Here is a 113,705-nt window from a genome sequence, read left to right as displayed (position 1 = left end):
CAAGTGTGCAACTTTGGTATGTGGGACGTACTGCTGTTGCATGAGGCTGTTTCAGAGTCATCTGATGGCAGAGATTGCCTGCATTATCATTCTTCATGCATGTTTCCCATCAGCAACACTGAGGCTATGTTGTCTGACAGAGACAATGCACTTTATCCGACATTCCTAAGAGATGGTTAGGTACGAAAAAGCTGAGGTCACCAAGAGGAACTGGATGAATGTAGTCTCCAAAAATGCTGTCAACAGTGCATCAAAATGTGCAAAACAATCATGCATCAAATTATCTCAATAATCTGCTTCGTCCTGTTGAAAAAAAAGCTTCAATTATGATGATAATCCTATTGATGGTAATCTCAAGCATGTTGGGTTACAAGCAGCACACTGTTCCGATCCAAAACATATTAAGTTATTCAAAGCTAAGTGTTTAATGTTATCTGTGAGGAGTCCTGTGCAGCTGCTTTTGAGAAAGTCAGCACAGTAAGATGCACAGAGCTACGTAAAGCAAGTCAGGAAACTTAGAAGAGCTATGGTGAAAGTCTCTCTACAGTCAGGCACTATCTGAGATCACCATTAGAGTTGAAACCAAAGAAAAAAACCCAAGATACAGTTTTAGTTCTCCTATCTGATTGATTTGTGATGCCGAACTTGTCTTGGTGTGTTTTTTCTCTCTTTGAAAATACAGAGATGTCATGCAAGAGAAGTAGCCTGTGAGAATATTTTTTTGATTTGACAGTCTGAGCAACATAGCGAGGAATGAAAAAAAAGGAAAGGCCCTTACCTTCAATTTGAAACCATAGGAAAAGAAGAGGCATCTGCTCTCACACTTGGCTGCTGACCTTAACTTTTCCTCGTGGACCTCTGTCGTCCTCCGAATAGTGCGCCGAGTCTTTACTGTGGCATTACCCTAACCCCTCCTCCACACACCCATACAAACACACTCACACTTACCACATAACTCTCACTCTCACCCCCATGCCTCATGAATATATTCAAATAAAGTGACAGCATGGGTAAAAGGGCAGGATACACACATATTTGACAGGTCTTTGTTAAGAGCAGAAACTGAGATAGCCCCAAGAGTGTAATATAGCAAAGTTGTTATGGTTGTTTTATGCTTCACAACGGGTGTAGCCTATGCATTATTTTTTAACAACTACTGCTTCTGCATACATTCACTCCATGTAAAATGTAGACACAAGTTTTGATGTGGTATGTTTCGATCCTGGCCACAAATTACCCTGTAACACACATGATTTTTCTCATGGTTGGAGACAAACATATTATCTTTCTCACAGTCTGAACTTTGAGCTGATTTCAGGAGAAGAGCAGAAGTGCCTCTTGGTTTTAGCTCACAAGGTTTCCAAAAATATTTAGAAACATCAAAAACATATCAACATGTTTGGGAAAGCCTCTGGCTGCTCACAATCTGCTTCTTGTTCTGATTGCAGCTTCTGTTTTGTCACAAGCAGCCCAAATGTGAGACCATTGGAACAGAAAATCTGCCTCTATCTATCTATCTATCTATCTATCTATCTATCTATCTATCTATCTATCTATCTATCTATCTATCTATCTATCTATCTATCTATCTATCTATCTATCTATCTATCTATCTATCTATCTATTGTAGTGTGTTATCCACCTGAACTTTTTTGTTTTACGTAATATCTTGAACTGTCTTATGTTCTTCTTTGTGTGCTTTTTCTGAACTGATGCTCTGCTTCACGGGTTTCATATCCTGCCTAGAAGCAATTTGGTCTGTTGAGAAAGTTGATGATTGTTTTGTTTAGCCTAAAGGCTGAAACCTTAGGTCAAGGGCAATCTTCTTCTGTTGACCTATATGGTTATGGTAGCCCAAAAGTTATCGATTTGGTGAAGAGGTTAAATGCCAGAAAGCAAATGATCCAGAAAGATCAAGGTTGTCTTTGTTGATTAGTTGCATTCCTTAGTTTGGAGAAGGTGGAGTGTTTGGAGTTAGTCGGCGGTGATCACTTCTTTTCATCAACACATCATCAATAGCCTATAGGCTACCACACAAATCAGAACCAAATCGAATCGTGAGATAGTAGCCTAAAAGATTCCCACCCCTACTATCTATCTATCTATCTATCTATCTATCTATCTATCTATCTATCTATCTATCTATCTATCTATCTATCTATCTATCTCTCTCTCTCTCTCTCTCTCTCTCTCTCTCTCTCTCTATCTATCTATCTATCTATCTCTCTCTCTCTCTCTCTCTCTATCTCTCTATCTATCTATCTATCTATCTATCTATCTATCTATCTATCTATCTATCTATCTATCTATCTATCTATCTATCTATCTATCTATCTATCTATCTATCTATCTATCCATCCATCCATCCATCCATCCATCCATCCATCCATCCATCCATCCATCCATCTATCTATCTATCTATCTATCTATCTAGGCTACTGGTTGTCAACTTCTGTGGACTCAATTTCCCATGAGGACTTGCGACCATTGACGAAATCATGAGACCCGGTCATGGGACCGTGTAGCTCCAGCACTTTCTAACAGCGGTGTTTTGACTCACCTCTGTCGGGACTATGGCGGTAGAAACCATCGCACCTGACTGGGAGTTTGACCGTTTTGACGACGGGTCACAGAGTAAGTGTTTCGTCCGGTGCTCACATGCAGAGAAAACACACAAAACACTGCAGCCCTGCGGTGTTAGCGCAAGCTGTTAGCAAAGATGGCTCTCTGCGGCTGCGTCTATTAGCTGGAGGAGAACGACTGCTGCGAGTCATTGTGCAGAAATACCTGTGAAATTAACGTATTTGTTCCTATGTCAAGTTATATTAACCGATACAGAACAACTAGCACATCCAGACTAGTTGAAATGTGTGAAGTGACAAGGATAAATCGAAGTGAAATTAAAGACAGCAGGTCCAGCCGATGTGTATGACAGCGTCATAAACAGTTTGTCAGTTTTGACAGTGATGAAAAAAGCTCAAACGACCTGATGTTACATTTTAATTTATCAGCAAGAAAGGTGGATGATGCACTTTGAATATTATTCTATAATATCAATGGTGCTTCCTATGTCTAGCTCACAAAATAAGTGTGACAAGACAGTCTTAACCCACGTTACACATAAAACTTAAACGAGTACATGATTCAGTTACTGTAATATATTGGGTTTGATAGCAAAGAGACATGTTACATAGGACATCAGACTTAGTGCATGATGCTTTTTCCTTAACCCATACCTTAAGTGTGCTTTGCTGAGGATACTTGTTAAGATTAAAATGTAGCTACGTTTTGACTGTGCACCTAGTAAAGAGAGCTTCTGTTGACTTTATGTGATATTGAATAAAGGATTGAACAATACATGTTTTACTGTATTATAGGATACTTTTGATCTGAAAAGCAATATGGATTTAGATGGTAAAGTAACTAATAGGAAGTGGAGCATTTACTTTAGGACTGTAGTGGAGTAGAAGTGTATAGGAAATGGACAGTTAATAAACTCAAGTGATGAACCAGAGCCCGAACAACATACGTAAATATCGTACTAAATGTGACTTATGTCCTTGATCTGACCTTTCACCCTGCAGAAATACACACAGAGGTCCAACTGAAGAACTACAGCAAGTTTCTGGAGGAATACACCTCCCAGCTGAGGGGTATCGAGGAGGCGCTGGATGACTCCATCGGAGATGTGTGGGACTTCACTCTGGACCCCATCGCCCTGAAGGTAAACCACCAGTGGGGTTGTGCACAAGAGCCTGAAACTGTCACAACTTCATTTCACACAGTTAGCTATAACTTGGGTAATTTCCACCCTAACACTTTCTTCACTCTTTCAGCTTCTCCCATACGAGCAGTCATCTATACTGGAGTTAATTAAGACTGACAACAAGGTACATAAATTCGTATAAAGAGTCTGTAATAGTTAAAGCCTCAAATTTTAAATGATGTTTTTTTTTAATGATCAGTATTTATCTTGTGGTGTGTAGGTTCTTAACAAAGTCATTACGGTTTACGCTGCACTCTGTAGTGAAGTGAAGAAGCTCAAGTATGAGGTAAGCACGGTCAAAGCACTCTACACCTACTCTACAATATACACTTCAGCAGTACTTCTCTGTATGAATGTTTTCTGTACTATATTTGTCCACTTGCAGGCAGAAACTAAGTTCTACAATGGCTCATTGTACTATGGAGAAGGAGGTAACCAGTCAGCAAACAGTACTTCCTTTTATCTTGGGTGCGTAATAATTTGAACTAAGGACTTTGAATTGATAAAAACAAGTTACTTGTGTGCCTTTTTGTTGCAGTGTCTAACACCAGTGTTGTTGAAGGAGAGTCCCAGATTCAGATGGGTAGATTCATCTCATTCCTACAGGTGAGAAATGTTTGAATTACGCTATAAAGTGGTTTACTGGAGTCAATAAAACACTGATTGCTTTTGTCTTTGTTGTTTGGGAAGGAACTGTCCTGCTTCGTGTCAAGATGTTATGAAGTGGTGGTCAACATTGTCCACCAGCTGGCCGCCCTCTACAACAGCAACAAGTAAGACTCACAAACAGAAGCCAGTCAATGTATAACACACTGAATGCACTGTTCTCTCTGAGTTGGCTTGTGAAAACAGTCATTATGCACTGTGCGTGCAGACAAAAGCAGAACATACAGACTGCAGTTGTGTTTTGAGTATGTATTTTTTGCTGTCCTACAATGTAAGACACAACATACAAAACCATTCTGCTTTTCATATCTTAGGGGTGCAACAAAAATCATCGAATCATCGGGTGTCCATTTCCAGGTTGGTTTAAGATTTAATGCATTTTTGTGTGTGAATCTTGAGTGTGTGTTTTTCAGTTTCTAACTATTTCTTTCCATGTTTGTTTTGTGTTGCCACTGCAGATAGTGTACGAACACCTCGGGGAGTTGTTAGTGGTACTGCTCACACTTGATGAGATTATGGAAAATCATGGCACACTAAAAGATCACTGGAAGATGTATAAAAGGTTAATACACACACACACACACAGACACACACACACACACACAATCAGTGGTAGAAATGTATTTCTTTTAATCAGTAAAGCCATTTGTGATAATTCATTTCTTTAAAAAATATATTTTTCAATCTGATATGTTTTATGTTTATAGTGATCTATAAATGCATAATTCTACCATAGGTTATTGAAATCGGTGCACCACAACCCAGGGAAATTTTCCATTCCTGAAGAGAAGCTGAAACCATTTGAGAAGCTCCTGCTCAAGCTGGAGGGGCAGCTGCTGGATGGCATGATACTGCAGGTAACTTCCCCTCTTAGTAAGCTTTTATCATATTGTGTAATTAATTTATTCAAGCATTTTGACTGAAATCAGTGGTTTTAGTTTTTTTTTGTTGAAGTATTTTATCCCCTGCTGATTTTCTAAGTTTGCTTCCCCACAAAGAAATGGATGGTCTATAGTTTTTATGGTAAGTTTATTTTAACAGAGAGACAGAATATCAACAAAACATCCAGAAATCATCGTATAAAGGTTATAAATTAATTTACATTTGATCAAGTGAAATAAGGGCAAAAATCAGTAGGGGATCAAATACTTATTTTCCCCACTGTATGTCATTTTAAGGCTGAACTTATACTCTGATGACCTCTTGACCCCACTGACCTCATTGTGCTCTCAACTCTGTGACAGGCCTGTGTGGAGCAGAGGTTCGATGATCCTGGGGAGGGAGTAGCTGTCTCCAAAAACAGTGCCTTCGCCGAGGAGTTTGCCCACAATATTCGCACCATTTTCACTAATGTTGAGTCCAAGATAGGTCAGTTAATCCTCTCATCGAAGCTCGGTTTTTGCAGGTTGTAGCTTCTTCCAGCAAATTTATTTTGTTTGATTCACACTGCTTTCAGGAGAACCTTCAGAGATCGACCAGAGAGACAAATATGCCGGTGTCTGTGGTCTCTTTGTGCTTCACTTTCACATCTTCAGGACTGTCGACAAGAAGCTCTACAAGGCTCTGCTCGATGTCTGTAAAAAGGTAGTTTTGTCGTATTTCGTTAGTTCTTCACACCTCTATCTCATCCTTAGTTGTAACTTGTCCCGAGGCAGTGGTAACATATCTTTTATGTGTTTTTCTCGGTCTCGTTTCCCCCAGGTTCCAGCTGTCACTTTGACAGCTAACATCATCTGGTTTCCAGACGCTTTCCTCACCGCCAAGGTCCCAGCTGCAGCTAAACTGATGGATAAGAAGAGCCTCCAGGCCATCAGAGTGCAGAGAGACACCTACCTGCAACAAAGAGCTCAGACACTAACGAAGTCAGTGGGGCCAAATCTCAGTCAAAATTCATTCTGTTACAACCTGATTTTTAGATATGAGAAAAAAATAGTTTGATTTGTCTTTTCTCCTCAGGGATGTTCAGTCCTACTACGTGTTTGTAACTTCCTGGATGATGAAGATGGAGTCCATCTTATCTAAGGACCACAAAAGTGACAAGCTGGCAGATGACCTGAACAGCCGATGTAATGTTTTTGTACAGGTAAAGACTCAACCTTTTATTTTTGCAGTACTTTTGAAATGCATTTGATAAACAGATACAGCAGTTACCTGTTTTGTATCCATTTGTTGATTAGCTGTGTCATTTCATGAAAACTGTTGCATCCACTCTCCCTACAGGGCATCCTGTACGCATACAGCATCAGCACCATTATCAAGACCACCATGAATATGTACATGTCGATGCAGCGGCCCATGACAAAGACATCTGTCAAAGCTCTTTGCCGACTGGTGGAACTGCTAAAGGTGGGTGCATATGACTGTGTTGACTTATTTGTGGGGTCCAGAAACAAGGCACACTCTTTATTTGTGGGGACCAACATGCTTTAACTCACAAGTTTTCCTGTTTGTCTCAAGCTTAAGTTTTGATTTTGTCTATCTTAGTAATAATCGGGTCAAATCATGTCTCCCTCTCAGGCTGTTGAGCACACATTTCACAGGAGATCTATGGTTGTAGCCGACTCCGTGTCTCACATCACTCAGCAGCTGCAGTCACAGGCTCTAAATGCCACCGGCAATGCCAAGGTAAACACAGACACATGAGTAACAGCTCAAATTATTGCTATGCACAGAAGAAGTTTAAAGATAAAGTATGTTTTTTTTTTGTTTTTTTTAATCATTTGATGTCATTCCCCCCTGAAGAAAAGGGTGATCTCGGACAAGAAGTACAGTGAGCAGCGTCTGGATGTGCTTTCGTCTTTGGTACTGGCAGAAAACGCCCTCAGTGGACCCAGCACAAAGGAGCGACGCCTCGTGGTGTCTCTGGCTCTGTGTGTCGGCACTCAGCTGGTACGTAAGAAAAAAACGCACGATTGATGGGACACTGACACCGTTTTTTCTTTTATTTCATTCGATTTGTGTCTTGACATCGAAATCAATCTTTTGCTTCTTTTAGAAAACTTTCAAGGATGAGGAGTTGCTTCCGCTGCAGCTTGTGCTGAAGAAGCTGGATCTCATCAGTGAGCTGCGTGAGAGGTAGGATTTTGTTTTGATAAGCTACAAAATCTCAAGTGAAGGTCTAGTCAGCGGCATGATCCATTTTTCTCTTCCATCTGTCACATACTGGCAAAGTGTTCAGCCCTCCAGGCACTAAAGAAAACTTCCAGAAGTTTTAGATGCTACATCTTGGTGTGGAGCCAGCGTGACAGGCAGGCAGCTTTCTACATCTTGCAAAATAGGACGCCAGTGTTTTGCTCCGATGTCGCTGGCTCATACTCAGAGAGCCTGCATAGTCGTTAAGTTTTAGTCTTTATATAACAAAACCAATTTAAATGCTGACATTTATCACTTTGGCAGGTGACTGTCCAGAGTTATCTGTCAAACATAAACTTTTATTGGCACCTGGCCGCTTGATGGATGCTAATGTTTGACCGTGTCAGAACTGTGTTACTTTGGCACTAATCTTTGCATTCATGTAAGCAATTAGATGTTTTCTTTGACCTACTTTTAGAGTCTTCAGCAGACTGAAGGATTGTTTTCCTTTGTCCCTCAGGGTCCGGCTGCAGTGTGACTGTAGCTTCCTTTATTGGCACCGAGCTGTGTTTCCCATCTACCTAGATGATGTGTACGACAACGCCGTGGACGCAGCACGAATACATGTAGGCTGACAGTCTTATGATGGACATAATACACTCAAGATCCAAAAGATTCTACATGCTAATACAGATAAACTTCATTTATTTAATTGTTTCTTCTCTTTCCTCTGCTTTCGTTGATCGGGCTGTTTTGTTTTTGTCTGGATGATGTCTGTGATTGGATGGAGCAGTACATGTTCAGTGCGCTGCGGGACAGCGTGCCGTCCATGTTACATGCCAAACACATGGAGTCATGTGACCAGCTCCTGGAGAGCTATGACAAGGAGATCATGGATGTGTTCAATGAGGTGAGAGCAGAGGAACTATTGCAGAAGCAGAACAAATCCACCCTCTCCGTTACCAAATGACCTGACTTTTTTTTTTCATTATTATTATTTATTTTTTCTGTCATGTAGCACCTACTGGACAAGCTCTGTAAGGAGATTGAGAAGGATCTGCGTCTCTCTGTGCACACTCACCTCAAGCTTGACGACAGGAACCCCTTTAAAGTTGGCATGAAGGATCTGGCCCACTTCTTCTCCCTCAAACCCATCCGATTCTTCAACCGCTTCATCCATATCAAAGGTGCTGAAAATCAGCTTACACATGTACACACACAGATATGTTTTTATCCTTTTTGTCATTAGAATGATCTTAAATAACATTTTTTATATGACATTTGGTAGAAACCTTTAGTTTTTCTCCAGATCCGTAAAGTTTAAAAAGTTTTTTTTTATTACGTGTCTATTTGTGGTAGAGCTCAGTAATAAAAGTGTAATGTCCTCCCAGCCTATGTGACCCACTACCTGGATAAAACCTTCTACAACCTGACGACTGTGGCTCTGCATGATTGGGCCACCTACAGTGAGATGAGAAACCTCGCCACACAGCGTTACGGACTAACGATGACTGAGGCCCATCTGCCCAGTCAGACCCTAGAGCAGGTCTGTGTGGTTGCACCTTAAACATCATTAAGATTAGTTACGTAATTAACTAATGGTCAATTAACTGTGTCCTCCATCGTGTGTTCTCATCAGGGGTTGGATGTCCTGGAGATCATGAGGAACATTCATGTTTTTGTCTCGCGTTACCTTTATAACCTCAACAACCAGGTAAGAGAGGTCGCCTCCACCTTCACCTTCTCTCATTTTGAACCAAGTTGTTTTTACTAAAACCACTGCTTTACAATAGATCTTCATAGAGAAGGCAAGTAACAACAAGCACTTGAACACCATCAACATCCGTCACATTGCCAACTCCATCCGCACCCACGGCACGGGCATCATGAACACCACGGTGAGGTTACAAGAGAGGCAGAAGTGTGTTTTGATAAATCTGGACTTTTTTTGGATTTTAATTTCCACTGTCTCTTTGTTCTTCAGGTGAACTTCACCTACCAGTTCCTGCGTAAGAAGTTTTACATCTTCAGCCAGTTCATGTACGATGAGCACATCAAGTCCAGACTCATCAAAGACATCCGCTTCTTCAGAGAAACAAAGGACCAGTCCGATCAGAAGGTTTGTAAAGAGTCAACAACAACAACAAAGCTGTTGTAGAAAGAGAAATTAGTGATTGAGATAAATTTAGCCTGTCATTAAACAGGTTAAAGGGATAGTTCAACATTTTGGCAAATTGGCCCATTGACATAATCCCTATACTTTTAGGAGTAGGTTTGTTACCTTTAATTGTCGGTGCAAGCTGTTTTTATAACGGCAGAGCCGAGCCGCGAGCTGCTCAGAGCTACGCTACGGAGGCTAATGGGATTTCTTGGTTTCCCTCATCAAACTCAGAATCCAACAACTCCAAAACGCTCTCGTGGACAAGTTGTGACCAGTACATTCACCACGCTATGAGATAATAACAGAACATTGTGAGACTGAGTTGTTTTCGAGGTAAATTCATGCAAAACCGCTGATACGCGTTCCCGTCGGGGGCAGTTTCCTCGAAAACAACTCTCGTAAGGTCCCGTCATTATCCAAAATGTTGAACTATCCCTTTAAGTTGCCATATTGTTAGCTGGATAATCGTCCTGTAATAACCCCCTGAGGTTTCCATTTTAAAAATTACTGTCATCTTAGTGAAATAACTAATTGCTATTGTGCTGCTGTGTATTTGTCATAGTATCCATTTGAGAGAGCAGAGAAGTTTAACCGTGGCATCAGGAAGCTTGGCATCACTCCAGAGGGACAGAGCTACCTGGACCAGTTCAGACAGCTCATCAGTCAGATTGGTGAGAAATCAGCTCTTCTCCTCAAATTCAACCGCAGCTGCAGGCGAATGTGAGCCAATACCAATAACATTTATATCCTGTCTTTCTCCAGGCAACGCCATGGGCTATGTGCGAATGATCCGTTCTGGAGGCCTTCACTGTTGCAGCAGTGCCATCAGGTAAAAAAAAAAGACTTAACCTTTATGCTTCTTTTTATCGTAAAATAAAAGGGATGGTAAAACTCTTGAGAAACCTTTTAGAAATGCTCAAAGAAGAAGAAGCTGAAAACTGGAGGTTTATTTCTATCATATCTCACTGTAATGTTTTTTATGTCTGTATCATTTCCAGGTTCGTTCCCGACCTGGAGGATATTGTCAACTTTGAGGAGCTGGTGAAGGAGGAGGGGCTGTCAGAGGAGACTCAGAGAGCTGCTAGGTGGGCGAAATGTGAAAACATGTCAAAAATAAGTCAAAGTTATCTCAAAGTAACCTGCTTTTGTTTTAGTGTTGCCATTATAGTGACAGCTCCAGTGAGATTCAGTAATGGCTCAGTATTTTACATACATATGTACTGAAGGTGAAATGTACTTTCACTGCATTTCCACTTTTACACCTTTAGGTGGCACCACAGCTTCTTCTTAATCACTGTGTGTCGTTCCCAGTGTCCTAGACTCAGTGTTGGGAGATCTGACCAGCAACTCTGCCGAGGGGACGGAGTACTTCAAGATGCTGGTGGCCGTGTTTGCCCCTGAATTTCGCAGTGCCAAGAATATGCACCTGAGGAACTTCTACATGATCGTACCTCCACTGGTCAGTGCCCACACCTCTTCATTTTTATTCCTGCTGTGTTTGACTGCGGTAACGGTACTTGTAATGAGTTACATGCAATCAATCTCTGTTGTAGACTGTTAATTTTGTGGAGCACTCCATCAGCTGCAAAGAGAAACTCAACAAGAAAAACAAAAGTGGAGCTGCTTTCACGGATGATGGCTTTGCAATGGGTGAGTGGGCAAAAGTGATAAATCACATTTTAACCGTAGAAGCATCCCAAAGCCTTTAAGCCTGACTGCCTGACGTACTCTCCTCTTTTTTATTTCCCCTCTGCCACTCCTCTGTCTCGTGCTCTCTCAGGCGTGGCATACATCCTGAAGCTGCTGGACCAGTATCTGGAGTTCGACTCTTTGCACTGGTTCCAGGCCGTTAGAGATAAATACAAGAGAGAGATGAACGCTGTGGTGAAGGAGCAGAACGTCCAGTCGGCCAGTCAGGATGAAAAGTTGCTGCAAACTATGAACCTCACTCAGAAGAGGCTGGACGTCTGCCTTCAGGTTCTCTCAGTTTTTCAGTGTTTTCAGGCCGTGTAACTGCCGGAAATGATCAGATCACATGACGTCTTCAAAGTGCCATAAAAAAGAAATTAGGTCACTTGAAGTGCCGTCAACTTCAACTGAAAGCGCGGATTTAAAATTCTCACAGTTTTTTTTTCCACTTTGATAGACCGGAGTAAAACCGGAGATTTGATAGTTTTAATTTGATAGTACAAAAATATATATCCGGGGGATGGGAGGGGCAGGCGTTGCTCTTCTTTCCATATATTCATCATTTCTTGTCATTTTACAAAGCGGGGAAAAAGTGGTCGAATCAGCTGATACTGTATGTGGTGAGTATACCAGAAATGTCTGACGTGGACTGGGGGAGCATATTTTTTCGATTCAGATTTGATCATTTCTGTGTATTTCCGGGCCCAATGTGTTAATGAAGTAGGTTAAAGTGACAAAATAATTATCAGATCATACAGATGAAGTTGTGCTGAAAAAAAAAAAGATACCAAGCATGGGTGTATAAAGGCAAAATCTAAAGTATTCAAAAACGGCCAAAATAGGCTCAGACCCCTGAGGGTGAAGGAGCACGTATGAAAGAAGTAGATGATGTTTCACTATGAACTAACTCTCTGTATTCTTCTCCACTGTAGGAGTTTGAGCTCCTCCACTTCTCCTTGAGCAGCGCACGGATCTTCTTCAGAGCGGACAAGACTGCAGCTGAGGAGACTCAGGAGAAAAAGGGTAAAAGTTAGATGATGGTGTGATGATTAATGGGGTCTTCAATTATGCACAGCCATTGGCACACCCACCCTGTTAAACAGGCTTTTTGTAGATAATTTTTCATGGTAGATGGATGAATGAAGAGATGGTATAATGATTAATGAACGACGAGGTCTGTGCTGTTAGATCTCAACCAGTGATTTTGCCGTTCTCTCTCCGCCAGAGGAAACAGCCAAAGTAGGAGGAACTGCAGACGGCTCCACCCCCACTGAAGCTGCCTCGAAGTGACGCTGAGCTGACGACGTGTTCTCATGTCAGATTATAACTCTGAGAGTCCTGTCACATGAGCTCCTGGCCAGAAGAAGGTGAAGAGAAGATCTCGAGCTGTAGACTTGAAACTGGGTAAAAACAACAGACATTAGACGGACACAGTGCTATGGCAGGAAGTGTCTCTGTTTTGTTTCTTTTGTTTCCATTTTACAGAAACATCTGTGTAACATCCCACAGCTTTCAAGTATCTGTCAGCCTCTAATAAATTCAGTTTGAATTTGTAGCATTTACAAAAGTGTGTGTGGTGTGAAAGGTGAGGCATGAGGTCAAATTGGATCCTTTCCTCTATCACACAGCTCTTTGATACTTTTAATGCTCGGTCTGGAAGGACTAGATTATTTTTCTACAATAGAAGCTGCAGCTGTGTGTGTGTGTGCGCGTGTGTGTCCTCTGCTGATCAGAGATGATTTCAATCATTGACTAATTTGCATGTGTTTTTGATTTCACTGCTGTTTTATTGCTGCATCTCTTTGTTAGTGTCCAGTGTACTAGTTGTGGTAACATGACTGTTCATTGCCTTTAAAGGCAGCTCTGTATCCTATAGCACACTATTGACACCTCTTGAGAATGTTGTGTATAATCTTCTCGTTTGTGTGCCACGTTCGTCTACTGCTAATTTCTGTCCATTTTATACATTGTATAAACGAATGTGTGTCTGTGCCTTTCTAAACTGTGGATTATCTTTTCTTTCATCGCATACCGTAGTTAATTGAGAATGCACCTGCACCCCCAGATTCTTGATCTGTGAGTGTTGCATAGTGCTGAGGTTGTATTATTTCTCTGCTGCACTAGAGGTGTTATCATTACATTTTAATTTTGCAATTTTGTATCCATGAACATGAAAATTAGGCCACAATTTGGTCAAAATAACATTCCATCAATTAACTTGCTTGAAGAGGAAGGACTGTAAAGTCTTTGAGGACTAATAAAATTTGCACTTTGAACAGAATGTAATGTCTCAATCATGACTTTGTACTGAAGAATTTAGTATTTATTTTAAAACCTGAGTACTATACAGTATGCACAAATATATTGTCTATATGAATGGCTTAAACAACTACAGTTTGTCTGCAAAGTAATCCACAATAAAAGTGACTTTTTGTAAAAGGTTGGACCGCATGAGGGAGCCTGGTTTATAAAGAAAGCAATTAACAACACAGTGGTTCAGGAAAGCCTTTTCTGCTTTAATACAAAGAAAAGAAGCTTTTCACTTCAGAAAATACAATATTGGTCTGGATTTTTTTTTTTCTCCTCAAATTGTCAGTTTTCCGTTTCCTACGAAATGCTGCTGTTCACTGCTGTTCAAACAGCTTGAATTGAAATACATCCCTTCTTTTGCTTTGGACTCGAACCTCGGTGGATGATCTCCGTGTTTAGTTTTAGGTGGTTGTTTCTTTCTTTTTTTTGGCTGAGAATCAGGCCTTTCCTTAAATGACATTTTAAATTTCGTATTATTTCGTTGTAAGTGCCCACAGTGCCACGTGACACCCTGTCCAGCAGATCCAGAAATGTCCTGTTACATCCACATATTGCATCCATGCTCACCTCATAAAAACGAGGTACAAGGCAGGGCAAATTTCTTCCAAAATAGATGTCATATATATATATATATATACACATACATATATATATATATATAGCAGTCATATATACACATTCGTACATACATACACTAATTTATGTGATGCAAAGAAACAAAAAATGTACACATTTCTTACAAAATTGTAACAAAGACTGGAAAGTGTTTTGTTTGCTCTGGAACAACATTGTGTAGCTGTTTAAGCCTCTGCGAGGATTTGTCCACACTCATGGACACCAAAGTAGTCTCCCAGATTTGTGTCCAAGTTCAGCTGGCACAGAACTCACAGAGAGACGGACAGAGGGAGCAACAAAGTATGATGTAGGTGCAAATACAGAAGAGTTGAAGGAATCAAAGTAAATGTAAGGAAAAAAAAAAGTTAGATGAAAAGGGATGTATGTAGAAAAGTAGCTTGACCCCTCTCACCCCCTCCCACCCACCCGACCCATAACAAAAACAATGAGGGGGGAGAAAAAAGAGATATCAGGGAGTGTTCACATAAAAAAGCACAAACAAATTTTGTGTTCTTTTATTACTAAATATAGTGCAACAATTAACATTGCATTTCTTTCACCCTTTCACTTGAGTCTGACGAAGTTAACTTTGCTTCCCTCGCTTTTTTTTCTGTTCTTAACATTGTTGAAAAGACGAGGCGAAACCCTTGTTCTGTCACTGTCCTGCGCCGCAAGGTCAGTCCTCCTTTTGTGGGAGAAAACAGACTTCAGATTCAGAGACGTAAACATAACACAGACCCTGCTCAAAACAAGACAAAAAAAAACAGGAGGAACATAAAGAATAAAAACAGAACAAGTGTTGGTGTTTTGGGCAGCATGTAATTTTGGAAAGGCAGGGCAGTTTTGATGGTGGCGATGACCCCCACAGTCAAACAGCCGAATCCTCAAGGAATAAAAACCAAGCTGTGTGAACCACAGCGCCCCTCCTGGACAACAGTGTCGTGTGCAGGAACAGCTGCGGCCTTTGGACTGGTCGGGCCTTAGAAGGCCTGCTGGGCTGGGTTGTAGTTGAACGTTGTTGGCACATGAGGCCTCTCTTCCAGCTTGTCATACTCCAGATGAAATTCCTTAGAGATGCAGAAACAATTTTACCGTGATTTGAGAAGCTCTGACAGACAACAATGGTTGGTAGAAAAAAGCTACAGAAAGACAAACTCTTACCTTGGCTACTTTCCTCCAGTTAAGACAATCAAAAAAGTAGTAGGTGCCCCGCTCATAGGTGTTGGTCTTCAGTGTCGGCTCCATGCCAGGCGCCCTCGTTATCCAAACCCGCTCCTCTTTGTGGTACCTCCAGTCCCGGTTAAAGCTGGAGAGTGAAGTTATGAAAAAGGAATGAGGATAAAAGGAAACCAAGCCAGTCACCGACCTCTGAGCATCCCGAGGTTTTCATCCCAAGAACCTCAAATATCTCAGAGATCAAATTTTCATTCAATCATTTCCAGCTAAATTTACAGACTAAACTTTTCTTTTAATTGTGAACTTAAAGCAGAAGTAAGCGATCCGGTCGTTTTGGTTAACTTCTTGTCAGCCGATGGAGTTAGCAGTCCCCGCCCTCGTCCCTACGTCACCACATTCACGTGCATCCCTTGGCTGCACACACAGAGAGGACCGGCCCTTTATGCCGTTCTCTCTCCTCATTAGATAAAGGTTGTAGGATACAAGGAAAGTTTTCTCCTCGGCTTACAGCAGAGCAGAGTGACTGACAGACCCGTGTTTCGGACCAAACACTCTATATAAGTCTTAAATAGTTATATCTTCCGACAGCAATCACTTATATGAACACAAACATTCCGCTTACTTCTGCTTTACCTTTTTTTTTTCTTAAGTGTGAACTTAACAGCAAATTCAATGTCAAAGGAACTCACAGTTCTACTGCTGCCAAAAGCTGTAGCAGGTCTCCACCATTCATGTAGTACAGGTAGAACAACAGGTCTTCACCATATCGAGCCAGTTTGATTGCAGCCAACTGGAGACCAGGCAGCAAAAGAAGAAGGATAATTAGTTTTGTCCGAGCACATCCAACCTGAAGACTGCGACCGCGTACTGTGGCGCTCAGCTCATAATTACCTTGTCCCTTATGTGGATATTTGTTAAGTACTCAGAGGGAACATGGAAGTCTGAAAAGGCAAGCACAGGCATAAGTTAGAATATTATGATAAAGCCTTTTTGTCTATTCACTGCCAACCCTAATACTGAAACTTGGACAAAGAATCCTCAACATATAACCTAAATATGAAATTATTGCCATATGTCTAGTTGTTCCTCAATGTTATTACAAACACAAGAAAATATGACACTAGATGAGGAGGCGTTGCCTGGTCCCTAACAACTCTTCTCATTCAACACTCGTCCTGTCTATCTCTGTAAAAATGTCTTCAGACTGGCTCACACCCAAATCTTTTAAAACAGCATTCTTCCCCAAAATACTCCGCTTTAATGTCTTACCAATGTCTTGAGGTCGACAAGGTGCTGAGGCCCAAGGAGAGGCGAACTTGGGGTACAAGTTTCTGTCAGAAAATAAAGCTGAAGTAAGTTCTTCTTCGCTATGAAAATCAACAGTGGATTTTGCAACAATATGTGATTACAATGAGAATTTACACCACCAAAGTGGTATTTTAGTTAAAAGGAGGGTCAAAAGTTTAACTTTATTTTATCAAGTGACGAGGAAAGCTGCACAAATGCAAATGTGACCATGGCATTGGTAACCACCTGTGTCTGTAAAATGCATTAAAAGTCGTAAAACTATATTTAAATGGGCTACTGAACCCACGTTTATTTGTTGGACTGCATCAACTTTTCAACTTGTACTTGCTGGTGAAATGTTTTAATGTAAACTGTAAACATCTTACTCTGGTGAGTTTAAGTTGAGTCCCAGTGTCGTGAGGTCGCTCCCTAGCGCCAGATGGACCATCCCAGGATCAGTCTCTGCCGCCCGGATAAACGTCAGCAGGCCAATCATGCCGAATTGGTCTGTCACCATTCCTGAGGGAATGTTCGTCACCCGACCTGCAGCAGCAGGACAAACATCAGAGTTCAACAAACTGCTGAAAATGGGCTGTGATCAACAGTTAATACTTACTGTCACCTCCATATTTCTAAACCACACTTTGTGCACGCAGTGGAGAACAAACCAGGCCTATTCTTTCTTTCTTTTTAAACATGTGATGGTCACAAACAAGTGAATGGAAAGGTGATCATTATCTGCATCATAATGAACATATTCTTTTTCGTTTTCTCACTGCAGCCTATCCAATAATTATCTAACCTCAAATGCAGGGTAGAGAGCCCAACTGCCTCACCCAAGTTGTGCGATTAAGAAGGGATGTCTCAGTGGAATTGGAGCGATACGATTGGCTGAGAGGTCTCACCATCGGGCAACACCTGGATCCCTTTCTTCTGGTTGTTATTCTGTGCCGAGGCCGTCTTGTCTCCAGGGAACTTGGGCCCATCTGCATTGGATGTGCTCTTGCTTGTGGAGTTCAAGTTCTAAACAAAAGAAAAGCCATTTTAGAAACACAGGTAAAACATTTTCACACTTCATAATAAATAATCGTCTGATGTGTAACACTGACAGAAAACAACAACAACATAGACATCAAGTCAGAGTGTGGTGTCAAGTCATCAGTGGGTCTCACTTACAGTTTTGCTGTCGTCGTTGTTCAACGTGGGGTCCTTGTAATTTGGGCCAGGCAGTGCAGGGAAGTCCTCGTTGTGGATGGAGAAATCCTGTGTCTGTTCAGTTGATGGCTTTGTCACCATGCCAACTTGATGATGACAATGAACACAGTGAAGCAGAAATTACATAGGTTGTCTTTTTTTTCCTTTCTTTTTTTACAGCAAACTAATATCTACAATTCTTTCTATCAACTTAGATGTGCACTGAAATAAAGCTTTGCCTTGGATTAAGAACCCAAGAGGCTAATAGCCATTTCCTCTCCTAGGGGATCCTACTGCCTTTAGCTTAATGTGTGTAAAAATACGACACTTTCTACAGCCTAATGGCCTACCATAAGGAGCCCTTCCAGCCAACGGGTTGAGCACTGGTGTTGGGTTTCCAGTCCCTTCTCTCCGACTCCTGTCTGCTAACGCGGGGAAATCTGACAGATCCAGTCCTGTTACATTTTCACTCCCATCTGCAGCAACAGGAAGGTTAAGTACTTGTAATGTCACTTCCATCGCGACTTATCTGTTTAATACTGTGGCATTTACTAATTAATAGTGTTAATTCATCTACACTATAAATGAATGAAGACAAAAGTCCTTTGCTAAGCAGAATTATATGTATAGTAGCGACTTCAAGAAAAGAGTATTCACTGCACAGTCAATTCTGAGCTCAGAGAAATCAATTGCAGCGATAGAAAGTGAGGAGACTTTTTAACTCTTTAAATAAAATCCAGAGGTTAACCCACGCTGGTTAAAACAGACTAACCTGTGCCATTGAAGATGTTGCTTGATAATGAGTTGTTCATCCCAAAGGCCTGATTGCGGTTCATACCAAATCCTGACATGCTGCAGAGTGAGAGTAAAACAAAAACAAAACCAAAACCAGAAAGGTCAGCTTCTAGACATTTGCTTTTCTTTAATGCAGAACCAAAGGTTTTAGATCTGTCTACCTGTTTATGGTGAAGGGCTGGCGTGCTGGCTGCTGTTTGGGCATACAGATGATACTGGGTGAGCTGCGGTTGGGGCTGCCCAGCCCCGAGCTGCCCATACTATTGGTCCTGCCGCTCATCCCAATGCTTTGACCGACCTGAGAGTGGTTCAGCATGTTCCTCGTGTTCATCGGCAACGTCCCCCTATCAAACAGTTAGATGTGTTCAGTTTTTGCTGATTCCAGGGCAACTATCATTTCTAGGTTCATGCATTTTTCATCACTATCAACCTTGTTCAAAGTTAAACAAATCAACACCTTCATACACACCTGCTTGGCGACGGGGGGGTATGGAGGGACATGGTGGGGACCCCTGTTGTGGGAGTGATATGACTTGGTAGCTGCGTGCCTTGCGTTAAATTTCGGTTTAACTGAGGTGTACTGTTCCCCATGCCCCTTACCGAGAAGCCCAGCGCACCTGCAGAAAGACATGGCAGAAAAACAAGATAAACATACACGAAGCGCATCAACGATGAACATACGTCAACCAAGTTTAAGGAAACTCCTCTGACTTTAAGCAGATGTGGTTGTACAAGCGAGAAGTAAATGAGCTTAGTAAAAAAAAAAAAACACTACATAAGAGAAAACTGTGACTGGCTGCCTGAGATGAAAAGACTTACTTTGTGGACCGTACAAACTTGCACCAAGCTGCGACAGCTGACCCGACGACGATGGCGAGGGCGAGGACAGCATCTAAAGGAGGAAAAGAAAAGTGAAGACAGGACAGAGTTAGATCCAAAATGTCTCTCCTGTCGTTCACTGGAGAAACGAGCTCAGAAATGGGGACAGGACTCACATCTTTGTCCGACCGATGTGGGAACATCGACGGCTGGCTGTAGTACATGCTTTCATCGGTGAAGTCGTTATCGACTACCTCGACAAACTCTACAAATTTCTTTCTAGCACCAAACATGCCTTTTGTCACCTGAGGAGAGAGAACAGATGCTGTTAAAGATGTGCAAGGGAAAGAAATAAAGAACTAAACCAATAGAAAAAAAAAATCCTTTTCACAATGGCCATGACACTTCAACAAATTATTTCCTTGAACTCCTTCACCCACTTGAGTTTAACTTCAAATAGTCCCAGAGTTGTGCAACTGCTGAAATGCATTTATTCCTCACACATTTGTTCAAGCACATCGCTGACACTACATGCTCAAAATATAAACATACATGAACAAAATAGAACAGGACTTCCTATGAATTCCCCTTAATAACAGATAGAAAATAACTTCTTTAGATTGAAAGATTAGATTAGATTGGAAGAACACACCAGAGTTCAAAAGACAGTACAAAAAAATAAGATCATATGAAATGGGAAGACAGTGTCTTATGTTATGTTTTTTTGTTTACTTTTTAATGGGAAAGCATTGGCTATATTTGAGTTGTTTGTGTGTGATTTTTTTTTTTCTTTTTCTGACTGTGTGTCAGTTAGGATATTTTATAATTTGGCAGAACATCTATTTATAATTTCAGAATGAACTGACTAAGGAGCTCCTTTCCATGCATGGAAATAGTGTATAAACTGAAAATGTCTATCCATGGAACAAATAGAAAATGAAATTGTTACAATGTAGTTTTGAACAGTTGCGTGCATGGTTTGTAACAACGATGCACAAGCTGAACTTTCATAAACAGAAGAAACAACTTACTTTTTCCAATAATACGGAATGAATAAACCTAAGTGACAGCAGAGCTACCTGATAAATCACTTCTTGAATATTTCATAGCGGTGTCTGGTCTGTCTCTTACCTGGTAAAGAGTTACCTAACTTGACACTGTTGGGGGAAATGAACAGCAACAACAGTAGTTGTAGTAGTAGTAGTGGTGGTGGTGGTAACATGCTAGTGTAAAGCTAACGTTAGCATGCTATTGAGATCTCCCTGTGTGTGTTAGCATTTAGCTAGCTGAACGTCCGTTTCCCGAAGAGGAGGAGAGGAGGCTGCTAATAACCTAACAAGGACAACATAAGAAAACCTTTCAACTTCAATACACCCTGCTCTTTCAGCAGTCAGTATCAGACAGCAGTAGCCCAGGCCTCTCTCTCTCTCTCTGTACCCACAGTCAGCTGTCCGTGTCTCTCGGCTCCGTTTGCAGCAGCAGCAGCAAACAGCCGGAGCTAAAGGCTAATAACCAATAACCACCCGCTCTGTATCGAAACGGCGATACCAGCGAGACAAATAACTCACACCTAAAGGGGGGTTAAATCTGTTTCGGGGGGCCGCTTTTTTTTCATATGGCGAAAAAAAAAAGAGTAAAATACCCTCACCGCATCAATTTCCCTTCTCTTCGTTAGATCCAAGATGGCTGTGTGTACTCTAAATCGAAAGAGGGAATAGCCTTTACCCTCTGACCTTACAACCTGCTGACCACTTCCGTACACAAAACCCCGGTGTCATAATAAAGCAGTGGCTCCACCTCAGCATGTTGAACTTTAACTGGGAGGCCTTGGATTATGTTATTTTATGTGATTATAAAATAGAAAAAAAAATCATAAACAAATGCTCTTGACATGGTCTTTAATTTTTAAACACAATAAGCAGTCAGTGTTCTTGCACCTTACCTTATGCAGTGTTCTTCTTGCACTTTATATATAGGCCTATGTAGGCTATTGATTTTATTGTACTACTGTCATTCATCTCTCTGTTGTTGATTTGTGGTTGTGCATGGCTGATCACCATTCATGTGTTCTTGAATGTGTCTGTTACAGGGTACTACGAATGTGTCATTTTTATGATCTGTTCTTGTCTACTGCAAAACTAATTGTGCCCCTGGGAGACATAATGAAATAAATTTGAAGTTGAAGTAAAAAAAAAACGTAACGTAGGTGTTTCATCTGGAACAATATAAAATGTATTTGTCTGACACCAAAGGGTAACAGAAATTTGTCTTTGACAGGGGTCAACATCACATTTAGTAGCCTACACACACACAAGACATTAAAAAAGACCTAAACAAAATAAAAAGTACACCCAATGAAAAAATAAATAAACCACACACATTAAATGTAGCATAATAATTAGGAAACAAATCATTGTTTCTCCCAACATGGTTAAATAACATAATTCTAGTAGCCTAACCCAGCTTGCCTACTCAATGGAAATCTGCTAAATAATTTTGAGTTCCTCCAAGCATTTGGTGTTCCTGTTTTACCCCAAAAGAGTTCCCCATTGTAATGGATGCCATTCCCTCTGGCATCCTAACCTTATTTAAAGGGGCTGAGAAAACCGGTTTGCTTACCATCTCTGGACCCTGTATGGGTCATTTATGCTTCTTTGTCACATTTAAAAACAATAATCGTAATATTCGCTCATTATTCCAAACAGTCTTGTTGGTGACCTAGACTGTAACAGAGAAACCTTGGTGTGGCCAATAGGGGAGGGATCCCACACCCAGGAGGGGCAGACGGGCAGTCGGAATACAGTTTACAACCAGCATAGAAAACTGTACAGCACACCGAGAGTAGGGGACTGTGATATTCACTGAGGCGCAGCAGCTTTTCTTTGTCCAGGAATGCACTGGCAGATTCAGACATGCCTGCAGGATGTTCTCATTGTCCTTTTCGGGTAATTAACATGTAGACTACTAGAGAGACCATCTCCTCCAGCTGCCCTCCTGGTTAAATGAGGATAAACATGGCAATAAAAGATAATACAGGAAAAAAACACCTGAACTTCACACAAGGTCCAAATAGTTGTTATTTCCGATGCGTTACTGTATATCTCCTGGACGCTGTCAGCAGATGGAGTTACTAATTGAATTTAGATGGGTTAGGAAACCATCTTCAACTGGCTCTATCTGATAAGGGGATATGAGATGTGGTTGAAATGATACTAACGAGTCAATATATGCTTTTTTCACTGCTGATATATTTTCACTCGTCATTGCAGGGAAGGCACAGGTGTAATAAAAAAAATATTAATGGAAACCCCATTGCTTGAAACGCTCCAGTAATAACATAAAGGGAGCTGAGCTGAGCTTTTCTTGCCTCGACATATTAAAATGTCCAGCATGAAGAGACTCCTATCACGGCAGTCATTTGTTTCTGTCTCTGTACTCAGTCTGTTTGGGGCCCCCAGGCCATAAGTGGACGATGAGAAGGACAAGTGCTAAAAACAGTCTGTCAGTGATCGAAAACAGACGGAGGGCAACCATTGCCCCCTCTGATAAGGAAAATGAAATTCCTCCCCAGCTTTATCAAGTTGGAAAATGGCACTAATGAAGGTATGCAAGATAGCATGTGCAAATCACACCTCAGGCAGGCTGGGATGACTACTAGTGACTTCTTACAGTTAAAGAGTTAGAGGGTTAGGAAAATCCAAACTTAAGCAAACTGAAGTCTTGACACCACAATGACCCCACAATTCAAACAGGCATGTACAATGTGGCACTGATAAACAGGTCCACAGAGCCAAACAGCCTCCAACAACTCAATTCAGTTTCATTTGTATAGCACCAAATCATAATCCACATTATCTCAGTGTTTCACTTTACAGGTTAAGGTCTTTTTGAGAGAAGCCTCAAATTTCCCACAAAGAGTAGCAGTTGGCCCTCTTCAATACATCTCTTTTCCAAAGAAATTGTTCATCATAGCAGGACTATTTAAAATATGAAATGAGGGCCACAGACTGAGTCACAATAAAACAAATACACTTTATTTTTCGTCTCTTTCTGAAATTCTTGAGAGTGGAGGCCCACTTGTCTGGCCCAATGGCACAGACCCAGCATCACGTCCGGACCGATTAAAACAGAATGTAAATGACCTTCGCTGCTCTTTCATCACAAAGCACTTCTTATGCTTATCCATGGCACTCTGCCCCTCCCTGTCTCTCTCTCTCTCCCACCTCTGTCATCTTGGAGAAGGGGGGGGGGGGGGGGGGAGTCATTAGGCATAAATGGGGAGGAGAGAGCAGCTAGTGGTTGCTATCGCCATGAAAGTCAGGGCAAAGCTCAGAGCCACTGAGAGATAGTAAGAGGACTACACTGGGGAACATCTGCCCAGAGAATACAATAGGTTTTCAGCTCATTAAGTTGGATAAACAAATGGCTTTCTGTAGGAGATGCTGAGAATCATGGGCATCAGCAGGCAAACACTGGAAAGTAGGTGTTTTTCAATGCTTATTATGATCGTCTTTACGCCTGTTATGTTTTCTGTCTCTTTCTGATGACTGTTGATGCTTATTATCTTTTTGAAATAACTCAACATCATGGCTGTTATGCCATCAAAGGGTGTAATTCAGCATCATAATCATCTAATTGCTGCTACATGCAGTTTCATATACTGATACAGTAATACAAAGATGTATTACATTGTTATAAACTTGTTTTGTTTCTTGCATATCATCAGGATCAATAACTCCAGAGGGGCGGTGGTGGAGAATTACAAGACGCCAACAGCCTGCTTGAGTGCACCCACTTTTCTGGCAATAAACTGATGAGGAGGACCACTGGCGTGTCAGAGACAGTGAGGAAGATGGGTAACGCCTTGAGAGGCGTCATCGCCTTCATTCCCTCAGAGCGCTGTCAACGCTTCCTCGTGGGGGATCTGAAGGAGATGCCTCTTGATCGGACTCTGGATCTGAGCAGCCGGCAGTTGCGACGACTACCTGCTGCTGCCTGTGTTTTTGACGAGCTGGTGAAGCTCTACCTGAGTGACAACAACCTCTGCACCTTACCTGCTGAGCTACAGGGACTGAGGAAGCTGCAGCTACTGGCCCTCGACTTTAACTGCTTTGAAGAGCTCCCTGCAGCTGTTTGCAGGTTGCCCCAGCTCGGCACCCTTTACCTGGGTAACAACAGGCTTTACAGCCTCCCCAGAGAACTGGGGGAGCTCAAGGAACTTAGCACTCTGTGGCTGGAGACTAATTGCTTCACTGTTTTCCCTAAGGTGGTTTCTGAGCTCCCTAATCTCAAGACCCTGCACTTTGGTTATAACCAGATACGGAGTTTACCAAAGGAACTCGGGCAGCTGGAGGAGCTAAGAAGTATCTGGCTTGCTGGGAACCAGCTGACAGAGTTCCCACCAGTGTTGCTGGAAATGCACTTTCTGGCTGTCATTGATGTGGATCGGAACAAAATCCGTCAATTTCCAGCCCTGTCTCACATGCAGGGATTGAAACTTGTCATTTATGACCACAATCCCTGCGTTAACGCCCCAGCAGTAGGCGAGGGTGTCAGGAGGGTTGGACGCTGGGCAGATAGCTCAGATGATGAGCAGGATGATGATGGGTCAAAAGGAGCCAGTGAGACTACAGCCGAGGTCAGGGAAATACAACCTGAAGAGGAGCAAAACATTTAGGGGTCAAGGGACAAAGTAACCTTCAGCTGTGACAAGGTCTGTCAGCACAGGACAGCATTCAAGTGGACACTTACAGTGAAGGAGTGTGTTGTACGCCAGGCAGGTCCATATATGGTAAAAACCAGTCAAATGAGCTTCAAGTAAAAAAAAAAAAAGTCCAGAAATCTGGTCTGAATGAAAAGGGACATTTGTATTTTGAAAATAAAATGCTTACTGTTTGGTTTCTGGCATGTACGAAATGTCAGTGTTTTGTTTGAAGTCTGTATATTATGGCCTCACACAGAAGTGACTTTGTAAACTGGTATTAACTTTTGACCAACTTCGGACCTAGTTTATCTAATACTGCAAGATGTCTATCTTTGGAGTTTTGCATGTAACAAATAGTAAGCAATGCTCGCAAGTACTGGTGTTGTTTTGGGACAGTAACACAGAATGTGACTCACACTTTTATTTATGCAGTTCCTTGTTATTGACGTTATTTGGGGGGTTATACGAATATGCTCGGTTTTATAACCATGATGTCACCAGATGCAGTGTACAAATTCAAAGGTTACCTGTCAGCACAAATTCTTGGAAAAAGTATAGGGAGAAATTGTTCTAGCAGGGTCGGAGATAATATACTGTATGACTGTAGCCTATGTACTTACTGTGGCTAAATACAGTGAGGTTTTTAATACAAGTGATGGATGGTTTAAGTCAATTAGTGCACTCCTTATCCAGACCAATGCATAATTCATGTGATAGATTGAGGCTGTGGCTTTGAATAAAGGCTGCTAATGGGCCTTAATATCATCACCACGGTTTTGATTTGAAACAGATCGTAAATGCAGCTCTCTCATTCCTCAATGTACCAGACAGATGTTCAGTAAACAAGACTCCATTTCATTGTTGAATATATCTTTTTGCACATTTTGCATAATTTTTAGATCTTTACAATGAGATATATAAATAGGCTGCTTAGCCATTTTACTGGGGATATGGTTATTTATAACAGCGTGTAGGCTACACACTGAACTACCGTAACTGCATCTTTATCTTACATTCAGCTTCCTATTCAAGGGAACAACACGTTGGTGTATGGTATGATTTCTACATGCTAATATATAAAGATAGATTTCTGTTTTATGATTCAAACGTATTTTGCACATCAAAGATAAAACTCATGCATGCTGTTATGGTGCCTTGTCACAACCACAAATCTGAAAATATCCTCATATCACTTCCATGTGTTGACTCACAAGATCCTGAATGAGTTGCAGAAGATAATGTGATCCTAAAGTATGAAGAATATAAATAAAATGCTCCACAAACTGGACATATATGGAAGTATAATCTTGGTTTAGCTATCTTTATCATTTTGATTTATGGCAATGAAACTTGATTATCTTGTGTATAAAGGGCATGCATAGTTAAAGCATAGCCTCATACTAGATGCTGAACGCATTTATCTTGAATACAAGTATTAAATATATTTTGTGTCAAACAATGCACATTTTAAATAATAAAAATAATAATGGCATACATTTTTCATTTGAGTCTGTATAAAAGTATGGTTCATTACAAACCCTGTCAACAAGGGATATGACTTGTGTAAGAGACATTAAAGAAAAACGTGCACTGCTGTATGTTTTTATTTGCTTAATAAGGTGTAAGTGCTTAAATAACATTTAACTTCAGAGGCATTTAGAAGAACATCCTAAAAGACAGAATTCAAGATGACAAATCGTGAGCGCTTCATATTAATATCTTTGGTACAAATCCTACATCAACACAACTTGAATAAACCTTTACATATACTTGCTTGAACCCTAAACTCCATTGAATTGTAGGTTAGACACATGGAGGCTGAGCAATACCCCCAACAATTGCAACACTTATCATCATTAGCTTTAGCAACAAGAGCCAACTTCATAACACTAACTCCCCTTATCGCACTCATACTGTATGGTCCTTGAGGTTACGGATATGTTTAATGACCCGACCTGTTAACAGACTTATATTACTCAAAATACCCATCTAAAATATCCTGGTTATTTATTGTAATGAAAACACACAAATAAATACAATTTCCACAACTTAAAACCAAAGAGTGTAAACTGTACAGTAACAGATACTGAATAAAAATGGAATGGAAACCAACTCTGTAAAAGTGTTTAACCCCTAAATTGATGTGCCACACTGAGACTGAACGTCTGTATTTGAGAGAACAAAAAATAAATGGGATAAATTCCTTTAATTCCTCAGGCTGGACTTTTTTTTGGGAATCTACTTCTAGGAAGTTATTAAAAACAAAGACTCTTTTTGGAGCAAATTATCCAAATCAAATTGCTGAGAGCACTTCTGGAAAAAAGAAATCACAAGGCATATACTGTATGTGTGTGCATGTAAAAGGCTGTGAACCAGTCAAGGAATTTCTAAATCCAGATTGACATTTTTGTTTGCAGCTACATTCAGAAACAATCAACTCTCCACTTCTATTTAACTTTGAACTGGTGAGTTAGAGTCAATAATATCTACTTGTGTTTTTTTTAATGGAGGGATTGTCAGGATGTGTCTGAGTTTAGTAGGCTGACCATGAATTTGACCAAGTATCACCCTACAGACCAATGTAACAATGTCAATGTAACAAACAGGTTCAACTGACTTAAAAAGGGCGTGTTAAATTGTCAGACAACGGCTGATTGTAGTGCCAGATCCCTGTTGACTATGTATACTGTTGGACAAGACGGACTGGAATGTAGCCACCTCCTTAAAAGGGCACAATCAAAAAACACAAGTGGCACAAACATAAGACAGTAACAGTGCTGTGGTCTTTTCGGACATTAAGCAGAGAGACGTAAGCAGAAGTCAAAGATACAATGAGGTAAACTTATCAAGACAAGACAATAAGCTGAAGTTTGTTAGCTAAAACAACACAGGTAGTTACTCTTTTCATGCACCTCTACTTGTGCCGACTGAATCTAACTTTTGCCAAGTTATTTCCCATATGCTGAGGAGTGATGGGAAATTATATGACATATTATCATACACTTTAAGCACGTGCAGCAACATGATTCACAGGCTCATCCAGGGCCCAGGTCTCTGGCGGAGCGTTGTCTCGCCCTGTTGAGGCAGGGGGCATCCATCCAACACATCTGAGCCACCTTTCTCACCAGGCCCCTCAGAGTCATGAGACTCTTTCTCCTTGGTATCTGGTGGCGCATCATCCCCAGAGGCATCGGAGATAACTGAGGGCTTCATTGATGACACTTCAGCCGCTGTGTCGCTTCCCTGGAAATCAGATTCATTCACAGAGCCGATCACTTTGGGAACATCAAGTTCCTTCTGCGAATTTTCCCTCTCCATGCGCTTCCGGACCTCTTCTCTCCTCTGCTGGATTCGGGTGTTGTCTCCTATCATGACTCTGACTCTCACTTGGTCTGGAGGCCAGATCCCGCCCCAGATGAACTGCAGGTAGCTGAACAGCACGATGACACTCAGGAAGGCAAAGTTGGTGGCCACGCCGATCACTGCAGATGTCAGGGGGAAGTTGTACAGAACGTAACGTATACCAGTGAAGTAGGCATGGATGCGGAGCTGAGATGAGTAGATCTGCACTCGCTTGGAGTGGATCTCAATGACAGCGCCAACAGTGGGTTGATAAGCATTCGTCTTGTAGTCTGAGAAGAGCTCGACTTCTATGAGCTGCTTCTGCTCAGCCATCCCACTCAGGAGCAAAGGAGAGAAGAGGAAAGTGCTGAGGGTCTGCAGGAGGCTGGAGCGGTAATGAAGCATCGTTGATCGCCCCACTGATGAGACAGCCTTCCCACCCTTGGTGTATGAAGTCATCTTGACCATGAACATACCCAGCATTTCATTCACAGGAGACTCTGGCATCTCTAACTCCAAAGAGACTCGATAAGGCTGGCCGAAAGCCATCACCTGGTCTCTCTCGTTCTTCATGAAAGAGATGTTGGCTTTGGGAAATGAACACAGTGGGGCTTGCTCTGAAGCTTCACAATCAGAAGAGTAGTAGAAGTGCACGGGCGTGGAGAAGCTCACGGTGGGCATGTAGGAGTAGTAGAAGCTCCCGTAGAGGAAGATGGACACCCAGAGCAGCAGACCCAGGACACATAACAGGATGGCAGCCTGAAACAGAGTCCGTCGGGCTTTGAGGAGAGTCACAGATGCCACATCGTGCATCCAGTGGAGAACGGGACCCATCTTGGCCCCCATCGATTCTGACCCGCTGGCTCCGGATCTTCTCCTGGTCCTGGTTTGGCTACTTATTCCTCCTTCGAGCCCCGCCGACTGCTGCCTCTGTGCTGGATCCCTGCGTTCAGACATTGATGGGAGGCTCCCAGTCCAAACTGTAGCTAATTGCTTATCTTCACCCTCCCATGTTACGCCTATTGAGCTACACACTCGAGATTCCGGGTGTTAGCTTTTGGTTCTGAACACTCGTAAAAAAGAGCGAAACAAAGAAAAAATGTTGGAAGAAAGAACGAAAAACACAATGACCTCGCTTCTATAGATGTAACGACGGTGTCTTCTACTAACGCTATGGTCGTAAAGTGTCTAAGCTCGTTAGCAACTTAGCTGGACTCGGCTCCTGCTGCTGCTGCGAAACAAAACATGACCCCGTGCGCGACCCGGAAGAGCACGCGGTGCTCTTCTGGCAGGCGGCGCTCATGCTGCGTTCAAGACAACTCGGAACTCGGAAGCTCCCAGTTGAAAATTCCGATGCCCTGCTGAAAGGTGTTCATTGTTGTTGTTAATGTTCATTATGATTCATTTTCAATAATAATAATGATAATACAATTACGAGAAAGATTATGTAGGTTGTTTGTTTGTTTTTTAAATAATGAAACAGATCATTTAAAATCGAAGAGAAATGACAAGATGAATTTACTGTGTCCATAACATCAGAAGGTAGGCTAATCTGCAACCGTATGTAAATGTTGCATCTTTGTAACGTAATGTATTTTGATATTAAAATGCATTTAAATAGATGTTTTATTGTTGACTTTGTGGTTCTGCACAGGTGCGTGTGTGACGTCAGACAACTAGTCGGGGTAGATTTTTTCTTTTCTTTTCTTTATTTTTTTTATTTAATTATTTTCTTTTTGTTTTTTCTCTCTATCGCTCTCTTCATTGTTTGATTGAGGGGGCGCTCGGTCGCAATTTTCCAAATAGGAGGTCGTAAAATCCGAGTGACGTCGAACGCAGCATCAGTCGCGACAACGACGACGCCAGCGAAGGCAGCAGTCAGGCCGAGGCCGTCAGACCAGGGATGGGTAAGAAAACTCGCCTCACAGGAGGAGCGGTCGGTCGGAGAACAATCCTACAGCTTTCACCTCCTGGGCTCCGCAGTGGAAACACGGGAGATAAAGACGAAGCACCCTCGGGATCTGACGGTATGTTTGTTTTTTAAACGTGTTATCAAAGACGGTGTTATCTCAGTGGCTCGTTAGCATCAGGGTAAGGTAACTTAGCTGAAGGCTAAATGGTCGCGGCATGATGGGTGGGCTCGCCTGTTAAAGAAAATAATTCACTCAATAATAGTAAGGGATTTAATTAGTTAAAATTTGATGTAAATGAATACGATGTGTACAAAAATACACAAGTGACCTTAGCACAAGATACGAAACCTTCATTTTTGCATGTAGCGGATACACCAGAAACTAGCTGCTAGCTTGCTAAGCTAGCGGATAATAAGCTAGCAGGTTTTGGTGACTTGCCAAATATTTATAGGCTTATAGCAAATGACTGCGCCGCTAAACCCACACGCAATTGACACAGTTTACACATAAATACTGCTACGTTATATTTGCTTCGCCCTTGGATTGTAAAAACAGGGCTCGTGTGGGCAAAAACACATTGGTTTCCACCCGTTAGCTGTTAGCTACTGTGTGACGTCAGGATGAAATATCTCGCTGCTGTTTAACATAAAGCTCAACATTAACCTATCTACTGATGTGAATTGCAGACGAACAGCAGGAGGTTGATGCACACAAATTCTTGAGACGCACCAACATGAAAGCTCCTGCAGTAAAGGCCACAGGTAAGGTCACCAAATGTGCTTTATGTGTGTGTTTCAGGCAGTGGAAACAAGTAACGCTTGTCCTGTGATTAAACCATGTTGTTTTTGTCTCCCATCTGTAGAGGGGTTGTCCCTGCTTGGCGCCTATGAGGATAGTGATGAAGAGGATGCTGGAGACTCACAGCGATCGACTGTGAATTCTCAACACAACCAGCCGGGAGACATCGACAGTACACTGGCCAATTTCATGGCTGTGAGTAAATATTACGCTGCACACCCCCTGTTTTGGTCACTGATTGTGAAACATAAGGAAAAGGACATGAGCGACATACTAACTCAGTTGTTTTTTATAATGTATTGAGGTGCATTACTTGTATAGAAATGCATTTTCCTGGTTCAAATCTGGGTGACAAAATGAATTCCTTCTAACCTCTCCTGTAAACTTGGTATAATAATGACAAAAGAGACAAAGCTGAGTTCTCCTGTCTATTATATCATGCAACATTACACACTGTTGGTTGTACAACAAAGGAAAGTATTTTAAAATATTTGTATGGCTATAGTCCATCTCAGATCTAAGCAGCCTGCAAATTTTGGTCTTCCGGGCCTAGTTTTTTCTTTTATCAATAAATTAATCATATTATCTGTGTGAAGACTTGTGCTTACAAGACTGCTGTTAATATTTTGATCCGAGTTATTGTCAGAAAAAAAATTGATTACTGTTGTTATTTTACCATCACAGGAAATTGATGCAATCACCACCCAGCCAACTCCAGATGATGCAACATCTCATCCTTCAGTCCCAACTGCTACCCCACCCAGACCTGAGGTTAGCGCTCAGCAGCCAGCTGCTGGTGAAGAACAGAAGCAGCAAAGTACAGATTTTGAGTACAACACTCAGTACTCACTAGCTGGAGGTAACTACCTACAACTCCCTTACATGCAGACCTAGCACTCCCAGTTCAATAGATGTACTTAGTACTTACATCGAGGTCTCCTACTGCACTGAAGCTCTCATGTTTGAACAAATACATTGTTACAATCTAGGCTTTTCTTTTCTTTGGTATGATGCTCTTGCTTTGTTAGAGTACAGTAGAGCTAGCTATTGCACAATAGTAATCAGGTTATACCCTAGAAATGAATGGTTTTTATGGGAAGAGAGTGTGTGCATAATATGTCATCTCAAATTTGCTGTATTTGTCACGTAGCATCTCGTGCATATGCTGTTTTGCAGTGGGTGTAGAGATGGGTGACTGGCAGGAAGTATGGGACGACAACTCTGGCTGCTACTACTACTGGAACACTGTGAGCAACGAGGTTTCCTGGGAGCTGCCACATTATTTAGCTGATCAGGTGCAAAGCCTGGAGAAAAGTGCCAACAGGTAAGAGTGACTGACAGAAAGACAGGGCATATTGACAGAAGCCTGGTATAACTACATAATCTGAAGTACACTTGGTTTTATTCCCACTTCAGAGATGTATTTGTGTGTGATGTTTTATGTATGTTTCTTTGAAGCTCTAGTGTCAATGGCAATGGCACAGTCCGTGGAGGTTATTACACTGAGGAAAATGCTGCTAATGCTGCGGCACCGACAACAGTGAAAGAGACCAAAGCAAAGGCAAGTTTCATTGAAGTCCTATGCAAATGTGAATCAGTTTTATTCTGTGGCATTTAAAGAGTCTTATTATGAGTTTTAATGTATTACTTTGTTGTTTTGTCCAAAAGGAGGTAATTGAGAGTGTTGTGGGGCTAACAAGCGAAGAGGAGGAGCGCCGTGGAGTGGCTGCATCCCTGCTCGGTCCTCTGATCCCCTCTGAAGTTAAAGAGGCAGAAGAAAAATGGAGAAAAAAGCTAATTAAAGGTTTGGATGAGCCAGAGAACAGTTTGGATTCTGACGGAGAGGGTGCACGCCCTGCGGGATCCCCCTCCACCACCCCTCTCCGTGACACGGATTCAGCTCCCACTGTCCAAAAGGATGTGTCTGCCAAGAAGCAGTCGGGAGACAACTCAGATGGTGAGGACGAGCCTGAGGAAGATACAATGGAGTTGGAACTGGCTCTGGAGAGGAAAAAGGTAGGGGTGAGAAGCCAGATTTTATATTTGCAACTTAAATAACTGACAGGAATGACATTGAAGTTGTCTTAGATTGCACAGTGGTGCCATTTCTACATTAGTAACATATTCACGTAAGCATGACCTGGTTTTAACCTCTCTCTAATGTCTGACTCCCAGGCTGAACTCCGCGCACTGGAGGAGGATGGGAGTACTGGGGCGTCCAGTCCATGTTCTGAGACAAGTCAAGAGGCCTCTAGTTCTCGTGCTCTTCTGCTAAAGAAAAACCGCTGGAAGACTGCCTTCCCCTCTGTTGCCAGCCCAGACTCTAACAGCAGAAGCTCAGATGTACAGGACAACGCAGAGACCGGTAAGCTGAAATGTTAACATGTGCTAGTGCTGGGTGATGTGTGTGATAGTTTAGTAAATTACATTAAAGAGATCCTACAAAGCAGTGCTTTCATACAGAAATGATTGCATTCTTAAATCCAACTTTTGTGTCTTATAGCACCCCCTAAAGTCCTGGAGAATGTGGCAGAAGGAGAAGAAAAGGAAACGGACAATGCTGAAGAAAAAACTGTTTCAAAAACTTCGGTAAAGGAAGAAGACACATCAGAGCTCAAAGTGGAAACGCCCGAGCTCAAAGTAACAGCAATGTTACTATTACTAACCATAATAATTATTGCAGTCTCTCTAAGTACATTTTGTAATCCTGAAAAAATATCTAGTTTCAGATTGGAGAATTAGCCAACACCTTAACCAGCAAGATGGAGTTCCTCGGGATCAATAAAAAGGCGATTTCAAACTTCCAGTTGCTTCTGCTACAAACTGAGGTGAGAGGATGGTTTGCAATATAACCGTAGCTTCCAGTTGTAGTGATCTCTGTGAGACTTATAAAATATTTAATGCTTAATTTTATTTCATATCATTTTTACACACAGCCATGTGGTAGTACTTAATATTTAAAATTCTCATAATAATCCATCACATGGTGTCATTCTGGAAGCTCACTGTAATTATTCTACTGCTATTCATCTATCTTGTTGCTCTTGTATCTCTTTATTCCTTTACCTCTTTCTGGGTTTTTATCTCACTCTTGTCTCCTTTTGTCCCCTCTCTTTCTCCTTTTTGCCTTTTATTTTTGATATTTTCCTTCCAGACTAGGATCGCCGACTGGAGGGAAGGCGCTCTGAACGGGGTCTATCTTCGCCGCAGGCTGCAGGAAGCTGCCGAACACATAAAATATTACGAACTTAACGCCACCCCTAAAGGCTGGTCCTGCCACTGGGACAGGTACGCGCTCCTTACCTTTCACACCTCTAAACTCCCTCGTCCCCCACAAATCTTACCGTGTGACTACACCCCGTTATTGCCGAGGTTGCAGACTTTGTAACATGACTTGGGGAGAAGCTTAACGAGTTCGAGTGGATTGAAACAATTACCAGAAACAGACTCTTCAGGTTTCTAAGATGCAATCCTGGCACTCTGCCTTGCACGCACTGATAAGGGAGCATCCACTCAGGGCCAGCCTGCTTCCTGTAAAAATATACCTGCCACAGAGAGGACTCCCTCTCCCCATAACAGACTGTTGAGCCCTTTTGTTGTGAGGGCAGATGTAGACTGGTTATGGGTCCAATCAGAGGAAATTTGGGGAGGGCGGAGGGGGTGGGGGGTATGGTAAGAAGGTTGGTTCCGTCGGGGAGCTTTGAACTTTACAGGACTACAACCCCCAGAAAGCAATGCAGACAGAGTGATGCCCCGGAAAGCGACGAGTGTCACGCATCAAATAAAAGGTGAAGATGGAGCAATGACGGGAATCCAGCAGGTCAGACCAACTCTATTTCATATGTCTTCCTGTTTTTTTATTTTCTTCTTTCTGATGTGAAACGAGTTGATTGTGTGCTTGTTATTTTCTGACCTATGTTTGTTGATGATGATGATTATGATGATGATGATGATGATGATGATGATACTTCCTCCCTGGCGACTTCCTGTGTCTGGGTGGGAATGGTTGTCTAAAAAGGAACAAATGTGACAACCATGGTGTGAGCTGCTGAATGCTACTTTCAGGACCTAAAGATGATTTGTTTTTGCTTTATTGATTTTAAGAGCAAGGTGGGTCCCCTATCCACATTCATAGCCACACTCTAATTGGGCTCTTCTTCTGGATGGCTAAAGTTGCCGTCCACGTCAACACCACTGCCCCTTTACTGTGGCCACTATGTCCACTCCCTTGCCCTACAGTCCCAGGGTATCATGTCACTCAGCCAGTTGCCAGGCCAGCCGTTGAGACTCTTGCCTTCTATCTCTGTTGTCCCACTCTTTAGAGAGCACAGGCGGTATTTCTATGTGAAGGACCGGACCGGTGAATCCCAGTGGGATTTCCCAGCAGAAGAGGACAAGGAGGAAGACCCGAAAGGCGGCCAAGGGACCCAGACGCAGACGTCCGGTCAAGGAGATGCGAAAACATCGTCTTCATCCTCTGGTGGGGCTACAGGTCTGTCTATTAATACAGCTGCCGTGTCTTATTTGTTTATTTAACAGGGACAGTGCACAGCTCTCAGCCGTACCAGAATTAGCTACTAGCTAAATTTCATCTGTAGGAACAAATAACATGAACGAATGAATAACATCTAATACAGACAAGCACATAACAAATATATAAAAACATCATCACAAAAGCAGCCTTTCAAACAACAATAACAAAGTTTCACACTCTTAAAGCAGAAGTGAGTGATCCGGTCGTTTTCGCTAATGCTGCGTTCCAGGCAGGCTTTTGAAATCGTAAATTACAGCTTCAAGTCACAACTTACGACTTTGTAGCGTTCCAGGCAACCCACTCGTGTTTTTCCGACCTGTTTTACCGGTGAAAGTCACTATAACGGCCACTCGTAACTTCCGACCGGTGAACTCGTACCAGATCGAACTGGTACCACTTCACGGTCGGAAAAATACGAGTTTCCTTGAACGCACCATAACAGTCCTCGTCGCTACGTCACCACATTCACGGCGTTCCTTGGCTGCACACACAGCCCTGCATGCCGTTCTCTCTCCTCATTGGATAAAAACTGTAGGATACGATAAATGTTTTCTCTTCGGCTCAGAGCAGAGCAGAGGGACTGAGAGACCCGTGTTTCAGTCCAAACACTCTATGTAAGTGATTGCTGTCGGAAGATATAACTATTTAAGACTTATATTAACACAAATATATCACTCACTTCTGCTTTAAAACACAACAGCAAGAATAAAATCACAATGTCAAGACACAATAGACAGGGTGTCAAATCTGTTGTCAGGTCTCTTCTTAAGTGATTTTTGAGAGGAAAAATCTGAACTGTCTCCTTCAGCACTGCTTTGCTGCAAATAATAAACTGTCCCCATGTTCGTCCCCTTTGTTGTTTCCCTGTCTCAAAAACAGGATCTACTTTTGTTGCTACTGCCCCACCAGCACCCCCGCAGCCCAGTGCATTTTGGTCCCCAGCCCAACCTCCTCTTCCTGACAGCCCACCTCCTCCACCTTCCAACTACCCCCCACCTCCACCCCTTCCCCCTGGCTCGCCCCCTCCCCCTCCTCCACCCCCTGACAGTGATGGAGAGATCATGGAGGTGGAGATGGAGATGGATGATGATAATGACGGGGAGCCTCCAGCCCCTGGAACTGAGGAAGACGGCAGTGGGAGACCTCCTTTACCTCCAAATGCTTTGAAGGTATTGGCATAATCAACTTTCTTTTGGCTATTTTGCCTTTATTAGGACAGGACAGAGGCTGGATTCAAACCCAAGGCCACTGCAATTGGCACTAAGCCTACATGGTGACCCACTGGGGCACCCTATCAAATTTCCTCCTTCCTCAATAAGTCTATATCTGTTAATATTCTGACTGATCATTTTACATGTTTCAATCAGAGTAGGCAAGTTCATTATTTTCATCATTGAATTTATCATGAATTTCTTGTCACTCTTGTCACACAGATTGCAGAGTCATCGGGGAAAGGTCAGAAACGTAAAGCCAGTCAGATGAATAAAGCCATTACTATTGGCAGCAGTCCCATTCTCTACACCCAGCCTGCTGCCAGTGCAGGTAAGCAGATAATAAAGACATATTTGTCATTTCTGTTATAAATTATGTGATGGGGAATTTTTGTTGCTTTCCCTTATAATCTATGTCCAATTGCTAAAAAGAAAAAAACAGGAAGCAAAATGTAATTGTTTATGCCATAATACTAAGGTTTCTCTTTGCCTACAGCTCCTCTCATGGCAGCAACTGCCTACTGGGGTGTGCCGGCTGTCGCTGCTCCCGTGGTTCCTTGTGAACCCCCGCTCCCACCCGTCCCGGCCCTACCTCCTCAACCACCACTGCCACCATCCCAGCCGCCCTTCGAACCTCCGAAAGCCCCGCCCGCAGACAAGACCAAGAAAACCAAAAAGGACAAGGTTAGTATTGGAGTTTACATTACACTTGAAGTGTCACAAGACTGTAGTAGAGAAAGCTTTGTTTTAACACTATCAATATTCGTCATAAATCTGCAGCATATCATGTCTCTATAATGCCAAATGTTAAATGTCACAGAAAAGAAACTGCAGCTGTTTTTTTCCTGAATTGCTCTGCAGTCAAAGAAGAGTAAGACCAAAATGCCTTCCCTGGTGAAGAAGTGGCAGAGCATCCAGAAAGAGTTGGATGAGGAAGAGAAGAGCAGCTCCAGTGACGAAGACAGAGACCTGCTCAACAAGAAGAGTATCGAGGATTGGAAACAACAGCAGCTCACGACGTACGTGTCCACACATCATCATCTTAGCAGTCAAAAAATGCAATGGTTAAAATTGATGAGTTATTTGTTTCCATTTTGGTAACCTCAAGCTAAATGTTGTTGTGTTTTTATTTCTCCAGAGGAAAAGCATCAAAGAATGCCAACTTTGAGATCCTTCCCGATGACTGGCGGCAGCGACTGAAGAAACGGAAGTTGAATAGCACGTAACATCTGGCCCGGGTCATAAAATGCCCACTCCACATTTTTTAAATCCACTCCTGTCACTACCATAAAGTCATCCTCCCCCCTTTTTTAAGTTTTGTTCAGTGGTCTGTGGACTTTTTCTACCATTTTTCATGCTCATGATGCAGACATGTAAAGGCCCCCCACATGGCAGGCCATTCACCAGAGGGGTTGAATGTCCTTTTTTTTTTTTGTCCTGTTTTTGTAGCCAAAATTGTAAATGTGCCAAATGTCTTGGGTTTAGTAGTCTGTCAGTGGTGAACAACACCGCCTTGTAGATGACCGCCACAGTTTGTTTGGAGGGATCATCTATTTTATTGAACATTTTTACAACTGTGTACATAAAAATGTATAGTGGGTTAAGCCATGTTTTCGGAAAGGGGAGGGAATGTCACCGAGCTTGTATATTTTGTAAAAACGTTATTAAATGGTTTTTTTTGCAATGACCAGTCTCTCTTTGTGTGGTTTGACATGCACTGATTTTTTTTTATTAAATGTTGTATAAGAAAAATTGTTTTACACACTCCTACATTTTTGTTTTTGTTTCCTGGTTTGAGAGCTGCTTCTTTGGGTGGGCATCTCCATGGCAACCGTGACGTTGTTGATACAACCTGTTGCCTGGTAACATACGTCGCCTACTTGGAGAAAGATTGTTCCACTTGTAGTAGCCCAACAAGTTTGATTTTCGGTCATTTTGTTTATATACCGGCTCTCTTTTTTTTGTATTGAAGGTTTGAAGGTGCAATTAAAATGTAACCGAGGTAAGTGGCTGTCAACACTTGACGAAAACGTTGTACACGCTGCCAACAGCATGGTAGCAATAGAAGCAATTGAAGCAGGCAGCTAATGCTAATGTTAGCACCAACAAAAGGCAGTGGGGGCGCATGTAATGTTGCGATAAAGTTTCGTGTAAGTTACTGGATTTTTTTGCAAAAACAACAGCCCATGCGGACATTGTGTCACTGTATGAGCTGTTGTGTTGAAGCGAGCTACATAAGCATGTACCACGGTGCAATATGACTTAATCTTGAGTTTTCTTTTAGCAGAAAGACGGGTGAAGATGCCTGTAAGAGATTCCCCCGTGAGTAATACCCCATCTAAGTTTGTAGTATGTTTGTTTTAATGTCGTCTCCTGGCATGATTTCAAGTGTTGTGTATTGCTATAAAATATAATATATCACCATCAGCTGTAAGGCTGTATAAAGAGCAAAGCCAGATTCATAATTTTGTTTAGAAGTCCCCATTGGTTTATGATGAGAACAAACTAATTCATCTGTCTTTTACTGATACTGGAATTGAACCAGTACACTGTTGGTTCAGTTTGGTAATAAGGATACAACACTGGTGATGACTGCAATTCTCCCAATTAGGTAGAGAAAACATCAACAAAGGCCATGTCTGCCATCAGGAATTGGTGGAATACCCTTCATTTGGACAAATCAGACACTAATGACTCCAACACCGAAGAAGATGAGGAAGAATTAGCAGGGAAGAGGCAGTGTAAGTTATTTTACACAACATTTGTATGTAGAATATATGTATGTAACCATACTGGTGACAGGAGACTGTGCAAAGTAAGACCTGGTCAACGCTGAATGGATATGTGGGGTCTCATCCCTAATTCTACTAGATCATTATATATTAAACAAGAGCTCTTTTGTGAATGAGATAATAAAGGCAATTAGGTGCAGTATAATCCCTTTTTAGCTTGTTCGGTCTGGATGAGGTAATCAGCCAGACCTGATGAAAAATGCATATCCAGACCAGTGTGTACCACCAGAAGAGCAGGAGGATGGAGGACAGATATTCAGGGTGTGATTCATATTCCCCTTCAGTGTCCATAAACCTGACCCAGACTCTGCGGACCAGGCAGCTGCTCATAGATTTTGATGGTGGCAGACCAATTTTGAGTCTCAGGGCACCGTTGGACCTGGTTAACTTTCCATCCATCTCCCGCCCCCGTTGGCCCATAGAGTGTGAGGTTGTCACTGACGTTATCCATCACATAGGTAATTTTCCTATTCCTTTTTGTAGCCAACTGTGTTTCTGAAGTGCAAAAAAAAGGCTTTTCAGCCGTGTTAATCAGCCCACGTGCTGGTAATGAGTCAAAAATTGTAAATAAATAATAATTTTAAAAAGTAACGAATGGAAACAATGAATTAAACTACATCTAAAACTTTCCATGTCCTATTTCCGGCAGTGTAACAATACAGAGAGAGTTTGTGTTTTAGAGTGGGACCCCCCAGAGCCAGAGCCTTTTTATCAGGCAACAGGACATGAGAGGACACCGATGCCAGCAGGAGAGGAGCGAGGCAAAGTGGTGTACTGCATTGACCATGGTAACTTTAGACCCCAAACACTGTTTGAATTTGTTTACCCGTAGCTGTATTTTGTGAGAACAAACACAACCTAAGGGCTTTATGGCTCAAGATGTGGATTTCATATTGGCATCACCATACCTATCTGTAAGTGCTGTGTAATCCAAGTCTTACTCTTTAGTTAATGTAGAGTCTCATGGGAGTTGTAGTGGGCCATCCTCACCAGTGTTAATCCAGATATGAGCTACTGTAATAGTTTTCTTGATAAACATGTTACACCCTGCCACCACTGCCTGAAAACAATCCAAGTTTTATGATCACTCTTTTCCTGCTGCTGTCACTCCTTTTAGCCACTAAGCGCCCCTTTTTCACCTGCTCTCGTGTTGGAGGGAGCAGGGGCCCCATTAAGAGTGCCACATCTTATGACATCAACCAGACAGACTTCACCCTTGAGTTTGAGTCTCGCTTTGAGAGTGGGAACCTTCAGAAAGCTGTGCAAGTGTGAGTGTGTTGTTGCCACAGCATTTCAACTATTGTATATTCATCCCTGTAGTTCCAAGTGAAGTTACACTGTTTCCCTGTTTCCACTCTTATTTCCTCCCTCTTCAGGGGTGTCTACGATTATGAGCTCACCTTGCAGACAGACATGTACACCAGAAAGCACACACAGTGGTTCTACTTCAGGGTGAGGAACATGAAGGCTGGAATCACCTACCGCTTCACTATCATGAACTTGATGAAGAGCAGCAGCCTGTATTCCCTGGGTATGAAACCACTCCTCTACTCTGAGAGGGCTGCCAAGGAGAAAGGCACTGGATGGCAACGCACCGGCTCCAACATCAAATACTACCGTAACAACAATCAGGTAGGTTTACATATTGGACAAGCCAGTCAATATTAGCATTTTGACTGGCTTTAGTCAGTGCACCATAATCTACTCGTCTCTTTCTTTAGTGTTCAATCATCAAGCTTGAGATGCCCCATTGTAATAAAAATGTATTTTGTCTCTATTTAGAATACAAAGGACAACAACGACACCATCACCCTGTACTCGCTCACCTGGACTCTCCAGTTCCCTTATGACTCAGACACCTGCTATCTGGCCCACTGCTACCCCTACACCTATTCACACCTGCAGCGCTACCTCAAGCGCATTTCTTCCAATCCTGTGGTAGCGTCGTACTGTAAACTACGAGTGCTGTGCCACAGCCTCGCTGGGAATGCTGTGTATGTGGTGACAATAACGTCCCAGGGGGTCGGCAGGGTGGAGGGCAGGAGGAAGAAGGCCGTGGTGGTGACTGCCAGAGTGCACCCTGGAGAAACCAACGGGTCCTGGATGATGGAGGGGTTGTTGGACTTTCTGCTTGGGGACTCGGAAGATGCTCAGCTACTTAGGGACACTTTTGTCTTCAAGGCGAGGAACCTCAAGCTCTTTTAGTCTCTCATCTGCATTATTATCATGATCATTACTCCAATACCTTGTCTGAATAGTAATTTATAAATCAGATGGTGAATGGACAGACCTATGAGGTTGGGTTGTAATTGTACTGCTATCAAACAAAGTGTTTTTCTAATGTGCTACAGGTGGTGCCGATGCTGAACCCTGATGGTGTGGTGGTGGGAAATTACCGCTGCTCCCTGGCAGGAAGGGACCTCAACAGAAATTACAAAACATTGCTCAGAGATTCCTTTCCCTGCGTGTGGCACACCCGAAACTTTGTGGAAAGGTAAGGACGTATGCATAGAATAACACAAGATCAGAGTTTGAGAGTGGTTTCATAATAACCTATAGTGCTTACAATATCTTTTTTTTCTTCTCTCTCCTACATTTTGTATGTTTGGAAAGTTGACAAATCACAACCTACAACAAAATTATTTCATATTTTCCCCAGGCTGACGGCTGAGATGGATGTAGTTCTTTACTGTGACTTTCATGGCCACAACCGCAAAAACAATGTTTTCATGTACGGTTGTAACAACCAAGGTGATGTGTCTCTTAAACTCCATGAGAGAGTCTTTCCACTAATGATGAGCAAAAATGCCAGTAACAAGGTAAAGTCAGTGTTATTTAAAAAAAATTAAATAAAACCTATATTAGTCTGAATTATATATGACCCTCAAACATTTTTATTAAAATGTTAGACGTGCATTTCTGTATTTACAGTGTCTGGTCCTTGTTATTCATTTATGTATATTTAACATTCGTGTGTCACATCTAAACTATCCTATCTTCCTCAGTTCTCCTTCAAGAGTTGTAAATTCAGAGTGCAGAAGAGCAAAGAGGGAACAGGACGAATCGTAATGTGGAGACTTGGCATCAAAAACAGCTACACTATGGAGGCCACCTTTGGAGGCTCCACTTTGGGTAAAGTTATCATTTCCTGAATATGTGTTTTCTTTCATGTGTTTTTATATGATGATTAACATGTTTAACTGTTAGGTGACAGGAAAGGAACACATTTTACCACAAGAGACCTGAAGTCCCTGGGCTTTTATTTTTGTGACACCCTGCTGGACTACTGCGACCCCGATCCAACAAAGGTGTGGGATGATGAAGCCTCATGGCCTTTAGAGATATGTAGACTCCATCCTTCACTAAAATATACCTATACTGGTGTTTAAGGCTTCAATTTTGTGACAGAAATTTAAATTTACTTGTGTGTGCTATTGTTTTCTAATGTTTCCTCTGTTCTTCTTATCTCAGACCAGTTACTGTCTGACAGAGCTGGGAGCAATGCTAAGAAAAGAGGTCAGCGAGAGGCTGGGCAAAGATCTGGCCACTGACTTCAACTTCTCCATGTCTGACCTGGAAACCAGGTGATCTCGTAATTTACTATTCTTGGTATTATTTATACTTGGACATAATGGCGTTAATATAAAATGTGCTCTCATTTAGCTTGAATGTGAATATTTTTGCTTTCACAGCACTGGCGGATCAAATAGTTCAGATTCAGATGGACTCCCGGCACATTTGTTGAACCAGCCACAAACACAGGTATGCTGTGAGTTCAGTTTCACACTAGTGCTTTATTACAACAGCAGATGTAGTATTGTCGTCACCTTGAGTTGATGGTGGGTGTTTGATTAAGGTTAATATCACAACTGTATCTTGTGTGAAAATCAGTTTACAACACACTGTCACTCTCCTCCAAAGCAAACTCCAGTGAAGAAGAAAAAGAAGTGCCTAAAGAGTCATAAAGAGAGGAACAGACTCAGAGCAAAGAACACAGATCCAAAGGCTTTGCAAAGCAGCATCAAAACTATTGTAAGAGACTCAATGGCCCGTTGATGAATGCATACTCTTGTCTGCTGTCAAACAAGACTGATTACTGAGCGGTCTTTGCAGGAATCCAGGCTGCCACATGAGAAAGTTAAAGAGAACATCCCAGAGAGGCCTGTTGGGAGGCACCGGAGAAAATGGCAGGTATGAAGTACAGATAGTGTGAATGTGTTGAGAGGCAGCCAGACAAAGAAGTGACATTTCCCGACATGTACCCACTTATATTTCTTTCTTCTCGAAGGCAAATGGTCTGATAAAAAAAGCTGTGACCCCTCCTTCCACCACTCACTCTGGGGCTCAGGTGACTCTGTGGCAGGGCTGTGAGCCTGTCAAGGTAAAGATGAACCAGATAATCCAGACTGAATGAATTCATTTGATACTTCTTGTAATGCTTCAAGAAACACAACCTGTAATTTGACTTTGCTTTTGTGATATTTGACATTTTTTAGGATGACCCTCTGGAAAACATGACTTGCAATTGTCCGCATCTGAGCAAACACACAGCTGGGCTACATCAGATAGGTAAAAATTTTTGGTTTTTATTGGAGGTTCAGCCCGTCTAAAAAAAATACCCTTATATCCCCAGTATCATTAGTGTCATATTTTGTAAGGTTCATCATGTTGCCTTTTGCCTTCATATTGGAAGTATTTACATGTCCAACATGCAGGTGGTTTCCTGGAGGCAAAGCTATGAATGCTTCATCCTTTGATCGATTAGGAGAGATCTTGTGTTTTAGTGAACTGTGTGTGTGTGTGTGTGTGTGTGTGTGTGTGTGTGTGTGCGTGTGTGTGTGTTTATTTTTTTGCTTTCACAGGTGACCAGGGGATGGATACAGGACAATGGAGATGCTCATCTCAACTGTTGCACCTGAGTGCTCTTATTCCACCCTCACCAAATCTCATACATCCCAGCCACCACCAGCACCACCATCCCCGACAACCCTTCGTCTCCTACGGAGGTCAACTCAAGCCTTCCTCAAATTCTTTTTCAAGGTCCCACAGGTAAACATCACAGTAAATTGATATATTTTTTTTAAATAATATAATAGTAGGTGTGGGGAGATTCACTAATATTCATTAAATCAATCTATGGTAGGTCATCCTTGTGTTTTAAGATGGTTCCAGACGTTCTTCCATCAAAGCGCCTGCTGTCAAGTATCGCTAATGACAGTCTCAACAGTCGGCACGTTTACAGAGACAGAAATTCTTTACGGGTCTCAGAACACGCAGACACAACCAAGACCAAACGGCAGAATGAGGAACAGCAAATTGATCCCTTGGAAGGTAGTTCTTTGATATTCATATACATAATGAGAACATGTGTTTTTTTCTAACTTGTCAGTAACTTCACCGCTTCTCTACCCAATCTTGCTATTTATTCAGTGGGGTTATCGCTGGTGAGATGTGTACCACTTGGAGAGCAGAACCAGAGAGAGCTCGCTCCTGACGTCCACCTGAGAGACACTGCACTACGCAGCACTTTATTTGTGCCTGCGCTGAGGGCCCCCAACCAAGAAGGAAACAGGTTTATCCATTTTTAAATCCTCTTGAGCACCCTCTCTCTTCTCTGTTAAAAGCTCAAGTTGCCATTGCAGTTCAATGTTTGGAACACAAGCCCTGATGTTAAACATTTATGATAACAAGACATTCTTTACGATGATGAGTAAACAAGCATTAGCTTTTAACCTAATTTTAATGTCCTTTTGAAGGTCTTCTGAGCTCTTTATCCTTTTTCAATTTCCTCAGACTACACAATGAGACTTGGGAAGACAAGAAGCATGTTGGTGTTTTACCCCCTCTGTCAAAGACTTCTGGCTTAATGACGGTGGAACTACCACATTCACAGGGTGGTTCCCTCAGGAGGCTCAAGGCAAAGGACATCAGGCACCATCACTCTGGTAGAAAAAGCCAAACAAACACGGATGGACAAGAGGCAATGATCACAAGAACATCACAATCTGCCCCACTGTAGAGCACAATATTTTGATCTGGGATCTAATAGGATGATTTTTATTCTCTGTTCTCCAGCTGGTGATGTGAAGCTCCACTCATGAGTGTCGGGAAATATATATTTTGCTAAAACTTAAGCAGGTGTGAGAATATACTTGAATAATGCTGCTGTTTCCTCACTGACACAGATTTCATGACATGGGTCGGACTTTTATCGTATTGACAGAGGAGAGAAAGTCCAGTAGGTACGATCCAGGGGTGGTCTCTGTCTTATAATTAATATTATATACTCTTTTAATAAACGTAATATGAAGTCATTCAAAACTCATTTTTTATAATCAGTTATATTTTCAGTCACAGTCCTAATGTGTTTTCTCCTTAGTTTTGATATTGGTAAGGACAAGATTTATGGATGATAAAACTGTTCAAAGTACACCACCACAGTCCAAGATGCAGTACATAAGATGCCTGATAAATGACACAAGGGCTATGTTATATAAATGTAATTTATTGCAACTCTATAAAAACAACAATACAATCCCATGAAATATCATGTCCAAAAATACAAAAATAAATATGGTCAAACATTTTTCTCTTTAATAATAAGTTGAGGGCAGCCATGTCCTACACTCAACATAAAAAGTGACACAAACTGTTTGTTGTTGGCATCTGACACTGGGTAAGACACTGGGTAAGAATATCAGGTATGGATATGTTCTGGTGTGGGTTCGGGTCCAGGTTCAGTCAAACTGTCTGAGATGAAACTGGGTTTGGGTGTGTCTGACCATGTCACGTAGAGCCACAAAACCAGAGAGAGCCTGGGTCATTCAGGGAAAGAAACGTCATTTTTTTTTAAAAAGGTTAGGGTTAGATTCAATCTTTAATGATTACCAAATAATGAAAGTGTAATGTAGTCCACCAAAATGTTAATACATGCACTACGAACTACACCAGTCAGTATTTAGGAGGAATGTAAAAAAAAATTTAAAAAATAAATACCTGTGTAAGTATGAATATAGCAAGGACTATGTGAACCCCTCTCTCCAGGGGCTGTATGAGAATGGCTTCATTAAAGAGCTGGAACAGGATCAGTGGAAACTGCAGCAGGATGCTCAAGAGCCAAAATCCAGCCAACTCTGGGACCTTCCACACACAAAAAAGCATGGCATGATGGTTTTGTAGTCACTGGAATTAATGACCTCTTGTTTTGTGTGTGTGTTGTGTTTCTACATCAAATATATCACACTATATTGTTATATGTGTGATGCCCAACCTTTTCTTGCAGGTTCCCAGTGTAACCGAGATAAAGTCTGATGGCCTCAATCAGAGTCATCACGATGAGAACAGTCACGAGGATGAACTTGTAGTAGTCCGGCAAGGCGGGATACTGGAAGAGATCACACACAGTCACAACAATGCAGTTGAATGAACTGAATTTAATTAATGTAATATTGTAAGGACGGTGGCATAATTTGTGCATATGCATAAGTGCATTATTATATAGTATACACCCTGCTCTATCTGTAGAGTTTTACCGTACTTGTACTACCTTTTACCATAGGATCAGCCCTGTATTGCAAGTCTGTCCTGACCTAATGTGAGTAGATTAATTATCTACTTCTCCAAATAACTCGTTTTTTTTTTGTTTTTTTTTTACATTGTCCAGCAGTATTTCACATAACCAAACCTCCTGTGACACATTTAGCCTTACCTTGAGGTGCAGCATTACAATTTCACTGATCCACCACAAGGGGAAGAACCACATGTTGAAGTACAGAGACATCTGGAGGTGGAGACTTGACAAAACCCGCTTGTCTGAAAACAAACAAACAAACCACAGAGCAACACATAAATAGCTGGATTTAAGCAACAGCTGCCGCAAAACCACCTTTTAGAGCCTCGTACGGTCGACCCTGTCGCTGGTTAGCAACATAAACATGAAAGCTAACTCGTCCATAACGTTGAGCTGCTCGTTGAGCTGAACTGTAACGTTACTCACCCTGTGGTAAAAATGTGTTATTCTCCTTGGAGAAAGGTCCAGTCCGACTCTGGTCGAATAACACATTCCGGGAGAAATCTTCTAAACGTCTTCTGAGCGTCTCCGGAAGGTCCATCGTGTAAAATCACAAACATCCCCACAGGAAACACACACCACCGACCGACTCTCCTCCTCTTCTTCCTCACAGCAAACATACCGACCACCGCCGTCGTATCCATGGTTACCAAAGAAATCTCGCGTTCCGCTCAAATCTCGTGAGGCAAATCGTCCTCTTGATTCCTGTCCCTTAAAAAGTTTAATTGTGATACAGCGTTACACAAACATATTTTAGGAGGTGGCACACGCTCTCTGTGCATTTAAAAATGTGGTGTCGGGTAAGTTGTGTGAGTTTTATTTGGCTCCATGAACGTTAACAGAGTAAGAGATGCCACTCCTCCTACCCCAGCTTTCACAGAAAACGAAAGTTAGTCGTAGTGTTATTGATGAAGATGGCAGAAGGCTGGGCACGAGGTCCGCTGTCATGCTCCATATGTTTGGATGCACTAAAGAGCCCTGCGACCCTTCAATGTGGCCACAGCTACTGTATGGACTGCGTGAACGCTTACTGGGACACGGAGGACCAACGTGGGGTCTACACCTGTCCCCAGTGTAGACAGACTTTCAAACCGAGACCTGTCCTGAACAAGAACACCGTGCTGGCTGATTTGATGGGGAAAATGCCCACCCACCCCTCTGCTGTTGGGGATGAAGTTGCTACAGGAGATGTGGAGTGTGATTTCTGCACCCAGAAGAAGCTGAAAGCTGTCAAGTCTTGCCTGGTGTGTCTGGCCTCCTATTGTGCCACTCATTTACAACCTCACTATGAGTCTGCTGCTTTCAAAAGACACAAGCTGGTGGAAGTCTATTCCTCCATACAAGAGAGGATCTGCTCCAAGCATGACAAGCTGATTGAGATCTACTGTCGCACTGATGGCCAGTGCATTTGTCTACTTTGCGCAATGGATGACCACAAAGGTCATGACACCATCTCGGCTGCAGCAGAGAGGAAAGAAAGACAAGTAAGGGCATTTATTTTGGTTCTAGTTTGTGCTTGAAAATGTTTAGATATTGCTCCAGAATCAAATTCAAATGCAAAACAATGCAATTTTATTTTCAGAGACAGTTTGGAAAGAAGAAACAAAGATACCAACAGGGAATGCAAGAAAAAGAGAAACAACTCCAACAACTGAAACACAAAATGAAAGCACTGAAGGTGATTTGTTTTCCTACTTTTTCTTGACTGTCCTGCTTTCAAAACATTTTACAGTGCAGTGCAGTAACAACATGTCTCATACTGTCAGCACACTGCAGACGCAGCAGCCGATCAGAATGAGAAAGCCTTTGCTGATTTAGTCCAGATGGCAGATAAAAGCCGACGTGCTGTGAAGGAGACCATCAGTGTTCAAGAAAAGGCTGCAATGAGCCGAGCCGAGGCGCTCGTGGATCAGCTGGAGAAGGATATCATGAAGCTGAGGATGGATGAAGATAAACTGAAGCAGCTGTCCCGAACAGATGATAACATTAATTTCATTCAAGTACACAAACACAAAATAGATCTTTGGACCAGATAATGTGGTGGTTGGGAAACTACAGTTCATGTTTCTGTTCTTATGTTTGCAGAGCTGCCAGTCCATTTTCGACCATCCAGAATCTGCTGTGTCATCAGACCGCCACATCCACCTGCACACATCTTTTGACTTTGTGACAAAGGGCATTTCTGATTTGACAAACAAAATGAAACCCATTGTAGCCGCTATTGCAGACCTAACCATTCAAAGTAAGAAAATAGCATTATTCAAACAATTTATGTTTATGTGATTGATGATGATCATTTTGTTTTCTGTTTGTAATTCAAGCTGATCCTGATCCAAAGACAAGACAAGAGTTCCTTCTGTGTAAGTGGTCACTGTCTTTTGGTACGTAACACTAGTCTCCACTGCACTAGCCACAGTGAATGAACATTTCTTACCTTCGTTTCAGATTCCTGCCATCCCAGTTTGGATCCCAACACAGCGTTTGAAAACCTAATGCTTTCTGAGGGAAACAGCAAGATAACCTGGGTTAAAAAAGCTCAGCATTACCCACATCACCCAGAGAGATTTACCACATATGACCAAGTGTTGTGCACTGAAGGTCTGTCTGGGGTTTGCTACTGGGAGGTTGAATGTAGAGGGCCCAGGGTTGAAGTCGCTGTGTGCTACAAAGGGTCGGGGCTGCAAGAGAGTTGCTTTGGGTACACAGACCAGTCCTGGTGCATTTCCCTTACAACTTCTGGTTGTTCTGGTTTTTGGCACAATCAAGTCAAAACTACAGTGTCAGGCCACTGCTCCTCTACAGTTGGAGTTTATCTGAACCATAAGGCCGGGACCCTGTCCTTCTACAGCGTGTGGGATGCTGATGAAATGATTCTCCTTCACAGAGTTCACACCACATTCTCCAAGCCTCTGTACCCTGGCTTCATGGTCAGCAGAGGCGCCTCTGTTAGGATCCTCACATCAAAGTGAACAGAAACAAGTCATGTCAGGATCAGTTGTGATTACTAGTTTGCTGCTAACTACTAACCCTTCATCTTAGCTTGGTTGCTTGCAGTGAAATTTCCTGCTGCTGGAGTTTGTTGCACGTTCTGTCAATTTGAATACTTTTTCCAATGTCCTGGCCACTGGTTGTGCTATAGAAGTTGATAGTTTACCATGTCTTTTTTTTTTAAGCGGTGTTATGGTGTTGGGCAGAAAAAAACAGTTTAAGGCACTTTAAAAATTGTGAAACCTTTGTTAAATAAAAGCCTTTCCAATTAAAGGTGTGTTGAAGTCCATGTCTCATTTCAGATTTCCATGAAGATCCCCTTGTTCTTATATCAACACAAGAGTAGATTTTTACCTTTTTGCACACAACTAAGACATTTCCTCAGATTCATTAAGGAATAACAGAACCACATTTTCAGGATGCATTAACTTAACATTAATTTGTGAAAGCCATGTCATGTGACAACGCAACATATATAAAGTAAAAAATATGGTGAAGCTGAGGGCAAATCCAGCTGGATAGCTGGCTAATGACACTGACTATATGATTTGAGAGGTGGTGGTATGAATCCCACTCATGATGCTAAGGTGCCTTCGGGAAGAAGAAGGGTTTGTTAAATGGGCCACAAGTTTTGTGAATTATCTGGCAGGTCCTGAAACTGCAGTCATGAAAGTACAGCCCCTCACCCCCACCCCCAGAAATGGCTGAAATTGGTCCACATCAATCACAACATGTTGCCAATAACTGTGTACCCAGAACATTGTGCATAGTATGCAAATCTGAATCATCAATGGTTCGGGATTTGGGGATAAATGAAAGGTTAATGTTTGGGGGGTGGGGGGTTAGAGTGTCTAGAAGTAGAAACGCCCCTCCTATGCCTAAAACTATGTGGTCCTTGGCCTGAGGTCCTGAAACTGCGGCGGCTCTCTGGAAGTGGAGCCTCGGTTAATGTGCAGCACACAAGCCACTCCTCCAGAGGAAAATGAAACTAAAACTCGGTCAGTGTTGAGTTGAGAGACGTACGTGACAACAACATGGCTGACAGTCAACAACTGTTAGACTGCTCTGTTTGTTTACAGTTACTGGAGGATCCCGTGACGACCGCGTGCGGACACAGTTACTGTAGTAGATGCATCAACACCTTCTGGGACAAAAACAACCACAGCGGAAAAGGGTACAGCTGTCCCCAGTGCAGGGAGACTTTCTACCCGAGGCCTGTGCTGAAGAGGAACACGCTGCTGGCTGACCTGCTGGAGCAGCACAAGGGGGCAAGGGGCAAAAGGACCGATAGCAATGATGATGATGATGATGAAGATGATGGTGAAGGTGACACCTGTGCCGGACCTGGTGACGTGCCGTGTGACGCATGCACGGGGAGGAAAAGGAAAGCTTGCATGTTCTGTCGCGTGTGTTTGGCCTCCTACTGTGAGACTCACCTGCGGCCTCACTACGAGGTGCCGCCGCTGAGGAGACACAGTCTGACTCCGGCCTCGGCCAGGATCCAGGAGAGCATCTGCAGCAGGCACAACAAGCTCCTGGAGATCCACTGCCGCACCGACCAGATGTTCATATGCCTGATGTGCGTGATGGATGGACACAAGGGCCATGACACTGTGGCAATTGAAGCAGAAAAGTTGGCAGTGGAGGTACTGTTGTTGTTGTTGTTGTTGTCTGTCCTTTGTTTTGTTTTGTTTCTATTGTCACTGATCTCATGAAAATCTGATGATCTCATGTTTGTTGTGTTTTAACAGAGACAGCTGGAGGCGACCAAACAGGAAATGTCAGACAGAGTGCTGAGTTCACAGAGGAGAATGGGAAACCTGAGAGATGCTGCAAACTGTATAAGAGTGAGTGTCACCCAAAAATTGAATTATCCTTTTTATTTCACTCAACAATGTAGGCTACAGTATTTATTTTCCTTTAAAATAGTCAGTTGCCATTCGGGTGAACTGCTGTTCTTGTGCACAGGGATGTCCCAGCAAGTAGCCTACTCACAAAAAGTTAGGGGTATTAGACTTTCGGGTGAAATTCATGGAAAATGTAAAAGGTTCATGCTACAGTGTTATTATATCAAGAAAGTAGGGCATTTAAGTAGAAGTATGGAATGGTAAGTTCTTCATCTCAAACAGTTTATTGAAACAAAGGCTAACAACAGTGGTGGGTATACCATAGAAAAAAATGTTCACTGTGACTCTTCCAGTCTGTGTGTTGCAACCTGCTGATGACACTCTAAGCTCAGTGCACATTTCCCTCTGAGAACTGTGAATAAAAAGTAAAAAGTATAATCCATTTGTTCATCACATATTACAGAATAATTAAAGAAATATAAAGTTATAGGGCTTATACATGTCATACAAGGACAACTGTGTTTCCCCACAAGGATGCTGCCTGGGAGGCGTGTGATGAGTTTGAGCGCATTCATGCAGAACACATCCGTCTCTACGTCCACTCCATGGAGAAGAAGCGCACTGAGTTGAGGGAGAAAGTTGGAGAGGCGGAGAAAGCCGGGGTGGACTGGACCCTCGGCTGCCTCAGCGAACTGCAACGAGAGGTGTCTGAGCTCAGGAGGAGAGAGGATGAACTCGAGCAACTCTCACTGACAGAAGATCCCATTCAGTTCCTCAAGGTGAGGACCAGCTTTGTAGTACTCTGATTTTTACATGAGGAAAATGTTCCTCTATCTACACAGTAGGTCAAAGTCACATCACTCACCACACCACGTGTAAACAAAACAGAACACACATGTTATAGGCTTAATGTAGTCATAGGCTTAAATAAAATCACCCGTGAGGTTTCCTTCAGATTTGGTGACATTTAATTCAGTTCAGTTTGATTCAGTTTTAATTGCATTGTCCATCTATCCATCCACTGGATGCATCGATGTACGTGCTGTAGTGGCAGATTGGATTCTTTCCTCTCCAAACTACTGGAAAGTAAAACACAAAGTAAGTGACATGAAATAGTGTGATACATTACACTGGTTCCCTTGTTAACATTTTGTTCCGCTCATCGCTCCTTTTCTTGATGCATCAATCATCTTCTGCTCGAGTCACTGACTCCTGAACCTTCCTACAGCAGCTCTCCTACTAGTACACTGTTGAAGGTGTTTACCACTCTGTATGTGTCGGTCTTGTGCAGGGTTTCCATGCCCTGGGTAACCTGCCTGCTTCTCTGCCCACACATAAAAAACTTGACAAACTTGGAGAGTTTGTCACTGCACGGACAGATGAACTGAAGAATATGTGCAACAAAGAAAAGAAAAGATTACAACATTTTGAGTGCAATATGGGTAAGTACGACCAGTGTTGATTTCTAAACCTTAGAATTAGCTTGGGTTCATTCGTCTTTTCTCTGTGATTATGAATATGAAGATGATGAGCTGTGTTTTTCTTTTTCTTTGTTAGTTTTAGACCCAGCATTAAACATACCAAGTCCGCAAGAAATCAAATCAAGAACGGAGCTTTTGACCAAATACAAGAGTAAGAATGAGGTTAATTCACTTTGTACAAATACTATATTGGTGCTTCGCCAGCTCACTGAGTTTTTCATCTTTCCTTGCAGACTCAAAACTGGAGGTGGATCCTAAAACAGTAGCAGCGTGTCTTTGCTTATCTGACAGTAACAGAAAGATATCATGGGGTGACAGGGACCAGGCTCATCCTGATCACCATGACAGATTCACTCACTATTACCAGGCTCTGGGCAGAGAGGGCCTACAGGGCAACCACTACTGGGAGGTGGAGTGGGATGGCGGCGTAGTTGAGGTGGCTGTGTCGTACAGAGGGATTAAAAGAAAGGGTTCAGGGAAAGAATGCTGTTTTGGTCACAATGATCTGTCCTGGAAATTAACCTGCTCCCCTTCTGGCTGCACATTTTGGCACGATAATCTCCACAAAGGCCAAATCCCTCCAGCTCGCTTCCGAAGGGTAGGTGTGTACCTCAATCATGGAGCAGGAAAGCTGGATTTCTTCAGTGTCCATGACTCTGACCAGTTGACGGTGTTGCACCAGACCCAGACCACCTTCACTGAACCTCTCTATCCGGGCTTCTCTGTTGATTTAGGTGCAACGCTGAAAATATGCAACATTTAAGCCGAAACTTAAACCAAAATTAAACTCAGGGATAGCCACACATTTACATTTTATGCTACATGGGAGGCTATGTTAGTGAGTAAGTGAGCAAGTCAGTGACTGATTGGCTGACATTTACACACATTACATACTAAAGAAAAAGTAACATATAGGCGACAGCTCATTTGATGCTGTTTAAGAATCGAGATTGAAAGATAAAGGTTTTTTTTTGCCATGAACTTGTTTTCTAATTATTAATTTTAAGGCACTGGCAATGATAATAAACCACAGAAGGTACAAGTCAAATGACTAAAAGTTATCTTGAAACTTGAACCCGGCTGAGTCTCTAGGAAAGTTTACAGTGAATTTATTTTTTAAAGCTGTGCCTGTATATGTAACTATTTTTGATTGATGAAATACATAAATGATACACAACTGATCAAATCTGCAATTTTTCATTTTATTGCTTTGATGGTTTGAAACATTTCTTTGTTCTCTTCTTCTTGCTTCAACTCAGTCACATCATGGTGCATCTTCAAAGATTTATCATTTCACAAAAGCTTGGAACACGTAGGCTGGGCCGCTCCATCATTATGACATGCTCTCATTGTTTCGTTGTCTCTTGAACGTTGGAGGACCATATGCATTATTTTGTCTCAGTTCTAGGTGATTGTTACTACCACTGTGCTTATTCTGTGTTTTTAATGATCAAAGAAAGTCAATCAATCAAGCAGAATGACTTCAAATAAAACACTATGCTTTTTCATTGTTTATTTGATCTGTTGTGTTGTTATTTACATGTTTGTGCTTTATTACATGTGAAATTTTACAAATTCAGAAGCAACAAAAATATTTCCATCCATGCACAGAATTCCATTCATACAGTTCAGTCCACATTTTCCCACTGTAGATTTTAACATGCAGCGCCAGCGCCACTAAGAGGTCACAGTGTCATAAAATAGATTCAATGGATGCGTTTGTGTAGGAGCGCTCCACAGTGTCGTAGAAGCGCAGACAGGCCTTGTAATGCAGCAGCTTCTCAGTCAGAGGGCTGATGGTCAGTGCTTTACCCTGTACACTCAGGTCTATGTACCTGGGTAAGATCGGGGTAGAAAATATAAACATTTTTAAAGCCACAGAAAGGATATGTTTGTAAAATGTTACACAGTGATTAATTATGTAACCATGATAAGAAAGTTACAATACTATACCTGTAAGATACACTCCAAAACACAAGGGTGTTGATAGCCATGAGTGCAGCCAGGAGGAAGAAGAAACTCTCCAGATTTCCACCATGCAGGATGCTTGGGTAGAAGTTACCTGTAATCAAATATAATTGTGGTCAAATCGGCACCAGTGGTGAGTGAGTGTCAAAAAACAGCTGATCTGTTCTTACCTCCAGAGAGAAAGTATGTCAGCTGAATGATAAGAGCCCCTAGGAAGCATCCCCCTCCATAGGACAGAGTGAGGAAGTGCAGGGAGATGCCCCTGATGTGGCTCGGGGTCAACTGGAAAGATATGAGGGAACCTGCAAGAGAGGAAGTGGCAGCAAAAATGTCATCATCATCATCTTCGACTATATATTTATGACATACAACATAAGGCAGCTCCCCTATGACTCTCTTACCATGCTTTTATTGATTTGTGATAACATGACATGAACTCTTGTATCAGTTTAAGTGTCTCACTCACATGCGGGGGTGACGAGAGCCTCTGCCAGACCCAGCAGGATGTACTGGGGCGCCAGCTGAAAACACGGCATGGATGACACTTGAAGGACCTTTCCTGACAGAGTCTGCTCCACCAGAGGGTAAGACTTCCTCTGCAGCTCAGACAAACCTGCCACCAGGACTGACAGAGCGGCGCATGCATGGCCCAGAGCTGGAAGGGGAGGATGGACAGAGTGGGATGATGATGAGAGAGGGGGCTGTAGACCAGGGGGAAGGTTGTGATTACAGGAGGAACAGAGGAAGGATGAGAGAGGTAGAAGAGCAAAAGAGATATTTAGCTGAAGACATAAAACTTGGTGTGCTTTAGTAGGGGTTGTGGATGTGTGGAGGTAACTCACTGATTACTTTTGCAGGGGCCAAAGGGGTTTTTTGCATCGAGAGGTAGAAGGTAGTGATGAACTCGACCAGCGGGGCCAAGAGCAGCACAGGAAGGATGCTGATCACATTCATAGCTCCGATGGGCAACAATACGCCATCCAGGTGAAGGTTGGAGTTCATTGTCTGTATGTAATAGCCTGAGGGGATCTGAGAAAGACACAATCTTTAACATTCACATAATAGGGAAATAAATATGATTAGTATGCCCCCATGCAGTGACCTACCTACCTGTGTGATGCAGGCTCTGTACAACAGCTGAAGGCCGTAAAGAGGGAAGAGCTTTGCCAGGACTTTGACGTTCTCCACGTGTGTCTCACTGTAGCGGCCACCGTTGTTCTCCTTGGCACGGTCCAGCCAAGACGCCACATCGCCACTCAGGTGCCGATAGTGGAGGCAGCACATCTTAAAAGAGTTTAGGAAGACTCCCAGCGTGGTCAGAAGGGATCCACCTACGATGGAAACACCAGAGGGAGTATTGTGTTGGCCGCTGCTGTGTTTCTGAATACCTGTTTCTGTATCTCGTCTTTGTTACCTTTCTTGGGTTTGTAGGTGAGTTTGTTGCGCATCATGTGTATGGCGATCAGAGCCAGCAGCACAGAGGTGAAAGGGATAAGAAAGCCTAGATTTTTGCCCACAGACTGCTGGATGTAAGCAATACCCAGAAAGACAACAGTGGAATTCAGGTTCACCAACCAGTAGAACCTAAATGTAATGAAAACAATTCTTACAATAACTCCTTCATTTCAATAACCATATAGTATTTCATGTTTACATGGTGAAAATTGGTAAAATAAAGAACTACGCAATACATTGTAGTTTTACACTGTAGTATGTTGGTATCAGCTGATTGGTCAGCCTGGTTTGGACAAGCACTATATGCAAAAACAGAAAAAGTACCAAGACACTCATCTTGATGAAAAAATCAAAAGCCTTTATTAAGTTTATGGGCAGAACATGGTAAAAACAAACACTTTGACGCGTCTTGGCTGGCAGCCTTCGTCAGGAAGTGAGTGAGTGGTCTGACACGGTGTAGGCATTTGACTCATCACTTTCACCATGGCAGATACAGACAAAGGGAGCCATTACCTGAACAAGACAGCAGAGGACCTCATAACCAACTAGTCCAGTATAAAGCCCTCCAGCTGAGAATAATTAACAACATAAGAATAACAGAATAACTGTATCTGCCATGGTGAAAATTAATGAGTCAAATGTCACCTGTGACCAGACTCATGTGTTCTTTTAATTAGACTTGTCTGCAGACCACTCACCTCTTGATGAAGGTTCCCAGCCAAAACATGTCGAAGTGCTTGTTTTTACCCTGTTCTGCCCATATAGCCTACTTAATAAAGGCATTTTAATTTTTTCATCAATAAAAGTGCCTTGGTACTCTTTCTGTTTTTGCACTCATCTAGCCCTGTACCAAAGAGCACCATCTTAACAACAGAAGTCCTTAGTTCCAGGCAGCATTCCTACTCTTCGGCTTTTTCTTTTACTACTATGATATATTTGGCGTATGTTCATTCTCTCCATTGGATGAACCACTCATTTTGAACACTCCATAAATTTTCCTAAAACACCACCATCAAATCTGCCAAAATGGGTGGTGGTGGGATAACATACACTGAAGAAAATCTCATAATCAAACAGGAAGGATAATCCTTTTTTTTTCTCCCAAAACATATTGATTTGTTATTGTAACTTTGTAAAATACTGCACTTAAATGGCAACACCAACCCACCAGTTGAAGAAGGACAGGAGCTGGTGCTGGTTGTAGCCCTGCAGGTTGTAGGCTCCCATGGGGCAAAGGATGGCCCGGATGCCCCCAATGCCCAGTGCAGCAGCCAGGAGGCCGGTGTAGAACAAGATCTGCTGCTCCTGGGGTTCGAGGTGGTGCGTCATGTGATGAGTGTCGATGTAGAAATCTTCAAAGGGAAATGCCACAACCGGCAACATAGCTGTACCTAGAATGAAGAGGCACCCAGCAGATTCTGAGACATCAGTAAAAGTTTATCTAGGTACAGGTGGAACAATTGGAGACTGTATTATCATGAAAAAAAGCAAAGACATAAAAACAACAGGACATAGTTGCCCTTTGTGTTCAACCTTATTCTGATTTAACAATATAAAGTAAATGTTCTGCCCATATGTCCATACTATTCCAAAATGTTCACATCAGACGACAGACACCACGCATCGCACTCCAACCTGTTGTCTTACCAAAGAAATGAAGAACAGCACACAGGTAGAGCACTTTGGTCCTTCCTAGGCAGGTTTCTGCAAACCACCCAACCAGAACAGGTGTCAGGGTGCTTGCTCCTACGAAGCACAGGTTGACCGTCGCAGCCAGGTAGTTGTTGTAGCCCAGCTTGACAGTGCAGAAGAGAATCATGTTACACACAATCCCAAAGAAAGTAAATCGTTCACACAGCTCCACCAGCAGCACGCAGATGATAACTTGGAGCTTCTTGCGTGACTTCCTAGGAGGTCCTTGGTCTAGAAGAGGGGTCTGAGAGCCTTGTCGCAGCTGGTTTCTCCCCTTTGCCATTCTCTGAAGGTCAGCTTCCACCTTTCCACCTGGCCAGTAAGCTGGCCACTGGGCTGCTCAGGTGGCTGGATGCAGTCTGTATTAGACCATGCAGAGCTCTGAATGGGAACTCCTGCCCACTGAGGGTGGGACCAGCACTGGGAAAAAGCTGGAATCCCTCACTTGGGTGTGACTGTGGAGCTGGATTGGAGACACGTAGGATCAGACACACCTACCTGCATTCTGCACGTGCTGGCGGCTGATTATCCCGCTGTGTCATGATCTTACTCAGAACTGTGGACGCCTTACAGGGATCTGACACATTGCATCCAGGGGGAAGGATGGATGGGAGCTATTTAGAGAGCCTCCCAGAAATATTTCTATAATTACCAGCAAGTGGCAGACATGATGTTGTTGTTTTGTTTTATTTTCATTAATGACAGAATGATTGAAAATTAGCTGTACACTATCTGTAGCTACACTGATTTTTAAACCCCAATTTTAAATAGGCTATCTGTTAAACCGACAATACAATGACTAAATTCATTTTAAATGACAACTAAAAAAAAAATCGAAGTTACCAAAGTGGCATTCAAATAGCCTAGGCCTAGATAAAACACCACAAAAAATAATTTTGTGCAGGTTATGACAAACACCCACAACATGTCACATCCCTTTGTGAAAGAAGTTCATCGGTGTAGAAGCGCAGCGTGGCGCGCCTGCTGATAATTAGACAGATAATGTTAAGTGAGTGACTGAGAGTGAGTGCATGTGCAGGTTAACTCCAACTGGGTCAGCACTGCTAGATAAACAACAATTGCCTTTTATTACAGAAGGTGGTTACAGCTGGTTGCCTCAAGCACAAGATCAGGCCAGAGCTGAGAACACAGCTGAGTAGGCTACATATTTACTAATCTATCTAGTGTTGTTAATTTATCTCAGTTGTCATTCAGAAATGTCTGGTGTTCCCCAAAAAGGCTATACATTACCAAAATGACAAAGAACAAATTGTAAATTTAAAGAATTTGCATAGATAGCCATGTTGTAACCACCCACAAACAGCATTTAAGTGTGTAAAGGAAGGCAGGCCTAAACAAACAAAAGACAACATGTGATCAAAATAAAAATGAAAAGATTCAAAAACAATCTGGAGGATACTAAAGCTTTCCATATTTTTGTGAGTTCCCATGCTGCATTGACTAAAAACTGGGGAACCATTTAGTTATAGACGACCTGCAGATGATGGAGGGAGAGATTAAAAACAGAGTATCTCCATGGTTACAGACGCAGCGTTCTGTTGAGCGTGGGGAGGCGTGGTGTATCATGGGTAATGAAGTAAATCAGTTGGTTGCAACAGTAGAGAAAGACACGAGAACCACGGCGGTACTTTTCTTCAAATAAACGCCCAAAGGTAAACTACTTACTATTGCACCTTTTCATTAAAAAAAAGCAAGAAACACTGCACGTATTGTGAGTTTAGGTTGTGTTTAGCATTAAACGTCCGTTGCACTTTAGAGCTAAAAAGCTAAGTTAGCTAACGAACGCTAACGTTAGCCACTCTTTGCTAACCATAACAACAAACTGTAAACATGAGGGACACACATTGTTGTTAGCTGTACTTGTATGCTATTTCTCATTGTAAAGTTGCGTAGCTTTATCTCCTTTAGTTCAAACAGCTAAAAGTCACTCAAAACTAATGGAAAAACGTACCAATGCGTGTGAACATCGTGTGTTTCGCTGCAGACATCGGCTAGTAATGTCTACAGGGAAGATGCCCAAAGGTCCTACCTCTGCTTCGGAGGGCTTCAGCTCGACCCCGGTGAAGACCAGCCAGGGGAGAGAGCTGCAGCCTGCTAAGGGCTTAGATGACGACGTGATCTCCGACAACGAAGACACGTTTTCCTTGCTTTCTCCAATCTACCACGACAGTTTCGACAGTGATGAAGACTTAGAGCCCACCCCAGCTGAGCAGACTTCTCCCAGACAAAGCTACAACTCCGGACGTGGCATTTCACCGGTCAGGTAAAGCTGGAGATAACTTTCATTGATCATGTACGTGCAGTGTAGAACATATTATATGTATTAATGTGCATCTGTTATGTTGTAGTTGTGAGCTGCCCAAAACACGTTCAAAGCAGATGTGCAGTGCAGCCGTGCACCCTGCAGTCTCACCTACTCTGAGTGCATGGGAAATGTGGCTGGTGAACAAAGCCAAGGAGGACCGACTCAAATTGGAAAAGAAAACAGAGGAGGCAAGCCGCTTCTCTTCATTTGCCTTTGTTTTAGTCATAACAAGATTTTTTTTTTATTACTGCACATGGTCTCGATATCTGACCAGAATTTTTTCTTCCATAAATGAATGAATTAGGAGCGCTTTCTAAAAGAAAAAACAAGACAACAAGAAAGGGAGCAGGAACGGAAAAGGATGGTCATGGAAGATAAGATTCAAGAGTGGCTTAGGATGAAAAGACAACAGGTACAGAACTGCTTCTTTAAAGTAATAAACAATCTCTATCTTTTATTTATTTAGTGTAACCACGCAGTAATGCTACAGTTGTCTACAGTTATTTGTCTAATTTGTTTTCTTACAATCCCAGGAGAAGCACGAGCAACTTGTAAAACAGTCCAAAGAGGAACAGGAAATGCAGAGACATTCGGAAAAACAGAGGGAAATCGAACAGAAAGCTCAGCAGAAATATAGAGACTGGCTACAGAAGAAGAACCAAGAAAAAATCGAAAAAGAAAAGAGGGATAAGGTAATGTTGATCTTTTAATGCTTAATTTCTTTTTATGAAACATTTCTAATGTTAATGATAAAACAGACAGATTCTGAGAGATTGTTTTTCCCTTTACAGGAGGAAGCTGCCCTGAAGGAGGAGCAGGACAAGGAGCGACGCAAGAGGGCAGAAGAGAAGTTTAAGGAATGGCTGGCAAAAGCCAATGAAAAGGACAGAGCAAGTCCCAAACCACACAGCTACCCAACAAGTAAGGCCATTTCACTTTATTTAGAAATTATTAACCATACTTTGTCATTTTTTGATTAACTGACATAAAATAAAATGTATGAGTATTATTCTGTGCAAATGTATCATTCAGGAATAGAAAGCAAATCAACTTATTACTGAAAATATATTGGTTAGAAATCTATAAATGTGATTGTAGGTCATCAGTTCATTTGCTGTTAATATTTCCTATGTTTCAGTATTGCATTGCTTTGACTTGTTCCAGGTCCCTATGACAAATCCTACCCATCACCCAGCTTCTACAATCCGATCCCATGGAAACCGATTCCCATCCCTCCTCCAGAAACATCAGTGAATAAGACGTCTGGCAAGAAACCTCAGAAGCAGAGGAAGAGCCAGCAAAGCCCCAGCACTGCGTTTAGACTCAGAAACACTATGAGAACAGCACAATTGGTGCAGAAGAGATGACACAGCAGACCGATGTCCATGACTGAGGCTTAGTTCCAGCTCAAATATGATTTCATGTCGACTCATCCAAACCACCACAGGCTTTGAACAGACACTTTGATGAGTCACAGAAGTATTTCTGCTCTCTATATGCCTCTCTCTCTAATTAAAGACATGCTCCCACATGTATTCATTTTCATTATTATATTTGATTCAATACTGGAGCAATTAGTAATGATGCACTAGTTGCGATTTAATGTCTAAATATTCAGGTTTTAGTATGTTTACATACAGATGTTTAGAGTTTATTATATGAAATGAATCAGTTTGTTTTTACGATAAAGAAAGATTTACATTTCTTCTTTGCTCTTGTCCCTATTTTCTTTGCTGCATCACTGAGTGGTCAACAAGAACCACGTTTCTCTGCATTTGATGAGGCACAAACCGCACACAACTGTATAGTACAACAGAAAGAAGGGGGATCGTGGTCGCAGCCAAAGATAGACCCGGCTTGGTCAAGTGCCCCTCACACTCACACATTGTTCTGTGTCCAGCTGTGCCTTGTTCTTCTGTGGGCTGAGATGACGACAGAAACAAGTGAGGGGGTGGAGAGAGACACACGGAGAGAGGGAGAGAGAGGGTGATTCAGAGCAGTATGCTCATTCTGTGTTAGCATCTCTCTCTGATGTCAATAAATGAAGCCTGAGGTAAAATTATTTCAATTACACTTTATTCTAGAATAACCATGTTTAATCCTTCCATTGTATTTTTCTATGTTGTGTGTTGGGCTCTCTTCGTCTCTGGTTAACCCCTTTCTGTTGACGGCTGTGGAATGTGTTAGTTGACAGTAGTCAGTGAGGGGGGATCATAATGAGGACACTGATTATGTAGGGCATTTTTAAATGCACGAGAAAACATTCCTGGGTCCAAAGGACGGCTGTTAAGACAAAGAAGTCAGGTGTTTACACTAGGACTCAGGAGTAGTTAAACTGTAGGAGCGGTTTGAGCTGTTTGCTCAGGGGTGTTTACACATTGAGCCTTTTAAGCAGAACTGTCTTCATAAGGAGTTATAGTTCTGTTCAAAGTAAGCTCATGAGCTGTCAGTGTACTCATAATTTGAATTAAAAATACTTAGTCTTAACCAGTTAATCATAAAGAGAAGAATGTCTCAATCCTGCCTATGTAGGGCTGATATACAGCACTTTCAATAAATGATGTTTCAAGTCATTGAGTTTTATTTCTGCCCCCTCCAGGTACTGTGTCCCATTACAGAGTAGTAAATCCTTATCCCAAGATGCAGTGGTGCAGGTGGGCTGGCAGTTGGAGATCACACCTACCAAGACAGGTAGGAGGCGTGTCTTAAAATGTCTCTGGATGAAGGCGAGGCGGGGAGAGGCACAGAGGGCAGAAGGAGTGACGGTCTAAAGGGCACAAGTGCAGACAATAGTTGTTCTTAAATCTTCCAAGAATGAGATTGTAAAAATGTGATTTAGACATGGAAACAAGTGAAGGATGAAGCAACAAAGCTTTTGAATTCTGACTTTTGCTTGTTATTCAAGAGAAAAGGAATTTTAATCCTCTACTATGGGAAAACCAAGTTGATTTTGGAGTTTGCTGAACAGAACTGGATTTACCAGTAAGATTATTCATAATATCAACTATATTTTTTTAAATGTCTGACTGGAAAAGTTTCACCTGTGGATCATTATTCTACCACAACCACATGGACTATTATTCTCCAGCTGGTAGTTTCACCCCCCCTTTTTTTTCTAAGAAGGATGTGACCGCTGTTTCTGTAAATAGTCTCAGGTATTATTGACACAACTTGGAAGAAACTAGGTCTGTTGCATTGAGGCACAAAGGTCTTGTATCCAGTGTTTCAGCCTCAGTGTTTTGTGTATTTGTGTGTACTTTCTTCCCATCACCATGCAGTTTGAGCCAGAGACTGAGGACTCTTTCGACTTTCTTTTTAAAATCATCTTGGTCGGGGACTCGGATGTGGGGAAGACCTGCGTGGTCCAGAGTTTCAAGTCTGGCATTTTCATTGAGAAACAACAAAACACCATAGGGGTCGATTTCACCGTTCGCACCTTGGATATTGATGGCAAGAGAGTAAAGGTAAGAGATTTGCATGATTTTTTTTTTTTTAATACAGAAATACATTGACAAAAACAGGGATATATGTTCTTATTCTTGTCTTAAAGTAAACAATCCCTCTGCTTGTTTCAGTTAATCAGTGTGTTTTTCCCTAGAGGACAGAGGAGTGGCTGACTGCTTCTGTCAAATGATAACATCTGTGTGTTAGCTTTCTGGGTGTGTTCTTTTTTCTTTTCTTTTTTTATCTTAACAGCATGGGTGTCTTGTTATGCTAATTAGTTTGGAGTGTTAAAGGCATAAGCTGTTCAAAAAGGACTAAACAATGTAAGATGTGTATATTTCCTTACTTGACCCACATCTTGTAGCCATTAAAGTAAAATAGTGTTGATTGTGTTTTGTGTGTTATTTACAGATGCAGGTGTGGGACACAGCTGGACAGGAGCGTTTCCGCACCATAACTCAAAGCTACTATCGCAGCGCCCACGGGGCCATGGTGGCCTATGACATCACACGCCGCGGCACGTTTGAATCAGTCCCCCACTGGATCAGGGAGGTGGAGCAGTATGGAGCTGCCAGCGTGGTGCTGATACTCATTGGTAAGAAGAAATAAAACACATTATTCAAATTGCATTGATTGATAATTAACTATCAGCCGTTGTTTGATTGTTCTTTATGGATTATTTGATATTTATGTTGTCATCTGAGTGCTGCTGGGCATTTTCTTTTGAGATTATTCAGCTCTGAGAACTAAATATCTCATTCCACTTCCTCCTGTTTTGTTTAATCGCTGCAGGGAACAAGTCAGACCTCCACGCTCAGAGGCAGGTGCTGTTCGAAGACTCGTGCACGCTGGCAGAAAACAACAATGTCCTTGCTGCTCTAGAAACCTCGGCCAAGGAGGCCCAGAACGTAGAGGCGGCCTTCGTCCTCATGGCCCGGGAGCTGCTGGCACGGAACGGCATGCCCATCACAGACGAGGCCTCTCAAGACCCATCTCCGTTCATGTTGAGTAACAGCTCCCACCCTGTGCATGGTACTGCGTCCTCAGATAAAAAGTGTGGGTGCTGAGCGGACTGAAGCAGTGTCCATTAAGACTTGGTTTTAAAAAATATTGGTGGCAGTCCGTGTGTGTGTGTGTTTGAAAAGCTCCTGCACAAAGAAAGGGAGGCTACTTGCATAAGATTATTTTTTGAGAAATGACATATGTTGCAGTGTCTGTGTACAATAGATTTTGAATATGTTTTGCATTGTATTATTTATAGATATAGAATCTGTGTAATGCAGGCTTTAAATGGTATTTGCTTATGAGACGTAGTTGAATGTGGTAATGACTCCAGTGTTACAAACCACACTTCTGCTGGAGGACTAGGTACAAAGTACACACTAACAAAATGTTTTCACTTGACAAATTTGTCTGTTTCTTCCTTTTTAATTGTTCTTTTCATACCATTATGGTATTTGCAGTACATTAACAAAGTTTTACCCTGCAACTGAAGTCACCTGCAGAGTCATACACTGTTACACCTGTCAGTGACAAAAACAAACCAGCACTGTATGACATTTTCTCTGGTGCTGCAACAACTTAAACATTTTCTCCCAAAACAAGTCTCTTAATACAGACATTCACATTAAACCATTCATAAAATTGTTCACATCTCTAACCAGATGACGGAAAAAAAGCACCTTTTCATCTTCTTTGAAAACCACGGTACTCTATATATTTCTGACCAACCAACAAAATAAGACAACACTGTTTTTAAAAAAATTTAAATCATCATAGGCTTGATTAAGGCTAAACAAAATGAGGTACTAAAAATCGAAAGCTGGCATCTCAACTTCATCAGCATTAGTGGTTGTAAATCCACCCTAACTTAAAACAAATTAAGCTGAAATATGATAGCAGTAAAAACAAAGAGCAGAACTGGTCTAGTTAAAACCTGCCAGGGGGTGTGTATTTTGGAAAGGAGAGATGACCCACTTACGTAGACTGTTGTGCAAAGAATGAAATTCATCTTTATCTGGACAATGTGTGGTATTGTCACAGATAAAACAATAAATCTATCTTTGTGGAGCAAACTGACAATTATACAGCTTTAGGTCAAACTGTGTGAACTGTCCTCAGCTCCATCTGTGCAACCATGGTACCTTGATGGACGTTGGAGTAAAATACAAAGAATCTCAACGCTTAGATGTGCGTTTTTTAAAATCAGCAGACTGTTCTCTACAAAGGCAAAAAGAGACAGATGTCAGACTTGACATGTATACTGTGTATACTACAGTAGGTAGAGCTAATAGAAACAGTTACAATTGTGTTGTTTGTGACAAGTATAAAAAAAATACTACAAATACCACAGTCTGTGACACACTGCCATGCATGGCCGACTGAAAACTTCTCTAAGTGTAGCTTTCCTATATTTGGTGTCAGAACTGCATATTGTTGCTTTTTGCAGCTGATTCTATGGCACTTTATAAAAAATCTATATCAAGCCCGTGCAACAGCTACATCTCCCCTGTGATAATCAGGGACTTTCAGCTCTTAAAAGTTTCTGCTACAACTGGTTACAAAGTGTAAGAGCTGTTTACTGGAAGGCTGTGAAATGGAGCTAGACATTGGGAGGCTGGTCCTACTCCAGAGGCCAGCCCTCCTGCTGAAACACCAGCTCCACCGCCTCCTTCACATCCTGCACTATGAAGGAGGGCTGCGTGAGGCTGGGGTCGAAGCGGAAGTCCCGGTGGCCGTGGAAGATGCGGTGCTCTGTGACGGTTTGTGTTGTGTCTGAGGGCAGCTCCTGCTGGTCTCTGCTGTACACCCCCGTGCACACCAAGATGGAGCTGCACCCCTCTGGGAGTTCCTCCTCCGCCCCGTAAACACTCGATGCTCCGCCAAGCTCTGCTGATGTCATTTTAGGTGCATCATCAACAGTGTCTGCCAAGGGATCTGCACCTCCTCCGCCGCTCTTCGCCTGCTTCTGGGCCTTGGTAGAGCGGGAGGCCTGGAGGTAGCGGTTGTAGAGATTGGCGCCGTATATGTCAGCCATGGGGTTATCACTGTGATTGATTGGACATGAGTTGATGGTGTTAGAAAAAAAAAGAAAACACAACATGATTCTTTGGGTCAAAAGTGAAAAGCTAAAACCGAGTCACTCACCCTATTGCATAGAGCCTCTTCACAGGTGTGGTCCAGCCCAGTCTCTCAGCCTGTTGTCTGATCAGCAGCTCAGCGTAGTTATAAGTCACCACACTGGGTTTACCAATCAGAGCCTCGTACTTCAGCTCATAACCTGTCACCTTCTTGTACAGGCTCTCTAGACACACCAGGAACATACCGTGACCAAACCTATGAGACATTAAAAATAAAAACATCATTGTCATTCAAAACTTTAAACAATGTGTCAGGGTTTCAATTCTGCTCTAATGTGTGTACTACATATTTGAGACATATGTAATGTACCTGGGATTCTTCGCCTCGGCCATCCACAGCAGGTCCATGTTACAGGCCAGGACAGGGATGTGGGGGTATTGCATCGAGCTCCAGTTATTGTCTGGGTTCCCATTCGTTAAGAGCACATCAACAATAAGCTGGAGGTTGGTTTCCCATCTGATTGGCTCGCCAAATAAGATGACAGCTGTGGGAAGTGGGAACAAACCAATAAATAAGAAAATGATATAAAAGACAGTCCAATTATTATGGATCGGTAAGAGTTATATTTATAGCTACTGTGTTAACTGAGTGTGGAAAACATACCGTCTATTGGCCGCAAGCCTTTGGTGGGTGGAACCTGTAAGACATTACACACAACTGGTTAGATGTCTAACCTACACGTTCCTGTAAACAAATTGGCTTCCATGAGTGATACTTACACTGCCTTTGGGCCTTCTGTTGTGATCCACAACATCCAGTAGTGGATATCCATCTCTAAGCATATCTATAGTCACAACATCCTGAAAGCCCAGACTGGAGTTTCAAAGGTTAAAGGAAAAAACACAAACACAGGGGAGGAGGAGTTATGGCCCACCGAACACAGGGTTGATTCTTCTGTCTGGCAAAATGTCATAGATACCCTCTGTTGGCAATATTGCAATTCATTGTCATTAATCCTCATAATCTGAATGAATTAGTGCGTTTAATATATAGTGTATGAGTCTCAAAAGGTTTAGAATAGTAAGTAACATCCAAACATTCAGTCAAAGTAAAGGGAACAAAGGGTGAAAAGATTAAATGCTGATAACAAAGTAGGACATGTACAAAAATGCACTGAATAAACAGAACATGCACAGTTTTAAGGTCAACACCCAGACGGAGTCCAGGAACCAGAGTCCCCTGATTTAAGACGACAGGATACTTGTGAGCGACTTCCTCCACAGGACCCTGTCCCGACACCAGCACACACATCTTGTGGAACTGGGTGAACATTCGCAAGGGACTGTGGGACAGCATCACCTGGTCTGGAGACACCTGAGACGAAGGGGAGCACAGAGGGGGGGGGGGGAGATTAATGTCATGTTAAATGAGATAAAAAAGCAAACGGAGTACACACACTGCGATTTAATAGATGCTCCGTTTACCTCCACCTCCAGCAGATGTGACAGATGTTCAGCTTTGGTCTGCCTCATGCAATTACCGGCGTTCGTCACAAACACCACAGGCACTTTGTACTTCCCGTTGCGGTCCACCAGGTTCCTGAAGCACTGCTTGGCTGCAGGGATGGGTGTCCTGCCTCGCACCAGCACCCCATCGATGTCAAAGAGGAGCCCGAAGGAGTTGTGCTGCTGACCCTGAGGAGGGAGCTGAGCCAGAGAGCGGTGGCATGTGCAGCACAAAAACACAAGGTTGTTCATTAACTTGTGGAAGTACTACAGAGTATTGACAGACATGATCTCGTCACTGGGAACGGGATGAGACTTTGTTCTCAGAGGATATAAATCACTCACCAGCGTTTTATTAGTAGATAAGTCATTTATGAGAGAAGCGGTTGATAGTTATAGATGGTAATAACAGAGGTACTAACACCTTATAATGGAGCTATTAAAAGAACAGAAAAGTGCATGTCATTTCTTCACTTTGAATGAGGCGTTCACTTACATTACTGCTGTAATTTCTTGAGATCGAGGGCGACGACGTGTTTACTTGTTTTGCTGCTCCTTCACAGCTTGACTTCAGCAACTGCCAGCCACTTTTCAAAATCCTGAATCTCTGCATTTCTCCGGTTAAAATGAGGCTGGTCAAAAAAGAAAAAGAAAAAAAGAGAGGAACACGGTGACGGACCGGACACGACCGAGCAAACGGTACTACTTAACAAACGTGACACCTGAAGAAATGGATCATATCGTAAACAGCGAGGGTCTGTCCTCCAGTGTGCGCCGCTGTAGCTGCCATCATTCAGCACCTCCACCGATTCAGTTGCTAATGACGATGGAGGCGCATGCGCCAATACGCGGGAACGTACGGAATTACGTCACAGTGTATCCCCCGCCCGGAAACACTGCACACTTCTTATTTTTCAAAGAAGAATAAAGCTTTTACATTCTGTCCCCTTTTCTTTCCTTTTTCTATTTTTTTATTTATTTTTCGTCTGTCATATTATTTATTCATTTATTTATTATCCTTCCTTCGATTGAAAGTTTACTAACATTGCTAATAATTATCTTATTTTATTGGGATTTACTTATTATTTATGATTTCTGATAGATATTGGAGCACCTGTCTGATGTTCTATTGTATAATTGTATTAGTACAACCCTGTTCTTTGTACATCTGTTTATATGTACAGCTGTTTTCAATAAAGCTCATTGAAAAAAAAAAAAAAAAAAAATTAAAAAAAAAAAACACTGCACACTTCTGTTTTTACAGAAATGAAACTTTTAATCACTCTTCTTGTCAGATTTACCACTGAAACTTTAGAACAAAAATGACTGGTCACGTTTTTAGATACCATTTTCGCCTTTATACATTTTAAATAATTTAAAAAAAAAAGTATTGACATGATACATATTGACTGTATGATATGATATATTCTGACTGTATGTGCTCATTGTCATTGGCAATTTCAGTTTAAGACCATGTATATTTTAAGAGTGCCTTGTTGAAGATGTTTTTCTTTGTAAAGAGGGTAGGCATGCTTCCCTCGTTGTGTTAAACGCTAATTGAATAAACTAAATTAAACTGAAAGAAAAAACAAACCAAAAACATTTACAAGACATACATTAAAGCCATTAAAATAGAGCAAATCCAGTAATTGGTTTGCAAAATTAAAACAATGTAATTTACCTTCAGCTACTGAGAAGTGAGTAAATCTGCTGAAACAAATTTTCGAATTCATTATAAAGTGGTGTCAATTTTTACAGTAATTTATGGTAAAGACCGACAAAGTTACATAAACATACTGTTACTTGGGATGTAATTACCAGGTTTTCAGTAGGTCATTTTTGAAAATGACAGACAGACTCAGTGAAGCACAGATCTGTGTATCATTATGCTTTAGTTTCAGGTTCCTGGTATTCTTCTGCTGACTCACAGAACCTGTGATGATGTCACTGTTACTATGAAGAAGCCTTTCGCTGCATGCATAAATAATTGTGGGCGTTCACTGTTTTAAAATCATTGCAACAAAACACATTTTATTGGCCCAAAAAACAACATAGAAATATCAAAGTTTCAGTAATAAACACAGTAGCACAAACATGTATGTCTGAGATAAATCTCACAGAGATTCAACTTAGTAGGCAAACACAACACACAACAGTTCATTCTTTAGCTAAATCTCATCTCATTCTCCAGTCCATAGATCTTAGCCTTCAGGGCCATCAACTCATCCTGAACCTTTTTTGTTCTGGTGTTGGTCTGGCGTACTTCATTAAGAATAGCCAAGTCCTGGTTGGGCCCAATATTCAGTGTAACCTAAAGCACAAAAAAGTGTGTTAGTAGTGAACACAAATGGGCATGGTAAAGCAGTTCAAATGTAAATTTTCTAATAAAAGCATTATGGAAGACAGAGATTTCTTTTTCAGTTGTGTTTTTCCATTACAACTAAATTACACATTATATTATTATTACACATAATTTTTTGTGGTTGAAATAAACCACATAAATACATGTATGGTATACTGGGAAACACCAAAGGTTTTTCACCTTGACAAGCTGTTTTTCAACATCTTTGAATTTCTGTCTGAGGTGCTTCAGGTCAGTCTTGAAGCCCTCCACCTCCATGACCCTCCTCTTCTCCAGCGCCTCATATCGCTGAGTCATTAGCTGAAGACGCTTGGCCATTTTGTCTGAACGCTCCTGTGCTCACAGAAATATTTAGAGTAGAGTAGAAAAAATATCAGTGAGAAAAAGCTTTGGGAACACCAAAATCAAAGAAATTTTACATGTGCAAACCATGCTACCTTAAATATTTCCCTCCCCACATCCCCTTCCTCTCTGATTTGGGACAGTTCTGTCTCCAGAGTGATACACTGCTCCCTGTACATCTCCGCCAGACGGTGGGCTTGCTTCAGTTCCTCCTGGATTGCCTGATGAAATAGCGCAAGGTAAAGACAAAACAGCCAAAGTCACAACAAGCCATTGACGTTCTCTATCAAGGGCAAAAGTGGACAATATTTATTCTAGTCTAAAAAATTGTAGATATTTAGCAGGGTTATCTTTTTAAGTCCTGTGATCAACATAGACAGATGACTATTGTTACCCTTAGCTCCTCTTTGAATGTCTGCTGTGACTCTGGCTGAGGCTGGGGCAGGAGCTGGGCCGTGCTGCTGCCGGGCTGCCACGCTCGGCCCAGTTCAGTGCCAGAAGGCCGAGCCTTCCTCAGACGGTTGTGGCAGGAGTCCAAGTCCCTCAGCAGCCGGTCCTTCTCCACCATCCAGCTTTTCTCATGACCCCGTGTCTCAAATTTTAGTTGTAAGAAATCTTTTGTACTCCCATACAACAGATTCTGGGTTCGCTGGAGCCTGAAGTGTGACAATAAAGTCAGATGAAGATTGATTATCATCCAAAGATTTATTATAATCCATATACAGTATAGTCTTCAAATATATCAGAAGACCCACTTGTCAGTGAGCGCTGTGATCCGCTCCTGGTCTCTTTGCCGCTTTGCCTGTGCCTCCTCTGTTTTAATCCGTCTATCCTCCAGCAGAGACTCTACCTGCTCTTTTGCCAGACGGGTCTGTTCTTCCATCTGTGCTTGGAGCGCCTCCACCTGGAAATGTGAGCCACACAATTACAACAATAAAAGATGGTTTCAGTCCATTTAAAACACATTTCAAAAGATATGTTGTCAGAAGTGTATGTAGCAACTAGCATGTATGTGAGATAATATTAAAAAAAAATGTATGTGAGATAATATAATTTAAATCCATTTCATGCATTCATAGAGTCGGCCTGTACCTGTAGTAACAAAGTCTGGTTGTCGTTCTTATATTGTTCCAGGCTCTCTCCGTTTACCCCGTCTGTCGACTTTGTTCTCCTGCTACTCTCAACTTAAACAAACACACAATGACAGTCAGGAGAACTAGCAGAAGTACCTTTTTCGTCTTTTTGCAAAGTTCAAGTTTTGTTTTTGTCTTTGAGTTAAAGGAAAGTAAAAACTATTTGATTCTTATTGTTCATCATAACACACACAATAACATAGATGATTAAAGACACTTGATTAAATAGCTTAACAAACTTCATATCAATTGTGACGTTATTAAACCAATTTTAAATAATAATGTGTGTAGAAAAAGGCATCAGAAAAATATACTGTCTTCAAACCTTTTTTGTTCACAGATGGTCTCAACTTTGTGGGTCTGAGACTGAGGTTTTCCTCCGATCTAGACTCAGGGTTCCTCTGAGTGATCGTAACCTGAAATGTAGCCCCGTGCAATATGGATCATTGATTAATTTCACGTGTTTTTGACAAATTAAAATTTCTACTGTGACAAAGGCCTGTGATGACCTTGTGTGTACCTTATGAGGAGGTTCTCGGTGGAAGTATGTGATCTCTCCTGCATCAGGACCCACCAGGGCGAGAAGGTGTTGGATTTTCTTCCTGTCCTCCAGCTCTCTGTACAAAAGTGAACAGGTAATTAGATCCAGTTTTATTTGTAAAGGCCTCTGCACAATCGTAAAAGTATTTTCACTCACTACCCATTTAGACCTTTGTAAATTAAGAAAAGCAGAAAACACCCTAAACTTTTACTATTAATATTTAATAGGTTGCAATTACGGTAGGCATTTTGAGATATCGTTGGAAAGTGTAACTATAAACCTTAAAGATGCCATTCCACTGAAATGCCCCAGTAAGACAAGACATTGATCAAACATGCATAGTAACAGGATCATAGACCTATATGGAAAGCAGGATTTATTAATGCTATTTGTTACATCTGTGCTTCACTGGGTGTTATAATATAATTTATGCTAAAAAAAAATGCCTCTGTGCTTCACCAACCTGATCTTAAGTCGATCATTTTCTGCATAAAGCCGGAGAGACTGCTCTCTCTCTTGAAAAAGGTAGACCTGCATGTCGCTCAGAGCGTTTTGCAGCTCAGCAATCTCTTCCTCACGTTGTCGGACCTCCCACTGTAGCTTATGCTGGGGGGGGGATATCAAAGGCAGAGAGAAGATTTAATTAATGCAGGAAAATACCAAAGTAATGATACATTCAATGACTGCTCATTGTATCCGACCTGGTCTTCGGCGATGCCTTTGTTCTTCTCTAACATCTGCAGCAGCTCCTCATGTTCCCCATCAAACTGGGCAATCTTCTGTCTGTAGAACTCCAGTAGCTCCCTGGATGGACGCAGATACGCCAGACGCTCATTGATGGGGGGCAGTGGGGAGTCAGGCTCCCGACCTGGTGTCCGATTGCTGGTTCTGTAGGGTGAAAAAAAAAGTTGTTACAGTCCAATATAAAAGTGGACACTTAATGCGAACCACACACGTCTCATACGAACACTAAATGCTGTCCCTGTGTTTGCCCGAGCCACTAGAGTCTAGTTTTACCCTGTGCATGTACAGTCTGCAGAGAAACAGCAAGCAATGAAAATGAATGATTAACCTTACATTTAAACCCATTTAAGACTAAATCCATGTGGGATAAGGCTTAGGATCATAACAGTAGGGGGGCAGACTGGCAAAATAAGTCTAAGTATCACTCAGGAGAATTACAGTAAAAGCATTATGTCCCTTTTCTTTCAGAAAAAAACACCAACAGTTCTGTGCTCCTGTGTGTTGACTAAACAATCTTACCTGTGTGGTGTTGCATTTTTGGTTGGAGAACCCATCCCAGCACAAAACACTGAAAACAAAGGTGAAAGAGTTTTTAAAAAATAAATAAAAGTGATGTGCTTGCCTTTACATGCTGATACTGAAACACTAATTTGCCTGTCAACCCTTAGTTGTGACTTAATTGTAGGTGAATGGAAACCAGCTGTGCACTGAAAATATAAATGATTACAAAGATGTCAGTTGGGAGCATTTGTAATAAACTGTATTGAGAACAATCCCATCTTGTCATACCCTGTAAATGCTTGTTGTAGGTATTTTCTAAATTTCTTATTAAAAAAATAGTCAACTTCATCAGACAAAAACATCAATAAAGCAATAATGTTACATAAACAATAAAGTTTGCATGTGGCAAAAAATGATACTTTTTTTAGAGAATAGTTGGGAGTATTTCCTTCTACACTATTTAATTGTAGCAGTAGCAGGATTAGTACACAAAGTAATGTTACAAAGCCGCTTACTATCACATAAATAACCCTAATTCATTAGAGATATCACCATTGCAAAACTGATTGTGTATGCAGCTTCATTGTAGATACGGTAAATAACGTTTCTGCGTTAGAAAATGCCTATTCAGGAAGGATAAAGAGAGTAAAAGCTGGGGTGGCGTTTAAAAACCCTTTATTCCTCCTTCATTAGATAAATTAAAATGTTTAGCCAACCAAAACACACAACTCCCTTATCATCAGACAACTCGCAGATCAACTTGTTAACTTTTACATGATGAAAACTCCCTTTATCTGTCACGACTGTACAACTTCAGATGCGGCTAAAACCAGAATATAAATGTGCAGCAGCATTGCAAATTGTTTCCCACCAGCGTCTAGCGTTTTATGTGATATATTGTACTTACACGTTACAGTTTGTTTTGTTACTCACAGCCCTCGGTGTGTGTTGCAGTGTGTTGTTCGTTGCTATCCAGCTTTTGAAAGCCGGAAGTTCACGCCTTCTTTTCTTCTTCGTTCGTGGGATTGCGGAACCAAGCTGATTAGCTACTATTTTGCCAACTAGCGGCCACTGTTAAATATAAATATAAGAAGGTGTCCCGAAATAATAATTAATAAATACATAATCGTGATGTTATTCTTGTGACACGTGTGGGTAAGTTGTGTTTATTTATGCTGAAAAATCAGCAATGATTTATGATGCTAGGCCGTAAGCTAAGCTAGCTTCTTCTGTTGTGATTTTTTTTTTTTTTTTTTTTAACTGCTGAAGGTTCAGTTATTTAAGAAATTATTTTAAATATATAGTTATAAAATATATACGTTTTCTAGAGTGCTTGCTGAGGTAAAAAAAAAACAAACAAAACGAAAAACACTCGCCAACGGTAGCTTCATCAAGTTTGCTAAGGAACGGAAGTGTATCGGCTGTCCCTTCAACATAAAGGCCTAAACTTGAACTATCTGGAAAACGTGAAGTGTACGCAAGTTTTGTACTTTACAGTCAAATAACTTGTTGACTTTAGTAGTCCATACTATGCCATAGAAGATCGCCGTAATGATCATATATATTACAAAAACACGTCATTCCGAATCAATTCATGTTTTACTTTGAAAACTCAAACCGGAAACTCTTATTTAACTGCGACTACCTTGACACGCGACTGACCCCCAGTCCTCAGGTCCAGTCCTGCCAAACTTCGCCGACACAATTGGAAATATCTTCGATTGGTTTCGCTCTGTCTCTCAACAATGGAGCGGAAAGTTGCCCGGGAATTTAGGCACAAGGTAAAATTATTAACATTTTCCTCTTCAGGTACTGATTAAATAGATCTTTTTTAGAGCTGGTTGTGTTGTCTTGTCTACCTGGTTGTCACTTACTTGGCTCAGGTGTCTCTCGCAGCGGGATGTTGCGCAGACACTGGGCCTTACGAAAAAGAAAAAGCAGCCAAGTTAATAGACAATTAGTTTTAAGAGGATGCCACGATGATGAAAGTTATAAATAATATTTATATCAGTCATTATGGAAGTAGCAAATTGTATGGTGGGAGCCTCAACATTAATTTCTAGTGTAGGCCTATCTATTTGTGTCACTTGCTATAAAATCAGTTGGAATAATATATACAGAGCTAGTAGAGTTGCTTATAAATAAATTGTCTTTCATTCAACTGAAACAATTACTTTTCTTTTACTGAACTGTTGAAACTGTTCTGGTAAATGGCAATCGTAGTTGTTCAGTAGTAGTTCAGACTCAAAAGTAAGTAGGCTATGGTGTTTTCTTAACAGGTGAAATCTATAACATCCTGCTTCTATCTGTCAAATGTTAAATATTACATAGATTCATGATATTTGGTTCCAGGAATCATGGTCAAGTTACACTGTACTTTGTTTTCTGGATGGGGTTGGATCATTACAGCAATAAGTAAAGTCCTATTAAGATAACTATGAGTGAAAGATAACAGAGGATGGGAACATGATATGTTCAGGGCGTTTTCAGGCACAGTGCATGTAGGGATCACCAGACAGCCATCTGTGCTGCAGGCAGGCATGTTGGCTCTTCATAAAGGGCATGGTAGTATTAGATAATGTAGAGAGGTGAGCAGCTGAGCGGAAGAGATGAGACAATTTATGGGTTTAATTAGAGGCTGATGGGAGTACAAGGCACAATCAGGCTTTGTTTCTGCTTGGGGACATTGTCATAGTTACTGGGTCTCTGTTTAGTTGTTTGGTTGAGTGTGTGTGTGTGTGTCAGTTTAACAGTCGTCACAAGAGAAAATGCCAGAGATATCAATTTTAAAGGTTGATTTTGTTCTCTGTAAATTTAAGTATGAACCACAATCTGTGTGTGTTACACTAGAGGATCTTATTGTGTGAAAACAGTCCAAATCTCAAGAACAGACAGCGCTTTTCTAAATCAGTAGCCTATGTGACAAGGCAGTGATCTCTTATCTTATTCGATTATGGTGCCAAAGTCTGCACGTATTTCAGGTGTGGCTGCCTGTGTTTCACTGCCCCAAGTGAGAGAAATTTATGACACTCGTAAACACCATGTCATGAAGAACCTCGCAACAACCTCACAGCATAAAGTGTGTGTGTGTGTGTGTGCAAGAGAGAGACTGTTGGGTGTGAATATTCACCTCTGTTTGTGTCTGAGATGTAAGACGACACTGCTGACCTACCCACTGCAGCCTCTCCTCAGCTGTTCTGCCATTATTCCCTCCCAGTGGTTTGATAGTTAGGACGGGCAGCCCATTACACCTGCTGTACTCCAAGGAGCCTCATCATCCTACAGCCTGTTTGTTTTTTATCTTAACCTTTCACTCTAATTGGATAAAAAAAATAGTAGCCTCTCAGGTCTTTTGTGAAATTTGAAGCATAATTTAGAACCGATTTAGTCAGTAAGACGGAGATGTGTTACATCAGTAATTGGCCTAAACGTTTCCTCAAAACCATCCTGCTGCAGCTGAGCTGCCATCAGGTTTGTATGGCTCCTACACACACACACGCACATACACACACCAACATGCACAGGTGATTTGCCCCCTGTAGCGTTGACAGGGCCACAAGAGAGGTACAGTGTGTGACAGTGGGCTGACATTTCTTCTGAATCGGCACTCAATAGAAGGATGACACCATATGTTTGTCCTTTCTTACAGGTGGAGTTGCTGATTGAAAATGAAGCAGAGAAGGATTACCTGTACGATGTCCTCCGCATGTATCACCAGTGAGTACAATCAAACAATGTCACTCCCAGCTCAATGTGTCAGTGGGCAATTTTGTAATTTGTTTTACATCTATACATTCACTCACTGTATCCCTGTATGAATAAGCTGTTGAGTGAAATATTGGCTTCTTTGAAACAATAATACACAGTTGCCCATAAAGTTGGAATAAAACATTTTTTTTTACCTCTTCTCATGAAATGATTGTGACAATGTGATTCGTTCTTGATAGATAAAGTGTATATCTTTTCAAACCTTTATGATCAATCTCTTCCAAACATATCACTGTGAAAATTAAACCACAATTAACCTTTATAATATGTATAAAAAGAGGACTGTGTCTGAAAAAGAACTTTATGGGCAACAGTGTATAATGTTTCAGCCAATATAATTATAAAAAACTTTTAAATCTAAGATCTAATTTGTTTTGCATATGTTTGGTCCTCTGTTATCTTCAGACAAAATGATGCCAAAATGCCCTGTCTAACTTTTTCATGGCTAATCATCAATAGCTCTTCATCCTGTTTTGGTCACCTATGATTCACATACCCCTGTGTGTGTTCTCCATCATGGTTTCTGATAACAGCCTGGTCTCAGAGGAGCAGGGGGCTACTGGTCTAGGTTTCAATTAATCTTCGTACCGAGGCAGAGCCCTATGGCTCCATTGGTTAAGCCTCTGATCAGTTTCCACTGTGCTCCGACAAGCCTGGCCAGTTATCCACAAAAGCTCTTTTTATGTTCATCCTCCAAACAGAGGAATGGCACTTATTAATAATTCAACAAGAGAGCCAGGAGGACACATTTTGTAGTTGCCTTTTCTTTGCTTCTTAAACTGCTGTTTTAGTTGCCTTTTGTCATTAATTGGATTATAAAGATGTGAGAGGTGAATGCTATAAATTAAAATCAGCAATGGAAGATTAGAGGAGAATTTGGAAGATCTTTTGGCTGATAAGATCCTTTGCTGGCCATTTATGATCACATTTACTTACTTACTGACATAACTGTGTGAATATAATTAATCTTATTTAGAAATGTGTGTTTTAAAGGCATTAACTACCTGAAACCTGTACTTCTTGTTAATTATTTTGTATCCATCCTGAGGTAGAAATTGTTTCACATTTATGGAAATCTATAGTAATCCTCCTCTCATTCTCTCAGGTCTATGGATTTGCCAGTGTTGGTCGGGGACCTGAAGCTGGTAATCAACGAACCAAAGCGCTTACCACTGTTTGACGCTATTCGACCTCTCATCCCCCTCAAACACCAGGTGGAGTACGACCTGCTCACACCCAAGAGGTCACGGTGAGTAGCCTACACCATGGCAGCCTTTGTCGTCATATAAACATCATCCTCCTCTTTCTTTTTTTTTTTGAGGTGGCTCATTCATTATATCTCTGTTGTATACCTCTTCTCGTGGTGCAGGAAGCTCAAAGAAGTGCGCTTGGATCGCACTCATCGTGATGGACTGGGTCTGAGTGTGAGAGGAGGGCTGGAGTTTGGCTCTGGGCTCTACATATCACAGATTGTCAAAGACGGTCAGGCCAGTAACGTTGGCCTTCAGGTATGTCCCTGTGAGCTAATTATACCTCACTAGATGCTCTTCTGTAAAAACAAAAACAACATTTTAGCGAAAGCCTTATTGTAGTATGGGCATCATATTGGTGAAATTATTTAAATAATCTGTGGCTGCTGTCTCAGTGCCAGTGTCAGTCATAACACTAGAATCCACTAGGTGGGGTAAAGCACCATGTTTGTTAACCTCCTACAGAGCATGGCCGTCTGTCTGTGAGGCTCCAGATTCACCCAGGTGGATCTGTAACAAAACAAATTGCTCCTGTCAAGAAACACAGGAGCAGTTTACTTTTTGGATTGACAGAGAGGTACATCACTAGAGAGGCATTAACTTCATCTGTGTGATTGTGTCATTCCTAATGTCCCATCCTGTGTTGATTTATAGGTAGGTGATGAGATTGTGCGCATCAACGGATACTCCATCTCCTCATGTATCCATGAGGAAGTCATCAGTCTCATCAAGACAAAGAAGATTGTGTCACTCAAAGTCAGGCGTATGTCAAGCACAAATTCGTTTTCTAACAGTTTTCCAGCAGTACTATGAGCACTGATGTGCATTCAAGCATCAATAGCATCTGTTATTTTCATTTAATTCCTTCTTTTCCTATCTTTCCAGATGTGGGGATGATCCCAGTGAAAAGGTAAGGCAACTAATATTTTAGATAGCATTAATTTGCTTGTTTATTGTTAAATGTCATTCTGGATTTTCACTTTTAATCCTTGCAGCTCGTCAGATGAGCCCCTGAAGTGGCAGTTTGTTGACCAGTTTGTGTCTGAGTCGGGGGTAAGAGACAGATCTATATATTTTTTCCCTGGGATTTGTTAGAAGGATCACAGCAGCAGACCGCTCATGGGCTTTTCTTTCCTTTTCTTCTTCCTTTCCTCACCTCCTAGGAGAAAAAGACCAGCATTGCAGGCTTGGCATCGATCGGCGGGAAGGAGATCAAGGAAAAGAAGGTTTTCCTCAGCCTTGTGGGAACAAAGGGTATGGGCATCAGCATATCCAGTGGTCCCACCCAGAAACCTGGCATCTACATCAGTAATGTCAAGCCAGGCTCCCTGTCTGCAGAAGTGGGACTTGAGGTGATTTACTCAAAAACACAACAATGAAACACTGACTGACATTTTCTTGCCTGCTGTGAACTGTTTCTATGTCTCATATCAACATGTAGATGGGAGATCAGATTGTGGAGGTGAACGGCGTGGATTTCACCAGTGTGGACCACAAAGAGGTGAATTTTGCATCATGTTAAAATCTTAGATTTTGTACATTTTGTCCTTTTATCCAAAGCACCATAGCAACATGAAGGCATCTGTCATTACTAAAATCATCAGTGGAAATTGAACCCCTCATCACTGGCAGGGTTTGGTCTGTGCTTTACTCACTGAGCTGAAGAGCCACAGCCAAATAATGTTTCACCAGCCAAAATGGTTCGAGATGGGAAAAAAACAAAACAGGATTTGGCTATTTACCAAAAATGGCTGAGAAAACAGAGATATTGATATTTACTGGTATTTGCCAGTGATGATTTCACACCCTGATGAATACACATAAAGTGTTAACATATTCCATTTACCCTTTATAATCTCGAAAAATGAATCTCATCATTGAAATCTTTTGCAATCCATTCACAGGCTGTGAGGGTCCTGAAGAGCAGCAGGAGTCTGACTATTACTGTTCTCACAGGAGCTGTAAGTACCGCTCTCAACTACATCATATCTGTTAATAATTATTCATAATTTATAGACTAATGAACACAATCAACTTTTGCACTTCACCTCATCTAAGTCTTGTGTTTCTTTCCTGTTATCACTTGTGAGTTCTGCTGAGGACACTCCAGAGACAGAATATAATAAGCATAAGGGTTAGATTAGATACAGAGTTACATCTGTACTTGACACCCGCAAACCTTTAAATGTAATAATCTTTTGTATCCTGACAAAATGGTGATGACATTATTAATATGAAATGTTTTTTTGTTTTTTTTTTAATTTTGAATGAGATCATAGGGAAATGTATCTCTCCTGCCTTTTTATCTTCACACTTCTACACTGCACAGATAAATATGTCGCTTTGTTTTGGAGACATGACATTACCTCGTCTGTACTTCAGCCCGTCTGTCTGTAGGAGCAGCATTTATCATTAGTCATGTCACTTGGCAGGTTATTTACCTCAGGACTCGGTGATAATGCCTGCCTATCTGAGACAAGCTGTCCCATCTTGTTTACCTATTTCCCTGGCGACTGTCTGATTGATTTGTTTGTGTGTGTGTATGTCTTCATTTTCACAGATCCACTACATGCACTATTATTACTAAAATTGAAGGCAAATGAGCCAGTATTTTAGATTAAAGCAAAGTGAATCTGAAGAAATATTTATCAGACAACTTGTGTCTCTCATGCCTCATAATAATTATAAATCAGTGTTGCTCAAATGCTATAGATCGGTGATTTGCAAACTGTAAGCATTTTATGTGACAAACACAGACTTCTTTGGAGAGACCGGTTTGTCCCTGTTGGCCTACAGAGCCCAAAAAAAAAGTTTGAGGACCCCAGCTGTACATGATGTCTGTGCCTGATTATCTCTCTGATTGTTGTCACTCTCTCAGGGCAGCGAGCTGTTCATGACAGACGAGGAGCGTCTGGCAGTGGAGGCCCGCAGGGAGCTGGATAGGCAGGAGCTGATGCACCAGAAAAAGGTGGCACTGGAGACCAACAAAATCATTAAGGAGCAGCAGGAGAAGGAGAGGCAGTGAGTAAAGAGTCGGAAACTTGAACTTTGAAATCTCCTTGTGGGAGTTAGAGTGTATAGTGTGTATGTGTGTATGCCCCACACCAAAAGGGCAATCAGAAAAATCTTGATTGTGACTGGCTGGTGAATGTGGCCACATAACACACAAGTTGAAATTACATTGTTTTGATGATGTTCATCCCTTTTTGAAGGCGTTGCGTTGCCATTACTATTACAGATGATGCTGATGAGAGACTGTAGTGGATATACCAGGTTCTGAAACACATAAAGTAAATAATCTACGTAGTCCTCAAGTTACATAGATTCACCTATGGCTGTCCAGTTCATCCTGTAACTGAGAACTGAGTAAATGGAAAAAAAAAAAAAACAGGAAGTGTAAAAGCCTCTCTAAAATGTCTTGACTGACTAGAAGCAACTATTTGTTCTGAGAAATTGTCGTACATTTGAATACAGCTCCACATAAATGGTGCACAGTGTGTTCTTAGTAGCTTTTTTATTCAAGCCATAGCTGGGGGCTGAGTTTTTTATATTATTCAGAGAGCAGTGCTGTTTTTGCAAAGCTGTTGGACCGAGTTGAATTTCAATATGAATTTGAATTTGAAATGTACAAAAAGTAAATCAACAACTCCTCCAAGAAGCTTGGGGAACGCCAAGATGCAGTGAATATAAAACTGAAAGTAATCACCCAATAGCAAAGGCGTTAACCAAGGTTGCAAAATGTTTTCTTGAAATCCTTCTATGCATTTTACGTTTGGCCTCCTTTGTACCCTCTCTCTAACATCATCTCTCATGCAATGCCAAATCTGGCATTTAAAAAGCCCAATAAATGAATTCAGATACTCAAATTGCATTCAGGGCATTGCATGGCCTTCTTGCTTTTGAACACAAACATCAATCAATGACAGAGCATAACATCTACATAAATCAGGAACAAGCAGAGTAAACATGACCTGCAGTGATTTTCCATCTAACCCGAGGACCTTCACGTAATTCCCCTATAGCTGCATCACCATACAGATGCGTGTTCACTTTACTAAATCATTTGCACATCTGTCTCAGGCCTTAATAAATTTAGAGGACACACTAGATTTTCTCAGTGCTTTGATGCCAGCAGTTTCCAGGGGTGAATAATGGGACTGCAAATCATGTTTTGGAGCGTTGACACACTCACACAGCTGCCATAAACAGGATTAGAGTAATATATTCTGTATTTTTATCACTGCATTGTAGCATGTTCTCTAGACAGAGTTTCATGTTGCAACCTACAATTTATGATGTGTTTAACAGGAGAAAGATGGAGATTTCTCAGAAAACTGCAGAGGAAGATGAGCGCTATAAACAGGAGATGGAGAAGTATGCAATTAATTGTGAATTACGCGCAAGTTCAGTATTATTTTAAGATACTATATCTTACTCACATGTGTTGTCATCCTGTGTAGGATTGACGCTGCGGAGAAAAGGCACAACAGAGAATGGGAGGAGGACTGGGGCGCCAAAGACAGACCCAAGAGCCCGAAGAGCCCCAAAACTCCAAAGAGCAAATCACCCGCTCCGTCTACCCCGACTCCAAAGGCCAAGAGTTCTCGTAAGAACAGCTGAGTGAATGTTCTCCTTAAAAATGCATGACTCTTCTGTTTGCTTCTGAGTGCATTTATTGACTTTTCTTCTAAAACCACAGAGTTTTAGAAGTAAATCCCTTTTTATCTCACCTCGTTCCCTCCTTTCCTCTGCATGCTCTCTCTCTGTCTGTCTCTGCTGCGTGCCGTGCTGCTTGTCGTGGCCTTCACAGTGGAAGACAAGGAGGAAGAGGAGGACGGACAAGTAAGTCCGGAGCCTCAGCTGTGCATCGTCACAGCTGTTGTATGGGAGGATGTTTGTGCAAACCAACACACAAACAAACACACACACACAGACAAGTGCTAGATTTCCTTTGACAACCAAAATGCAACCATTGGAGATACCGTTATCCTTAAGTGATCTAGTATTTATTGATTGCTAGATGCTGCCAAAATTGTGGCTTTGAACATTTGGTTTTCAAGAAGAATTTTCACTTATTTTCTCTTTGAGTGCTGTGTCTTTAATCTCTTGCTTTTTCACATGGACAACGTGCATGGAGTTTGAGAAATTCTGGTTTGTAATTTAATATATTGGTGAGAATGACACATGTTCATTTTCATCCTTAGCATTTGGCTGGTTTTATCGATATGAAGGAAAACTGCCGTCAATCCGCAAGGTACTGTTCAGTGTGGTGTTAGAGTGGACACAAAGGAAAGTCTGGGATAACTCTTTTCTTGTTTTGACTGTTTTGTCAACATGACAAGGTGGTGGTTATGGATTTAAGACCAGAGCTTGTATTTTCTCTCCCTTTTTTATTTATTTTTTTATAAAACCTGAAGTTGTTTGCTGTGGTTTTTAACAGTTTGGTGTCACCAGTTATTCGTGCATGTTGTGGCAGCAGTGTGTGGTTTGAAGTGGCAGATTTGTCTGTTCCCTGCTTTTTATATTGACTAACTGATGACACCTCAGAAAGGAGAAAAGAAGAAGAAAAAGAAGAAGGTGTCAAACACAGACACGCTGCAGGAGCAGAGAAAAAGCAAGAAGGAGATGGAGTTTGAGCTGAAACTCGCCAAGGAGAAAGAAGAGATGTACGAACGAGAGAAGCAGCTGAAGATCAATAGACTGGTTCAGGAGGTATGAAAAGACGGGCTTAACTGTAGTGAACTCTAGAGTGTACTTGAAAGTGTCTGACGCTGAACTGCCGTCTGTCTTGGTCGTGTACGTGAGTGTGTGAGGGAGTGAAGCAATGTGGCCTGATGCTGTCTTGACCAGTGACCACACCTCTGTACCAGGTTTCAGAGACGGAGAGAGAAGACCTAGAGGAGTCTGAGACAGTGCAACACTGGGTGGAGCGTCTTTGTCAGACTCGGTTGGAGCAGATCTCCTGTGTGGAGAATGAATCGCCAGAGGTACAGAGTGAGACCTCACCTGTCACAACCTCTTTTTCTCTGATGTTCCACATTACATGCAGGTCTAAAACGATAGATAGATAGATAGATAGATAGATAGATAGATAGATAGATAGATAGATAGATAGATAGATAGATAGATAGATAGATAGATATATTACAGACTCGGGTCCATTATAAAAGTAAATACAAAGACACAGACAATACAACAACTTGGTTTAAAAGTGCATACAGGCAATTATTCTAGTGTTTCCACAAGTATGAAAAATCTTTTGTATCATTATGTTCAGGCACAGCTAGGGCCGTAATGATCCCTTTCTTTGACTGTCTAAGTCGACACATAAATCTATACAATTTCTTAGAACGGCATGAAAAGTGGGCACATTACTGGCTACAAACTTGATTTTTTGTAACACTGTACTTGCGTGGAGTAAAATGTTGAAAATAAGTTTGCTGCTCTTCATTTTTCGTGTCACTAAATTTAAGCTGTCCCCGCCACGCTCTCCTGCCACTGAGCCGAGGGTGAAGCGTTTCCCCGGCGGCCTCCACCTGGCCACCACTGATCTGGACGACATCAACCTGGACCAAGTGGATCAGAGCCTGAGGGGTCCTCTGAAGAGACTCGCCCCCACCCAGCCCAGCACCAGCCACCCTCCGCCTCCCTTGCCTCTCCCTCCGCCCTCTCCCAAACTGAACCCCACCATTCCCAACTACCCCCCTCCCGTCTCTCGAGCGTCGCCACAGCGTCGTCCTCCGTCCCCGCCCGGCGCCAGGAAAAAACCTCCTCCCTCTGCCTCGTCTACTCTGACCACCAGGGGGCGCCGGCCTCACCACCCGCAGCCTCACCACCCGCAGCCTCACCCCGCCCCGGCTCATCTCGCCACCCCGCCTTCCTCTCACTACCCTCCGTCTCAGTCATCGCGGCCTCCGTCCTCCCCTCAACCTGCTCCGAGGCCTCCTCCCCCGCCGCCGCCCCCTCCCCCTCCGCCACCTCCGCCTCCCCCTCCTCCCCCACCCCCACAACACTCTGACAACCGGATGGGCACCCTCAGCGGGTACCGACAGCATCCTTACCACCACCTCCAGCATCCTCCCAGTCCCCCGGATCGGAGGAGTGAGTGGGAGTCGGGAGGCTATCTCCCCCGAGGAGGAATTTACTCAGCAAACACCAGTGAGATGTCCTACCCCTCTAGTCCAAAGGTTAGAGAGTCTCATCAGAGAGAGGTGTGATGTGTCAGACTGGCTTTTCCTTGCTGTGTTATTGCTTTAGTTCAGGGGTTCCCAAACCTTTCAGCCCCCAAAATAACAGTGCCATAGACTGGCGACCCCCACTATCCCTGGAGGTGACATGGGCACAGAGCACACGCACTAATAGGCGTATCCGAACACGGGCATAACGACAACATGCTTACAAAAGCAGAATACCTCAGTCCAAGTTATATCCATGTAACTTATGGGTGTGAACATTGTGGCTGTCATGTTCAAATTTAATTTTGAATCATGACTTTAGAAGAAGAATATCTCAGTCAAAGTAATATCCATAAACCGTAGCACTGAGTAAACATGTAAACATTGTTGCTGTGCAAACTTACATTTTGGGAATTACTATGTTTCAGTGTTAATCTCTCCTAATGAGATGGTTTATTTTGGAGATGGCCACTCGGAGATCATCTTCCATGCTTAGAAGCATCTAAATATGAAGAGGAAAATGTATTTGCATGGTTTTATTTTATATTTTAACTACTACTTTTATCTTTTTTACATTTACAGCTAGGTATTTCTAATAATTTTCAAATGTTATTTGACCCCACTCTCGGTGCCTCGCAACCCCCAGTGGGGTCCCGACCCCCACTTTGGGAACCCCTGCTTTAGTTTATGAGTGTCCAGTGTGCGTTTTTTAAAATTTATTTTCAATCTATGAAGACAAGTTGCATCAGCAGTTTCAAGGAGATATGTGGATAGCTCTCAGAATGAATGCAGTTTCAATGCAGCATGATTTGACACAGGTCAATTTGCATGGTCTTTTTTTATGTATGGTTATATTTCATGCTGTAATAACTTCACTGACCTGGGCAATCAGTCAGTGATTTTCATTTTTCTCCTCACTGAGGGTTATTCATTCAGAGATGTAGTTAGTTGGTATTGACGTTTGTGTGTGTGGCCGTGTGGTTTGGCAGACTGAGTGGGATGCTGCATGCTGAGTAGTACTGTAGCACAGATATTCCTGCAGTGTGCTGCGTGGACCTGGATGCTGAAAAAACTCTCTTTTATTTCACTGTGGTTCAGGTAATGAGAAATACATCCCATGCCAGTCATATATCCACTTCAAGCACGCCGTTGGTGAGTCTCTGTAAAAGTACTGACAGGTTTTTTGCAAACACCCTGTGAACATAAGCTATATACATTTCTACAATCCTACCAGAACAAGATGCGTTTGTTGTAAAATGACTTTTAGAATAAGCACATGCTGTTGTTCTCAGTTGTTGTTTGGTACCATGGTCTTTCCCCAATAGCAACTAGCTCCTAGTCCTCCCAACCAGAGGCGTCAGACGGCCCCTGTCATGTCTAAGCCTGTTATGCTGCCTCAGTCGCAGACCCACCGGCCAGATCCGCACAGACCTGCGCTCCGATCTGATGGTCTGGTATGAAATAATACACAACACAGCAGTAATTTACTTCCTGCATGAAACTTCACTTTCACATAATAGGGTCATAAAGCATTCAGACATCTGACGCAGTATTCCATCATCTGGCTGCTGTATTCATCTCTGCCTCGTTTCCCAGTCTTCCCGGTGAGTCTTCCAGACTCACCAGCTGTTTCACAGAAACCCACTCTGTGGTTATTAGATCCCACAGGGGAGCCATTCTCCTTCCTGTCAAAAAGCTGTAATGAAACTCGGCAGAGTGTTTATTTATCAAACTTTTTTTTTTTTTATTTGACTGGAACAACCCCCTGTTCCACAAACCCTCTGCCTCGTATTAACAGACTGACACATTCACACCACACACTTCTACCATCAGCCACTGGAGGTGAAATGATTTGCTGAAGGGCACCTTGACTGTAGTCGAGGAGGTGGGGGATTCTTTGAGATGTTTTACCCTGAGTAAGCATCCTGGTAAACTGGCCCACTCTAAAATGCTGCCTCAGCAACTGAACAATTGATCTTTTGAGGTAGTTTTGTAAATTATATTAAAAATAAATATTGAATTTGATTTGAATTCAAATTAAGAGAAAATTGCTTGTTAATGTACTGCGGTATGATTTGTGTCACCTTTTATCTGGCATTTCCCCAGGAGCTGTGTTTGTGTAGTATTTACATAACATCATGTGATATGATTATTAATTTATTATTATAGTGTGTAGCACTCACTCTTCAGTGGTTTAAATGTTTACCTTGCTGTAGTAATGTAGAAGTGTGAGTGTGACTTGAATGTGTTGGACTGAACTGAACTATTTACAGCTAGAGAGGGCAGTAATCCAACCTGCTCTAAAGTTACTCTTCAAAAGGGTTTAGTAACTAGCATAGAAGCAAAAGATAGAAGTGAGTTCTGTATTTTCATATGTTCAACGCTTGATCTTGTGTTTCAGCCTCCAGAAATGTTGAAACGGATGGTGCCTTTCAACTCGTCTTTTAAATCAAACAACAAACGACAAGTAATCCCCACAACCACCTCGCTCCATTATATTATTCCTGAGTGCTTTGGTCCTATTCTTCTTTCTGTACTTTTTGCATCCACGCTCATTCACCACATTTCCTCACGGTTGACTGGGGATGGCTCCTCCTTTTATTATTTTTTTCATCATGTCCTCTCTACGTTGGCTGCGTTAATGCCTTTAGGTCCAGTTGTGTAGATTATGCATGACTGCACTTTCATTGATTAGAAGCATGCTGTGGTATAGTACTCTGAACATACAGTGTGTGGGAATGCACATCACTGTGTTTCGGCCTTTCTGTGATGATTAGTTTTCATCTGTACTGGCAACTGCTGCTTTTCTACATGAGGCATCGGCGTACAAAGGCTCATTTATGTATCTTCACTTTGCATGAAGACAGAGAAGAGTAGTCTCATTTATCTTCTATTCGAAACACCACATCACTTAAATTATTGGTCTGATTTCAGCTGTTGTCTCCAGCCACAACAAATAAAATCCCACATTACAAGTGGGTTCATTTTTTATGTCCAATGTCGAGCCTCTGTGGAACAACAGGAAATGAAGACTAAAGATTAATGAGTGTTTGTTGGGCAGTGAGGAAAATAGCTCTGTGAGTCATTACAGCTGGATGAATGTGACGTCCTTTCTCTGAGATCTTATTTCTCGTCCCTCCCCCCCCACATGAAATTAAAGTAGAAGTAAGCGATCCGGTCGTTTTGGCTAATGCTGCGTTCCAGGCAGGCTTTTGAAACAGTAAATTACAGCTTCAAGTCACGACTTACGACTTTGTAGCGTTCCAGGCAACCCGCAACTCGCGTTTCTCCGACCTGTTGCCTGTGAAACTGCACTATAACGGCCACTCGTAACTTCCGACCCGTGAACTTGCACCAGATCGAACTGGTACGACTTCACAGGTCGGAAAAACACGAGTTACGGGCTGCCCTGAACGCACCATAACTTCTTGTCAGCCGACGGAGTTAGCAGCCCCCGCCCTCGTCATGGATCTATTGGTCCTCGTCCCTACGTCACCACATTCACGTGCATCCCTTGGCTGCACACACAGCCCTTCATGCCGTTCTCTCTCCTCATTGGATAAAAATTGTAGGATACAAGAAAAGTTTTCTCCTCGGCTCAGAGCAGAGCAGAGGGACTGAGAGACCCGTGTTTCGGTCCAAACACTCTATGTAAGTGATTGCTGTCGGAAGATATAACTATTTAAGACTTATATTAACACAAAAATATTGCTTACTTCTGCTTTGAATAGCGGTCATCTTAGGAATGATTAGGGATGATTTTTCGTGAGCGTGTTCCTCTGAATTAGCCTTGTCATTATTGAATCAAGGTAGTGGCTTTAAAAACCACTGTGCTTTTTTGAATTAATGACTCTGAGTGTCTCCATGGTTTCCATTAATTCTGTCAGGTTATTAAAACTAATACAGAACTGGTTGTCAAAGGAAATTGGTCAAAGCACAACATGCAGTGACTTTTTGCACACCTCTTGCTCACAGACAGCTCCTAACAGTTCATTTGCTTCTTTGTGTCCTGTTTGTAAGGCCCTATTGACGTATTGATCAGTTTTAATTAACTGCATGTTGGTTCTCTTTCAGGGATTTCAGAAATACGAGGAAGAATTTGATCCCTACTCCATGGTATGTCTGGTCTTGTTAGCACCGCAGCAGACACTGCAGACAGTGGTAGACAGCTAATAAGTCTTAGCTCCTTACTTGTTACTGACACATTCTCATGGCAGCCTACCATTATTAACAACAGTAGAAGATGCATAACTCAAAATCATCTTATGTAGTATGTCAAATGTCAGCAATTGCTGTAAATTTCTTGTGTTGTTTTTCTTATACACAATATAACTGCATCAACAGCCTTGGTAAGCTTAACTTGGGAAATTAGATTGACTTGTTAGTGTGATTAAAAAACCAAACAAACTGACTTCTAGTGCCTAGCCTTTCACGCAGATAGAACGGAGAAGGCAAGATGAGATGACTGACAGATGGTCAGTTTGTTCTCAAAGGAAATGTACCGTATATATCTTTTCTTCATGTAAACTCCCAGTAGCACTACTCCTGTGTTTATACAGTCTGTCATACATTGTTAATAGTCTCTGCATGGTGGATTGTAAGTATCTCGTTTTATCACTGCTCTCACCAGTTCGACTATTCAAAGAGGGGGGAACCCATTCTTTATGTTGGCACCTCTGTTTGTTCTTTCCTTAATCTTTTTTCCCCTTTGTGGTTAGTTCTCCTCAGAACAGATCGCAGGGCGAGATGTGAGACTGCTGAGGATCAAAAAGGTAATAACTGATGAGATGATGAGAGGAATCTCAATTGTCATTTTTTCAGGTAAGGTGACTGATGGTGCTGATGTTTCGGTTGTTGTTCTTCAGGCTGGGCAGCTCGACCTCGCACTGGAGGGGGGTGCGGACTCTCCGTTGGGAAAGCTGGTGGTATCTTCTGTGTATGAAGGTGGTGCTGCAGATCGGCACGGTCAGTTTGGTTCTGAACATTCACACTTTAGCTTCATGTCAATTTTAAAACTATTCAGGTTTGTTTTATCATTTGTTTAACTATATTCTGACAGAGAGAGAATCCATCCTCCTTCAAAAATGAATATGATTATTAGTAAGTTTGAGTGAATATTAGAGACATCTCCAGGACACAAGTCAACAATACTACATCCCAAAATATAAACGATAATTACACTAATAAATCAGTGATTCATTGTTCCACTTCAACCTTATCTCAGGCAACATCCTTTTACTTTAATGTTGAAAACAAAAGACCCACGGCGTGTTTGCTGCTTTAAACATAGTAAATCATTATCATATGTACAGAATTTGCTTTTATTACACCATCATTAGTGTCTCCTGGGTGACATGTAGGGAGTGACGTAAGATGCTTGATTACACACGATATCAGGATGCAAACGTGTGATACTGCTTAATGACTTTTCTGTGTGTACACACAGTGTAGACATATTGCCCCATTACGGCTCTGCAACACCGGAGGGGACTACTATTGTACTTGAGTCGGTTGAGAGATCCAGGCATCTGCAGCTGGCACGAATTGTGTGTGTGTGTGTGTGTGTCTGGCAGTGAAATGTCTCTGATGTCTCTGTTTGCAGGTGGCATCGTGCCAGGGGATGAACTTATGGCTGTGAATGGGAAGATCCTGATTGATGCCACATTGACTGAGGGACAAAACTTTCTGGCTCGAGCCTGGAGCAGTGGAGGGGTATGACTCAGAGATCCCAGTTACAATGAAATGTCATGCTGCTTTTTGTTGAAGAGATGTTATTTACCTTAGCTACCACAGCAGGGTGTTGTATTGATTAACTTTAAACCCACATCAGCTCACTTTGATTGTTTGTGCCTGTGGGTGTCGTCGTCATGCTCCAACTTGCAGAGTCTGGCAGCTTGACTTGATAGTTTTGATTTGATTTGCTGTTGTTTTTCCCTTCAGGACTGGATCGATGTTGTGTTTGCTGTTTCTCCTCCGAAAGACTATGAAGATGAAGTGTAAGAATTTCTCTTTGAGTCTAAATATGTATAATCATTATCATCTTTGCCATTTGTTTAAATACAATCATGTGTGTGTGCATGTGTATGCAGCCCTAAGTCAGCATCAGTCAGTCCCACTGTGAACAGAAAGGTGTTTGAAGGCAGTGCAACACTGTACAGACACGGCTACCTTCTTGACCTCTAGCCCTCCCTCTCCTCCTGGTAATCGACGTAGTCTTCACATCTCCTCTTCCTCACTGCACGTCTCAGAGAGGATGTTTGCTGTGGCATTTATTTTCGTTTGGCCCCATTGTTATCCCCGAGCACATGTCACAGTCTCCCTGTCAATCAGAAGAAGGCAAACCTGCAGAGTATTTTTGTGTTTGTTTCCCTTCACCTGTCACATTATGTATCACCAATATAGCTCGGTGGGCTCCACCAAAAGCAGTTTTTCCTTTTTCCCCCCCCCTTTTGAAAATGGCAATTATGTTTTTATTACTGTAGCATGCACAAAGATACAGCCATGCTATTTGAGTGAAGACATTTATAACTAATGTGACCCATACCACCATATATCTGCCAAATCCTAACCCCGAATGAGCCGTATATAAACACGTACATATATGTATGGCCCGTGTGGTATTGTCCCATGGCGTCAGGTCATGGACGTTCATAAAAGCAGCCTGGGACTCCTGCCAGCCTTCAGCAGTTGTTCTGATTGATGTTGTTCCACAGGACTGTTACATGTTCTGACATACAGAGACACTGGGAGGCGCTGTGGCGAGGATTTCTGCTCTGCTACTGGAAAAATTCATATGTTCCTTCAGTTTGATCGGGGAGATTTTTGAATTTGACATGAAATGAAATTTCAAAAGAAGTGGGTTTTGTGGTTTAAAAGTGGAAGAAAAAAAAAATGAAATCCTGGGTTCAGTTTTCACCCTGATTATCTTTTGTCCTAAAACTCACCTGCATGTGTTTTGGTCTGTTGTGCTTCAATGTGCAGTGACTAAAGCGAACATGATAAAAGCTTTGTCCCAGTCAATAGTTGCCAAAAGTCAATCTGAGAGAATTACATGTTATTGATTAATTCCTCTGTGTTCTCTTGCAGGACGTTCTTCTAGTCTCATTAACAACCTGCCAAGAAAACCCAGCTGATTAAGGAGAAGATTCACCGTCATTGTAATCACAATAAAATAAAAATAGTTTCTCTTCATCTTCTTTCGCATCTCTACACCAAATTTTAAGGTGGTGTTTTTGTTTTAACGTAGCTCTTTGAGAATCAGCCTCGTGTCATATATGAACACAGAAACAGCCTGCCATCAGTGTTCACTCTCTCCGTCAATATCTCCTGTCAATATTTAGTCATCTCCACTAATCCGCTCCACCTTATTTCAAGCCTGGACATTGTTGACCTCACTTAGCTACAGATGACCACACTGATCTTTCCTTCAGACCTGTGTCTAATCTGTGACAAGAGCAATAAAGAACCAGTCAAACAGGCAAACTGTGATCAATAACACCTCTCTCTAATTTGCTCAGCCCAATAAAGCACTGCTCACATCACAAAATTAAGGTTGTGTTGTGTTTACTGATTTTCTGCGTTCCCATTTACATTTTCAGAGAAAGATGAAGAGTTGTGGCTTTACAAAAGTCCTTATTTACTCTTTGACAGCTGTTGGGCCGCTCTTTGGATGGACAGCTGTTTTACATAATCCAGATTTATGTCTGTCTAAAACCCTTCAGACCTCAACTTCTCCACTCATAAGAGCCGTCTGCACTTGTTTTTCTTGTATCTTTTACTGTGAAGAAACTAGTCCAAATCACTTCTTAATGTAAATTAACAACACTATATCCATGACTGACACAATGTAAACATTACCATACATCCAATCTGTTTAATTGGATTTTTTATAATGGCACTTATGTAATCAAAGCTTCTCGAGCTCGTTTCATATTCTCACTTTTTTTTTTCCTCAGCTCCCTTAGCTGCTCTTACCACCATCGATTTATTGAAACCAGGGGGAGCCACACAGATTTGTAATTAAATGTCCACAGGGGGCAATAGTGATCCTTCTTGAATATCAAGCTCCTCTGTGTGTGTCTGAGGGTACTCAGCCTGTTCTCTGTTCATAATCCTGCTTTTAATAACTCTGTATAGTATCATACAGGTGGAGATAATTTTAGTGGAATTTACAGGATTTTATTGTGGTAGCTGAAAATGTTTGGTTTAAAAAAGAAAGAGAGAAAGAAACCAGGAAATTCCGATCAATCATAATGTACTGTAATGTTACATGTGTGTAGCTTTGCCTGGCAGCATCCCACTTAGCCGTGGCGTTGTTACATAACCGCTGTGTGTGTGTGCGGTCGGTCCAACATCATGGTGGTGGTATACTGTACGTGACTCCTGTTTGCCGGGGTGTGTTCGGCTGAGCGGCCGCTGCCTCCGCCACCCGCCGGTCACACGGTTCATGTCAGAGACCAGAGGGCAGAGGTGGCCTCCCGGGTGGAGGAATCTACCGGAGCTACTTTCTGTCTTTCTCTTCTTCCTCCTGCTCCTCCTCCTCCTTCTCCTGTGTGCACCCGGGTTCAGCACCGTGGACAGCTCCTCCAGCTCCTCCAGCCTCCCTCCACCCCGTTAACCACCGCCCTCGGTCGGATGGTCGAGCAGCACAAGTGGGACAGCGGTGAGAAGAAGAAGTCTGCTGCACTCAGCTCAGCTCATGAGACAGTGCAGTTTGGGAGGTTCTCCCTCTTTTTTTTCTTTCTTTCTCCCTCTCCTTTTCTTTTTGAACACATCCAAGCGACGGATGTGACAACACTGAAGAAGAGTCAAGCGGGAAACGAGACTGAAACACGATGATCTCACGGTATAAACCGGTAAGTGCTGCTGGTTGTGTGTCACCTGTTCACTCACTTTGATCGATACTTCCACTGTGGGCCTGCCTGCACTGCTCTGTATCCTTGATCACATCTATTAGGCATGATTAGACCTGTATTAATGTCCACTGGGGACAGAAATGTTTTTTATTGAATCATTTTACAGAGCTGAACTGGCAGCAGGTGAAAGATACCTACTAATGTTTGCAGGTCATTTTAGGTCACAGCATTTAATCCCTATAGCTACTGCAGTAGGATTCATATTAGGTTCATTTCTAAAGGCCAAACGTGGGAGAGTGAGATACTGGATGTGCTGGTCTCATAGGGAGTTTGTAACAAATGTTCTCAGCCAGATGGAGAATGTAATATAGAAAGCCCTTAGCACGAGAAGCCTCAATGTCTTTTTCTTGTGTCTCTTCTCTGCAGAGGTGAGAAAGGCCTGTGATGTAGATTCACACAGGTGCCACACAATAATGCATGATTCATCACTGCACTTCTTAACCTTCGCTTTACTCCCACAGATAAAAAAAAAAATCATGGCAGTGGTTCAGTCACACATGCAGACACACACACAAACACTCTGCCCTGCTAAGTCAGCTATCTGTGTTTGTATCAACACATAATAATGAAATAGCTCTGATATTGAACGGCTCTAGGGATGCATTGCTCCTCATTGTGTGTGCGCTTTAAGTCCAAGGTCCCTGTTGCTTAAATGGCTCTTTTTTTCTCTTCCTTTTTCCAGTCTCTATGAGTGCTTGCTGCTCTTCTACTCATTCTCTCGCTTTTTTCTCTACATGCTGAAGCATCAGCTCTCCTCAGGCGATCCAGTGATGGACAGAGTTAATCTCTGATGTAGGGCATCGTAGAACTATAACCCAGCCAGTTACCTCGGCTGTAGGATGGCATAATAATACAGTCAGTGCATGATGTGTAGCCTGCTATGAGGCATTGTGATGCTGGCAGCTTGTTAAGATACAGTCTATTTTCAATGGTGGTCATTTGAGACCACCTTCACCGCCAGAGTCTGGTTAGTTTGGGTTATGCCATGCCATTATAACAGAATTAAAAAGTATAAAATGTCCAGTATTTTCTCTAACTGTCCACTGGTTTAACTCTGGTCTTTGCCGTAAATAGATGATTGCTGCTTACTTTCTCTTTCCTGCACATGTCATTGCCTCTAAACTGCCCTTTTCACCGTCCGGCCAGTTACGTGCATGTTTTAGTGAAAAGCCACTGCTGTCTATTCTGCAGCTTATAAAGTGTCAGGCTTCGGGCATTTTAAATTCCACTAAGACCAGCCTCCAGCATCCAAAAAATGACTTGATATTTATACTTTTGGCAACTCTGTTTGTTGCTGTATACCTTTACTGCTGCCAGATTTAGAATGCAATTCCCAGTGATTATTAGAAAAAACGCACTTGGTATTCTTCTCCGTACTTTGTTTTATACGTCAAAGGCTAAGATGGAAATAACAGTGTTTGATGCATTCAAACAGACATTTGAAGCTGTCAGTTACTAAGTGGGAAATAAATTGAGTGTCTGTTTCTGATGGGTTCATATCAGGAACACACTCTTTTTTTATTGCTGTTATGAGTCTGCTTCTCAATTCATCCTTTGGTACTGTAAGCAAAACAACTTAAGAACTGATAAATACATGCTCTTTTACTGTATTTCCTGTTGCTTAAATACACCACAGCCAGTTGAATGCACGTGCAGCAGCAGACAATTGTGTGTAACACGTAAACTGCTCATTACATTTAAGCTTATCTCCTTGTTGTCAGTGAAGGTCAGCGTGGCATGGATTACATTAACCACAAATCATTTTAACCACTAAGAAAAGGCCACGAGACTGTCCTTGTTGTTACATGGATTATCCAAATCTGCTCCCATGTGGGTCTCAGCTGATCCCTCCGTACACATCAACTGCCACTGGCTGCAGAGGGATCCCTCTCTGCAGGATCCAATGCACAATCCATCCATCTCTGGAATTCATTAATATTTGATGTCACTGTTACTGTGTGTGCAGCCTAGTTTTTCAGTCACTGCTCTGCTTTTTCAGCTTTTTTTTTTTTTTTAAAGCTATAACGTAAACTAATGTGATAAATGACAAACAGGGTAGAGTTATGTAATTCCTGAAAACGTGGTGTTGGGATTTAGATTAGAGCGCTTGCTCATGCTTCACACGTACCTTTGTGTGACGTTCGAGCTGCTCATTCAGGAACTGCATCCCCTTCTGTCTCCTCTCTCTCTCTGTTTCCCTCTCTCTCTCATCATCATTCACTGTTCCCTCCCGTCCTTGCCCTCCTACCTATAGAGGCTCTGCAGCTCAGTCCTCCAGCTCGCCTGCACACTCTGCACACTCTCCGCGCTCCTCTTCTAAGGTCGACCTCGAGCTCTCGTTTGCAAAGAGAGACAGGAATAGCAGGTGCACTGCGGAATGCCGCCACAGCTCCGGTTGTAGAGTGTGTGTGTGTGTGTGTGTGTGTGTGTGTGTGTGTGTGTGTGTTTGGTGTGAGCATGTCTGAATGCATTCCAGGGGAGCTGTGCAGTGCCGTGCGGCGTGCGAGTGAAGCTTCAGTTTTAGAGGATGTCTGCAGACTACAGGCAGAAGGGATGCAGATGTTTCTCACCGCCGTTGCTGGAAAAGCTGCTTAGACGGCCGGAGAGGAGAGGGAGCTGCTGCAGCACTGGACTGTGACTGTCTCTGACCCATTCTCCCCCTCACCCCCTCCTCCTTCCCTCTGTCTCCTCTCAGTCACTGGATCCGATATTTGAACGCTGGATTCGAGAGGGAGCAGGAAGGAGCTCACTTTGGGAATTACAGTACTTGGATCTACTGAAGACCACGTCAGTCTTCCCCTTTGAAAAGAAGACATGCACCGAGAGCCTCTCTTTTAAATCTCTGTCTCTCCTCTCTCTCTCTCTGGTCCTCCTCCCCCCTCGTCCTCCGGCCGGTTCCCTGTAGAGTCCCGGTTCCACCATGTCCTTGGCGTTCTGTGGGAGCGAGAATAGCTCGGCCTACAACGTGGACGGAGGGGTTCTGAACAACGGCTGTTTCCTGGACGCGCTCAATGTGGTGCCACATGTCTTCCTCCTCTTCATCACCTTTCCCATCCTCTTTATCGGTGAGTGTCACTGTGGGAGGCGAGCTCCTGAACCACACCAGACCTGCAGACCTCCCCACATGGATTACACACAAACACACACACAGACACACACACACACACTCATATGCTTAGAGTGCATAAGGATATGAACTGGAGCTGGGGGCCTTCAACATGTTCTCTGCCCTTCTCAGTTTTCACACTATCAACTTCTGTGCTGCATGTGTCTGGTGATGAAATACCGCATGACATGTCCTATCAAAAAAGCATTGACTGTCTTGTAAATGATCTATTTCCATCCTAGTGTCTGTTCCCTTCATTGCACTTTGTTTTTATTCTAGATATTAGCTTGTCTGAATGTGCATTTCGCTCCATGAGTTACGACGCCCCCTCCTCCGTAGGTGTTGGCTGCCCCATAACTACCAGCTGACACATGAGCCTCCGAGGTGCGATGGCACAGGACGACATATTTCTTTCTTGGGCTGCAATCAGGATTTTTGCACGCAAATGTGACGCTTCTGTTGAAATGTAGTTTACACAGACACACATGCCATCCTGCTTGGCATTAGGTTACAGCTCCCTGGCCATTCCTCTAGTGTCATCATCAGTGTGCAACAGACCTGCCCTGTGTCGTTCCGCTGCTCTGCTCACATATGCTCTGGCCTCATCACCTGCCCTCTCATGTCAGGGTGTGTGTGTGTGTGTGTGTGTGTGTGTACCTGTTTGAAAGCAGTTTAGGTTTTGTTTGTTTTGGTTTAAAGCAGTAACACTTTCTCACTCCGGACTCTGGCTCTGTGTTCTTGTTGTTCACCTTATTTAATATCCTGGCTGTATACAAATATCCTGGTACTGTATTTAGATTAATAAGAAGCTATTCTCCAAAAATAATATATAAAATCTGGTGGCTAAATTAAAGCAGAAGTGAGTGATATATTTGTGTTAATATAAGTCTTAAATAGTTATATCTTCCGACAGCAATCACTTACATAGAGTGTTTGGTCTGAAACACGGGTCTCTCAGTCCCTCTGCTCTGCTCTGAGCCGAGGAGAAAACATTTATCGTATCCTACAGTTTTTATCCAATGAGGAGAGAAAACGGCATGCAGGGCTGTGTGTGCAGCCAAGGAACGCCGTGAATGTGGTGACGTAGCGACGAGGACTGTTATGGTGCGTTCAAGGAAACTCGTATTTTTCCGACCGTGAAGTGGTACCAGTTCGATCTGGTACGAGTTCACCGGTCGGAAGTTACGAGTGGCCGTTATAGTGACTTTCACCGGTAAAACAGGTCGGAAAAACACGAGTGGGTTGCCTGGAACGCTACAAAGTCGTAAGTTGTGACTTGAAGCTGTAATTTACGATTTCAAAAGCCTGCCTGGAACGCAGCATTAGCGAAAACGACCGGACCACTCACTTCTGCTTTAAGGCAAATAGCTTTTTACTCAGGAATAAATAAATACAAATACAACTATTTCATCAGTCTTAGACAACGGTGACATTTAATGCAGACAGACGTGCTTCAGCTACATCTCTAAAACCCCTTAATGCTGTCTACCTGTCTGCTTTTAGGGTCAACACCGATAACAATAACTCCGCTCATCATCGCATCCTGTAAAACAAGGGTTGGATAGTCCTCGCTCTATATGAACTGCATGTTAACATGGGGTCCAATAGACCACACTAGCTTAGAAGAACTGTGTTTGGCCTCTTTGCATCATCCACCTGAATGAATTTGGTCATTTTAGATACTCAATCACTGACCTTTAAATCCTGCCTGTACCCTTTTTAATTGATTATTTTTGTTACATTATTCATGAATTATATTTTGTGTTTTTTTTCAACTAATATCCCTTTATACTTGGTAATTTTCTCTCCTCAACATCACTGTAAATTAGGTAGTGTCCATCAATAATCTTTAAGTTCAGGTCACACATGCATATTTTAGAGCATGCAAACTCTCCGATTATATCAAACACACATACACACTACCTTTGTGTTTGGTTGCTTTGATAATAAGCTATATTAGTCTTTTTCATCTTTCTGAGTAATTTCTGTGCCTGTGCTGTGAGCTCAGTCTCAGACAGAGACACTCTCTTGATTTTAACGCCTCTTCTGCCTAGATGTTTTTTAGAATGTCGACGTCTAGAAATGTTTTTTTTCTTATCACTAACACTGCAAATGAAATTCAACTAATTTATGCCACCAGAGCGAGAGATAAAAGAGGGAAGACAAAATGCTCACTAAAACGTCAAGAGAGTCCACAATCAGAGGATAACCTATGAGCTGCAGTGATTGTTCTCTCTTCCCTTGAACCCTGAAGTGTTTTGTTTTCACTAACAACTTTGTCACCAAAGACAAACCTCAGGGGTGTGAAAGCTTTTCTGAGCTGCTTGACAAAACCTCTTATGCCAGAGTCTTATTTATGCACTCCCGGCTGGGCCCTGCAGCTACCTGAAGTGTTGCTCTTTAGACGTCTGCCTTAAGAGTTCACCTATCAAGGTTGTGCTCATCTGGAGATACTGCAGATACAGTACATGCACTGCAACACCTTTATAATATGGTAGTTTGCATGACACCAATTGTTAAGAGACAGATTATCTTTGGCTGGCCAAGCCAATGCATGTTATAATTTCACATTTATACTGTAATAGACACATCTAACTTAAGTAATGCGCACAGTCTGTTATATTTATTAACAGTTCATGATTTAAGATGCGTTTTTGTGCATATTTGCCATATTGTGGTGATGTGTACCGTTATAAGAAGAACATTTGTGTATATGGTGCACAGTACTTGAACAGATGGTATGGATTTGTGTGTGAAAAAGAGTGGAAGATATGCAGTGCATGGGAGTTGGTGTGTGTGTGTGTGTGTGTGTGTGTGTGTGTGTGTGTGTGTGTGTGTGTGTGTGTGTGTGTGTGTGTGTGTGTGTGTGTGTGTGTGTGTGTGTGTGTGTGTGTGTGTGTGTGTGTGTGTGTGTGTGTGTGTGTTTGTGTGTGTGGGACTGCCTGCCAGCGCCAACCCTTCCGCGAGAGATAAACTTTCCAGCAGCTGAGGTGCCAATAGCAGAGGACCCATTAACATAATCTGATGACAGCAGTGACTCGCATTAATAACATAAATTGGACTTTGATGACCAAATCATTGTTGTTTTCCAGTCCAGCGTGTGTCGAAGTGAAGGGATAAAGGATAAAGGAGAAGCTGTAGTCAAAGTAAGAGCCCAGGTAATTGACTAGAGGGTCTCGGGCCAGCAGCCGTCTGGCCACTCTCATTGCATTGCCTGCCAAGTATCAGGCAAAGTAAGGACAGTGATAATAAGACAGATTTCTTGAGCTCCAAAAAGTTAGCCCTCTGGCCAGCTGCCATCCGTCCCAGCAAAGATGGCTTTCATTCAAGTTTCCCTGTATTACTTATTCAGCCTTGCTGTGAGCACAAGAGCAGTCTGTCTTCTTGTTGTTATGATGATGCCCAAGGTTGCACGGGGAGCAGAAAGCAGTCCACTCAGTCATGACAATGCACAAGGTGATTTTTCATGTGCAAATTTGCAGCCACTCACACAGAAATGCGTCATGAACAGTTCTTGCATCATTACAGTCTGTGTTTACATTCTCTGCCTCTTTTGCAGAAGATTTGTTCCTTTTTGTAATTTACCATTTCTGACTGATAGACTAAATAGTTATTTCCTGTTTCCTGTTTGAGGTTGGGGCAGCCAGAGTTCAAAGGTCCACATCCACCACAGCACCTGGCTACACTTTCCTGGTCACAACCTGCGCTGGCTTCTCACCTTCGTCCTGCTCTTCATCCTCGTCTGCGAGATTGCAGAGGGCATCGTCTCTGATGGGTATGTCCGACATCTGGCTGCTTCATCATGTACCTAGACTCATCAACTTCCTGACACCGATGACATGAGTTTCTAGAAATGAACTTTCCATTGATCACATTCACATTATGCTGTGTATATACCATTGTGCAATAATTACTTTTGAGATGGAGGTGTGGCTGTAAGAAACAGATGAAACCGAGTGCAGGATAATGATCCTGCATTTTGTTTCATCCGGTACTTGATTAGATTTTAGAGGTCAGCATTGTTGTGCTCCTCTGAGTATTCGCTCTGTTTCACAGTGATCATCTGATCAAAGGCTGATGAGAGATACAAGGAGATAGGAGGAGAATATGTTCACTGTGAATACATGAGCTATTTATCATCTGTCTCCCTATAACAATTGCTCAGCTATGATGAATGAATAGCATGAAGAATAGCATGTGTAAACCCACTGTGTGTTGCTGAGACGAGCTGTAAATGGTGTGGAAATGAAGCAGCAATCCTTTATGTAGGAAAGGGCTCCTCATGATAAGTTTGTATAAAAACAATGCTAGCATGCTAAAAATGTTTGCATGGCCTCATTTAATGTCTTGAAATTTGTTAAACATTCACAAGTTGAGCTTGATAGAGCTCAAGCTAGATTTTGGTGGTGAAAGGTCAAAGATCAAGGTCACAAGGACCTGATGGGAAATTCATCAGACCTGTTAAGTTAGGGTGTCCATATTTTGATTTCCAAAAAAGAGGACACTTGTCTCCGTCTTTAATTTGCTCACACACAACAAAGTACTGTGCAAAGCGCCAGTCAATTTAAGTACATGCTTAATGGTCCTGTGAAAAACAAAGAAAACCAGACATTAATTCATAAACCCCCACCCAACGGACGCCCCAGACAAGACGTGACAAGTGGACATGTCCAGGCAAAAGAGGACATTTGGTCACCCTAGTTATATTAAGTCAAGGTCACCCTGACCTCAAAAACCACATTTTTTGGTCATTAACTCAAAAATTCATTCTGAATTATGACACAATCTAACACAGGTATTTGAAAGGATAATATGTGTATATGAACATTTTTTAAAGGAAAGGTCAAAGGTCACCCTCTCTGTAACATCATAATCTTCTCCAAAAACACTTCTGTGGATTAGTCAACACTGTAACAAAACAGAAGGGGAATTTGTGACCATATTTTTTGCAACTAGACTGGTTGGTGGAGGCAGACAACCATGAGGGTTTTGTTTTTTTTAGATTGAGTTTAGTACAATCCCAGTGTCATGGTTCAGCCTTGGAAAAAAAAAGGTTAGAAAAAGTGCACAAATGCAAATGCAAAAAGTGATGTGCTGTCGAATCACCAGGGTTAATTATATACAGACCTATACATACTGTATATGTAAAATATAGCAGGTCCAGGCACAGGGTCCTGTCTCCTTTGTTGGTGCAGTCCACAAGCTCAGTTGAAGTCTCTGCGGATCACAAAAACAACTTAAGTGCAAGCAGTTGACTAATGAGTGTTAATGTAACACAGCTCATTGTCTTCACATGGGAAGCAGATATGTAGCCTAGCTGTGTGCACCATTTGCAGTCTCTATGCAGCAGCTGACACAGATGTTAAATTTAGCCGGTTAGCATCTGTGCCGGCTGCAGCTGAATGTAGGTGTTTTGACAGAGCTTCTTCAGCCGCACAAAATGCAGCCACTTCACACACGCCTGACACCAAAAAGATCTCAAACTACAACATCAACAACAAATTAAAGCTGTGTCTGAATTTCCACATCGTTTGTTCCCTCTCTGCCAACAAACCCAATTTACTGTATGATCACACACCTGCCTGTATATGAGTGTTTCATGACTGAAGTATATCTGTCAGATAAAGTCAACATATCGATAAACACACACAGGAAGCGGCCAGGTATCTATCAACCCCACAACTCCTTGTTATCTGAATCTCTCTCCTCCTCTCTGTCTGGATGATATACGCACTGTTGCTGTCAAATGTAGAGAGTCCATTCATAACAGCCCAGTGAACACTCTGGGGTCCACGGCTCAGTTAACACTCAGAGTTACTCTTTATCAGCACATCTCTGCCGACTGGGAGGCAGGTGACCACATCTGAGTGATTGTTACTGAAGTGAACAGAAGAGCTCTCCATCCACTCAACACTTCACTGGCTTTGGTGCTTCACTGGAGAGCTCTGGATGGTTGTTTGTGCCTGTGTGTGTTAAATATGGGTTGACATTTTTAACAGGTTTATTAAATCCACATCCATACATTATAGTACATACAAATTTAATGAGTTGCACATGGTTATACATACTTTATGGGGGTAAAAAGCCACAGTGGTTTGTGCCTCGTTGGTGTTATAAAGTTGTGTCAGTCATTCTGTGTTTGCTCTAATCCTTTTTTTCTCTCTCTTCCTGTGTCTTCATCTGAACTTCGTTTGCAGATTCAGCCAGTCTCTCCATCTTCACTTGTACATGCCTGCAGCTCTGGCTTTCATGGCTGGCATCACCTCTATTGTCTACTATCATAACATCGAGACCTCCAACTTCCCCAAACTACTATTAGGTACCACCGTGTTCTTAAAATTCAGCTATCATGTGTTAATTAATCATACATCTTTTGTTTTTCCTTCCATTTCCTTTTATATCACACAATTGAAACACTCATCTCACTGCTGGTCTTTGAGTAGCTGATACAGTCCTATGAAAGGGACAGTGAATAAGTGATCAAGGCTTTTAAATCCAGGATTAACTAAACTATGAAACAGAAACTCATTTCATTCTGACCAACAATAGATTCACATTGTATGAGCTTTTCAGGATGATGACTGTGCAACAGGGTTAGTGCAATCATTTACAGATGAATGGTTAATAACCTTCAGATAAGATTGCAATGTGATTGAGGACCGATATCATTTTGTGTAATTGTGCTGCTCTGGGTAGATTGTTAATTGTCACTTTTCATCAAGTAAATGAAAGATTCGCATAATTCTTGTTGTTCATAATTAGGAATAGTTCTTACTCTTAATTATTATCCCTCTTAGCCTGTGAGAATATTAACATCACAATGAAATATTCCCAGGGCAATAATACAAGAGTTCATAAAATAAGAAGTACATTGCGAACATATAGGCCTACTTCAGCTGTCAGCCAGTGATATTCTTCTTTCCTCCTCAGTCCTCACACATCATTAACCCATCTACGTCCAACTCCCAGTGCAGTACTTGCTGCCCACATCACGTCGCTTTCAGATCTCCTTATCACAGTCATTCTCCTGAGGGAATATTGCAGCACGTTGCTGGGTTTGTCTCTGCACGACCAAGGATCAATCTACTGAATTAAGGCTCTGCAAATCACCCTCATGTTGATCCTGTCGTCATAGATGTTCTTCATTACAAAGAAATATAAATCGTAAATGAGTCAGTTGTCCCTGTTGTGCAACCATTTCCCTGAAACGCTGATAGGGTGTTTCAGAAAAACCCATTGGAAGATAGTAGTTATCCTAATGCTGTTATACTGTGTCTGTTTTACTGTGCTGTGATTAACTGTGTCGCCCTTGACACACTTTGCAAGAATGAGCTTGATATCTCAGGAGCGGAGGAAAGAGAGAAGAGCAGGGCGAATCAAGGAAAGAGGAAAAAAAGTAAAAGAGGAGCAGGTGTCAAAGCAATAACTGACAGCTAATACCTTGAAATTTGTCATTGAAGCATATGAAATGACGCCTGCTGTTATAACACTGTTAACTAAAAAAGAAAACAGATAGTATCATCTGCTGAGTCATGCCTGGATAATGTACAAATCCAGTTTCAGACAAAGTGATTTACTACTGGTGACAAACTCTACTTTAAACTCCAGCTCTAATGTAATCTATCGGGTGATTTATCTTTAAGCCTTGTCTGGTGTTTTTTGCGATGTCTTTCTGATCCCTGTTAAATCTCTCCTCAGCCCTGCTGATCTACTGGGTGCTGGCTTTTACCATGAAGACCATCAAGTTTGCCAAATACACCGAGCATGGCATCGGCCCCAGGCAGCTACGCTACTGCATCACCGGTCTGCTGGTGCTGCTGTATGGACTACTACTGGCTGTAGAGATCAATGTCATCATGGGCAGGGTGAGTGTGTCTGACTGTGTGTGTGTACATGTTGCCATGTGTGTGCAGGCATGTGCGGCCAGCTGATTGCAGTACAGCATGCTTTTAGATACCGTCACCTCTTCTTCTTTTAGTCTGAAATCCAAATGGCTCCAGTGGCCGGTGATCAGCAACGCTAGAGTTAAAAATAATTTGGATCCAGTGATGTTTGTTTTTCCTTGTCACCCATGTTGAGCTGTTAATAAGGTCATTGTTAATAAGACAGTTGTGATTGCTGTTATTTTAAGGCTAGCATATGACAAGATGTGGAGACGATATCAGGAATCACATGGAATCTTTATTTTAATGCAATGGATTGTTGTGGTTTTATTATCAGTTTTTCTTGATTGATAAGATTCCAGTTTCTTGGTTTCTTTTTAAAGATGCTAATTTCTATGCAAACAAAAACACAAAAGGAAGGAAAATGCAGTAAAATGAATGTACTACAGTTATGCTACCGGCTCTGTACTGCTGCACTGGCAATGTGAACCTTTATGTTCCTCTCATCATGTTTCTGCCTGTGATGTATCGCTTCTACTAAAGGAAACTCAACAGAAAACCATTGCACATGTGTAAAAGTGTGTTTGTGTGTGTCTTTTTTAACAGTTAAGATGACCGTTTTTTGATTGTCTTATTAATGTTAAACATCATTTTTAGTAATTGTTGCAATAATCCACTCAAATCACTAATCCTTCCTATTTAATTTGTTCTGTCATATTCTAATTGATTTTCCATAACAAACATGAAACATGAATAGGCTATTACATAAACATTATTTATATTCAATTCAATTATATACAAACATGAACACAGAATAGCTGATTAGTGAATATTATCCTCTTACTGATCCATTTCCAAAGAAATCTATAAAAAAAATAGTCATACTAACAGAGTATTGAGACCTATCACGTAATGAATGTGCATGTGACATTTTCTGTGGTAATTCATCTGCCAGTCTCTAACCTAGTTTCTATAACTCTGGTGACACTCTCTCATTATTTATCTCAATAAAGTACACAGTGAAGTTCCACTGCTTTTAATGCATCTACTCTTTTAACTTTGCTTTGCTCTTTTGACCTTTTTTAAGTGGTTTAAATTACCATGAAAAGAAAAATGTGAAATGTTAAGCTTTTCCAAGATTCCACAATAGCTACTATATAAGACAACCTGTAATCAATACTAACTGGTGACAGTTTATTTCTCCGCAGCTGTAATTAACCCCATGATTACCAATGTGTTCAGCCGTCGTTGTAGCTTTCATATGCAGTAGAGAGACAATTATAATCTTTATCTCCACAAAGGTTGTCACAGATGGGCTGATGTTTCTGTTTCATTGAGTGTGTAATCAGCAGTGGCATGTTTCTAGAATCACCCTCAGTTTTCAGGTCAAATCTAACTTGTCTTTCTGTTCTCGTTGTTTGTTCGTCCCTCTCTTACAGCGCTACATGTGTTTCGCCAACCCCACAGAGGTGAAGCCCCCCGAGGACCTTCAGGACCTCGGGGTTCGTTTCCTGCAGCCTTTCGTTAACCTGTTGTCCAAAGCCACCTACTGGTGGATGAACACCTTCATTACCGCCGCCCACAGACGCCCAATCGACCTCAAGGTCATCGGCAAACTACCCATCGCTATGAGGGCCCTAACAAACTACATAAAGCTACGGTCAGCCTTCGAAGACCAGAAGGTGAGTGCAACCACTGGACAGTTGATTGTTCTTTGAGCGGCATCGAGTTCGATGTGTAGTTGCTCCACCACCTCAGCTCATGGAGCAGTGTGATCAGAGTTTGATTCACCACTTTACACGAAGTGCAAAATAACTTACGTCCCGGCCTTGTTGGCCCTAAGGGACTGAACAACTGACCACCAAAGACCTCCAAAACACCCACACAAAGACACTCATAAAAATAGGAAAAGTTTTAATAAACATAAGGCTGACATGGTCAAACAGGATATTACTAAATCAAACAAAAACCAAGCGGAGAGGCATACGTGCTCCTGTTTAATGTAGAGTTGTAAAAGAAGAAGAAAGAGGCCGTGATTATATAGGAACATTTGTATGTGTTTAATATCTAACATCTCATGTAAAGCCTCGCTCTTTTCCTCTCATCATTAGTGCTGAATAAATCATCTTGAATGTATCAGGTGCTGGCGCAGACTGTAACAGAAGACGATCTGTATGTGAGATCGAGAAAGAATAAATGCAAAATGGAGCATTGAGTCTTTCCCATGAAGTCTAGTTTGTGTCAGAAGCAAAAATGTTTAACCATTTTGTACAAAAATAGCAGAACCACTGTCTTTATGTGAAGGGTCCTTATCCTTATTTAAAACAAACCTACTAGTGCTGATCGGAAAGAGCAGAAAACTGCTGCTGTCTTTCTCTGAGCACAGTGGTCATCAACTTAGATCCTTCACTCACAGATACAAATAAAGTTTTATGGAAGTATTTATGGAAGCTTGAAGTACAGTTTGATTTATTATTATTTTGTTTGTTTGTTTTTTGTTTAATACAGCTGTTCACATAAAAAAAAATGTCCCGTCCCGTGATGACTCACGTCACGTTTGGACTGGGACCACTGAACTGTATTCACATGTCACATGATGACTGGTCAAGAGTGTAAACAATGAAATGTCACACTGACTGTACACATGTAAACACACTCAGGCTCATTCTCTTCCCCACAGTCCCATAATTACCTTTTCTTAGTTTGATAAAAAAAAATATCGAAAATATCATACCTAGACAATTAATATGGCTCCTGTTGCTAAGACTGCTCTTGATGCTGCAGGTCTGTACTGTACTTATTTGCTCCTCGATGAATGTAAATTAATATTAGAAAAACTTGAATCCTCTGCCTGGCTCGAGCTTTTCTGTGTTAACAAATGAAATTGTGATACTCCAGACCCTCAGCTGCTTTTGCAACATTGATATTCAGCCTCATTTTCAATACAGCTCTTCGAAATTACAGTCCCAAGACAGTAGGGAAGCACGAAATGAAATCAGTTTTCCAATTATTTAGATAATGTAATCTGTTTGGCGGGGAATTGAACTGGCAGATGAAACAGAGCTTTGTCTTCTACTATTTGAGATTTGAGATTACTGCTCTCACCCCGAGGCGGTGATCCTCCAGCCTTATTAACACAGGCTGAGCCGAGGACGTCTCCTTACTCTTCTTCCTCTTCCTCTCTCCCGTCTCACTATCCGAGCACGTGTCCGGGGTCGGAGGTGAAGGGCCTCCTCTGCAGGGTCGTCGTTTTCCAGTGTTTGGAAGGTCACCGAGATTCGTCACTGATGCGTGTGCGTCCGGTGTGAACGCAACCCCATTTCCTTCCGGCAGGAGCGAGGGATGAGAGGGATTGAGAGATCCCAGTGGAGAGGTGGGGGGGGGGCACTTAGAGGAGAGCCTGGAGGCACCGGGTCATTCCCATTCTACTGTGAACGAGGCGACATCCCGACCCCTGCGGGGGTGAAAGCACTGCACTTCATGGGAAGCTACTTTCACTCCGTGTGTGTGAGAATGAAACTTCCTTTTCGTTCGTTTGAAGCTAAGGTAGAAAAAAAATGGACATGTGAGTGTGTCTGTACGTGTGTGTTTGTGTGTGTCTGTGTGTGTGAGATGCACATGACACATTTTGAATGAAGGCTGGGACTCCTCATGAGCTCAAAAGGAAGGACGGCGGTACATGAGGACAGTCACGTCTGTTCTCACAGTTCTGAGAATGACTCAGTCATGTACACACACACACACACTGATACACACAGTCAGTGACATGCTCTGGGATTGTTTACTGCACCGTGACAGTCCAGATGTTGTCCTCTGATCACTGCTAATGGACTCACTGAACCGAGCTGTTGTGGTGTTGTGTGTGAAGTTGATACATTTTGGACTTTATTAATGAATATAAAATGAGGATCAGTAGCTCTTCACAGACCGGGTTGGAAATCTATTTAACTCCCTAAGTGATGTTTGAATAAGACCCTTTCACTTCTTTTTGACTGTGTAATCCTCGTTCCTTTACAACACTGTCATGGTTAAGCATTTATTAATGACTGACTAAGCTCGAGCTTCGGTGTGAAATTCACCATTAATCACCACATCCCACGATGAAGATTCATCAGCACTGACTTGACCTCATTTCGCAGGTTTCCTTTGCAGCGGTGGACCGACTCCTGAGTTAGTGGCGTCGATTCTGCTTTCATGTTCAACCAATTACTCCCTCTTGCTCCATAAGCAGACTCGTATTGTCTGACCTAGTTTCTTCTGGTCTTTTATTCTGCAGCAACTTCAGTTCCACAGAGAAATGGCTGAACAGTGTTGTTATGAAGTATCGCTGCTCAGAAGTGTTCACGCAGTTACTCCCATTTACATAACAGTAATGGAACAATGATCTCCAATGATTTTAATAACTCAAATCCGTTAAATTAGATAAAACTGTTGTTGCGTCACTGCAGATGAACTGAATTCAGCATCCGGATGCAGCTTTATCTCTCCTCAGTGTATTCATGCAGCTTGCTGATATTTTTCTGTCTCCGTCCCTCTTACTTCAGAGGCCTCAAGGCACGGCGCCCCAGGGTCCAAAGTGGATCTGGCAGGCCTTGAGGAAGGCGTTTGGCAGACCTCTAATCCTCAGCATCACATTCCGCTTCCTGGCCGACCTGCTGGGCTTCGCCGGGCCGCTCTGCATCTCTGGCATCGTGCACCACATCAGCAAGGACAACCGCACCATTCAGCAGCCGGTGAGGGCTCAACCGCACTGGCACGCAGGAAATTAAATACAATTTTCATTCAGCTAGAGTTTTAAGCTCCAATCAAACGGTCGCCCTTATCGCTTCTGATAAGGGACCTAATAAAAAGCTCCAGTGTTGGAAAGTGAAAACTTGAGTTTGAATTATTGTAACACATTTATAATAGAAACTTACTTGAGTAATTCCACCACAAGCCAGAAGCTGCGTATAGAGGGGAGCGGTGAAATGCTGATTTCATAAATTGTGTGTGTGTGTGTTACTATATCAGACTATGCTGTTATGTAACTTTGCTCTCTTTAAGTCATGTTTTCTTCCTTTTTTTGGTTTTACGAGGACAGAGAAATGGGAAATGAGGTTTTCTTGTTTCTCTACATTCTGGCATGACAGCCTCTAAGTTTGGTTTAAAGTATCTTTGTAAAAAAGTACCCACAACTAAAACAGCAGGTCTGTGAGTTCAAGTTTCTAGGATAAAAAAAGATAGTCAACAACCAGATCTGCTTCTTCAGGCCTGTCTGTCTGGATGCATTTTGATTAGATGAGACCGACAGAACTGGCAACACAAGCGAACGCCCACTTCAAAGTGTGTGTCCATGTAAGAGCCGATCACTCAGCGTGAAAAGATAATTTCACAACCTTTCTTATCTGACAATGGTACTAATAATTTATTCCCCACACTTCACTTTAACCTTGTTCAACTTAATAAACAGTGACAGCAACACCTTTTAGCAGAGCATCTCTTGGCTCCAGTGTCCACTTTACTGCAGTAACCACTTTTTTTTTTTTTACCTACCATTTGTTCAGTGTTATTGTGGTGCAGCAGTAAACCTTAACAATTCGGTCCAGGCTTTGCTTGACACAGGGAAGTTTGAGTCTAAACACATGACAAGCTGTCTGTAAGTGTATGTGGTGTAGATTTGGTGATTTCGGCACAAAAGGAAGTCAGCCTCAGGACACATCACGTAAACCTCTCACGGCCTCCTCTCGAAGGTCACACGTGCGGTTCGATGATACCTTTATGATACCCTCTCTCCTCGCGGTGCACCTGCTGCCCGATGGCATACTAATTTAAGCCTTGTCAAATATTAATGAGACTTATTGCTGTCGCGGTTTCTTAGATTTCACACAGACAGGGCAGATCAGACAGCCACTCTGCACTGAAACATCAAAAGTTCATTTTAAAATGGTTTAAAAAAAAAAGTATTTTAAGATCTCAAAGTGATTGCTCATGACAGTTGTGTCTGTTTGGAGAGCAGACCGAAAATAGGTCTGTCTGTAAAAGAGTAACGATTTCAGCCAGTCAGTGTAGTGTGGTGTGAGTGAAAATGTGCTTCTGTTCTGGGGATAGACTGCAATAGCAAAGAGGCACATTCCTGATCAATAATGTGTAATCCCTGCTGGGAGGATGATCTATTCCTGATCATCATCATCAGTTTCCTGCTCACACTCCATATATCAGCTGTGTCACACAGTTTGAGGGCAACATTCAGTAACTTTAGTTTCACATGCAGCATTGTAAACCTGCTGGGAAATGGAAAAGATAATGTTGTAAATTAATGCTGTTGGCCTCCAGTATTAAAGCGATAAACAGAAACAGTCTCATTTGAAAACTCATTATTGACTGTAATTCAGCCCTGCATTGTAAAGTCAAATGTGAGTCACCTTGCTGAGATTTCTGCCTTGCAAACAGTGATAAACCGGTCGATATCTCTCCCCCTCTCCCCCTCTCTCCCTCTCCCCCTCTCCCTCTGCCTCCAGATGAGGTTGCTCGGTATCTATTTCATTTCCTCCAAGGAGTTTCTGGAGAATGCATACGTGCTGGCTGTGCTGCTCTTCTTCGCCCTTCTCCTGCAGAGGACCTTCCTCCAGGCGTCCTACTATGTGGCCATTGAGACCGGCATCAACCTGCGCGGGGCCATACAGGTACAGGTGACGTTCCTGAGCTCATTAAAGTCTACGAGGCTCTGCTCTGTGTCCACATGGATCTGTCCCAGTGTGTCCAATCTGTCCTCCTCCTCCTCCTCCTCCACAGACAAAGATCTACA

The 113,705-nt window shown here is 42.1% G+C and overlaps 15 protein-coding genes and 1 pseudogene across 23 annotated transcripts in view; 10 read left to right on the top strand and 6 right to left on the bottom strand.

Annotated features, from left to right (window-relative positions):
* The first annotated feature begins 2,493 nt into the window (after positions 1–2,493).
* washc4 (WASH complex subunit 4) lies at positions 2,494–13,597 on the top strand. Of its 2 annotated transcripts, XM_083974068.1 has the most exons (33): positions 2,494–2,634; positions 3,585–3,724; positions 3,837–3,890; positions 3,987–4,052; positions 4,152–4,197; positions 4,305–4,372; positions 4,457–4,539; positions 4,747–4,789; positions 4,891–4,994; positions 5,169–5,289; positions 5,677–5,800; positions 5,889–6,016; positions 6,134–6,294; positions 6,389–6,515; positions 6,653–6,778; positions 6,950–7,057; positions 7,175–7,321; positions 7,428–7,507; positions 8,025–8,130; positions 8,298–8,414; positions 8,523–8,691; positions 8,896–9,050; positions 9,144–9,218; positions 9,298–9,402; positions 9,489–9,623; positions 10,228–10,336; positions 10,428–10,494; positions 10,664–10,750; positions 10,977–11,124; positions 11,219–11,315; positions 11,446–11,642; positions 12,287–12,377; positions 12,580–13,597. In XM_083974068.1, the coding sequence occupies exons 1-33, from the start codon at positions 2,574–2,576 to the stop codon at positions 12,642–12,644; spliced, it is 3,510 nt and encodes a 1,169-aa protein (XP_083830194.1). In that variant the 5' UTR covers positions 2,494–2,573; the 3' UTR covers positions 12,645–13,597. The 2 variants fall into 2 exon arrangements, with proteins under 2 accessions (XP_083830194.1, XP_083830195.1); XM_083974069.1 differs by lacking the exons at positions 2,494–2,634; positions 3,987–4,052; positions 4,152–4,197 and having other exon boundaries at positions 3,682–3,724.
* A 1,128-nt stretch (positions 13,598–14,725) lies between these two features.
* On the bottom strand, positions 14,726–21,247 carry cnot2 (CCR4-NOT transcription complex, subunit 2). 3 transcript variants are annotated; one of them, XM_083974084.1, is made up of 15 exons: positions 21,199–21,247; positions 19,727–19,855; positions 19,551–19,623; positions 19,201–19,348; positions 18,893–19,075; positions 18,709–18,788; positions 18,287–18,412; positions 17,919–18,043; positions 17,648–17,765; positions 17,129–17,285; positions 16,725–16,786; positions 16,347–16,396; positions 16,145–16,245; positions 15,441–15,585; positions 14,726–15,346 (listed from the first exon to the last, which is right to left on the bottom strand). In XM_083974084.1, exons 2-15 carry the CDS (start codon positions 19,841–19,843, stop codon positions 15,260–15,262), a joined length of 1,572 nt encoding a protein of 523 aa, XP_083830210.1. In that variant the 5' UTR covers positions 19,844–19,855; positions 21,199–21,247; the 3' UTR covers positions 14,726–15,259. The 3 variants fall into 3 exon arrangements, with proteins under 3 accessions (XP_083830210.1, XP_083830211.1, XP_083830212.1); XM_083974085.1 differs by having other exon boundaries at positions 18,287–18,376; XM_083974086.1 differs by lacking the exon at positions 18,287–18,412.
* Positions 21,248–24,363: 3,116 nt separating this feature from the next.
* On the top strand, positions 24,364–25,227 carry lrrc10 (leucine rich repeat containing 10; the record flags this gene model as incomplete). Its single annotated transcript, XM_083974097.1, has 1 exon — positions 24,364–25,227. The coding sequence occupies one exon, from the start codon at positions 24,364–24,366 to the stop codon at positions 25,225–25,227; it is 864 nt and encodes a 287-aa protein (XP_083830223.1).
* Positions 25,228–26,908: 1,681 nt separating this feature from the next.
* Positions 26,909–29,835, bottom strand: LOC310987697 (seipin-like). The gene has a single exon (XM_083974090.1). The coding sequence runs from the start codon at positions 29,551–29,553 to the stop codon at positions 28,282–28,284; it is 1,272 nt and encodes a 423-aa protein (XP_083830216.1). The 5' UTR covers positions 29,554–29,835; the 3' UTR covers positions 26,909–28,281.
* Positions 29,836–30,449: 614 nt separating this feature from the next.
* Positions 30,450–38,724, top strand: fnbp4 (formin binding protein 4). Of its 5 annotated transcripts, none has more exons than XM_083974074.1 (17): positions 30,450–30,623; positions 31,196–31,270; positions 31,372–31,502; positions 31,992–32,166; positions 32,484–32,631; positions 32,766–32,868; positions 32,976–33,323; positions 33,483–33,672; positions 33,811–33,947; positions 34,031–34,135; positions 34,462–34,595; positions 35,630–35,787; positions 36,721–37,010; positions 37,275–37,383; positions 37,549–37,736; positions 37,914–38,071; positions 38,191–38,724. In XM_083974074.1, the coding sequence occupies exons 1-17, from the start codon at positions 30,500–30,502 to the stop codon at positions 38,276–38,278; spliced, it is 2,661 nt and encodes an 886-aa protein (XP_083830200.1). In that variant the 5' UTR covers positions 30,450–30,499; the 3' UTR covers positions 38,279–38,724. The 5 variants fall into 5 exon arrangements, with proteins under 5 accessions (XP_083830200.1, XP_083830201.1, XP_083830199.1 ...); XM_083974075.1 differs by having other exon boundaries at positions 32,976–33,329; positions 33,811–33,896; positions 35,630–35,799; XM_083974073.1 differs by having other exon boundaries at positions 32,976–33,329.
* A 629-nt stretch (positions 38,725–39,353) lies between these two features.
* On the top strand, positions 39,354–45,945 carry agbl2 (AGBL carboxypeptidase 2; the record flags this gene model as incomplete). The annotated part of the gene is made up of 17 exons (XM_083973547.1): positions 39,354–39,359; positions 39,664–39,793; positions 40,129–40,302; positions 40,525–40,632; positions 40,962–41,112; positions 41,221–41,476; positions 41,627–42,025; positions 42,196–42,338; positions 42,504–42,663; positions 42,850–42,976; positions 43,052–43,152; positions 43,316–43,428; positions 43,537–43,606; positions 43,766–43,876; positions 44,694–44,893; positions 44,988–45,175; positions 45,920–45,945. 17 exons carry the CDS (start codon positions 39,354–39,356, stop codon positions 45,943–45,945), a joined length of 2,463 nt encoding a protein of 820 aa, XP_083829673.1.
* A 556-nt stretch (positions 45,946–46,501) lies between these two features.
* tmem17 (transmembrane protein 17) lies at positions 46,502–48,012 on the bottom strand. Its single transcript, XM_083974101.1, has 5 exons — positions 47,841–48,012; positions 47,553–47,656; positions 47,115–47,228; positions 46,841–46,984; positions 46,502–46,659 (listed from the first exon to the last, which is right to left on the bottom strand). The coding sequence occupies exons 1-5, from the start codon at positions 47,953–47,955 to the stop codon at positions 46,582–46,584; spliced, it is 555 nt and encodes a 184-aa protein (XP_083830227.1). The 5' UTR covers positions 47,956–48,012; the 3' UTR covers positions 46,502–46,581.
* Positions 48,013–48,328: 316 nt separating this feature from the next.
* Positions 48,329–50,433, top strand: LOC310987350 (E3 ubiquitin/ISG15 ligase TRIM25-like; annotated as a pseudogene). Its single transcript, XR_014596479.1, has 5 exons — positions 48,329–48,898; positions 48,997–49,092; positions 49,181–49,656; positions 49,736–49,774; positions 49,860–50,433. The product of XR_014596479.1 is annotated as an E3 ubiquitin/ISG15 ligase TRIM25-like (transcript).
* A 1,000-nt stretch (positions 50,434–51,433) lies between these two features.
* Positions 51,434–55,176, top strand: LOC310987692 (E3 ubiquitin/ISG15 ligase TRIM25-like). Its single transcript, XM_083974083.1, has 6 exons — positions 51,434–52,048; positions 52,154–52,249; positions 52,783–53,028; positions 53,541–53,691; positions 53,807–53,881; positions 53,964–55,176. Exons 1-6 carry the CDS (start codon positions 51,437–51,439, stop codon positions 54,491–54,493), a joined length of 1,710 nt encoding a protein of 569 aa, XP_083830209.1. The 5' UTR covers positions 51,434–51,436; the 3' UTR covers positions 54,494–55,176.
* A 247-nt stretch (positions 55,177–55,423) lies between these two features.
* slc15a5 (solute carrier family 15 member 5) lies at positions 55,424–58,536 on the bottom strand (the record flags this gene model as incomplete). The annotated part of the gene is made up of 8 exons (XM_083974091.1): positions 55,424–55,565; positions 55,684–55,792; positions 55,869–56,000; positions 56,165–56,353; positions 56,541–56,727; positions 56,809–57,029; positions 57,113–57,282; positions 58,322–58,536. 8 exons carry the CDS (start codon positions 58,534–58,536, stop codon positions 55,424–55,426), a joined length of 1,365 nt encoding a protein of 454 aa, XP_083830217.1.
* A 1,876-nt stretch (positions 58,537–60,412) lies between these two features.
* ccdc34 (coiled-coil domain containing 34) lies at positions 60,413–62,767 on the top strand. The gene is made up of 7 exons (XM_083974102.1): positions 60,413–60,518; positions 60,851–61,129; positions 61,215–61,359; positions 61,476–61,583; positions 61,705–61,863; positions 61,963–62,092; positions 62,336–62,767. Exons 2-7 carry the CDS (start codon positions 60,864–60,866, stop codon positions 62,536–62,538), a joined length of 1,011 nt encoding a protein of 336 aa, XP_083830228.1. The 5' UTR covers positions 60,413–60,518; positions 60,851–60,863; the 3' UTR covers positions 62,539–62,767.
* A 1,007-nt stretch (positions 62,768–63,774) lies between these two features.
* rab19 (RAB19, member RAS oncogene family) lies at positions 63,775–65,682 on the top strand (the record flags this gene model as incomplete). The annotated part of the gene is made up of 4 exons (XM_083974099.1): positions 63,775–63,862; positions 64,450–64,635; positions 65,027–65,210; positions 65,408–65,682. The coding sequence occupies exons 1-4, from the start codon at positions 63,812–63,814 to the stop codon at positions 65,680–65,682; spliced, it is 696 nt and encodes a 231-aa protein (XP_083830225.1). The 5' UTR covers positions 63,775–63,811.
* A 1,556-nt stretch (positions 65,683–67,238) lies between these two features.
* On the bottom strand, positions 67,239–69,978 carry hdhd5 (haloacid dehalogenase like hydrolase domain containing 5; the record flags this gene model as incomplete). Its single annotated transcript, XM_083974089.1, has 8 exons — positions 69,698–69,978; positions 69,181–69,402; positions 68,958–69,070; positions 68,476–68,569; positions 68,360–68,393; positions 68,066–68,240; positions 67,763–67,951; positions 67,239–67,662 (listed from the first exon to the last, which is right to left on the bottom strand). The coding sequence occupies exons 1-8, from the start codon at positions 69,812–69,814 to the stop codon at positions 67,239–67,241; spliced, it is 1,368 nt and encodes a 455-aa protein (XP_083830215.1). The 5' UTR covers positions 69,815–69,978.
* Positions 69,979–71,365: 1,387 nt separating this feature from the next.
* ccdc77 (coiled-coil domain containing 77) lies at positions 71,366–75,772 on the bottom strand (the record flags this gene model as incomplete). The annotated part of the gene is made up of 12 exons (XM_083974088.1): positions 75,732–75,772; positions 74,843–74,891; positions 74,281–74,467; positions 74,043–74,185; positions 73,559–73,655; positions 73,364–73,454; positions 72,998–73,089; positions 72,661–72,809; positions 72,300–72,561; positions 72,001–72,126; positions 71,744–71,896; positions 71,366–71,512 (listed from the first exon to the last, which is right to left on the bottom strand). The coding sequence occupies exons 2-12, from the start codon at positions 74,875–74,877 to the stop codon at positions 71,366–71,368; spliced, it is 1,482 nt and encodes a 493-aa protein (XP_083830214.1). The 5' UTR covers positions 74,878–74,891; positions 75,732–75,772.
* Positions 75,773–76,569: 797 nt separating this feature from the next.
* On the top strand, positions 76,570–93,200 carry ush1c (Usher syndrome 1C; the record flags this gene model as incomplete). Its single annotated transcript, XM_083973546.1, has 26 exons — positions 76,570–76,605; positions 78,474–78,541; positions 79,698–79,841; positions 79,962–80,100; positions 80,497–80,605; positions 80,728–80,752; positions 80,838–80,895; positions 81,006–81,194; positions 81,284–81,343; positions 81,747–81,803; positions 82,721–82,863; positions 84,151–84,216; positions 84,303–84,448; positions 85,047–85,096; positions 85,390–85,554; positions 85,713–85,829; positions 86,316–87,029; positions 88,116–88,169; positions 88,343–88,471; positions 89,419–89,484; positions 91,092–91,133; positions 91,736–91,789; positions 91,883–91,982; positions 92,620–92,729; positions 92,958–93,013; positions 93,107–93,200. 26 exons carry the CDS (start codon positions 76,570–76,572, stop codon positions 93,198–93,200), a joined length of 2,991 nt encoding a protein of 996 aa, XP_083829672.1.
* Positions 93,201–95,601: 2,401 nt separating this feature from the next.
* Positions 95,602–113,705, top strand: part of abcc8 (ATP-binding cassette, sub-family C (CFTR/MRP), member 8) — a 52,678-nt gene continuing 34,574 nt past the window's right edge. The window contains exons 1-9 of the mRNA XM_083974067.1: positions 95,602–95,872; positions 98,838–98,997; positions 102,672–102,813; positions 105,236–105,357; positions 106,737–106,903; positions 108,361–108,603; positions 111,466–111,654; positions 113,419–113,583; positions 113,693–113,705. The exon at positions 113,693–113,705 is cut by the window's right edge and continues 143 nt beyond it. Of these exons, the coding sequence (XP_083830193.1) occupies positions 95,852–95,872; positions 98,838–98,997; positions 102,672–102,813; positions 105,236–105,357; positions 106,737–106,903; positions 108,361–108,603; positions 111,466–111,654; positions 113,419–113,583; positions 113,693–113,705 (1,222 nt within the window). The 5' untranslated portion in view covers positions 95,602–95,851. The remainder of the gene's footprint in view (positions 95,873–98,837; positions 98,998–102,671; positions 102,814–105,235; positions 105,358–106,736; positions 106,904–108,360; positions 108,604–111,465; positions 111,655–113,418; positions 113,584–113,692) is intronic.

Source organism: Trachurus trachurus, assembly GCF_905171665.1.
Source record: "Trachurus trachurus genome assembly, chromosome: 6".
NCBI classification, from domain to species: Eukaryota; Metazoa; Chordata; class Actinopteri; order Carangiformes; family Carangidae; genus Trachurus; species Trachurus trachurus.
Note: the sequence above shows the minus strand (reverse complement) of the source record. Positions and strands in the feature narration are given on the sequence as shown.

Excerpts from the sequence above, each read along its gene's own strand:
- washc4 (XM_083974068.1), top strand. The coding sequence starts at position 2,574 with ATGGCGGTAGAAACCATCGCACCTGACTGGGAGTTTGACCGTTTTGAC. Across the intron at positions 7,508-8,024 it reads ATCAGTGAGCTGCGTGAGAG|GGTCCGGCTGCAGTGTGACT; the intron begins GTAGGATTTTGT and ends TTTGTCCCTCAG. Across the intron at positions 10,495-10,663 it reads TGTTGCAGCAGTGCCATCAG|GTTCGTTCCCGACCTGGAGG; the intron begins GTAAAAAAAAAA and ends TATCATTTCCAG.
- cnot2 (XM_083974084.1), bottom strand. The coding sequence starts at position 19,843 with ATGTTTGGTGCTAGAAAGAAATTTGTAGAGTTTGTCGAGGTAGTCGAT. Across the intron at positions 19,076-19,200 it reads ACCCCCCCGTCGCCAAGCAG|GGGGACGTTGCCGATGAACA; the intron begins GTGTGTATGAAG and ends ACTGTTTGATAG. Across the intron at positions 16,246-16,346 it reads ATATCCACATAAGGGACAAG|TTGGCTGCAATCAAACTGGC; the intron begins GTAATTATGAGC and ends CCTGGTCTCCAG.
- LOC310987697 (XM_083974090.1), bottom strand. The coding sequence starts at position 29,553 with ATGTCTGAACGCAGGGATCCAGCACAGAGGCAGCAGTCGGCGGGGCTC.
- fnbp4 (XM_083974071.1), top strand. The coding sequence starts at position 30,500 with ATGGGTAAGAAAACTCGCCTCACAGGAGGAGCGGTCGGTCGGAGAACA. Across the intron at positions 31,271-31,371 it reads TCCTGCAGTAAAGGCCACAG|AGGGGTTGTCCCTGCTTGGC; the intron begins GTAAGGTCACCA and ends TCCCATCTGTAG. Across the intron at positions 32,869-32,975 it reads TGAAAGAGACCAAAGCAAAG|GAGGTAATTGAGAGTGTTGT; the intron begins GCAAGTTTCATT and ends TTTGTCCAAAAG.
- tmem17 (XM_083974101.1), bottom strand. The coding sequence starts at position 47,955 with ATGGACCTTCCGGAGACGCTCAGAAGACGTTTAGAAGATTTCTCCCGG. Across the intron at positions 46,985-47,114 it reads CTGGGAACCTGCAAGAAAAG|GTCCCAGAGTTGGCTGGATT; the intron begins GTTGGGCATCAC and ends TGTGTGTGGAAG. Across the intron at positions 46,660-46,840 it reads CTATATTCATACTTACACAG|GCTCTCTCTGGTTTTGTGGC; the intron begins GTATTTATTTTT and ends TGAATGACCCAG.
- LOC310987692 (XM_083974083.1), top strand. The coding sequence starts at position 51,437 with ATGGCTGACAGTCAACAACTGTTAGACTGCTCTGTTTGTTTACAGTTA. Across the intron at positions 52,250-52,782 it reads ATGCTGCAAACTGTATAAGA|GATGCTGCCTGGGAGGCGTG; the intron begins GTGAGTGTCACC and ends TTTCCCCACAAG. Across the intron at positions 53,882-53,963 it reads GCTTTTGACCAAATACAAGA|ACTCAAAACTGGAGGTGGAT; the intron begins GTAAGAATGAGG and ends CTTTCCTTGCAG.
- ccdc34 (XM_083974102.1), top strand. The coding sequence starts at position 60,864 with ATGTCTACAGGGAAGATGCCCAAAGGTCCTACCTCTGCTTCGGAGGGC. Across the intron at positions 61,360-61,475 it reads TGGAAAAGAAAACAGAGGAG|GAGCGCTTTCTAAAAGAAAA; the intron begins GCAAGCCGCTTC and ends TGAATGAATTAG. Across the intron at positions 61,864-61,962 it reads AAAAAGAAAAGAGGGATAAG|GAGGAAGCTGCCCTGAAGGA; the intron begins GTAATGTTGATC and ends TTCCCTTTACAG.